The sequence below is a fragment of the Pseudophryne corroboree genome, unplaced genomic scaffold (assembly GCF_028390025.1).
Source record: "Pseudophryne corroboree isolate aPseCor3 unplaced genomic scaffold, aPseCor3.hap2 scaffold_191, whole genome shotgun sequence".
Taxonomy (NCBI): Eukaryota; Metazoa; Chordata; class Amphibia; order Anura; family Myobatrachidae; genus Pseudophryne; species Pseudophryne corroboree.
Genome location: NW_026968548.1, coordinates 412,525 through 538,048, shown reverse-complemented (window position 1 = coordinate 538,048; position 125,524 = coordinate 412,525). Strand labels below are relative to the sequence as shown.

Sequence of the window (125,524 nt, the reverse complement as noted above, 5' to 3'; positions counted from 1 at the left end):
GCACTAGTTCATGTAAACCGCCAAGGCGGCACAAGGAGCAGAGTGGCGATGGCGGAAGCCACCAGAATTCTTCGCTGGGCGGAGAATCATGTAAGCTGTCAAAGTCAGAAAAATATCACGATGCACACTGCCATATTTGCACCTCATATGTGTCCCTGCTGCGCATGCGTGCGCTCTCCCGTGCGTGCGCATACTCGCTGTTGCGGGCACCCGCAGGCGCACGGTATGCGCATTTACGGTAGAGATTGTGTGCGTCTAGCGGGCGACTCTTTCGTTACATATTTTCACCATATAATGCATTTTGTAGATTATGGTCCCTTTGATAGAGTCTGAAAGTTTAGTTAATGTAGTATGTTCCTGGACAGAGAGATCCCTCATTGTTTGATACGAAGGGTCAGACAGGAGTAATACAGTGGTGTTTAGTATCCATCGGAAGAGTATTTAATTAGCAATATTCCGGTGTTGGTTTGAAGCGGATCAATCGCTCGTGCGAATAGTTATGGACATAAGAAGTTTATGAACATTTACTGTATTTGCACTTACTTATCCATGCGGCGGGAAACCCAGTTTCCCTCCCACCTGAGCTGTTGGAAATAGTCACAGCCCACCTGTATGAATCAACCTATGACCTTTTGTTATAATGCGAAGACGAATTCCTGTGTCCAATGAACAATGAGATTGTAGGGACCATTGAATTGTATTGTGTGTGGGGCATAAATAGACAGGCCGATCACATCCAGCACTCACTCTTCATCGGTTATCATTGCTGAAAATCGGGAGCTGGATGTCCAGAGGCGCATGCGATCGTTTCCTTTGTGCGTAAGTTTTCTCCGTAATCATATTGTCTTTTCTTGTTATTATGGGCCATATCTTTCTCTCTCTCTCTTCTCTTTCTCTCATTTTCTCTTAAACGTACTTGTATTGTATTTACTGTGTAGTTACCTGGTTAGTTAGTCTATGTTATATTGTAGTGTATGACTTGTATTGTATTAATTCTTTTGCAAGTATAACATTCATAATATATATATTAGGCGTTGGACCCTAAGCACGGTATTTGTGTATTTCTTATAGTGTTAAGTATTCTCAGAGCGTCGGTGACGCTCGAACAGCTTTTGAGTTAATAAGGTTATACAGTGTTGCATTTACACCCTATCTCTACACTAAGGTTTTACAGCAAATTACATTGTTTGTGGTTTAGACATAAAGGTTTAACATTGTGAGCGTCGGCGCCGCTCGTGATCTCCTCGTGGTCTCGAGCGTCCGCTACGCTGATAGCGTAGCATTACGGTAGTCGCTCACCTATAAGTGTGCCCGATACCAACAGCGTATTCTCGTGAGCGTCTGTATCGCTTGAGCAGCCCGCTCCCGATACAGCGTCCGTTACGCTATAGCGAACCATTACGTTAGTCAGCAGCCAATAGCGTGCCTGCCTGTGATCTCTTGGCCGTGAGCGAACGTGACGCTTGAGCGTCTCGACCACGGCTAAGCGATTGTTACGCAACGAGCGTACCCTTACGGTACTCCATACGCAAATAGCGTACAGTGTTCTTAGACCTCACAAAGGGTTTTAAATAAGATAAATATTTAGCTTTATCAATTGGCGGCTCGTCCTGTCCTTCACATATCTCTGCTAGGTAATTTCAGCAGACATTATCCATCAGCAAAGGGCGGGAGATCATATTCTTCGCAGTGCTGACGGGATAAGCGTCTGTTTCGCTTAGTAAAGGGTGCTGAAGGAATCCGGGAACCGGAGGTAAGAACAACACACTAGTGTCTTTTAAAACTGTTTATTTCTATCTTGCGTACGCACACACGCATATCTGCATTTCTTTTTCATTCGTGTATTTTCATATATCACTCTCCTGTTTGCCATTTTATAATTGATAAAACGTGCTAAGAGAGATTTGTCGCTATTTCATAGTTAAAGTGTAAAAGTAATGCGTTAAGGGATAAAGTGTAAAGCACACACGCAGCTCTACCTAAAGGTAAAAGGAGAGATTGGTGTGTTGCACGGTAGACGACTGAGGATCATCTACATTGATAAAACGTGTTAGTTGTGTTACGGTGGACATTGGTTTTGTATACACGTGTCTCTAACAAAAGGCTGAGACTCGCGTACGCAAAGGCCGACGCACGCAGCGTAAATTATGCAACGGAGCGTCTGGGTACGCCCACGTAACTCAAATCACACGATAGTGTTGATTTTTAAATAGCACAATAAGCGATAAATAGCGCAATAAGCGATAAATATCGCAACAGGCGATAAATAGCGCAACAAGCGATAAATAGCGCAACAGGCGATAAATAGCGCAAATCTATTTTAAATCCGAAATTTAAATTAACAGATCCTTCTCCAAATTTACAACACATCTGGTCTAAAGAAAAATTTCTGCGCAGAAATAGAAATAGAAACAAAAGTGTGTATGTGGTGAGTGAGTGTTTGTTTTTACAATTTTGGGGATTGAACCACAGAAATCATCGAGTTCTCGTGAAGTACATACGTGTAAGTGACATACGTGGTGGCTAGGGAGGCATCTCTGGTTAAACATAAAATTTGAGCATTAGAGTGTAGCAGACCAGGAGGTCATACTGTAACAGACCAGGAGGTCAGACCAGGAGGTCGCATAACAGACCAGGAGGTCCAAGTACAGCAGACAAGGAAGTCCGCTATAGAGACAAGGCACAACACCAAGAAGGGTTGGTGCGACACCCATATAGGCCATAAAAAGCTCAGGCTGAAGGAATTCGCAGCTGCTGAATGTCGATTCCACTGGTCGCTCCGTACATAAGATTAGTTGCTTATGTGCTGAACGATTGTACCGCACGTAATTGTGTGCATTAAGTTAGTCTGACCAGTACCATTTGTGTACAAACCCGGTCATAAAACTATTTGTACATTCTGACGTTATTTGTGTAATTTTTTATTTTCTGAAGGGAAGTTCGCTGGTCACTCAGGAATTGTCCAACAACCAATAGTTACTGGAAAGAGTAAGTGTTCTTCGGATATCTCTCGCATGTTCCAGTAAATAGAGGTTCATAGGGGCCCTGGGTCGAGTACGCCAGCGCTATATCAGTGTGTGGGCGTATTGGTCGGCGTGGGCGAGTGAGTGAGGTGCTCGGTAAACTTCACCGTCAACCTATCTTTTAATATTTTGGTTTTTTGTAAGGGTTCGCTGAAGACCCTGAGATAAAGGTCAGAGGTAGAGCAAGCAACACCTGCAAATTATGGGGGCCAGTTGTTCAGGAAGGGGGCGATCAACCTCGGTTCGGGTTGATTCAGTAAACCGACCAGTCGGGTCGGCAAGGTATGTAATGTGTGAAAAATATGGTTTACATACAGAAATTTTATGTGATGAATGGGAGAGAATGACAGTACATGACGGGGAGAAATTCCCAAGAGTAGGTAGCTTCAGCCCAGAAGTGTTAATGAATTTAAGGAGGAGGATATGTCTCATTAAATCAACAAAGAGACGAATCCAACATTATGATTATTTGCAGCTATGGCAACAGGAGGGTGAAATACAGAGAGGATTGGCTCTGGCGGCGGGATCTGGCCCTATCAGGAAACTGATAGCCACGGCCCCGCCGCCACCATACATATCAGGAGAGAAATTGGTTGCGGAGAATGACGCATCAGGGGGTAACAAACACGCACTTAGCAACTGTATAAATGTTAAGGATAATGTTAATAAGTTAACCAATGCAAGCATTAACCCGTGCAAGTTGTACCCTGTTTTGAACTTTCCCCAGGAGTGTGATCAAGAGGACGAATCGGCAACAATATCGGCGCTCTCTCTAGCAGCCACTATATCAGAAACGACAGTAGGCACGGCCCAACCCATAAGATTAGTAACAAAGCCCCCTAGCGGAGGGACAGGTGAGGTCGTATCAACGGGTAAGTACGGCACCTTACACTATGCTGAAACCATTTCACCACAGGCTGTAGAATCTACACAGAATGATGTTAGTAGACTTAATCCTGTTAGGGTAATAGCTGTTCCAAATGGGAAAACTGACACATCAGGAGTCACTCCTATCAGGAACATTGCCATGTATATCCCATTTTCCAGAATGGAATTAAGGACCATAGTGTCTGAATTCCCTGACCCCAGAAAAGACTTAGTTGCTAGCCAAAAATACATCAGAGACCTAGGAAACACTTTAGAGCCCAATAACAAAGACTGGCAGATATTGCTGAGGGCATGTTTACCCTCCAATGTCGACTCAGCTCAATTTTTAGCTGACTGTGGATTGGATCTGGATGTACCTCTTACAGATGTGTACAACAAAGATAACGTAAAAAGAATAAATTTACAGTTAAAGGAGTATTTCCCAGCTGTAGCCAAATGGAATAGAATTTTTTCCATTAAACAAAAAGAGACAGAAACAGCTGCTGATTATTTTCACCGGGCATTATTAGAAATGGCAAAGTACACTGGCATAGAGGACATTAGGACCAATGCAAACCATCAAGAAGTAGCAGTATCTGTGCTAATGGATGGTTTAAAAGAAGCATTAAAGACAAGGGTACAGACCACGCAACCATGTTGGCGAGGTCTGTCAGTGGCTACTTTGAGAGAGGCTGCTATTGATCACGACCGGAATATCACCAGACACAGGGAGTCGCAAGGTGATAAGTTAATGTCAGTAAGTATACAGGCCCTGACCACAAAACAGCCTGTGTTTATATCACCAAACCCTGTGGGTAAGTCAAATGTGGTAACATGTTATTTTTGTCATAAACAGGGACACATAGCACGAGACTGTAGAGCGAAAAATTTGCAAAGATCTTACCAACCCCCTAGACAACGACACGACACACGACATTGGGAGCAAGGTCCGCAGAGACGGAGTTATGAGCCACATGCAGGAGAAACAAAAAGATACCCCCCGAACAGAGACTGGCAAACTCCTGGCAGTTCCCATTTAACCCCTTCACAAGTAGTTGCTGCCAGCGGGATTCAGGGAGGTCACCATACCCAATAGGGGTGTAGCCATACCTGTAATCTGCAGCCAGTAAAATTGATTGCAAGCCTTGGGAGTGAACCTGAAATTGCAATCAATGTAGCTGGTAAATCATTAAACTTTCTTGTAGACACAGGGGCGGCCAAATCAGTGATAAATTCGACAGTGGGCATGAGAACCACTGGTAAGACAATTCCAGCCATAGGGGTAACGGGAGTAGTCCAGCACTACCCTGTTAGCAAACCAGCCGAGATTACAGTAGGGCCTTTACATACCAAGCATTCCTTTTTGCTGGCTGCATCGGCACCGACTAATCTCCTGGGAAGAGACTTATTGTGTAAAATGGGGTGCGTCATTTATTGTACTCCTGAAGGTGTATTCTTGGACATACCTGAGAATCACGCTCAGGAAGTGCGAGACATGTTAGACTCCCCATCAAAATTAATGTCACATACCATTATGACAAATAGGACTCCATCCAAAGTAGAAGAAATGACATCCCAGATACCAGAGTCACTTTGGACTAAAGATGGACAGGACACTGGATTAATGGCAAACGTAGCTCCAGTAGTTGTACAAGTAAAAGATGGTAGGATAGCTCCAAAAATCCCACAGTACCCTCTGAAGCCAGAGGTGGAGTTAGGAGTGTATCCCGTAATAGAGCGCTTGCTACAACAGGGTATTCTGGTAAGAACGTCCAGCACTGCCAATAGTCCCATCTTCCCTGTGAAAAAGAGTGGGGGGAGGGGTTACCGGCTAGTGCAGGATCTAAGGGGGATCAACAAAATAGTTGAGAGTCAGTTCCCCGTAGTGCCAAATCCAGCTGTCATCCTTATGCAAATCCCTCCCACTGCGAAATTTTTCACTGTTATTGACCTCTGCTCCGCTTTCTTTTCGGTACCTCTGCACCCTGACAGCCAATATTTGTTTGCATTCACATACAGAGGAGTCCAATACACATGGACTCGATTACCACAAGGTTTCATAGACAGTCCAAGTATATTTTCCCAGGCTTTGCATGATTGTTTACAGTCTTTCCAACCAGAGAGTGGATCAGTATTAATACAGTACGTGGATGATCTACTACTGTGTTCTGATTCATTGGAAGCATCCCTGAAGGATACGAAACAGCTCCTGTTTCATCTTTCAGACACAGGACACAAGGTTTCCAAAGACAAGTTGCAATTATGCCAAACTAAGGTAAAATATTTGGGACACTGTCTAACACAAGGACTGAGACACCTGACCACTGATAGAATTCAAGCAATTAGAGACATGACTCTGCCAAAAACCCAGCAACAGATCAGAACATTTTTAGGAATGTGTGGGTATTGCCGTAACTGGATCCCAGGGTTTTCCATTCTAGCGTTACCTCTGCAGGAGATGGTCTCCTCAAACAAACCTGATCGGATTTCGCATACAGACGAGTCCGAGATGGCATTTGAGAGACTTAAACAGTGCCTAACGCAAGCACCAGCATTAGGTATGCCAGACTATGGGAAACCCTTTGAGCTGTACGGAACAGAAAGTGCTGGTTGCGCGGCAGGCGTCTTAACCCAAAAGCACGGTGATGCCAGCAGGCCAGTAGCATACTACAGCGCTCAGCTAGACACGGTAGCGCGATCCCTCCCCACATGCTTGCGAAGCGTCGCTGCGATAGCATTGCTAGTAACGAAAAGCGAAGATGTAGTGCTAGGTCACAACCTCACAATTCATACACCACATGCAGTGTCAGCCTTGCTAAATTCTGCCCAAACCAGGCACGTCTCATCAGCGCGGTTTACAAGATGGGAATTGGCACTAATGGCCCCCGTAAACATCACCATAAGGAGATGCAGTGCATTAAATCCTGCAACATATCTCCCAGGTGTGCCTGGACAGGCACAAAGGGTGGAGGATGAGAGTGGTGGGGAAGGAGAATTTAACACACAGGAGGACACACATGATTGTATGGAATATTTGACCCAAAATTTTACCGCAAGGCCTGACATCAGTGACAACCCGCTGGAAAATGTAGATCTAACTTTCTACACGGACGGTAGTTGTCACAGACAGACTCGGGAGACTTGTGTACTGGATACGCAGTCGTAGATGACCAAGGCACCATAGAAGCGGAACCGCTAGGCCCACCTCACTCAGCCCAGGTTGCTGAACTGGTCGCCCTAACCAGAGCATGTGAATTGGCTAAGGGCAAATCAGCCAATATCTACACCGACTCTAGATACGCATTCGGGGTAGTCCATGATTTCGGAGCCCTATGGTGCCTCAGAAATTTCATGACGGCAGCTGGTACACCGGTAGCGCATGCAGCTCACATCAAAAGGCTTCTAACAGCGATACAGGAACCCGACAGAGTGGCTGTTATCAAGTGTAAAGCACACACATATAGCCAGGACCCAGTATCACTTGGTAACAGCCGAGCAGACGAAGCAGCTAAGTTAGCAGCTGGTACCCCCAGACAGACAGACACCACACAACTGATGGTATTTAATACCATCAACACACAGAAGTTGTGTGAAATGCAAAATTTGTGTTCCACACAGGAAAAGGCAGTCTGGAAGGCGAAGGGATATGGCCAGGAGTCCTCAGGACTCTGGACGGATGGACAAGGTAAACCGGTGGCCCCCAGAGCATATCTTCCATGTTTAGCTGAGGCAGCTCACGGGCTGACTCATCTGGGCAAGGAAGGAATGTGCAAGTTGGTAAGAGCATATTGGTGCGCCCCAGGATTTTCATCTCATGCAAGTAAGAGAGCAATGTCATGCCTTACCTGTTTGAGAAAGAATATCGGAAAGGCAATACCAACAGAACCATCTCATATCCCACCTGCAGGCGGTCCTTTCCAGGCAATACAGATTGACTTCATTCAATTACCCCCTTGTCGAAATTTGAAATATGTACTTGTTTGTATAGATGTGTTCTCAAATTGGGTTGAAGCATTCCCGGCGGCCACAAATACCGCTATGTTTACTGCTAAGAAAATTGTGCAGGAATTTGTATGTAGATATGGTATCCCTAGAATTATCGAAAGTGATAGGGGTACCCATTTTACAGGTGATGTCTTTCAAGGAATGTGTAAGTTGATGGGAATTGATAGCAAGCTGCACACTCCATACCAGTGAAGAAATAACAAGTGGAAGGGAGATCAAAGGCGCTGCTATACAAGTGACAAATATAATAAACAAAATTTGTATAATATACTTGCAAAACCTTGTGGTCCTTCGTTAATCTTTTTTTCATATAAATCCAGTAATTACCAGATGTTTACATGCAAAGAACAAAAATAAACAACAAATGTGTAGTAATATCTACAATAAGTTCAATTTTTTGTGTGTTCTCCGATGAAGCAGAGCCCTGTGATGTGGAAGTTTTTCTTGATAGGAGATAAGGATAGTTTCTCACCACCACTTCACAAACATAGGTACACGTACCAAAACTCACTTAGAGTTAAATATCACCATACGCATAAAGGTTTCTTTTATACTTCTACTTAAGACACGTGAAACAAGATCCGTTCAACGAAAACGTACCACACTCACGTTTTCAGCAGATGGTATCCCACACGTAGCGGTTTCTTTGAATAGATGAATAACTCTTCTCTTCCATAAAGAATTAGTTTATTGGTGCGTGATAACAAATTTTAAAAATAATTCATAAAAACAAATCTCCTTAAATAATTACCAAAAAAATCAGGATAGAGCAAAATGTGTGTCAGAATGGAAAATGACAATCACAAGTGAATTCCGGACTTACACTTGCGAACACAAATGCTGCATATTACCTTGATTTGGTATCGATATAGGAGAATTAAAAAGCACTGTCTGATATCACCAACGCCGTTTCGACACAAGGTCTTTTTTACCGTCCACAGGCGAGTGCGAAGGTGGAAAGAGTGAATAGCACTATTAAAAATAATTTGAGCAAAGTTATGGCAGAAACAGGATTGACATGGCCAGAAGCTTTACCCATTGTACTGTACAGCATCAGAACCACTCCCAGGTCCCCTCTTAATCTGTCCCCTTTTGAAATCTTGTTTGGTCGACAACCGCATGTTATGATTAACCCTCAGGATGATTTGAAGTGTAACAATGAAGTGACTGTAAAGTACCTGGTTAATATGAGTAAACAGCTAAGGAATCAAAATAATAATTTGAAGTTGGTGATTCCTGATTTACCAGATAGTAATTGTCATGACATTGAACCTGGGGAGTATGTAATGATACAAAATTTTCTACGCTCAGGTTGCCTTATTGACAGATGGGAAGGACCATATCAAGTCTTATTGACTAGCACTACAGCATTGAAAGTTGCCGAGAGAGAGACTTGGGTTCATTCGTCCCATTGTAAGAAGGTTGCTGATCCAGAGAGGTCCCGTGATAAGGAACAGACGGTAGAGGACGTTGTATCACTGGAGTGTCTGTTCCAGGAGGACTGAGGCGGCACCTGAGCATTGAAAATCACAAGATCAAAAGCAGTTGTCGATTCCCTGTTCCCTTTTATTGTTTTTCTCCAACTTCCCATCCCCTCTCCCTCAAATTATTTTCCCCCCCTTCTCATTCTTCTTCATTTCCTCCTATAAGATGGACTTGCCCCAAGAGACTGTGATCCGGATTTTCCTGTTGACCATGATGTTGACCAGAGCAGTCTGTTCCGGCGAGAGTACCATGGAGGTCGAGAGAGGTTCTGGAATGGGTTCTGATGACAGAGATGGAGGCGTAGTTTTCCGAGAACAACATAATCAACAAGCAAAGGCGAGTATCAGAAAACGATCCGATAGCATTGACAATAGAAGGAATTGTGAAGGATTGTTAGCTGAAGAAAACTGTATCTGTAGGCTCTGTGACAACGTAGTCGAGGATGGGTGCATTAAGAAATGCCAATCCAGTTTTAATATCCACATGGACCGGCATCCCTTGAGTGACTATCACTCCTTAGTGGGTAGCGTGTTAAATCAAACAGATTGTTGGGTATGCTCTCAAGTACCTCAAGGTCATAGCAAATCAGGACTAGTACCATTTCCTTTAACGATAGGGGAGGTACTTGAGCTAAGTGGTGGGAGACCGGTGGACAGGAGGTTTAATATCTCCAGTCCTCCTAGTTTGAAGCTCCACCAATATCATGTGGATAGATCCCTCATATGTTTTAACATTTCCAATCCCCGAAAGCCGGGAAATTGGGAAGTGTCATGGAGTAACCAAACCATGACCTTTTCATATAGAGCAGATAGAATGCCGACAGATACAGAGCTTATACGCCACATAGCCAGTAGAGGAAAATCTTTCCGGTATAGGTATACCCTAGGAAGTAGGATTACGAGAGTTGGAGAGGTATCACCAGGATACTGTGCACATATCGTACAAGCTGATACGTGTACTAGACAGATGGGAGAATTAGGGTTAGGAGATTTCACATGGAAAATGTGTAATATGGTTATGTCCTACTCCGTCCCATATGTTCTCCCCGATGATGCATATTTCATATGCGGGAGGAAGGCGTATAAGTGGCTTGCCCCAAACTCTGAAGGATTGTGTTATATTGGAAAAGTATTGCCTGAGGTAATGACTGTATCACATGCCAAAATGAAAGACATACACCGTGTTGCCCAAACTCCTTATACTCACACCGATTACGAGCACGTAGTTAAACGGCACCTGATAGAAAGAACAGAGCACCCGGCCTCTGACATGATCCATGAATCCACCGGGATTCAGTTTCTACTTGCGTTAGACCTCACTCGCACCGCCAGAGGAGTGTTGAATTATAAATACATATCTGCGCTCGCAAATTTGTTAGACAATATCACAGAAATGTATGATGACACGTTTAGGTATACTGGAAGAGAACTTCAAGCTTATAAAACAGAACTAGTTCAGCATAGAATGATTCTCAATTATCTCACAGCAGTAACAGGTGGATATTGTGTCACACTGGCAATGCAGTACGGCGTGAAATGCTGCACATATATAACGAATAGTACCGAGGACCCGGTCGAGGTCATAGACCAAAAGATGGACGATATTCTCCAATTGAAGTGGGAATTTCGCAGGAGACACAATCTCACCCTTGCTGCTGTGAGTAATGAGCTGACTAGTTGGGTGTCATGGTTGAACCCGCGAAATTGGTTCTCCGGTTTAGGAGAATGGGCTCAAGGAGTTATAATGGATGTAGGGAAGTTTCTCCTATGTATCTTAGGTGTTATCATAACGATTGGCTTGATATTTAGATGCGGTCAGGCTTTAACGAAGTGCAAACGAAGTACCAGGGTGATGAGTTTAAGGAGTGAGGAAATTGTAATGCGATTTCTACGGTCCGTTTCTTTCACCTGTTTTTCCGTTTTCCTCTGAGGTAAAAAGACCCACTTGGACGAGGAATTTGATGAGCCGATATACAGACAACAGATGGATTAAAGAAGAAGTTTTGACAACCTTATACACAGATTTTTGATGAACTATGCCATAGATCCCCAGTTTCCCTAGAAATTTTAAAATTACTCTAGCCCAACACTTTTGTAAATCTATGGACATTGACAAAGCTTTTTGCTCGCACCTTATGGGCAAAAGCACAAAGAAGACTGCATTCAACAGACACCAAACAAGACCTCAATCGACGAATGTTCATTAACCTGACATAGAATACCACTGCATTTACCGTAACTATGTATTTTCTTCATCTCTACAACCTTCAGGTAATTACACACATAGTATAGGGAATACAGGCACAGATATCAGCAATCACATATTCCCCCATTCATGTATCATCAACTAAAATGTGCTCCCCATTTTTGTTACAACCAAAATCCGAAAAAAGCTCGGTAAAGTTTGACAGCCCATCCACAGACCCGTACCACGGGATAAGAAGGAATTCAAATGTATACTTCGCAATACCTCAAAGCTTGATTTAAAACACGTACGGCACGATGATACATGACCCCCCAAACATGGATTCATACACACATGCTTCTGCTATCTCACTAGGTCATACCCTTTTCCTACCTTCTCCTCTCCTCCCCTACCCAACCATGTAAATGTATTAACCCCTGACATATATTTTTCTCTTTTTGAAATGTTTTAGGAAGTGGCAGTTATTGTTGACTGCCAAAGGGTGGACTGTCAAAGTCAGAAAAATATCACGATGCACACTGCCATATTTGCACCTCATATGTGTCCCTGCTGCGCATGCGTGCGCTCTACCGTGCGTGCGCATACTCGCTGTTGCGGGCACCCGCAGGCGCACGGTATGCACATTTACGGTAGAGATTGTGTGCGTCTAGCGGGCGACTCTTTCGTTACATATTTTCACCATATAATGCATTTTGTAGATTATGGTCCCTTTGATAGATTCTGAAAGTTTAGTTAATGTAGTATGTTCCTGGACAGAGAGATCCCTCATTGTTTGATACGAAGGGTCAGACAGGAGTAATACAGTGGTGTTTAGTATCCATCGGAAGAGTATTTAATTAGCAATATTCCGGTGTTGGTTTGAAGCGGATCAATCGCTCGTGCGAATAGTTATGGACATAAGAAGTTTATGAACATTTACTGTATTTGCACTTACTTATCCATGCGGCGGGAAACCCAGTTTCCCTCCCACCTGAGCTGTTGGAAATAGTCACAGCCCACCTGTATGAATCAACCTATGACCTTTTGTTATAATGCGAAGACGAATTCCTGTGTCCAATGAACAATGAGATTGTAGGGACCATTGAATTGTATTGTGTGTGGGGCATGACAGGCCGATCACATCCAGCACTCACTCTTCATCGGTTATCATTGCTGAAAATCGGGAGCTGGATGTCCAGAGGCGCATGCGATCGTTTCCTTTGTGCGTAAGTTTTCTCCGTAATCATATTGTCTTTTCTTGTTATTATGGGCCATATCTTTCTCTCTCTCTCTTCTCTTTCTCTCATTTTCTCTTAAACGTACTTGTATTGTATTTACTGTGTAGTTACCTGGTTAGTTAGTCTATGTTATATTGTAGTGTATGACTTGTATTGTATTAATTCTTTTGCAAGTATAACATTCATAATATATATATTAGGCGTTGGACCCTAAGCACGGTATTTGTGTATTTCTTATAGTGTTAAGTATTCTCAGAGCGTCGGTGACGCTCGAACAGCTTTTGAGTTAATAAGGTTATACAGTGTTGCATTTACACCCTATCTCTACACTAAGGTTTTACAGCAAATTACATTGTTTGTGGTTTAGACATAAAGGTTTAACATTGTGAGCGTCGGCGCCGCTCGTGATCTCCTCGTGGTCTCGAGCGTCCGCTACGCTGATAGCGTAGCATTACGGTAGTCGCTCACCTATAAGTGTGCCCGATACCAACAGCGTATTCTCGTGAGCGTCTGTATCGCTCGAGCAGCCCGCTCCCGATACAGCGTCCGTTACGCTATAGCGAACCATTACGTTAGTCAGCAGCCAATAGCGTGCCTGCCTGTGATCTCTTGGCCGTGAGCGAACGTGACGCTTGAGCGTCTCGACCACGGCTAAGCGATTGTTACGCAACGAGCGTACCCTTACGGTACTCCATACGCAAATAGCGTACAGTGTTCTTAGACCTCACAAAGGGTTTTAAATAAGATAAATATTTAGCTTTATCAAAGCGCACTGTCAGCAGTGTTCATTCCGGGAGTGGACAACTGGGATGCAGACTTCCTCAGCAGACACGACCTACATCCAGGAGAGTGGGGACTCCATCAGGAAGTCTTCGCACAGATTGCAAGTCGGTGGGGACTGTTCCAGATAGACATGATGGCGTCCCGCCTCAACAAAAAGCTACAGAGGTATTGCAACAGGTCAAGAGACCCTCGGGCAGTAGCTGTAGACGCCCTAGTGACACCGTGGGTGTTCCGGTCGGTCTATGTATTTCCTCCTCTACCTCTCATACCCAAGGTGTTGATAATAGTAAGAAAAAGAGGAGTAAGAACAATTCTCATTGTTCCAGATTGGCCGCGAAGGACCTGGTATCCAGATCTGCAGGAAATGCTCACAGAAGATCCGTGGCCACTTCCTCTAAGACAGGACCTGTTGCAACAGGGGCCCTGTCTGTTCCAAGACTTACCGCGGCTGCGTTTGACGGCATGGCGGTTGAACGCCGGATCCTAGCGGAAAAGGGTATTCCAGATGAGGTCATTCCTACGCTAATAAAGGCTAGGAAGGACGTGACATCTAAACATTATCACTGTATATGGCGAAAATATGTTTCTTTGTGTGAGGCCAGGAATGCTCATACGTAAGAATTCCACCTGGGCCACTTCCTTCACTTCCTACAAACTGGAGTGAATTTGGGCCTAAAATTAGGCTCTATTAAGGTTCAGATTTTGGCCTTATCCATTTTCTTTCAAAAGGAATTGGCCTCTCTTCCTGAAGTAAGTACAAACTTTTGTGAAGGGAGTACTGCATATTCAGCCTCCTTTTGTACCTCCGGTGGTCCCTTGGGACCTTAACGTGGTGTTAAGGTTATGGTTTGAACCACTTAAAATGGTGGAGTTTAAATATCTCACTTGGAAGGTGGTCATGTTATTAGCCTTGGCTTCCGCTAGGCGAGTGTCGGAATTAGCAGCTTTATCACATAAAATCCCCTATCTGGTTTTCCATATGGATAGAGCGGAATTGCAGACCCGTCCTCAATTCCTGCTAAAAGTGGACTCATCCTTTCATATGAACCAACCTATTGTGGTGCCTGTGGCTACGCGTGACTTGGAGGATTCCGAGTCCCTTGATGTGGTCAGGGCTTTGAAAATTTACGTGGCCAGAACGGCTAGAGTCAGAAAAACAGAAGCACTGTTTGTCCTGTATGCAGCCAACAAGATTGGCACCCCTGCTTCAAATCAGACTATTGCTCTCTGGATCTGTAACACGATTCAGCAGGCGCATTCTATGGCGGGATTGCCGTTGCCTAATTCAGTCAAGGCCCATTCCACTAGTAAGGTGGGCTCTTCTTGGGCAGCTGCCCGGGGGTCTCGGCACTACAGCTGTGCCGAGCTGCTACTTGGTCGGGTTCAAACACCTTTGCAAAGTTCTATAAGTTTGATACCCTGGCTGAGGAGGACCTCCTGTTTGCTCAATCGGTGCTGCAGAGTCATCCGCAGGAGCCCGTTTGGGAGCTTTGGTATAATCCCCATGGTCCTTACGGAGTCCCCAGCATCTTTTAGGACGTAAGAGAAAATAAGATTTTAAACCTACCGGTAAATCTTTTTCTCGTAGTCCGTAGAGGATGCTGGGTGCCCGTCCCAAGTGCGGACTACTTCTGCAAGACTTGTATATAGTTATTGCTTACATAAGGGTTATATGTTAGTTTTCATCGGTCTTGGACTGATGCTATGTTGTTTTCATACTGTTAACTGGGTAGTATATCACAAGTTATACGGTGTGATTGGTGTGGCTGGTATGAATCTTGACCTTGGATTAACAAAAATCCTTTCCTCGTACTGTCCGTCTCCTCTGGGCACAGTTTCTCTAACTGAGGTATGGAGGAGGGGCATAGAGGGAGGAGCCAGTGCACACCCAGATCTAAAGTCTTTCTTAAAGTGCCCATGTCTGCTGCGGAGCCCGTCTATCCCCCATGGTCCTTACGGAGTCCCCATCATCCTCTACGGACTACGAGAAAAAATTTTTACCGGTAGGTTTAAAATGTTATTTTTTTCTCTGCAACCCACTGCTAAATTGTGCTTCCTAGCTGTTTTTTATAAAATCACTTAATTAAATCTAACTCTGATTACGTCAGAGAAGGCCAGGTACCCTACACCATAAGAGGGGGTTTGACATTTTGACTTGTCTACTTAAAGATCACCAAAATCTGATCACAAGGTCAATTACATCCCTGGGTGGGATTGAACCACCAACCTTTTGGTTAATAGCCCATGTAAGTGAAAGAGATCCTGAAGCACTCACTCATCATGGGAAAGTACCAATGTGTTTCTTACAAAAATTCTCCAGATTATTGACTTTTTAAAGTTTTTCTAGGAAACGTTCTAGATAAATGCTTATTAGCCTTTGTCAGTATCTACTTTTGCAAGGTGTCTATGTGGCGCAATCGGTTAGCATGTTTGGCTATTAACCAAAAGGTTAGTGGTTCAATCCCACCCAGGGATGTAAATAACCTTGTAATCAGATTTTGGTGATCTTTAAATAGACAAGTCAAAATTTCAAACCCCCTCTTATGGTGTAGGGTACCTGGCCTTCTCTGATGTAATCAGAGTTAGATTTGATTAAGTGATTTTATAAAAAAACAGCTAGGAAGCACAATTTAGCAGTGGGTTGCAGAGAAAAAAAATTATGCTGGCAGAAAAGTCCAATTTAGTGACGAAACAGCTCTTCATTTTCTGATTTTATGTTTATGCTAACAAATTTGCTCTCTGAAAAGTGTCCACAAAGCCAAGTCTCTGATTAACACCTTTGTAGGGATGGTTTTTCACCTATTACTGAATTAAACTTGCTTCATTGGAAAGGCAGCAAGATGCATCCTCATTTCAATGTCTACTGAAATAATACAGGTTGACACCAGGAAACATAAACGTCACTGCATCCTTGCTGCTTCCTCATGGGGAAGTCTGTTTAATGTGAAAACAAGGTGATATCTAATCAGCACACAGGTAAGGAATTAAGAAAATCATTCTTTATGGGTGAAGATGTTTCTCACAAAATTGTTGCACCAAAGCATCATTGAAATTCAAGCTGGAAAGATGATTTTAATATATCACTTGTACATTTTGTACTGCTCTTCTGGTGACAATGTAGTTTGTTTTTGTCAATTACCATTTTAATAATAGGGTAAAGAAAATTAAGTGGATTTTTGAAAGAAAACAATACTGTCAATATACTATTAAAACAAATTAAAATGGTAAAAGTTATTGTACTTTAAGTAAAAATAAAAGAGCCAAAATATCAATCCCAGTTTTGGATTACTTTAATTAACAAAAAACAATGCATATAGCAGAGGATAGTTTCAATCTGCCTACCTCTGGGTTATGGGCCCAGCATGCTTCCGTTGCAGTACTCTGCTGCTCATGTAAGTGCAAGAGATCCTGAAGCACTCACTCATCATGGGAAAGTACCAATGTGTTTCTTACAAAAACTCTCCAGATTATTGACTTTTTAAAGTTTTTCTAGGAAACGTTCTAGATGAATGCTTATTAGCCTTTGTCAGTATATACTTTTACGAGGTGTCTCTGTGGTGCAATCGGTTAGCATGTTTGGCTATTAACCAAAAGGTTGGTGGTTCAATCCCACCCATGGATGTAATTGACCTTGTGATTAGATTTTGGTAATCTTTAAGTAGACAAGTCAAAATGTCAAACTCCCTCTTATGGTGTAGGGTACCTGGCCTTCTCTGATGTAATCAGAGTTAGATTTGATTAAGTGATTTTATAAAAAACAGCTAGGAAGCACAATTTAGCAGTGGGTTGCAGAGAAAAAAAACTATGCTGGCAGAAAAGTCCAATTGAGTGATTAAACAGCTCTTCATTTTCTGATTTTATGTTTATGCTAACAAATTTGCTCTCTGAAAAGTGTCCACAAAGTAAAGTCTCTGATTAACACCTTTATAGGAATGGTTTTTCACCTATTACTGAATTAAACTTGCTTCATTGGAAAGGCAGCAAGATGCATCCTCATTTCAATGTCTACTGAAATAATACAGGTTGACACCAGGAAACATAAACGTCACTGCATCCTTGCTGCTTCCTCATGGGGAAGTCTGTTTAATGTGAAAACAAGGTGATATCTAATCAGCACACAGGTAAGGAATTAAGAAAATCTTTCTTTATGGGTGAAGATGTTTCTCACAAAATTGTTGCAGCAAAGCATCATTGAAATTCAAGCTGGAATGATGATTTTAATATATCACTTGTACATTTTATACTGCTCTTCTGGTGACAATGTAGTTTGTTTTTGTCAATTACCATTTTAATAATAGGGTAAAGAAAATTAAGTGGATTTTTGAAAGAAAACAATACTGTCAATTTACTATTAAAACAAATTAAAATGGTAAAAGTTATTGTACTTTAAGTAAAAATAAAAGAGCCAAAATATCAATCCCAGTTTTGGATTACTTTAATTAACAAAAAACAATGCATATAGCAGAAGATAGTTTCAATCTGCCTACATCTAGGTTATGGGCCCAGCATGCTTCCGTTGCAGTACTCTGCTGCTCATGTAAGTGCAAGAGATCCTGAAGCACTCACTCATCATGGGAAAGTAGCAATGTGTTTCTTACAAAAACTCTCCAGATTATTGACTTTTTAAAGTTTTTCTAGGAAACGTTCTAGATGAATGCTTATTAGCCTTTGTCAGAATGGACTTTTACGAGGTGTCTCTGTGGTGCAATCGGTTAGCATGTTTGGCTATTAACCAAAAGGTTGGTGGTTCAATCCCACCCAGGGATGTAATTGACCTTGTGATCAGATTTTGGTGATCTTTAAGTAGACAAGTCAAAATTTCAAACCCCCTCTTATGGTGTAGGGTACCTGGCCTTCTCTGATGTAATCAGAGTTAGATTTGATTAAGTGATTTTATAAAAAACAGCTAGGAAGCACAATTTAGCAGTGGGTTGCAGAGAAAAAAAAAATTATGCTGGCAGAAAAGTCCAATTGAGTGATTAAACAGCTCTTCATTTTCTGACTTTATTTTTATGCTAACAAATTTGCTCTCTGAAAAGTGTCCACAAAGCCAAGTCTCTGATTAACACCTTTGTAGGAATGTTTTTTCACCTATTACTGAATTAAACTTGCTACATTGGAAAGGCAGCAAGATGCATCCTCATTTCAATGTCTACTGAAATAATACAGGTTGACACCAGGAAACATAAACGTTACTGCATCCTTGCTGCTTTCTCATGTGGAAGTCTGTTTAATGTGAAAACAAGGTAATATCTAATCAGCACACAGATAAGGAATTAAGAAAATCTTTCTTTATGGGTGAAGATGTTTCTCACAAAATTGTTGTCCCAATGCATCATTGAAATTCAAGATGGAAGATGATTTTAATATATCACTTGTACATTTTGCATTGCTCTTCTGGTGACAATGTAGTTTGTTTTTGTCAATTACCATTTCAGTAATAGGGTAAAGAAAATTAAGTGGATTTTTTAAAGAAAACAATGCTGTCAATATACTATTAAAACAAATTAAAATGATAAAAGTTATTGTACTTTAAGTAAAAATAAAAGAGCCAAAATATCAATCCCAGTTTTTGATTACTTTAATTATAAAAAAAAATGCACATAGCAGAGGATAGTTTCGATTAATCGACCTCTGGGTTATGCGCCCAGCATCCTTCCATTGCACTACTCTGCTGCTCATGGAAGTCCGAGAGATCCTGAAGACTAAATTGATTAAAGGCCTAAAAGTACTGGACTATAAGGAAAGACTTACTAGGCTGAATATGTATACACTAGAAAAGAGGTGCCTAAGAGGAGATATTATTAATATCTTCAAATATGTAAAGATACATAACAAAGAGTTATCAGAGGAATTATTTATTAAAAGAACACGTGGTCACTCGCTGCGACTGGAGGAAAGTTCAGAACGCAATGGAGGAAAGGTTTCTTCACTGTTAGGGCAATCAGGATGTGGAATTCCCTGCCAGGGAAGGTGGTAATGGCGGACTCTGTAATTGGATTTAAAAAAGGAATGGATACATTTCTGAATGAAAAAGCTATCCAAGGTTATAATACTTAAAATATCAACATGGTTAATCCGGGGGTAACATGAGTTATAGTAGCTAACTAGTCATAAAACATTATTCAGCAAGTATGTAGAATCATCACAACTTAAAACAGGTTGAACACGATGGGCAATTTGCCTCTATTCAACCTCAAAAACTATGTTACTATATGTTACTATATTACTGTAGTATACAGAACACCACAATGCAATGAGCAGTGATAGTGAGCACTGATGAGGATACTAGAACTGACACTGAGCAGCAAGATGCAGCACTGGACTATTAGTAATGTACTGTAGTATGCTGAGCACCACAATGCAGCACAAGACAATGAGCAGTGATACTGAGCACTGATGAGGATACTACTGAGAACTGACACTGAGCAGGAGAGACACACTACTAGTATTACTGAGCAGCAATAAGTAACCACTGATACTGAGCACTGATATTGAGATTTCCACTGAGAGAACATAGCCACGTCCTCTCCGCTCTCTCTTCAATGCACGAGTAAAAATGGCGGCAACGCGCAGCTCTATATATAATATCCGAATCTCGCGAGAATCCGACAGCGGGATGATGACATTTTCCCTTGTTCAGGTTTTCCGAGTCAGGCGGGAACAACCGAGCCTGCCTCAGACCAGTGTAAACCACGTGGAGTTCGTGGGGAATTCGGTTCTCGGAGAACCGAACCCGCTCCTCTCTACCTTATACCCATCAATTTTTTTTATTTTCAATCTAAGCCCCTGCAGTTTTCTGTAAGCATCTGCTTCGCTATGATGATCAACAAGTCACAAGGGCAAACACTCAGGGCTTGAGGCGTAGATCTTAGGACCAGCTGCTACAAGCATGGCAGAGGTGTCACTATCACTGGTGACACCCAGAGAGGTGGCGAGGGAGATTGTAATGCAGTGCGCGCAGATAAGCAGCGCAATGGTAAAAAGGAGGCATGGTTTCATAGGTAGGGGCGTGGCCTGGTGGCCTGAATCTACATTTTGTTGCTCCGGGTGTCCCGGGGGTTGGGTGCTGCACCCGGGGACTAGTGTGTAAGCGGTGCTGGCTCCTGCACAGTGACAGGGCATGGCCACCCAGTATGACACCTCCCTTCTTGACCATGCTGTAATTGCAGTCGCACTGCAGTTCAGCGTGATCATAAACAATGGTGTAGCCTCCTGCTGGTGCAGACTGTATGTGCGCGCAGGAAGCCGCCACCATTTTTGTGATCACAGCGGCTGAATGTGATGTCATACAGCCGCTGTGACCACGCCCCCTGTGTCTCCTCCATTGCAGACCCCATTTTGAAGCCTTGCCCCCGCACTGCTCCATCCCTGACTTGGAAATGGAGTGTTGCTGACCCCACTCTCCCCCCCTGCCCCGATTGACAGGCAGAGGCGATCGCATGCAGGCACATGCGTATGCTCTTAGCAATTTTTGCAGTTGGATCGCTTATTGTGATTGCAATCCAACCTGAATCAGCCCCTATTACCTATCACAATGCGCTGCGGGCAGTACAAAATTGGGTTAATATAGGAGAAAAACCCCCAGACCTGTGCTCCTTAACTGTACCTGGTGGCTAGTGGAGCGGCTGCCCAGTAATCAGTGTCCACCCCAGTGCGCACACGGCCCACCCCCTACGGCCACGCTCCCCTTAATCAGCGGCCTCGTGATCCGGAAGGGCGGTGTGTGTGTGTGACTGACCTTAGGAAGAAACCGGAGCCTCCGCTGCAGTGACCCAGCAACCAGGGCACGGGAGTATACAGCGCCGCTGGGAGTGATGAAGCTGCAGTAAAGATGTCTATTAGACCTAGCCTGCTGCAGCCCTTGTAGATTCTCATAAAACAAGTTCTTCTTTTCTTGTCAAAATTAATAGCTAAGAATAGGCTGCCTGAGGCAGGCCCCTGTTAAGTGGCCTGCTACTGAAGGCACCAACTACAAACTGAGCTCCCTGTTCATGGAAGCGGGGTTATAGAGGAGGATGCGCTGAGCATCTTGGGAACAGTCAAAAGCTTTGAGCCGGTTGGTGCCTCAGATCAAGATCCTACTCTACACCCCAATGTGAATCCTTGTGGAGTCCAGTGTACCCCACAGAAGAAATTAATGTGTCACACCCATTGGCAGCAACCTTAGAATAGCTGCTGACGGGCACAATTGAGAAAGGAAGGGGGGGGGGGGGGCATTTGAATCCAGCACATAGATGCAATTCAAATATGTAATTTGTACCTTCCTATTTTAAAATATAATGGATGAACCTCACCCTGTGAGAACAATCTTCATGATCAAGAGATCTAATATGTAAAATAAGTATGAGTTGGGATAGGGCTGGGGAGGGTGGCAGCTCGGGCAGCCCCTCCCCCGTCAAGTTAAGGAGATTCAACTGAGGAAGCACAAGGGAACTCTCGTCTGGGGACAACAACTGCAGGGAGACCACATCTTTTCAGATGAACATGGGAGGGCGGAAGGCTGCCTAATACTGAAGCACCATCAAATATCAAACCATATCCAACAACTAGTACAAGCATTCCTGGGGGAAGGTCTGCAGCAGACGGATTTGCATACGGTGATGTCATCCAAGCAGTGGGCCAAAGTTGGCTGGAACCCTCATCTGCATATAAAAAGAGAAAAGGGGCATGCAGGGCATGGCGGCCTTTTGCAGTGCTTGGATGACCCCTAGTTTGCATTAAACACCCCCACCCTCCTTTGGTGTGGGGCTCATGTTGGCCATGCCCCATCCCCTGAAGCATTCATGCTGATTTCTTGCAGCAGCTGGGCACTGTAACAGCTCCAGAGCTGCTCTGTAAGGCAAGTAAAAGGGTGTGGGCCCTGCAGCACCACCTGTAGTTCGCATTGTGCGTTGGAAGGCACAAAGTAAGCAGACGGGAGGAGAAGTCAGGATAGTACACAAGGGCATCCTTTTCTCTTAGTCCGTAAAGGATGCTGGGGTCACATTAAGAACCATGGGGTATAGACGGGATCCGCAAGAGACATGGGCACTTTAAGACTTTCAAAGGGTGTGAACTGGCTCCTCCCTCTATGCCCCTCCTCCAGACTCCAGTTATAGGAACTGTGCCCAGGGAGACGGACATTTCGAGGAAAGGATTTATTGTTAAACTAAGGTGAGCATCTTACCAGCTCACACCTTAAGCATGCCGCAGAACGTGGCATTCAACAGAACACAAGCCAACGGCATGAACAATTGCAGCAAAAAGCTGACCAGAACCGTAACACAACATGTGTATAACCACAAGTAATAACTGCAGACACAGTATGGACTGGGACGGGTGCCCAGCATCCTCTACGTACTAAGAGAAAAGGATTTACCGGTAGGTATTAAAATCCTATTTTCTCATACGACCTAGAGGATGCTGGGGTCACATTAAGAACCATGGGGTTATACCAAAGCTCTTGAACGGGTGGGAGAGTGCGTACGACTCTGCAGCACCGAATGACCCAACTTGAGGTTATCATCAGCCAAGGTATCAAACTTGTAAAACTTAGCAAAAGTGTTTACTAAATAGCTGCTCGGCAAAGTTGCAATGCTGAGACTCCCCGACCAGCTGCCCAGGATGAACCCACCTTTCTAGTAGAATGGGTCTTCACCTAATTCAGTAACGGCAATCCTGCCGTGGAATGAGCATGCTGAATCTTACCACAGATTCAGCGCATAATGGTCTGCATGGAAGCAGGACACCCAATCCTGTTGGGAGCATACAGGACAAACAGAGCCTCTGTTTTCCTAATCTGAACCGTTCTGGTGACATAAATTTTCAAAGTTCTGACCACAGCCAGAGACTTTGACTCAACGAAGGTGTCAGTGGCCAAAGGCACCATGTGGAAAGATGAACCACCTTTGGCAGAAATTGTTGACGTGTCCTCAATTCTGCTCTATCTTCATGAAAGATCAAATAAAGGCTCTTGTGATACTGCATGGTTTGTACTGTTTTCCATGTGCTCCCAGATCTTTCAAGCAAGTAGCATGGTCAAGAAAGTTCTGTTTGAAAAGAAACAAACATTTACTGTCATTGTTATGCAAATAAACTTACATTAAAGCTAACAAGAAAGCACACTCGTTCTGTCTTTAAACTGATAAAAGAAACCCCAATAATATGGGGCATGCAAAAATTGAGATAAAACTCAGTTTTGCTCCTCTCCACGGAAATCTTTAATAAAAGGCGAAATATTTGTTAGTTCTGAAGAGAAACCAGAGCATGACCAAGATTCCACCTGTCGCCTGAGTGCCATGCCAGCAGTTCTCATTCAGCTCAAAGTGAGCACCCAATTTGAATGAAAGAAAGCAGATTTCTCACCAGGCTTCCCCTTGCTATAAACATGGTTTGTACTCTTTTCCATGTGCTCCCAGATCTTTCAAACAATTAGTGTGGTCAAGAAAGTTCTGTTTGAAAAGAAACAAACATTGACTGTCATTTCTATGCAAATGAGCTTACATTAAAGCACACTCGTTCTATCTTTAAACCGATAAAATAAAACCCCAATAAGATGGGGCATGCAAAAATTGAGATAAAACTCAGTTTTGCTCCTCTTCACGGAAATCTTTAGTAAAAGGCGAAAGATTTGTTCGTTCTGAAGAGAAACCACAGCATGACCAAGATTCTACCTGTCGCCTGAGTGCCATGCCAGCAGTCCTCATTCAGCTCAAAGTGAGCACCTAATTTGAAAGAAAGAAAGAAAGCAGATTTCTCACCAGGCTTCCCCTTGCTATAAACATGGTTTGTACTCTTTTCCATGTGCTCCCACATCTTTCAAGCAATTAGTATAGTCAAGAAAGTTCTGTTTGAAAAGAAACAAACATTTACTGTCATTTCTATGCAAATGTGCTTACATTAAAGCACACTCGTTCTATCTTTAAACTGATAAAAGAAACCCCAATAAGACGGGGCATGCAAAAATTGAGATAAAACTCAGTTTTGCTCCTCTCCACGGAAATCTTTAGTAAAAGGCGAAAGATTTGTTCGTTCTGAAGAGAAACCAGAGCATAACCAAGATTCCACCTGTCGCCTGAGTGCCATGCCAGCAGTCCTCATTCAGCTCAAAGTGAGCACCCAATTTGAAAGAAAGAAAGCAGATTTCTCACCAGGCTTCCCCTTGCTATAAGCATGGTTTGTACTCTTTTCCATGTGCTCCCAGATCTTTCAAGCAATTAGTATGGTCAAGAAAGTTCTGCTTGAAAAGAAACAGACATTTATTGTCATTGTTATGCAAATAAACTTACATTAAAGCTAACAAGAAAGCACACTCGTTCTGTCTTTAATCCGATAAAAGAAACCCCAATAATATGGGGCATGCAAAAATTGAGATAAAACTCAGTTTTGCTCCTCTCCACGGAAATCTTTAGTAAAAGGCGAAAGATTTGTTCGTTCTGAAGAGAAACCAGAGCATGACCAAGATTCCACCTGTCGCCTGAGTGCCGTGCCAGCAGTCCTCATTCAGATCAAAGTGAGCGCCCAATTTGAAAGAAAGCAGATTTCTCACCTGTCTTCTCCTTGCTATAAGCATGGTTTGTACTTTATTCCATGTGCTCCCAGATCTTTCAAGCAAGTAGCATGGTCAAGAAAGTTCTGTTTGAAAAGAAACAAACATTTACTGTCATTTCTATGCAAATGAGCTTACATTAAAGCACACTCATTCTATCTTTAAACCGATAAAAGAAACCCCAAAAAGATGGGGCATGCAAAAATTGAGATAAAACTCGGTTTTGCTCCTCTCCACGGAAATCTTTAGTAAAAGGCGAAAGATTTGTTCGTTCTGAAGAGAAACCAGAGCATGACCAAGATTTTTATCTGAAAATATGTGTTCTCCCTGCAGTTGTTGTCCCCAGATGAGAGTTCCCTTGTGCTGCCTCAGTTGAATCTCCTTTACTTGACAGGGGGATGCTCGAGCAGCGACCCTCCCCAGCTCTAGCCCAACTCCTACTTACCTGCCAGGTGAGATACTATGATCATGAAGGTGCTTCTCCCAGGGCAAGGCTCACCCATTGCACTCTGGGTGTGCTGCTTCTGCGTTTTCCCCAAATGTGGGAAACTTGACTGCATAATTTGTGTTTCCCCTGGTCGGCTCTCGTATAATTCAGATCTCTTTGTCTCAGGTCTCTCTCCAGCCTAGTTTGCTGTCTGTTTCCACTTCTCTTTTCTTGAGCCGCTCCCTTCTATGCCCTTGCGCACTATCCTGACTTCTACCGTCTGCTTACTTCGTGCCTTCCAACGCACAATGCAAACTACAGGTAGTGCTGCAGGGCCCACACCCTTTTACTTGCCTTACAGAGCGTCTCTGGAGCAGTTACAGTGCCCAGCTGCTGCAAGAAATCAGCTTGAATGCTTCAGGGGCTGGGGCATAGCCAACATGAGCCCCACACCGAAGGAGGGTGGAGGTGTGTAATGCGAACTAGGGGTCATCCAAGCGCCGCAAAAGGCCGCCATGCCCTGCACGCCCCTTGTCTCTTTTCATATGCAGACGAGGGTTGAAGCCAACTTTGACCCACTGTTTGGATGACATCACCATATGCAAATCCATCTGCTGCAGGCCTTCCCCCAGGAATGCTTGCACTAGTTGTTGCATTTGGTTTGTTGTTTGGGGGTGCTTCAGTATTAGGCAGCCTTCTGCCCTCCCATGTTCATCTGAAAATATGTGTTCTCCCTGCAGTTGTTGTCCCCAGATGAGAGTTCCCTTGTGCTGCCTCAGTTGAATCTCCTTTACTTGACAGAGATGTGCCTGAGCAGCGGCCCTCCCCAGCCCTATCCCAAATCATACTTATTTTGCATAGGCGATACCATGGTCATGAAGATTGTTCTCCCAGGGTGAGGTTCATTCATTGCATTCTGGGTATGCTGACCCCTGTGATTTCCCCAAATGTGGGAAACTCGACTGCATTATTTGTGGTAGTGGGGGACTGTGTTTGTGCTTTCCTCTGGTCAGCTCTGGTAAAAATCAGATTTCTTTATATCAGATCTTCCTCTAGCCTTGTTCTTCTTTCGAGAGTTCCCTTGTGCTGCCTCAGTTGGATCTCTTTCACTTGAGAGGGGGGTGCCCGAGCAGCGACCCTCCCCAGCTCTAGCCCAACTCCTACTTACCTGCCAGGTGAGATACTATGATCATGAAGGTGCTTCTCCCAGGGCAAGGCTCACCCATTGCACTCTGGTTGTGCTGCCCCTGCGATTTCCCCAAATGTGGGAAACTTGACTGCATAATTTGTGTTTCCCTTGGTCATCTCTCATATAATTCAGATCTCTTTGTCTCAGGTCTCTCTCCAGCCTAGTTTGCTGTCTGTTTCCACTTCTCTTTTCTTGAGCCGCTCCCTTCTATGCCCTTGCGCACTATCCTGACTTCTCCCGTCTGCTTACTTCGTGCCTTCCAACGCACAATGCAAACTACAGGTAGTGCTGCAGGGCCCACACCCTTTTACTTGCCTTACAGAGCAGCTCTGGAGCAGTTACAGTGCCCAGCTGCTGCAAGAAATCAGCTTGAATGCTTCAGGGGCTGGGGCATAGCCAACATGAGCCCCACACCGAAGGAGGGTGGAGGTGTGTAATGCGAACTAGGGGTCATCCAAGCGCCGCAAAAGGCCGCCATGCCCTGCACGCCCCTTTTCTCTTTTCATATGCAGACGAGGGTTGAAGCCAACTTTGACCCACTGCTTGGATGGCATCACCATATGCAAATCCATCTGCTGCAGGCCTTCCCCCAGGAATGCTTGCACTGGTTGTTGCATTTGGTTTGTTGTTTGGGGGTGCTTCAGTATTAGGCAGCCTTCTGCCCTCCCATGTTCATCTGAAAATATGTGTTCTCCCTGCAGTTGTTGTCCCCAGATGAGAGTTCCCTTGTGCTGCCTCAGTTGAATCTCCTTTACTTGAAAGAGATGTGCCTGAGCAGCGGCCCTCCCCAGCCCTATCCCAAATCATACTGATTTTGCATAGGAGAGACCATGGTCTTGAAGATTGTTCTCCCAGGGTGAGGTTCATTCATTGCATTCTGGGTATGCTGACCCCTGTGATTTCCCCAAATGTGGGAAACTCAACTGCATTATTTGTGGTAGTGGGGGACTGTGTTTGTGCTTTCCTCTGGTCAGCTCTGGTAAAAGTCAGATTTCTTTGTTTCAGATCTTCCTCTAGCCTTGTTCTTCTTTCGAGAGTTCCCTTGTGCTGCCTCAGTTGGATCTCCTTCACTTGACGGGGGGGTGCCCGTGCAGCGACTCTCCCCAGCTCTAGCCCAACTTCTACTTACCTGCCAGGTGAGATACTATAATCATGAAGGTGCTTCTCCCAGGGCAAGGCTCACCCATTGCACTCTGGATGTGCTGCCCCTGCGATTTCCCCAAATGTGGGAAACTTGACTGCATAATTTGTGTTTCCCCTGGTCGGCTCTCGTATAATTCAGATCTCTTTGTCTCAGGTCTCTCTCCAGCCTAGTTTGCTGTCTGTTTCCACTTCTCTTTTCTTAAGCCGCTCCATTCTATGGCCTTGCGCACTATCCTTACTTCTCCCGTCTGCTTACTTTGTGCCTTCCAATGCACAATGCAAACTACAGGTAGTGCTGCAGGGCCCACACCCTTTTACTTGCCGTACAGAGCAGCTCTGGAGCAGTTACAGTGCCCATCTACTGCAAGAAATCAGCTTGAATGCTTCAGGGGCTGGGGCATAGCCAACATGAGCCCCACACCGAAGGAGGGTGGAGGTGTTTAATGCGAACTAGGGGTCATCCAAGCGCCGCAAAAGGCCGCCATGCCCTGCACGCCCCTTTTCTCTTTTCATATGCAGACGAGGGTTGAAGCCAACTTTGACCCACTGCTTTGGATGACATCACCATATGCAAATCCATCTGCTGCAGGCCTTCCCCCAGGAATGCTTGCACTAGTTGTTGCATTTGGTTTGTTGTTTGGGGGTGCTTCAGTATTAGGCAGCCTTCTGCCCTCCCATGTTCATCTGAAAATATGTGTTCTCCCTGCAGTTGTTGTCCCCAGATGAGAGTTCCCTTATGCTGCCTCAGTTGAATCTCCTTTACTTGAAAGAGATGTGCCTGAGCAGCGGCCCTCCCCAGCCCTATCCCAAATCATACTTATTTTGCATAGGAGATACCATGGTCATGAAGATTATTCTCCCAGTGTGAGGTTCATTCATTGCATTCTGGGTATGCTGACCCCTGTGATTTCCCCAAATGTGGGAAACTCGACAGCATTATTTGTGGTAGTGGGGGACTGTGTTTGTGTTTTCCTCTGGTCAGCTCTGGTAAAAGTCAGATTTCTTTGTCTCAGATCTTCCTCTAGCCTTGTTCTTCTTTCGAGAATTCCCTTGTGCTGCCTCAGTTGGATCTCCTTCACTTGACAGGGGGGTACCCGAGCAGCGACCCTCCCCAGCTCTAGCCCAACTCCTACTTACCTGCCAGGTGAGATACTATGATCACGTAGGTGCTTCTCCCAGGGCAAGGCTCACCCATTGCACTCTGGGTGTGCTGCTCCTGCGATTTCCCCAAATGTGGGAAACTTGACTGCATAATTTGTGTTTCCCCTGGTCGGCTCTCGTATAATTCAGATCTCTTTGTCTCAGGTCTCTCTCCAGCCTAGTTTGCTGTCTGTTTCCACTTCTCTTTTCTTAAGTGCCTTCCAATGCACAATGCAAACTACAGGTAGTGCTGCAGGGCCCACACCCTTTTACTTGCCGTACAGAGCAGCTCTGGAGCTGTTACAGTGCCCAGCTGCTGCAAGAAATCAGCTTGAATGCTTCAGGGGCTGGGGCATAGCAAACATGAGCCCCACACCGAAGGAGGGTGGGGGTGTTTAATGTGAACTAAGGGTCATCCAAGCGCCGCAAAAGGCCGCCATGCCCTGCATACCCCTTTTCTCTTTTCATATGCAGATGAGGGTTCCAGCCAACTTTGGCCCACTGCTTGGATGACATCACCGTATGCAAATCCGTCTTCTGCAGAACTTCCCCCAGGAATGCTTGTACTAGTTGTTGCATTTGGTTTGTTGTTTGGGGGTGCTTCAGTATTAGGCAGCCTTCTGCCCTCCCATGTTCATCTGAAAATATGTGTTCTCCCTGCAGTTGTTGTCCCCAGATGGGAGTTCCCTTGTGCTGCCTCAGTTGAATCTCCTTTACTTGACAGAGATGTGCCTGAGCAGCGGCCCTCCCCAGCCCTATCCCAAATCATACTTATTTTGCATAGGAGATACCATTTTCATGAAGATTGTTCTCCGAGGGTGAGGTTCATTCATTGCATTTTGGGTATGCTGACCCCTGTGATTTCCCCAAATGTGGGAAACTCGACTGCATTATTTGTGGTAGTGGGGGACTGTGTTTGTGCTTTCCTCTGGTCAGCTCTGGTAAAAATCAGATTTCTTTATATCAGATATTCCTCTAGCCTTGTTCTTCTTTCGAGAGTTCCCTTGTGCTGCTTCAGTTGGATCTCTTTCACTTGAGAGGGGGGTGCCCGAGCAGTGACCCTCCCCAGCTCTAGCCCAACTCCTACTTACCTGCCAGGTGAGATACTATGATCATGAAGGTGCTTCTCCCAGGGCAAGGCTCACCCATTGCACTCTGGTTGTGCTGCCCCTGCGATTTCCCCAAATGTGGGAAACTTGACTGCATAATTTGTGTTTCCCTTGGTCATCTCTCGTATAATTCAGATCTCTTTGTCTCAGGTCTCTCTCCAGCCTAGTTTGCTGTCTGTTTCCACTTCTCTTTTCTTGAGCCGCTCCCTTCTATGCTCTTGCGCACTATCCTGACTTCTCCCGTCTGCTTACTTCGTGCCTTCCAACGCACAATGCAAACTACAGGTAGTGCTGCAGGGCCCACACCCTTTTACTTGCCTTACAGAGCAGCTCTGGAGCAGTTACAGTGCCCAGCTGCTGCAAGAAATCAGCTTGAATGCTTCAGGGGCTGGGGCATAGCCAACATGAGCCCCACACCGAAGGAGGGTGGAGGTGTGTAATGCGAACTAGGGGTCATCCAAGCGCCGCAAAAGGCCGCCATGCCCTGCACGCCCCTTTTCTCTTTTCATATGCAGACGAGGGTTGAAGCCAACTTTGACCCACTGCTTGGATGGCATCACCATATGCAAATCCATCTGCTGCAGGCCTTCCCCCAGGAATGCTTGCACTAGTTGTTGCATTTGGTTTGTTGTTTGGGGGTGCTTCAGTATTAGGCAGCCTTCTGCCCTCCCATGTTCATCTGAAAATATGTGTTCTCCCTGCAGTTGTTGTCCCCAGATGAGAGTTCCCTTGTGCTGCCTCAGTTGAATCTCCTTTACTTGACAGAGATGTGCCTGAGCAGCGGCCCTCCCCAGCCCTATCCCAAATCATACTTATTTTGCATAGGAGAGACCATGGTCTTGAAGATTGTTCTCCCAGGGTGAGGTTCATTCATTGCATTTTGGGTATGCTGACCCCTGTGATTTCCCCAAATGTGGGAAACTCAACTGCATTATTTGTGGTAGTGGGGGACTGTGTTTGTGCTTTCCTCTGGTCAGCTCTGGTAAAAGTCAGATTTCTTTGTTTCAGATCTTCCTCTAGCCTTGTTCTTCTTTCGAGAATTCCCTTGTGCTGCCTCAGTTGGATCTCCTTCACTTGACAGGGGGGGTACCCGAGCAGCGACCCTCCCCAGCTCTAGCCCAACTCCTACTTACCTGCCAGGTGAGATACTATGATCACGTAGGTGCTTCTCCCAGGGCAAGGCTCACCCATTGCACTCTGGGTGTGCTGCTCCTGCGATTTCCCCAAATGTGGGAAACTTGACTGCATAATTTGTGTTTCCCCTGGTCGGCTCTCGTATAATTCAGATCTCTTTGTCTCAGGTCTCTCTCCAGCCTAGTTTGCTGTCTGTTTCCACTTCTCTTTTCTTAAGTGCCTTCCAATGCACAATGCAAACTACAGGTAGTGCTGCAGGGCCCACACCCTTTTACTTGCCTTACAGAGCAGCTCTGGAGCTGTTACAGTGCCAAGCTGCTGCAAGAAATCAGCTTGAATGCTTCAGGGGCTGGGGCATGGCCAACATGAGCCCCACACCGAAGGAGGGTGGGGGTGTTTAATGCGAACTAAGGGTCATCCAAGCGCCGCAAAAGGCCGCCATGCCCTGCATACCCCTTTTCTCTTTTCATATGCAGATGAGGGTTCCAGCCAACTTTGGCCCACTGCTTGGATGACATCACCGTATGCAAATCCGTCTTCTGCAGACCTTCCCCCAGGAATGCTTGTACTAGTTGTTGCATTTGGTTTGTTGTTTGGGCGTGCTTCAGTATTAGGCAGCCTTCTGCCCTCCCATGTTCATCTGAAAATATGTGTTCTCCCTGCAGTTGTTGTCCCCAGATGAGAGTTCCCTTGTGCTGCCTCAGTTGAATCTCCTTTACTTGACAGAGATGTGCCTGAGCAGCGGCCCTCCCCAGCCCTATCCCAAATCATACTTATTTTGCATAGGAGATACCATGGTCATAAAGACTGTTCTCCCAGGATGAGGTTCATTCATTGCATTCTGGGTATGCTGACCCCTGTGATTTCCCCAAATGTGGGAAACTCAACTGCATTATTTGTGGTAGTGGGGGACTGTTTTTGTGTTTTCCTCTGGTCAGCTCTGGTAAAAGTCAGATTTCTTTGTCTCAGATCTTCCTCTAGCCTTGTTCTTCTTTCGAGAGTTCCATTGTGCTGCCTCAGTTTGATCTCCTTCACTTGACAGGGGGGTACCCGAGTAGCGACCCTCCCCAGCTCTAGCCCAACTCCTACATACCTGCCAGGTGAGATACTATGATCATGAAGGTGCTTCTCCCAGGGCAAGGCTCACCCATTGCACTCTGGGTGTGCTGCTCCTGCGATTTCCCCAAATGTGGGAAACTTGACTGCATAATTTGTGTTTCCCCTGGTCGGCGCTTGTATAATTCAGATCTCTTTGTCTCAGGTCTCTCTCCAGCCTAGTTTGCTGTCTGTTTCCACTTCTCTTTTCTTGAGCCCCTGCCGTCTATGCCCTTGTGCACTCTCCTGACTTCTCCTGTCTGCTTACTTTGTGCCTTCCAACGCACAATGCGAACTACAGGTAGTGCTGCAGGGCCCACACCCTTTTACTTGCCTTACAGAGCAGCTCTGGAGCTGTTACAGTGCCCAGCTGCTGCAAGAAATCAGCTTGAATACTTCAGGGGCTGGGGCATAGCCAACATGAGCCCCACACCGAAGGAGAATGGAGGTGTTTAATGCGAACTAGGGGTCATCCAAGCACCGGAAAAGGCCGCCATGCCCTGCATAACCCTTTTTTCTTTGCATATGCAGATGAGGGTTCCAGCCAACTTTGGCCCACTGCTTGGATGACATCACCGTATGCAAATCCGTCTTCTGCAGACCTTCTCCCAGGAATGCTTTTACTAGTTGTTGCATTTGGTTTGTTGTTTGGGGGTGCTTCAGTATTAGGCAGCCTTCTGCCCTCCCATGTTCATCTGAAAATATGTGTTCTCCCTGCAGTTGTTGTCCCCAGATGAGAGTTCCCTTGTGCTGCCTCAGTTGAATCTCCTTTACTTGACAGAGATGTGCCTGAGCAGCGGCCCTCCCCAGCCCTATCCCAAATCATACTTATTTTGCATAGGAGAGACCATGGTCATGAAGATTGTTCTCCCAGGGTTAGGTTCATTCATTGCATTCTGGGTATGCTGACCCCTGTGATTTCCCCAAATGTGGGAAACTCAACTGCATTATTTGTGGTAGTGGGGGACTGTGTTTGTGCTTTCCTCTGGTCAGCTCTGGTAAAAGTCAGATTTCTTTGTCTCAGATCTTCCTCTAGCCTTGTTCTTCTTTCGAGAGTTCCCTTGTGTTGCCTCAGTTGGATCTCCTTCACTTGACAGGGGGGTGCCCGAGCAGCGACCCTCCCCAGCTCTAGCCCAACTCCTACTTACCTGCCAGGTGAGATACTATGATCATGTAGGTGCTTCTCCCAGGGCAAGGCTCACCCATTGCACTCTGGGTGTGCTGCCCCTGCGATTTCCCCAAATGTGGGAAACTTGACTGCATAATTTGTGTTTCCCCTGGTCGGCTCTCATATAATTCAGATCTCTTTGTCTCAGGTCTCTCTCCAGCCTAGTTTGCTGTCTGTTTCCACTTCTTTTTTCTTGAGCCCCTCCCTTCTATACCCTTGTGGACTCTCTTGACTTCTCCTCCTGTCTGCTTACTTTGTGCCTTCCAACGCACAATGCAAACTACAGGTAGTGCTGCAGGGCCCACACCCTTTTACTTGCCTTTCAGAGCAGCTCTGGAGCTGTTACAGTGCCCAGCTGCTGCAAGAAATCAGCTTGAATGCTTCAGGGGCTGGGGCATAGCCAACATGAGCCCCACACCGACGGAGGGTGGAGGTGTTTAATGCGAACTAAGGGTCATCCAAGCGCCGCAAAAGGCCGCCATGCCCTGCATACCCCTTTTCTCTTTTCATATGCAGATGAGGGTTCCAGCCAACTTTGGCCCACTGCTTGGATGACATCACCGTATGCAAATCCGTCTTCTGCAGACCTTCCCCCAGGAATGCTTGTACTATTTGTTGCATTTGGTTTGTTGTTTGGGGTGCTTCAGTATTAGGCAGCCTTCTGCTCTCCCATGTTCATCTGAAAATATGTGTTCTCCCTGCAGTTGTTGTCCCCAGATGAGAGTTCCCTTGTGCTGCCTCAGTTGAATCTCCTTTACTTGACAGAGATGTGCCTGAGCAGCGGCCCTCCCCAGCCCTATCCCAAATCATACTTATTTTGCATAGGAGATACCATGGTCATGAAGATTGTTCTCCCAGGGTGAGGTTCATTCATTGCATTCTGGGTATGCTGACCCCTGTGATTTCCCCAAATGTGGGAAACTCGACTGCATTATTTGTGGTAGTGGGGGACTGTGTTTGTGCTTTCCTCTGGTCAGCTCTGGTAAAAGTCAGATTTCTTTGTCTCAGATCTTCCTCTAGCCTTGTTCTCTTTTTGAGAGTTTCCTTGTGCTGCCTCAGTTGGATCTCCTTCACTTGACAGGGGGGTGCCCGAGCAGCGACCCTCCCCAGCTCAAGCCCAACTCCTACTTACCTGCCAGGTGAGATACTATGATCAGGAAGGTGCTTCTCCCAGGGCAAGGCTCACCCATTGCACTCTGGGTGTGCTGCTCCTACGATTTCCCCAAATGTGGGACACTTGATTGCATAATTTGTGTTTCCTCTGGTCGGCTACTCGTATAATTCAGATCTCTTTGTCTCAGGTCTCTCTTTAGCCTAGTTTGCTGTCTGTTTCCACTTCTCTTTTCTTGAGCCCCTGCCTTCTATGCCCTTGTGCACTCTCCTGACTTCTCCTGTCTGCTTACTTTGTGCCTTCCAACGCACAATGCGAACTACAGGTAGTGCTGCAGGGCCCACACCCTTTTACTTGCCTTACAGAGCAGCTCTGGAGCTGTTACAGTGCCCAGCTGCTGCAAGAAATCAGCTTGAATACTTCAGGGGCTGGGGCATAGCCAACATGAGCCCCACACCGAAGGAGAATGGAGGTGTTTAATGCGAACTAGGGGTCATCCAAGCACCGCAAAAGGCCGCCATGCCCTGCATAACCCTTTTTTCTTTGCATATGCAGATGAGGGTTCCAGCCAACTTTGGCCCACTGCTTGGATGACATCACCGTATGCAAATCCGTCTTCTGCAGACCTTCTCCCAGGAATGCTTTTACTAGTTGTTGCATTTGGTTTGTTGTTTGGGGGTGCTTCAGTATTAGGCAGCCTTCTGCCCTCCCATGTTCATCTGAAAATATGTGTTCTCCCTGCAGTTGTTGTCCCCAGATGAGAGTTCCCTTGTGCTGCCTCAGTTGAATCTCCTTTACTTGACAGAGATGTGCCTGAGCAGCGGCCCTCCCCAGCCCTATCCCAAATCATACTTATTTTGCATAGGAGATACCATGGTCATGAAGATTGTTCTCCCAGGGTTAGGTTCATTCATTGCATTCTGGGTATGCTGACCCCTGTGATTTCCCCAAATGTGGGAAACTCAACTGCATTATTTGTGGTAGTGGGGGACTGTGTTTGTGCTTTCCTCTGGTCAGCTCTGGTAAAAGTCAGATTTCTTTGTCTCAGATCTTCCTCTAGCCTTGTTCTTCTTTCGAGAGTTCCCTTGTGTTGCCTCAGTTGGATCTCCTTCACTTGACAGGGGGGTGCCCGAGCAGCGACCCTCCCCAGCTCTAGCCCAACTCCTACTTACCTGCCAGGTGAGATACTATGATCATGTAGGTGCTTCTCCCAGGGCAAGGCTCACCCATTGCACTCTGGGTGTGCTGCCCCTGCGATTTCCCCAAATGTGGGAAACTTGACTGCATAATTTGTGTTTCCCCTGGTCGGCTCTCATATAATTCAGATCTCTTTGTCTCAGGTCTCTCTCCAGCCTAGTTTGCTGTCTGTTTCCACTTCTTTTTTCTTGAGCCCCTCCCTTCTATACCCTTGTGGACTCTCTTGACTTCTCCTCCTGTCTGCTTACTTTGTGCCTTCCAACGCACAATGCAAACTACAGGTAGTGCTGCAGGGCCCACACCCTTTTACTTGCCTTTCAGAGCAGCTCTGGAGCTGTTACAGTGCCCAGCTGCTGCAAGAAATCAGCTTGAATGCTTCAGGGGCTGGGGCATAGCCAACATGAGCCCCACACCGACGGAGGGTGGAGGTGTTTAATGCGAACTAAGGGTCATCCAAGCGCCGCAAAAGGCCGCCATGCCCTGCATACCCCTTTTCTCTTTTCATATGCAGATGAGGGTTCCAGCCAACTTTGGCCCACTGCTTGGATGACATCACCGTATGCAAATCCGTCTTCTGCAGACCTTCCCCCAGGAATGCTTGTACTATTTGTTGCATTTGGTTTGTTGTTTGGGGTGCTTCAGTATTAGGCAGCCTTCTGCTCTCCCATGTTCATCTGAAAATATGTGTTCTCCCTGCAGTTGTTGTCCCCAGATGAGAGTTCCCTTGTGCTGCCTCAGTTGAATCTCCTTTACTTGACAGAGATGTGCCTGAGCAGCGGCCCTCCCCAGCCCTATCCCAAATCATACTTATTTTGCATAGGAGATACCATGGTCATGAAGATTGTTCTCCCAGGGTGAGGTTCATTCATTGCATTCTGGGTATGCTGACCCCTGTGATTTCCCCAAATGTGGGAAACTCGACTGCATTATTTGTGGTAGTGGGGGACTGTGTTTGTGCTTTCCTCTGGTCAGCTCTGGTAAAAGTCAGATTTCTTTGTCTCAGATCTTCCTCTAGCCTTGTTCTCTTTTTGAGAGTTTCCTTGTGCTGCCTCAGTTGGATCTCCTTCACTTGACAGGGGGGTGCCCGAGCAGCGACCCTCCCCAGCTCAAGCCCAACTCCTACTTACCTGCCAGGTGAGATACTATGATCAGGAAGGTGCTTCTCCCAGGGCAAGGCTCACCCATTGCACTCTGGGTGTGCTGCTCCTACGATTTCCCCAAATGTGGGACACTTGATTGCATAATTTGTGTTTCCTCTGGTCGGCTACTCGTATAATTCAGATCTCTTTGTCTCAGGTCTCTCTTTAGCCTAGTTTGCTGTCTGTTTCCACTTCTCTTTTCTTGAGCCCCTGCCTTCTATGCCCTTGTGCACTCTCCTGACTTCTCCTGTCTGCTTACTTTGTGCCTTCCAACGCACAATGCAAACTACAGGTAGTGCTGCAGGGCCAACACCCTTTTACTTGCCTTACAGAGCAGCTCTGGAGCTGTTACAGTGCCCAGCTGCTGCAAGAAATCAGCTTGAATGCTTCAGGGGCTGGGGCATAGCCAACATGAGCCCCACACCGACGGAGGGTGGAGGTGTTTAATGCGAACTAAGGGTCATCCAAGCACCGCAAAAGGCCGCCATGCCCTGCATAACCCTTTTCTCTTTTCATATGCAGATGAGGGTTCCAGCCAACCTTGGCCCACTGCTTGGATGACATCACCGTATGCAAATCCGTCTTCTGCAGACCTTTTCCCAGGAATGCTTGTACTAGTTGTTGCATTTGGTTTGTTGTTTGGGGGTGCTTCAGTATTAGGCAGCCTTCTGCTCTCCCATTTTCATCTGAAAATATGTGTTCTCCCTGCTGTTGTTGTCCCCAGATGAGAGTTCCCTTGTGCTGCCTCAGTTGAATCTCCTTTACTTGACAGAGATGTGCCTGAGCAGCGGCCCTCCCCAGCCCTATCCCAAATCATACTTATTTTGCATAGGAGATACCATTATCATGAAGATTGTTCTCCCAGGGTGAGGTTCATTCATTGCATTCTGGGTATGCTGACCCCTGTGATTTCCCCAAATGTGGGAAACTCGACTGCATTATTTGTGGTAGTGGGGGACTGTGTTTGTGCTTTCCTCTGGTCAGCTCTGGTAAAAGTCAGATTTCTTTGTCTCAGATCTTCCTCTAGCCTTGTTCTTTTTTCGAGAGTTTCCTTGTGCTGCCTCAGATGGATCTCCTTCACTTGGCAGGGGGGTGCCCGAACAGCGACCCTCCCCAGCTCTAGCCCAACTCCTACTTACCTGCCAGGTGAGATACTATGATCAGGAAGGTGCTTCTCCCAGGGCAAGGCTCACCCAATGCACTCTGGGTGTGCTGCTCCTAAGATTTCCCCAAATGTGGGACACTTGATTACATAATTTGTGTTTCCTCTGGTCGGCTCTCGTATAATTCAGATCTCTTTGTCTCAGGTCTCTCTCCAGCCTAGTTTGCTGTCTGTTTCCACTTCTCTTTTCTTGAGCCGCTCCCTTCTATGCCCTTGTGCACTATCCTGACTTCCCCGTCTGCTTACTTTGTGCCTTCCAACGCACAATGCAAACTACAGGTAGTGCTGCAGGGCCCACACCCTTTTACTTGCTTTACAGAGCAGCTCTGGAGCTGTTACAGTGCCCAGCTGCTGCAAGAAATCAGCTTGAATGCTTCAGGGGCTGGGGCATAGCCAACATGAGCCCCACACCGAAGGAGGGTGGAGGTGTTTAATGCGAACTAGGGGTCATCCAAGCGCCGCAAAAGGCCGCCATGCCCTGCACACCCCTTTTTTATTTTCATATGCAGACGAGGGTTGAAGCCAACTTTGACCCACTGCTTGGATGACATCACCATATGCAAATCCATCTGTGGCAGGCCTTCCCCCAGGAATGCTTGCACTAGTTGTTGCATTTGGTTTGTTGTTTGGGGGTGCTTCAGTATTAGGCAGCCTTCTGCCCTCCCATGTTCATCTGAAAATATATGTTCTCCCTGCAGTTGTTGTCCCAAGATGAGAGTTCCCTTGTGCTGCCTCAGTTGAATCTCCTTTACTTGACAGAGATGTGCATGAGCAGCGGCCCTCCCCAGCCCTATTCCAAATCATACTTATTTTGCATAGGAGATACCATGGTCATGAAGATTTTTCTCCCAGGGTGAGGTTCATTCATTGCATTTTGGGTATGCTGACCGCTGTGATTTCCCCAAATGTGGGAAACTTGACTGCATTATTTGTGGTAGTGGGAGACTGTGTTTGTGCTTTCCTCTGGTCAGCTCTGGTAAAAGTCAGATTTCTTTGTCTCAGATTTTCCTTTAGCCTTGTTCTTCTTTCGAGAGTTCCCTTGTGCTGCCTCAGTTTGATCTCCTTCACTTTACAGGGGGGTACACGAGCAGCGACCCTCCCCAGCTCTAGCCCAACTCCTACTTACCTGCCAGGTGAGATACTATGATCATGAAGGTGCTTCTCCCAGGGCAAGGCTCACCCATTGTACTCTGGGTGTGCTGCTCCTGCGATTTCCCCAAATGTGGGAAACTTGACTGCATAATTTGTGTTTCCCCTGGTCGGCTCTAGTATAATTCAGATCTCTTTGTCTCAGGTCTCTCTCCAGCCTAGTTTGCTGTCTGTTTCCACTTCTCTTTTCTTCAGCCGCTCCCTTCTATACCCTTGTGCACTATCCTGACTTCTCCTCCCGTCTGCTTACTTTGTGCCTTCCAATGCACAATGCAAACTACAGGTAGTGCTGCAGGGCCCACACCCTTTTACTTGCCTTACAGAGCAGCTCTGGAGCTGTTACAGTGCCCAGCTCCTGCAAGAAATCAGCTTGAATGCTTCAGGGGCTGGGGCATAGCCAACATGAGCCCCACACCGAAGGAGGGTGGAGGTGTTTAATGCAAACAAGGGGTCAGACAAGCGCCGCAAAAGGCCACCATGCCCTGCACGCCCCTTTTCTGTTTTCATATGCAGACGAGGGTTGAAGCCAACTTTGACCCACTGCTTGGATGACATCACCATATGCAAATCCATCTGCGGCAGGCCTTCCCCCAGGAATGCTTGCACTAGTTGTTGCATTTGGTTTGTTGTTTGGGGGTGCTTCAGTATTAGGCAGTCTTCTGCCCTCCCATGTTCATCTGAAAATATGTGTTCTCCCTGCAGTTGTTGTCCCCAGATGAGAGTTCCCTTGTGCTGCCTCAGTTGAATCTCCTTAACTTGACAGAGATGTGCCTGAGCAGCGGCCCTCCCCAGCTCTATCCCAAATCATACTTATTTTGCATAGGAGATACCATGGTCATGAAGATTATTCTCCCAGGGTGAGGTTCATTCATTGCATTCTGGGTATGCTGACCCCTGTGATTTCCCCAAATGTGGGAAACTTGACTGCATCATTTGTGGTAGTGGGAGGCTGTGTTTGTGATTTCTTCTGGTCAGCTCTGGTAAAAGTCAGATTTCTTTGTCTCAGATTTTCCTTTAGCCTTGTTCTTCTTTCGAGAGTTCCCTTGTGCTGCCTCAGTTGGATCTCCTTCACTTTACAGGGGGGTACCCGAGCAGCAACCCTCCCCAGCTCTAGACCAACTCCTACTTACCTGCCAGGTGAGATACTATGATCATGAAGGTGCTTCTCCCAGGGCAAGGCTCACCCATTGTACTCTGGGTGTGCTGCTCCTGCGATTTCCCCAAATGTGGGAAACTTGACTGCATAATTTGTGTTTCCCCTGGTCGGCTCTCGTATAATTCAGATCTCTTTGTCTCAGGTCTCTCTCCAGCCTAGTTTGCTGTCTGTTTCCACTTCTCTTTTCTTCAGCCGCTTCCTTCTATACCCTTGTGCACTATCCTGACTTCTCCTCCCGTCTGCTTACTTTGTGCCTTCCAATGCACAATGCAAACTACAGGTAGTGCTGCAGGGCCCACACCCTTTTACGTGCCTTACAGAGCAGCTCTGGAGCTGTTACAGTGCCCAGCTGCTGCAAGAAATCAGCTTGAATGCTTCAGGGGCTGGGGCATAGCCAACATGAGCCCCACACCGAAGGAGGGTGGAGGTGTTTAATGCAAACTAGGGGTCAGTCAAGCGCCGCAAAAGGCCACCATGCCCTGCACGCCCCTTTTCTGTTTTCATATGCAGACGAGGGTTGAAGCCAACTTTGACCCACTGCTTGGATGACATCACCATATGCAAATCCATCTGCGGCAGGCCTTCCCCAAGGAATGCTTGCACTAGTTGTTGCATTTGGTTTGTTGTTTGGGGGTGCTTCAGTATTAGGCAGCCTTCTGCCCTCCCATGTTCATCTGAAAATATGTGTTCTCCCTGCAGTTGTTGTCCCCAGATGAGAGTTCCCTTGTGCTGCCTCAGTTGAATCTCCTTAACTTGACAGAGATGTGCCTGAGCAGCGGCCCTCCCCAGCTCTATCCCAAATCATACTTATTTTGCATAGGAGATACCATGGTCATGAAGATTATTCTCCCAGGGTGAGGTTCATTCATTGCATTCTGGGTATGCTGACCCCTGTGATTTCCCCAAATGTGGGAAACTCGACTGCTTTATTTGTGGTAGTGGGGGACTGTGTTTGTGTTTTCTTCTGGTCAGCTCTGGTAAAAGTCAGATTTCTTTGTTTCAGATCTTCCTCTAGCCTTGTTCTTCTTTTGAGAGTTCCCTTGTGCTGCCTCAGTTGGATCTCCTTCTCTTAACAGGGGGGTGCCCGAGCAGCGACCCTCCCCAGCTCTAGCCCAACTCCTACTTACCTGCCAGGTGAGATACTATGATCATGAAGGTGCTTCTCCCAGGGCAAGGCTCACCCATTGCACTCTGGGTGTGCTGCCCCTGCGATTTCCCCAAATGTGGGAAACTTGACTGCATAATTTGTGTTTCCCCTGGTCGGCTCTCGTATAATTCAGATCTCTTTGTCTCAGATCTCTCTACAGCCTAGTTTGCTGTCTGTTTCCACTTCTCTTTTCTTCAGCCGCTCCCTTCTATACCCTTGTGCACTATCCTGACTTCTCCTCCCGTCTGCTTACTTTGTGCCTTCCAATGTACAATGCAAACTACAGGTAGTGCTGCAGGGCCCACACCCTTTTACTTGCCTTACAGAGCAGCTCTGGAGCTGTTACAGTGCCCAGCTGCTGCAAGAAATCTGCTTGAATGCTTCAGGGGATGGGGCATGGCCAACATGAGCCCCACACCAAAGGAGGGTGGAGGTGTTTAATGCGAACTAGGGGTCACCCAAGCACCGCAAAAGGCCGCCATGCCCTGCACGCCCCTTTTCTCTTTTCATATGCAGATGAGGGTTGAAGCCAACTTTGACCAACTGCTTGGATGACATCACCGTATGCAAATCCGTCTTCTGCAGAACTTCCCCCAGGAATGCTTGCACTAGTTGTTGCATTTGGTTTGTTGTTTGGGGGTGCTTCAGTATTAGGCAGCCTTCTGCCCTCCCATGTTCATCTAAAAATATGTGTTCTCCCTGCAGTTGTTGTCCCCAGATGAGAGTTCCCTTGTGCTGCCTCAGTTGAATCTCCTTTACTTGACAGAGATGTGCATGAGCAGCGGCCCTCCCCAGCCCTATTCCAAATCATACTTATTTTGCATAGGAGATACCATGGTCATGAAGATTGTTCTCTCAGGGTGAGGTTCATTCATTGCATTTTGGGTATGCTGACCCCTGTGATTTCCCCAAATGTGGGAAACTTGACTGCATTATTTGTGGTAGTGGGGGACTGTGTTTGTGCTTTCCTCTGGTCAGCTCTGGTAAAAGTCAGATTTCTTTGTCTCATATTTTACTCTAGCCTTGTTCTTCTTTCGAGAGTTCCCTTGTGCTGCCTCAGTTGGATCTCCTTCACTTGACAGGGGGGTACCCGAGCAGCGACCCTCCCCAGCTCTAGCCCAAATCCTACTTACCTGCCAGGTGAGATACTATGATCATGAAGGTGCTTCTCCCAGGGCAAGGCTCACCCATTGCACTCTGGGTGTGCTGCTCCTGCGATTTCCCCAAATGTGGGAAACTTGACTGCATAATTTGTGTTTCCCCTGGTCGGCTCTCGTATAATTCAGATCTCTTTGTCTCAGGTCTCTCTCCAGCCTAGTTTGCTGTCTGTTTCCACTTCTCTTTTCTTGAGCCGCTCCCTTCTATGCCTTTGCGCACTATCCTGACTTCTCCTCCTCTCTGCTTACTTTGTGCCTTCCAACGCACAATGCGAACTACAGGTAGTGCTGCAGGGCCCACACCCTTTTACTTGCCTTACAGAGCAGCTCTGGAGCTGTTACAGTGCCCAGCTGCTGCAAGAAATCAGCTTGAATGCTTCAGGGGCTGGGGCATAGCCAACATGAGCCCCACACCGAAGGAGGGTGGAGGTGTTTAATGCGAACTAGGGGTCATCCAAGCGCCGCAAAAGGCCGCCATACCCTGCACGCCCCTTTTCTCTTTTCATATGCAGACGAGGGTTGAAGCCAACTTTGACCCACTGCTTGGATGACATCACCATATGCAAATCCGTCTTCTGCAGAACTTCCCCCAGGAATGCTTGTACTAGTTGTTGCATTTGGTTTGTTGTTTGGGGGTGCTTCAGTATTAGGCAGCCTTCTGCCCTCCCATGTTCATCTGAAAATATGTGTTCTCCCTGCAGTTGTTGTCCCCAGATGAGAGTTCCCTTGTGCTGCCTCAGTTGAATCTCCTTTACTTGACAGAGATGTGCATGAGCAGCGGCCCTCCCCAGCCCTATTCCAAATCATACTTATTTTGCATAGGAGATACCATGGTCATGAAGATTGTTCTCCCAGGGTGAGGTTCATTCATTGCATTCTGGGTATGCTGACCTCTGTGATTTCCCCAAATGTGGGAAACGCGACTGCTTTATTTGTGGTAGTGGGGGACTGTGTTTGTGTTTTCCTCTGGTCAGCTCTGGTAAAAGTCAGATTTCTTTGTTTCAGATCTTCCTCTAGCCTTGTTCTTCTTTCGAGAGTTCCCTTGTGCTGCCTCAGTTGGATCTCCTTCACTTGACAGGGGGGTGCCCGAGCAGCGACCCTCCCCAGCTCTAGCCCAACTCCTACTTACCTGCCAGGTGAGATACTATGATCATGAAGGTGCTTCTCCCAGGGCAAGGCCCACCATTGCACTCTGGGTGTGCTGCCCCTGCGATTTCCCGAAATGTGGGAAACTTGACTGCATAATTTGTGTTTCCCCTGGTCGGCTCTCGTATAATTTAGATCTCTTTGTCTCAGGTCTCTCTCCAGCCTAGTTTGCTGTCTGTTTCCACTTCTTTTTTTCTTGAGCCCCTCCCATCTATACCCTTGTGCACTATCCTGACTTCTCCTCCCGTCTGCTTACTTTGTGCCTTCCAATGCACAATGCAAACTACAGGTAGTGCTGCAGGGCCCACACCCTTTTACTTGCCTTACAGAGCAGCTCTGGAGCTGTTACAGTGCCCAGCTGCTGCAAGAAATCAGCTTGAATGCTTCAGGGGCTGGGGCATAGCCAACATGAGCCCCACACCGAAGGAGGGTGGAGGTGTTTAATGCAAACTAGGGGTCAGCCAAGCGCCGCAAAAGGCCACCATGCCCTGCACGCCCCTTTTCTCTTTTCATATGCAGACGAGGGTTGAAGCCAACTTTGACCCACTGCTTGGATGACATCACCATATGCAAATCCATCTGCGGCAGGCCTTCCCCCAGGAATGCTTGCACTAGTTGTTGCATTTGGTTTGTTGTTTGGGGGTGCTTCAGTATTAGGCAGCCTTCTGCCCTCCATGTTCATCTGAAAATATGTGTTCTCCCTGCAGTTGTTATCCCCAGATGAGAGTTCCCTTGTGCTGCCTCAGTTGAATCTCCTTTACTTGACAGAGATGTGCCTGAGCAGCGGCCCTCCCCAGCTCTATCCCAAATCATACTTATTTTGCATAGGAGATACCATGGTCATGAAGATTATTCTCCCAGGGTGAGGTTCATTCATTGCATTCTGGGTATGCTGACCCCTGTGATTTCCCCAAATGTGGGAAACTCGACTGCTTTATTTGTGGTAGTGGGGGACTGTGTTTGTGTTTTCCTCTGGTCAGCTCTGGTAAAAGTCAGATTTCTTTGTTTCAGATCTTCCTCTAGCCTTGTTCTTCTTTCGAGAGTTCCCTTGTGCTGCCTCAGTTGGATCTCCTTCACTTGACAGGGGGGTGCCCGAGCAGCGACCCTCCCCAGCTCTAGCCCAACTCCTACTTACCTGCCAGGTGAGATACTATGATCATGAAGGTGCTTCTCCCAGGGCAAGGCTCACCCATTGCACTCTGGGTGTGCTGCCCCTGCGATTTCCCCAAATGTGGGAAACTTGACTGCATAATTTGTGTTTCCCCTGGTCGGCTCTCGTATAATTCAGATCTCTTTGTCTCAGGTCTCTCTCCAGCCTAGTTTGCTGTCTGTTTCCACTTCTCTTTTCTTTACACGCTCCCTTCTATACCCTTGTGCACTATCCTGACTTCTCCTCCCGTCTGCTTACTTTGTGCCTTCCAATGCACAATGCAAACTACAGGTAGTGCTGCAGGGCCCACACCCTTTTACTTGCCTTACAGAGCAGCTCTGGAGCTGTTACAGTGCCCAGCTGCTGCAAGAAATCAGCTTGAATGCTTCAGGGGATGGGGCATGGCCAACATGAGCCCCACACCAAAGGAGGGTGGAGGAGTTTAATGCGAACTAGGGGTCATCCAAGCACCGCAAAAGGCCGCCAAGCCCTGCACGCCCCTTTTCTCTTTTCATATGCAGATGAGGGTTGAAGCCAACTTTGACCCACTGCTTGGATGACATCACCGTATGCAAATCCGTCTTCTGCAGAACTTCCCCCAGGAATGCTTGCACTAGTTGTTGCATTTGGTTTGTTGTTTGGGGGTGCTTCAGTATTAGGCAGCCTTCTGCCCTCCCATGTTCATCTGAAAATATGTGTTCTCCCTGCAGTTGTTGTCCCCAGATGAGAGTTCCCTTGTGCTGCCTCAGTTGAATCTCCTTTACTTGACAGAGATGTGCCTGAGCAGCGGCCCTCCCCAGCCCTATTCCAAATCATACTTATTTTGCATAGGAGATACCATGGTCATGAAGATTGTTCTCCCAGGGTGAGGTTCATTCATTGCATTTTGGGTATGCTGACCCCTGTGATTTCCCCAAATGTGGGAAACTTGACTGCATTATTTGTGGTAGTGGGAGACTGTGTTTGTGCTTTCCTCTGGTCAGCTCTGGTAAAAGTCAGATTTCTTTGTCTCAGATTTTCCTCTAGCCTTGTTCTTCTTTCGAGAGTTCCCTTGTGCTGCCTCAGTTGGATCTCCTTCACTTTACAGGGGGGTACCCGAGCAGCGACCCTCCCCAGCTCTAGCCCAACTCCTACTTACCTGCCAGGTGAGATACTATGATCATGAAGGTGCTTCTCCCAGGGCAAGGCTCACCCATTGCACTCTGGGTGTGCTGCCCCTGCGATTTCCCCAAATGTGGGAAACTTGACTGCATAATTTGTGTTTCCCCTGGTCGGCTCTCGTATAATTCAGATCCCTTTGTCTCAGGTCTCTCTCCAGCCTAGTTTGCTTTCTGTTTCCACTTCTCTTTTCTTGAGCCGCTCCCTTCTATGCCCTTGCGCACTATCCTGACTTATCCTCCTGTCTGCTTACTTTGTGCCTTCAAACGCACAATGCGAACTACAGGTAGTGCTGCAGGGCCCACACCCTTTTAGTTGCCTTACAGAGCAGCTCTGGAGCTGTTACAGTGCCCAGCTGCTGCAAGAAATCAGCTTGAATGCTTCAGGGGCTGGGGCAGAGCCAACATGAGCCCCACACAAAAGGAGGGTGGGGGTGTTTAATGCGAACTAAGGGTCATCCAAGCACCGCAAAAGGCCGCCATGCCCTGCATGCCCCTTTTCTCTTTTCATATGCAGATGAGGGTTCCAGCCAACTTTGGCCCACTGCTTGGATGACATCACCGTATGCAAATCCGTCTTCTGCAGACCTTCCCCCAGGAATGCTTGTACTAGTTGTTGCATATGGTTTGATATTTGATGGTGCTTCAGTATTAGGCAGCCTTCCGCCCTCCCATGTTCATCTGAAAAGATGTGGTCTCCCTGCAGTTGTTGTCCCCAGACGAAAGTTCCCTTGTGCTTCCTCAGTTGAATCTCCTTAACTTGACGGGGGAGGGGCTGCCCGAGCAGCCACCCTCCCCAGCCCTATCCCAACTCATACTTATTTTGCATATGAGATCTCTTGATCATGAAGATTGTTCTCACAGGGTGAGGTTCATCCATTATATTTTAAAATAGGAAGGTACAAATTACATATTTGAATTGCATCTATGTGTTGGATTCAAATGCCCCCCCCCCTTCCTTTCTCAATTGTGCCCGTCAGCAGCTATTCTAAGGTTGCTGCCAATGGGTGTGACACATTAATTTCTTCTGTGGGGTACACTGGACTCCACAAGGATTCACATTGGTGTGTAGAGTAGGATCTTGATCTGAGGCACCAACCGGCTCAAAGCTTTTGACTGTTCCCAAGAAGCTCAGTGCATTCTCCTCTATAACCCCGCTTCCATGAACAGGGAGCTCAGTTTGTAGTTGGTGCTGTCACTGACCTGGTTTGGGAGTGTTGTGGACTCGGGGCTTCTTCCGATGACCGGGAAGAGGAACCGCCACTGGGTCGCAGTAGGGATGGCCGGATGTAGGTCTTCCTCATGCAGGACTACGTCGGCAGGCGGGAGGCACAGAGGAGTTCTTGACGGTCTCCTGTAAGACAAGACTCGTAGAAATACTGAAGGCTGGGGTACTGAGGTGCTGGAAGTACAGGGCGTGCTAGGAGGCCCCTGGAGGTACGGAGATGCTTGGAGGCACGAGGTGCTCGGAGGCACGGAGGTGCTTGGAGGCACGGAGGTGCTTGGAGGCACGGAGGTGCTTGGAGGCACGAGGTGCTTGGAGGCACGGAGGTGCTTGAAGGCACGGGGGTACTTGGAGGCACGGAGGTGCTTGGAGGTACGGAGGTGCTTGGAGGCACGAGGTGCTTGGAGGCACGGAGGTGCTTAAAGGCACGGGGTACTTGGAGGCACGGAGGTACTTGGAGGCACGGGGGTACTTGGAGGCACGGAGGTGCTTGGAGGTACGGAGGTGCTTGGAGGCACGAGGTGCTTGGAGGTACGGAGGTGCTTGGAGGTACGGAGGTGCTTGGAGGCACGGAGGTGCTTGGAGGCACGGAGGTGCTTGGAGGCACGAGGTGCTTGGAGGCACGGAGGTGCTTGGAGGCACGGAGGTGCTTGGAGGCACGGAGGTGCTTGGAGGCACGGGACGAGGGAGCTCTGGAATCACAGCTTCCGAAGGAGAAACGAAGATACTCAGGCACCGGATCTCTGCCTGGTATCCGCTTTTAAACTCCCCGCCCCAGCCTGATTGACGGAGCAGGCAGGTGACGTCAGACCTGCTCCGCCTGCTTGCCCTCACTTGCGATGGCGGCGTCCCTGCTTCCGGGAAGCCGCCGGGGAGCAGCGCCGACCCGCCACTGAATCCGGAGACCGCCAGGGGGAGCGAGGCGCCGGGCAGACCAGACCACCCGTAGGGACAAGCGCGGCCGCCGCGGCAGGTTTGTAACAGTACCCCCTCCTCCAGGAGTGGCCCCTGGACACTTCCCGGGCTTAGTCGGATGTTTGGAGTGGAAGATCCGAATCAGACGAGGAGCCATTACTTCAGTAGCTCCAATCCAACTTCTCTCCTCAGGACCGTAACCCTTCCAGTCCACCAAGTACTGTAATTTTTTATGAAGATAACGGGAGTCAAGAATAGCTTTGATTTCAAACTCTGCTCCGGCTTCTGCCACTACTGACGTTGACCTAGGGAGTGCTGAGTGGAACCGATTCAGAACGAGGGGACGGAGTAGAGAAACATGAAAGGCGTTAGGTACTCGAAGATGGGCAGGCAAACCCAGTTTACAGACCACAGGATTTAAGACTTGTAGCACAGGGTAGGGCCCGATGAACCTTGGAGCGAATTTCATGGTAGGCACCTTCAGCCGGAGGTTCCGTGTGGACAGCCATACCCTGTCCCCAACTTTATATTGAGGTGCAGCTCGCCGTTTCTTATCTGCGAAGAACTTGTACCGAGCCGAAACCTGCTTAAGATTAGCATGAACCTTCCTCCAAATTTGTCCAAAGTGTCGTAGAGTGGATACTACAGCAGGAACCTCTACTAACGGAAGGCTTGGAAATTCCGGAACACGGGGATGGAACCCGTAGTTGACGAAAAATGGTGATTCCCCAGTGGAAGAATGAAACAAATGGTTGTGGGCAAACTCCGCCCAAGGCAGCAACTCCACCCAATTGTCCTGTGAAGGAGAGAGGTACAGACGGAGAAAAGTCTCTAGATCCTGATTGACACGTTCCGTTTGTCCATTTGTTTGGGGATGATAAGCAGACGAAAACTTAAGTTTGATTTGCAGAGTCGAACAAAGGGCTTTCCAAAACCTGGCGGTGAACTGTACTCCTCGGTCAGAAACAATCTCTTGTGGCAACCCATGCAAACGAAAATGTTCTCGGATAAACAGTAGTGCCAGTTTCGGTGCTGTCGGAAGACCAGTCAAGGGCACAAAGTGTGCCATCTTCGAAAAACGGTCAACGATAACCCAAACGGTGTTGTAACCTTTGGAACAGGGCAGGTCAGTGACGAAGTCCATGGAAATGTGAGTCCAGGGTCTCACAGGGATAGGCAGAGGACGAAGTAACCCTGCAGGAGGCAAACGAGGAGATTTGTGTTGTGTACATTGGGGACAGGAATTAACGCAATCTTGTACATCCTTCCTCATGGTGTTCCACCAGTAAGACCTTTGCAGAAACTTGTACATCTTCTGAGCGCCGGGATGACCGGAAAACTTGGAGTTATGGACCCACAGTAGTATCCTTGAGCGGAATCTAGCTGGTACGGACATTCTTCCAGGAGGAGGAGCTGGAGTAGTTAAAGCAACAGAGACAGAAACTGGATTCAGAATTAAACCCCGCTCCGGAGGTTCATCCTCGTCAGAGGAAACTTGTGAACGAGAAAGTGCATCTGCTTTAATATTGAGACTCCCGGCCCGGTACTTGATAATGAACGAGAATCGGGAAAAGAAAAGTGCCCATCTTGCCTGGCGAGGATTCAAGCACTGTGCGGATTTGATGTACAGCAAATTCTTGTGATCTGTGTAGATAGTAAACACGTGCTTAGCCCCTTCCAGAAGATATCTCCATTCTTCCAAGGCAGACTTGATTGCCAAGAGTTCCTGGTCTCCAATAGTGTAGTTCCGTTCGGCCGGAGAGAACTTACGAGAATGGAAGCCACACGGATGTAGTTTCTTATCAGAGGAATACTGGGAGAGAACAGCCCCAACTCCGACTGAAGACGCATCAACTTCTAAGAAGAAGGGTTCATCGAAATCTGGTTGTTTGAGAACTGGAGCCGTCATGAAGGCTAATTTTAAACGAGAAAAAGCTAAAATGGCTTCCGGGGGCCACAAACTAGGATTGGAACCCTTCCTCGTCAGGGCAGTAATGGGCGCAACAATGGTGGAGAAACCCTTAATGAATTTCCTGTAGTAGTTCGCAAAGCCCAGGAATCTTTGTATTGCTTTCAGGGAAAGAGGTTGAGTCCAGTCACGAATGGCAGATAACTTTTCCGGATCCATGCGAAGCTCCGTCCCCGAGATGACATAACCGAGGAACGGAATAGATGTTACTTCAAAGGTACACTTGGAGAGCTTGGCGTAGAGATGATTCTCTCGTAAACGGTGTAGTACTTCTTTGACTTGTAACCTGTGTTCGACAAGACTCTTGGAAAAAATCAATATGTCGTCCAAATATACCACAACGCTCTGATACAGCATATCACGAAAGATTTCATTGACGAATCCCTGGAAAACCGCGGGAGCATTACTAAGACCAAATGGCATCACCAAGTATTCGTAATGCCCATCTCGGGTATTAAAGGCAGTCTTCCATTCATCCCCCTCTCGGATGCGTATAAGATTATAAGCTCCTCTCAAGTCGAGTTTGGAAAAAATGCGGGCCCCACGAACCCTATCAAATAACTCTGTGATTAGTGGCAAAGGGTACTTATTCTTAATAGTAATGTCATTTAGGCCGCGGTAGTCGATGCATGGTCTCAACCCTCCGTCTTTTTTCTTCACAAAAAAGAAGCCTGCACCAGCAGGGGAGGAAGAGGGGCGAATGAATCCTTTGAGCAGATTGGACTTAATATACTCCGACATGGCTTGGGTCTCGGGAAGAGACAGAGGATATGTGCGACCACGGGGTGGCGTCTTCCCTGGGACAAGGTCAATAGAGCAGTCCCAAGGCCTGTGAGGTGGTAATAGGTCCGCAGCTTGTTCCGAAAACACGTCCTTGTACCCTTGATATGCATCCGGAATGCGCTCTTCATCCGTCTTGGAAGTGACACGGAGCGGACAGACAGGAGTAAGACAATTAGTGTGACAAAAGGAACTCCAGGACAGAATTTGTGACGACTTCCAGTCGATGTGGGGATTATGACTTTTTAGCCAAGGTATTCCAAGAACCAGATCATGGGGCATTTCTGGGATTACCAAGAGTTCCAAATCTTCCTGATGTAGAGCCCCGACCTGCAGCTTAACTGGCCCCGTGCGCCACCTTATAAGACCTTTGGCAATTCTAGTCCCATTGATAGCCGTCAGTGAGATTGGCCGCTCGATAGGCCGTAACTTCAAACCCAAACTTTGGGCACAGATAGAAGAAACAAAGTTCCCTGCAGCTCCAGAGTCCAATAGGGCTTCACAAGACTTGGAGACTGAGTTGGAGACTAGAGTTACTGGAAGCAAACAGTCCGAAGTTGGAGAAGCTTTTGTCGCAACTCCCAGCTTGACTCCTCCGGAACAAGCTAGGCCTGCCCGTATCCCGGACGGACTTTACAAGATTTAAGAAAATGATCTGCGGCTCCACAGTAAAGGCAGAGTTTACCCTCACGACGACGCTGTCGTTCTTCTGGAGACAGTCGGGAGCGGTTAATTTGCATGGGCTCATCTGAGCTAGGTGAGGCCACCGGCCTAGGAGTAGGATTCCGGAGCCTGGGACGATCTGAATGGCTACGTTCTCTTCCACGCTCTTGCATCCGAAGATCCACCTTGACGCACAGAGAAATCAAATCTTCTAATGGATCCGGCAGATCTCTAGTAACCAGCTCATCTTTCAGCCGGTCGGAAAGACCGTTCCAGAAGGCAGCTCTCAGGGCGTCATTATTCCAGCGTAGTTCGGAAGCAATGGTCTGGAAATGAACCACATACTGGCCCACGGAACGGGCGCCTTGCCGAACACGGAGCAAATCGGAAGAAGCCGTGGTCATTCTGCCGGGTTCGTCGAAAATCCTTCGAAAGGACGAGATGAAGTTGGTATAGTTGGAAACCATGGGATCGGATCGTTCCCATAGTGGAGACACCCAATCCAAAGCAGAACCTTCCAATAAAGAAATGATATATGCTACCTTGGACCGGTCTGTAGGAAAGTTGTGTGCAAGTAGCTCGAAATGTACCTCGCATTGGTTCAAGAAACCGCGGCAATTTTTGGGATTCCCATTATAGCGGGACGGAGTAGGCAACTGAAGACGTGGAGTGATACCAGCCGATGGTTGAACATTACTGGCAATGACAACTGGTGCGACCACTGGAGCAGGAGCCGGAATTACTGAGGCCAGAGACGCCTGGATCTGATCCAGACGTCCGGACAACTGCTGGAGGTACTGCATCACCTGGCCTTGCGCCGCCTCCTGACTTTGTACTCGGGAAGCCAGGTTCTGGATGGCACTCGAGTCCGTGTTCCGATTCCCCGAGTCCATTGGGCCTGAGTATACTGTCACTGACCTGGTTTGGGAGTGTTGTGGACTCGGGGCTTCTTCCGATGACCGGGAAGAGGAACCGCCACTGGGTCGCAGTAGGGATGGCCGGATGTAGGTCTTCCTCATGCAGGACTACGTCGGCAGGCGGGAGGCACAGAGGAGTTCTTGACGGTCTCCTGTAAGACAAGACTCGTAGAAATACTGAAGGCTGGGGTACTGAGGTGCTGGAAGTACAGGGCGTGCTAGGAGGCCCCTGGAGGTACGGAGATGCTTGGAGGCACGAGGTGCTCGGAGGCACGGAGGTGCTCGGAGGCACGGAGGTGCTTGGAGGCACGGAGGTGCTTGGAGGCACGAGGTGCTTGGAGGCACGGAGGTGCTTGAAGGCACGGGGGTACTTGGAGGCACGGAGGTGCTTGGAGGTACGGAGGTGCTTGGAGGCACGAGGTGCTTGGAGGCACGGAGGTGCTTAAAGGCACGGGGTACTTGGAGGCACGGAGGTACTTGGAGGCACGGGGGTACTTGGAGGCACGGAGGTGCTTGGAGGTACGGAGGTGCTTGGAGGCACGAGGTGCTTGGAGGTACGGAGGTGCTTGGAGGTACGGAGGTGCTTGGAGGCACGGAGGTGCTTGGAGGCACGGAGGTGCTTGGAGGCACGAGGTGCTTGGAGGCACGGAGGTGCTTGGAGGCACGGAGGTGCTTGGAGGCACGGGACGAGGGAGCTCTGGAATCACAGCTTCCGAAGGAGAAACGAAGATACTCAGGCACCGGATCTCTGCCTGGTATCCGCTTTTAAACTCCCCGCCCCAGCCTGATTGACGGAGCAGGCAGGTGACGTCAGACCTGCTCCGCCTGCTTGCCCTCACTTGCGATGGCGGCGTCCCTGCTTCCGGGAAGCCGCCGGGGAGCAGCGCCGACCCGCCACTGAATCCGGAGACCGCCAGGGGGAGCGAGGCGCCGGGCAGACCAGACCACCCGTAGGGACAAGCGCGGCCGCCGCGGCAGGTTTGTAACAGGTGCCTTCAGTAGCAGGCCACTTAACAGGGGCCTGCCTCAGGCAGCCTATTCTTAGCTATTAATTTTGACAAGAAAAGAAGAACTTGTTTTATGAGAATCTACAAGGGCTGCAGCAGGCTAGGTCTAATAGACATCTTTACTGCAGCTTCATCACTCCCAGCGGCGCTGTATACTCCCGTGCCCTGGTTGCTGGGTCACTGCAGCGGAGGCTCCGGTTTCTTCCTAAGGTCAGTCACACACACACCGCCCTTCCGGATCACGAGGCCGCTGATGAAGGGGAGCGTGGCCGTAGGGGGTGGACCGTGCGCGCACTGGCGTGGACACTGATTACTGGGCAGCCGCTCCACTAGCCACCAGGTACAGTTAAGGAGCACAGGTCTGGGGGGTTTTCTCCTATATTAAACCAATTTTGTACTGCCCGCAGCGCATTGTGATAGGTAATAGGGCCTGATTCAGGTTGGATTGCAATCACAATAAGCGATCCAACTGCAAAAATTGCTAAGAGCATACGCATGTGCCTGCATTTTCTGCGGCACCCCGCAGAGAATGCGATCGCCTCTGCCTGTCAATCGGGGCAGGGGGGGAGAGGGGGGTCAGCAACACTCCATTTCCAAGTCAGGGATGGAGCGGTGCGGGGGCAAGGCTTCAAAATGGGGTCTGCAATGGAGGAGACACAGGGGGCGTGGTCACAGCGGCTGTATGACATCACATTCAGCCGCTGTGATCACAAAAATGGTGGCGGCTTCCTGCGCGCACATACAGTCTGCACCAGCAGGAGGCTACACCATTTTTTATGATCACGCTGAACTGCAGTGCGACTGCAATTACAGCATGGTCAAGAAGGGAGGCGTCATGCTGGGTGGCCATTAGAGATGAGCGGGTTCGGTTCCTCGGAATCCGAACCCGCCCGAACTTCACCCTTTTTTGCACTGGTCCGAGCAGACTCGGATCCTCCCGCCTTGCTCGGTTATCCCGAGCGCGCCCGAACGTCATCATCCCGCTGTCGGATTCTCACAAGACTCGGATTCTATATAAGGAGCCGCGCGTCGCCGCCATTTTCACACGTGCATTGAGATTGATAGGGAGAGGACGTGGCTGGCGTCCTCTCCGTTTAGATTAGAAGATAGAGACGAGTGACATTTGATTTACTACTAATTTGGGGAGCAGTTGAACTTGTCAGGAGTACTCAGTAGTGCAGAGTTTTGCTGATAGTGACCACCAGTTTTATTATTTATAATCCGTTCTCTGCCTGAAAAAAAACGATACACATACCATATATGTGCTCAGCCTCAGTGTGCTGCATGATATATCATCTATGTATATCTGACTGTGCTGAGTGCTCACTGCTCACACAGCTTCATTGTGGGGGAGACTGGGGAGCAGTTATAGCAGGAGTACAGTGCACACTTTTGCTGCCAGTGTGACCACCAGTATATTGTCTGCCTGAAAAAGTTAAACACTCCTGTGGTGTTTTTTTTTTTTATTCTATAAACGCATTCTGCTGACAGTGTCCAGCAGGTCGGTCATACATTATATTATATAAATATTTACCTGCAGTAGTGTTATATATTTTTTTCATCTCTATCATCTTTATCATCTCTATATTAGCAGACGCAGTACGGTAGTCCACGGCTGTGGCTATCTCTGTGTCGTCAGTGCTCGTCCATAATTGTATACCTACCTACCTACCTGTGGTGGGTTTTTTTTTTCTATCTTCTTCATACTAGTAGTTTAGGAGTCTGCTGACAGTGTCCACCAGGTCCATCATTATATTATATACCTACAGTAGTAATATATTTATTATATTATCTATACTAGCAGACGCAGTACGGTAGTCCACGGCTGTGGCTATCTCTGTGTCGTCAGTGCTCGTCCATAATTGTATACCTACCTGTGGTGGGGTGTTTTTTTTCTATCTTCTTCATACTAGTAGTTTAGGAGTCTGCTGACAGTGTCCACCAGGTCCGTCATTATATTATATACCTACAGTAGTAATATATTTAGTATATTATCTATACTAGCAGACGCAGTACGGTAGTCCACGGCTGTACCTACCTCTGTGTCGTCACTCGTCCATAATTGTATACCTAACTGTGGTGGGGTTTTTTTTTCTATCTTCTTCATACTAGTAGTTTAGGAGTCTGCTGACAGTGTCCACCAGGTCCGTCATTATATTATATACCTACAGTAGTAATATATTTAGTATATTATCTATACTAGCAGACGCAGTACTGTAGTCCACGGCTGTACCTACCTCTGTGTCGTCACTCGTCCATAATTGTATACCTACCTGTGGTGGGGTTTTTTTTTCTATCTTCTTCATACTAGTAGTTTAGCAGTCTGCTGACAGTGTCCACCAGGTCCGTCATTATATTATATACCTACAGTAGTAATATATTTAGTATATTATCTATTCTAGCAGACGCAGTACGGTAGGCCACGGCTGTGGCTATCTCTGTGTCGTCAGTGCTCGTCCATAATTGTATACCTACCTACCTGTGGTGGGTTTTTTTTTCTATCTTCTTCATACTAGTAGTTTAGGAGTCTGCTGACAGTGTCCACCAGGTCCGTCATTATATTATATACCTACAGTAGTAATATATTTAGTATATTATCTATACTAGCAGACGCAGTACGGTAGTCCACGGCTGTACCTACCTCTGTGTCGTCACTCGTCCATAATTGTATACCTACCTGTGGTGAAGTTTTTTTTCTATCTTCTTCATACTAGTAGTTTAGCAGTCTGCTGACAGTGTCCACCAGGTCCGTCATTACATTATATATACCTACAGTAGTTATATATATTTTTTTTTATATCATTAATTATCATCTCTATACTAGCAGACGCAGTACGGTAGGCCACGGCTGTGGCTATCTCTGTGTCGTCAGTGCTCGTCCATAATTGTATACCTACCTACCTGTGGTGGGTTTTTTTTTTCTATCTTCATCATACTAGTAGTTTAGCAGTCTGCTGACAGTGTCCACCAGGTCCGTCATTATATAATATATACCTACAGTAGTTATATATATATTTTTTTTATATCATTAATTATCATCTCTATACTAGCAGACGCAGTACGGTAGTCCACGGCTGTAGCTACCTCTGTGTCGTCAGTCACTCGTCATCCATAAGTATACTAGTATCCATCCATCTCCATTGTTTACCTGAGGTGCCTTTTAGTTGTGCCTATTAAAATATGGAGAACAAAAATGTTGAGGTTCCAAAAATAGGGAAAGATCAAGATCCACTTCCACCTCGTGCTGAAGCTGCTGCCACTAGTCATGGCCGAGACGATGAAATTCCATCAACGTCGTCTGCCGAGGCCGATGCCCAATGTCATAGTACAGAGCATGTAAAATTCAAAACACAAAAGATCAGTAAAAAAAAGGACTCAAAAATCTAAATAAAAATCGTCGGAGGAGAAGCGTAAACTTGCCAATATGCCATTTACCACACGGAGTGGCAAGGAACGGCTGAGGCCCTGGCCTATGTTCATGGCTAGTGGTTCAGCTTCACATGAGGATGGAAGCACTCAGCCTCTCGCTAGAAAAATGAAAAGACTTAAGCTGGCAAAAGCACAGCAAAGAACTGTGCGTTCTTCAAAATCACAAATCCACAAGGAGAGTCCAATTGTGTCGGTTGCGATGCCTGACCTTCCCAACACTGGACGTGAAGAGCATGCACCTTCCACCATTTGCACACCCCCTGCAAGTGCTGGAAGGAGCACCCGCAGTCCAGTTCCTGATAGTCAGATTGAAGATGTCAGTGTTGAAGTACACCAGGATGAGGAGGATATGGGTGTTGCTGGCGCTGGGGAGGTGAGGTGGTTTGTTTAAGTCAGGCACCCGGGGAGACACCTGTTGTCCGTGGGAGGAATATGGCCATTGACATGCCTGGTGAAAATACCAAAAAAAACTGCTCTTCGGTGTGGAAGTATTTCAACAGAAATGCGAACAACAGGTGTCAAGCCGTGTGTTGCCTTTGTCAAGCTGTAATAAGTAGGGGTAAGGACGTTAACCACCTCGGAACATCCTCCCTTATACGTCACCTGCAGCGCATTCATCATAAGTCAGTGACAAGTTCAAAAACTTTGGGCGACAGCGGAAGCAGTCCACTGACCAGTAAATCCCTTCCTCTTGTAACCAAGCTCACGCAAACCACCCCACCAACTCCCTCAGTGTCAATTTCCTCCTTCCCCAGGAATGCCAATAGTCCTGCAGGCCATGTCACTGGCAATTCTGACGAGTTCTCTCCTGCCTGGGATTCCTCCGATGCATCCTTGAGTGTAACGCCTACTGCTGCTGGCGCTGCTGTTGTTGCTGCTGGGAGTCGATGGTCATCCCAGAGGGGAAGTCGTAAGACCACTTTTACTACTTCCACCAAGCAATTGACTGTCCAACAGTCCTTTGCAAGGAAGATGAAATATCACAGCAGTCATCCTGCTGCAAAGCGGATAACTGAGGCCTTGGCATCCTGGGCGGTGAGAAACGTGGTTCCGGTATCCATCATTACTTCAGAGCCAACTATAGACTTGATTGAGGTACTGTGTCCCCGGTACCAAATACCATCTAGGTTCCATTTCTCTAGGCAGGCGATACCGAAAATGTACACAGACCTCAGAAAAAGACTCACCAGTGTCCGAAAAAAATGCAGTTGTACCCAATGTCCACTTAACCACGGACATGTGGACAAATGGGGCAGGGCAGACTCAGGACTATATGACTGTGACAGCCCACTGGGTAGATGTATTGACTCCCGCCGCAAGAACAGCAGCGGCGGCACCAGTAGCAGCATCTCGCAAATGCCAACTCTTTCCTAGGCAGGCTACGCTTTGTATCACCGCTTTCCAGAATACGCACACAGCTGAAAACCTCTTACGGCAACTGAGGAAGATCATCGCAGAATGGCTTACCCCAATTGGACTCTCCTGTGGATTTGTGGCATCGGACAACGCCAGCAATATTGTGCGTGCATTATATCTGGGCAAATTCCAGCACGTCCCATGTTTTGCACATACCTTGAATTTGGTGGTGCAGAATTATTTAAAAAACGACAGGGGTGTGCAAGAGATGCTGTCGGTAGCCACAAGAATTGCGGGACACTTTCGGCGTACAGGCACCACGTACAGAAGACTGGAGCAACACCAAAAACGCCTGAACCTGCCCTGCCATCATCTGAAGCAAGAAGTGGTAACGAGGTGGAATTCAACCCTCTATATGCTTCAGAGGATGGAGGAGCAGCAAAAGGCCATTCAAGCCTATACATCTGACCACGATATAGGAGGTGGAATGCACCTGTCTCAAGCGCAGTGGAGAATGATTTCAACGTTGTGCAAGGTTCTGCAACCTTTTGAACTTGCCACACGTGAAGTCAGTTCAGACACTGCCAGCCTGAGTCAGGTCATTCCCGTCATCAGGCTTTTGCAGAAGAAGCTGGAGACATTGAAGGAGGAGCTAAGACAGAGCGATTCCGCTAGGCATGTGGGACTTGTGGATGGAGCCCTTCATTCGCTTAACCAGGATTCACGGGTGGTCAATCTGTTGAAATCAGAGCACTACATTTTGGCCACCGTGCTCGATCCTAGATTTAAAACCAACGTTGTATCTCTCTTTCCGGCAGACACAAGTCTGCAGGGGTTCAAAGACCTGCTGGTGAGAAAATTATCAAGTCAAGTGGAACTTGATCGGTCAACAGCTCCTCCTTCACATTCTCCCGCAATTGGGGGTGCGAGGAAAAGGCTCAGAATTCCGAGCCCACCCGCTGGCGGTGATGCAGGGCAGTCTGGAGCGACTGCTGATGCTGACATCTGGTCCGGACTGAAGGACCTGCCAACGATTACGGACATGACGTCTACTGTCACTGCATATGATTCTCTCACCATTGAAAGAATGGTGGAGGATTATATGAGTGACCGCATCCAAGTAGGCACGTCAGACAGTCCGTACGTATACTGGCAGGAAAAAGAGGCAATTTGGAGGCCCTTGCACAAACTGGCTTTATTCTACCTAAGTTGCCCTCCCACAAGTAGTACTCCGAAAGAGTGTTTAGTGCCGCCGCTCACCTTGTCAGCAATCGGCGTACGAGGTTACTTCCAGAAAATGTGGAGAAGATGATGTTCATTAAAATGAATTATAATCAATTGCTCCGTGGAGACATTGACCAGCAGCAATTGCCTCCACAAAGTACACAGGGAGCTGAGATGGTAGATTCCAGTGGGGACGAATTGATAATCTGTGAGGAGGGGGATGTACATGGTGATGAATCGGAGGATGATGATGAGGTGGACATCTTGCCTCTGTAGAGCCAGTTTGTGCAAGGAGAGATTAATTGCTTCTTTTTTGGTGGGGGTCCAAACCAACCCGTCATTTCAGTCACAGTCGTGTGGCAGACCATGTCACTGAAATGATGGGTTGGTTAAAGTGTGCATGTCCTGTTTATACAACATAAGGGTGGGTGGGAGTGCCCAAGGACAATTCCATCTTGCACCTCTTTTTTCTTTCATTTTTCTTTGCGTCATGTGCTGTTTGGGGAGTGTTTTTTGGAAGGGCCATCCTGCGTGACACTGCAGTGCCACTCCTAGATGGGCCAGGTGTTTGTGTCGGCCACTTGGGTCGCTGAGCTTAGTCACACAGCTACCTCATTGCGCCTCTTTTTTTCTTTGCGTCATGTGCTGTTTGGGGAGTGTTTTTTGGAAGGGCCATCCTGCGTGACACTGCAGTGACACTCCTAGATGGGCCAGGTGTTTGTGTCGGCCACTTGGGTCGCTGAGCTTAGTCACACAGCTACCTCATTGCGCCTCTTTTTTTCTTTGCGTCATGTGCTGTTTGGGGAGTGTTTTTTGGAAGGGCCATCCTGCGTGACACTGCAGTGCCACTCCTAGATGGGCCAGGTGTTTGTGTCGGCCACTTGGGTCGCTGAGCTTAGTCACACAGCTACCTCATTGCGCCTCTTTTTTTCTTTGCGTCATGTGCTGTTTGGGGAGTGTTTTTGGAAGGGCCATCCTGCGTGACACTGCAGTGCCACTCCTAGATGGGCCAGGTGTTTGTGTCGGCCACTTGGGTCGCTGAGCTTAGTCACACAGCTACCTCATTGCGCCTCTTTTTTTCTTTGCGTCATGTGCTGTTTGGGGAGTGTTTTTTGGAAGGGCCATCCTGCGTGACACTGCAGTGCCACTCCTAGATGGGCCAGGTGTTTGTGTCGGCCACTTGGGTCGCTGAGCTTAGTCACACAGCTACCTCATTGCGCCTCTTTTTTTCTTTGCGTCATGTGCTGTTTGGGGAGTGTTTTTTGGAAGGGCTATCCTGCGTGACACTGCAGTGCCACTCCTAGATGGGCCAGGTGTTTGTGTCGGCCACTTGGGTCGCTGAGCTTAGTCATCCAGCGACCTCGGTGCAAATTTTAGGACTAAAAATAATATTGTGAGGTGTAAGGTGTTAAGAATAGACTGAAAATGAGTGGAAATTATGGTTATTGAGGTTAATAATACTTTGGGATCAAAATGACTCCCAAATTCTATGAACAAGGGAAAATGTCATCATCCCGCTGTCGGATTCTCGCGAGATTCGGATTCCATATAAAGAGCTGCGCGTTGCCGCCATTTTTACTCGTGCATTGAAGAGAGAGCGGAGAGGACGTGGCTATGTTCTCTCAGTGGAAATCTCAATATCAGTGCTCAGTATCAGTGGATACTTATTGCTGCTCAGTAATACTAGTAGTGTGTCTCTCCTGCTCAGTGTCAGTTCTCAGTAGTATCCTCATCAGTGCTCAGTATCACTGCTCATTGTCTTGTGCTGCATTGTTGTGCTCAGCATACTACAGTACATTACTAATAGTCCAGTGCTGCATCTTGCTGCTCAGTGTCAGTTCTAGTATCCTCATCAGTGCTCACTATCACTGCTCATTGCATTGTGGTGTTCTGTATACTACAGTAACATAGTAATATAGTAACATATAGTAACATAGTTTTTGAGGTTGAATAGAGGCAAATTGCCCATCGTGTTCAACCTGTTTTAAGTTGTGATGATTCTACATACTTGCTTAATAATGTTTTATGACTAGTTAGCTACTACAACTCATGAAACCCCCGGATTAACCATGTTGATATTTTAAGTATTATAACCTTGGATAGCTTTTTCATTCAGAAATTTATCCATTCCTTTTTTAAATCCAATTACAGAGTCCGCCATTACCACCTTCCCTGGCAGGGAATTCCACATCCTGATTGCCCTAACAGTGAAGATCATAGTATCTCACCTGGCAGGTAAGTAGGAGTTGGGCCAGAGCTGTGGAGGATTGCTGCTCGGGCACCCCCTGTGAAGTGAAGGAGATCCAACTGAGGCAGCACAAGGGAACTCTCGAAAGAAGAACAAGGCTAGAGGAAGATCTGAGACAAAGAAATCTGACTTTTACCAGAGCTGACCAGAGGAAAGCACAAACACAGTCCCCCACTACCACAAATAATGCAGTCGAGTTTCCCACATTTTGGAAATCACAGGGGTCAGCATACCCAGAATGCAATGAATGAACCTCACCCTGGGAGAACAATCTTCATGACCATGGTATCGCCTATGCAAAATAAGTATGATTTGGGATAGGGCTGGGGAGGGCCGCTGCTCAGGCACATCTCTGTCAAGTATAGGAGATTCAACTGAGGCAGCACAAGGGAACTCTCATCTGGGGACAACAACTGCAGGGAGAACACATATTTTCAGATGAACATGGGAGGGCAGAAGGCTGCCTAATACTGAAGCACCCCCAAACAACAAACCAAATGCAACAACTAGTACAAGCATTCCTGGGGGAAGTTCTGCAGAAGACGGATTTGCATACGGTGATGTCATCCAAGCAGTGGGCCAAAGTTGGCTGGAACCCTCATCTGCATATGAAAAGAGAAAAGGGGCATGCAGGGCATGGCGGCCTTTTGCGGCGCTTGGATGACCCTTAGTTCGCATTAAACACCCCCACCCTCCTTCGGTGTGGGGCTCATGTTGACAATGCCCCAGCCCCTGAAGCATTCAAGCTGATTTCTTACAGCAGCTTGGCACTGTAACAGCTCCAGAGCTGCTCTGTAAGGCAAGTAAAAGGGTGTGTAGTTTGCATTGTGCATTGGAAGGCACAAAGTAAGCAGACAGGAGGAGAAGTCAGGATAGTGCACAAGGGTATAAAAGGGAGGGGCTCAAGAAAAAAGAAGTGGAAACAGACAGCAAACTAGGCTGGAGAGAGACCTGAGACAAAGAGATCTGAATTATACGAGAGCCGACCAGGGGAAACACAAATTATGCAGTCAAGTTTCCCACATTTGGGGAAATCGCAGGGGCAGCACACCCAGAGTGCAATGGGTAAGCCTTGCCCTGGAAGAAGCACCTTCATGATCATAGTATCTCACCTGGCAGGTAAGTAGGAGTTGGGCTTGAGCTGGGGAGGGTCGCTGCTCGGGCACCGCCCTGTCAACTGAAGGAGATCCAACTGAGGAAGCACAAGGGAACTCTCGAAAGAAGAACAAGGCTAGAGGAAGATCTGAAACAAAGAAATCTGACTTTTACCAGAGCTGACCAGAGGAAAACACAAACACAGTCCCCCACTACCACAAATAATGCAGTCGAGTTACCCACATTTGGGGAAATCACAGGGGTCAGCATACCCAAAATGCAATGAATGAACCTCACCCTGGGAGAACAATCTTCATGACCATGGTATCTCCTATGCAAAATAAGTATGATTTGGGATAGGGCTGGGGAGGGCCGCTGCTCAGGCACATCTCTGTCAAGTAAAGGAGATTCAACTGAGGCAGCACAAGGGAACTCTCATCTGGGGACAACAACTGCAGGGAGAACACATATTTTCAGATGAACATGGGAGGGCAGAAGGCTGCCTAATACTGAAGCACCCCCAAACAACAAACCAAATGCAACAACTAGTGCAAGCATTCCGGGGGGAAGGCCTGCAGCAGATGGATTTGCATATGGTGATGTCATCCAAGCAGTGGGTCAAAGTTGGCTTCAATCCTCATCTGCATATGAAAAGAGAAAAGGGGCGTGCAGGGTATGGCGGCCTTTTGCGGCGCTTGGATGACCCCTAGTTCGCATTAAACACCTCCACCCTCCTTTGGTGTGGGGCTCATGTTGACAATGCCCCAGCCTCTGAAGCATTCAAGCTTATTTCTTACAGCAGCTTGGCACTGAAACAGCTCCAGAGCTGCTCCGTAAGGCAAGTAAAAGGGTGTGGGCCCTGCAGCACTACCTGTAGTTTGCATTGTGCATTGGAAGGCACAAAGTAAGCAGACAGGAGAAGTCAGGATAGTGCACAAGGGTTAGCTGAACACACTAACCGATTGCGCCACAGAGACACTTTGCAAAAAGTATATACTGACAAAGACTAATAAGCATTCATCTAGAACGTTTCCTAGAAAAACTTTAAAAAGTCAATAATCTGGAGAGTGTTTGTAAGATGTTTCTTCCAGCAACCAATGAAGAAACACATTGGTACTTTCGCATGATGAGTGAGTGCTTCAGGATCTCTTGCACTTACATGTGCAGCAGAGTACTGCAATGGAAGCATGCTGGGTCCATAACCCAGAGGTAGGCAGATTGAAACTATCCTTTGCTATATGCATTTTTTTGTTGTTCATTAAAGTAATCCAAAACTGGGATTGATATTTTAGCTTTTATTTTTACTTAAAGTACAATAACTTTTACCATTTTAATTTGTTTTAATAGTATATTGACAGTATTGTTTTCTTTCAAAAATCCACTTAATTTTCTTTACCCTATTATTAAAATGGTAATTGACAAAAACAAACTACATTGTCACCAGAAGGGCAATACAAAATGTACAAGTGATATATTAAAATCATCTTTCCAGCTTGAATTTCAATGATGCATTGGGGCAACGATTTTGTGAGAAACATCTTCACCCTTAAATAAAGATTTTCTTAATTCCTTACCTGTGCTAATTAGATATCACCTTGTTTTCACATTAAACAGACTTCCACATGAGAAAGCAGCAAGGATGCAATGGCGTTAATGTTTCCTGGTGTCAACCTGTATTATTTCAGTAGATATTGAAATGAGGATGCATCTTGCTGCCTTTCCAATGAAGCAAGTTTAATTTAGTAATAGGTGAAAAACCATCCCTACAAATATGTTAATCAGATACTTGGCTTTGTGGACACTTTTCAGAGAACAAATTAGTTAGCATAAAAATAAAGCCAGAAAATGAAGAGCTGTTTAATCACTCAATTGGATTTTTCTGCCAGCATATTTCTTTTTCTCTGCAACCCACTGCTAAATTGTGCTTCCTAGCTGTTTTTATAAAATCACTGAATCAAATCTAACTCTGATTACATCAGAGAAGGCCAGGTACCCTACACCATAACAGGGGGTTTGAAATTTTGACTTGTCTACTTAAAGATCACCAAAATCTGATAACAAGGTCAATTAAGTCCCTGGGTGGGATTGAACCACCAACCTTTTGGTTAATAGCCTTACACACTAACTGATTGCGCCACCGCGACACTTTGCAAAAGTACATACTGACAAAGGCTAATAAGCATTCATCTAGAACGATTCCTAGAAACATTTTAAAAAGTCAATAATGTGGAGAGTTTTTGTATGATGTTTCTTCCATCAACCAATGAAGAAACACATTGGTACTTTCCCATGATGAGTGAGTGCTTCAGGATCTCTTGCACTTACATGTGCAGCAGAGTACTGTAATGGAAGCATGCTGGGTCCATAACCCAGAGGTAGGCAGATTGAAACTATCCTCTGCTATATGCATTTTTTTTTTGTTAATTAAAGTAATCCAAAACTGGGATTGATATTTTTGCTCTTTTATTTTTACTTAAAGTACAATAACTTTTACCATTTTAATTTGTTTTAATAGTATATTGACAGTATTGTTTTCTTTCAAAAATCCAATTAATTTTCTTTACCCGATTATTAAAATGGTAATTGACAAAAGCAAACTACATTGTCACCAGAAGAGCAATACAAAATGTACAAGTGATATATTAAAATCATCTTTCCAGCTTGAATTTCAATGATGCATTGGGGCAACGATTTTGTGAGAAACATCTTCACCCTTAAATAAAGATTTTCTTAATTCCTTACCTGTGTGCTAATTAGATATCACCTTGTTTTCACATTAAACAGACTTCCACATGAGAAAGCAGCAAGGATGCAGTGGCGTTAATGTTTCCTGGTGTCAACCTGTATTATTTCAGTAGATATTGAAATGAGGATGCATCTTGCTGCCTTTCCAATGAAGCAAGTTTAATTTAGTAATAGGTGAAAAACCATCCCTACAAAGATGTTAATCAGATACTTGGCTTTGTGGACACTTTTCAGAGAACAAATTTGTTAGCATAAAAATAAAGCCAGAAAATGAAGAGCTGTTTAATCAGTCAATTGGATTTTTTTGCCAGCATATTTCTTTTTCTCTGCAACCCACTGCTAAATTGTGCTTCCTAGCTGTTTTTATAAAATCACTGAATCAAATCTAACTCTGATTACATCAGAGAAGGCCAGGTACCCTACACCATAACAGGGGTTTTCGAAATTTTGACTTGTCTACTTAAATATCACCAAAATCTGATCACAAGGTCAATTACATCCCTGGGTGGGATTGAACCACCAACCTTTTGATTAATAGCTGAACACACTAACCGATTGCGCCACAGAGACACTTTACAAAAAGTACATACTGACAAAGACTAATAAGCATTCATCTAGAACGTTTCCTAGAAAAACTTTAAAAAGTCAATAATCTGGAGAGTTTTTGTAAGATGTTTCTTCCAGCAACCAATGAAGAAACACATTGGTACTTTCGCATGATGAGTGAGTGCTTCAGGATCTCTTGCACTTACATGTGCAGCAGAGTACTGCACTGGAAGCATGCTGGGCCCATAACCCAGAGGTAGGCAGATTGAAACTATCATTTGCTATATGCATTTTTTTTTGTTCATTAAAGTAATCCAAAACTGGGATTGATATTTTAGCTTTTATTTTTACTTAAAGTACAATAACTTTTACCATTTTAATTTGTTTTAATAGTATATTGACAGTATTGTTTTCTTTCAAAAATCCAATTAATTTTCTTTACCCGATTATTAAAATGGTAATTGACAAAAACAAACTACATTGTCACCAGAAGAGCAATACAAAATGTACAAGTGATATATTAAAATCATCTTTCCAGCTTGAATTTCAATGATGCATTGGGGCAACGATTTTGTGAGAAACATCTTCACCCTTAAATAAAGATTTTCTTAATTCCTTACCTGTGTGCTAATTAGATATCACCTTGTTTTCACATTAAACAGACTTCCACATGAGAAAGCAGCAAGGATGCAGTGGCGTTAATGTTTCCTGGTGTCAACCTGTATTATTTCAGTAGATATTGAAATGAGGATGCATCTTGCTGCCTTTCCAATGAAGCAAGTTTAATTTAGTAATAGGTGAAAAACCATCACTACAAATATGTTAATCAGATACTTGGCTTTGTGGACACTTTTCAGAGAACAAATTAGTTAGCATAAAAATAAAGCCAGAAAATGAAGAGCTGTTTAATCATTCAATTGGATTTTTCTGCCAGCATATTTCTTTTTCTCTGCAACCCACTGCTAAATTGTGCTTCCTAGCTGTTTTTATAAAATCACTGAATCAAATCTAACTCTGATTACATCAGAGAAGGCCAGGTACCCTACACCATAACAGGGGGTTTGAAATTTTGACTTGTCTACTTAAAGATCACCAAAATCTGATAACAAGGTCAATTAAGTCCCTGGGTGGGATTGAACCACCAACCTTTTGGTTAATAGCCTTACACACTAACTGATTGCGCCACCGCGACACTTTGCAAAAGTACATACTGACAAAGGCTAATAAGCATTCATCTAGAACGATTCCTAGAAACATTTTAAAAAGTCAATAATGTGGAGAGTTTTTGTATGATGTTTCTTCCATCAACCAATGAAGAAACACATTGGTACTTTCCCATGATGAGTGAGTGCTTCAGGATCTCTTGCACTTACATGTGCAGCAGAGTACTGTAATGGAAGCATGCTGGGTCCATAACCCAGAGGTAGGCAGATTGAAACTATCCTCTGCTATATGCATTTTTTTTTTGTTAATTAAAGTAATCCAAAACTGGGATTGATATTTTTGCTCTTTTATTTTTACTTAAAGTACAATAACTTTTACCATTTTAATTTGTTTTAATAGTATATTGACAGTATTGTTTTCTTTCAAAAATCCAATTAATTTTCTTTACCCGATTATTAAAATGGTTATTGACAAAAGCAAACTACATTGTCACCAGAAGAGCAATACAAAATGTACAAGTGATATATTAAAATCATCTTTCCAGCTTGAATTTCAATGATGCATTGGGGCAACGATTTTGTGAGAAACATCTTCACCCTTAAATAAAGATTTTCTTAATTCCTTACCTGTGTGCTAATTAGATATCACCTTGTTTTCACATTAAACAGACTTCCACATGAGAAAGCAGCAAGGATGCAGTGGCGTTAATGTTTCCTGGTGTCAACCTGTATTATTTCAGTAGATATTGAAATGAGGATGCATCTTGCTGCCTTTCCAATGAAGCAAGTTTAATTTAGTAATAGGTGAAAAACCATCCCTACAAAGATGTTAATCAGATACTTGGCTTTGTGGACACTTTTCAGAGAACAAATTTGTTAGCATAAAAATAAAGCCAGAAAATGAAGAGCTGTTTAATCAGTCAATTGGATTTTTTTGCCAGCATATTTCTTTTTCTCTGCAACCCACTGCTAAATTGTGCTTCCTAGCTGTTTTTATAAAATCACTGAATCAAATCTAACTCTGATTACATCAGAGAAGGCCAGGTACCCTACACCATAACAGGGGTTTTCGAAATTTTGACTTGTCTACTTAAAGATCACCAAAATCTGATCACAAGGTCAATTACATCCCTGGGTGGGATTGAACCACCAACCTTCTGATTAATAGCTGAACACACTAACCGATTGCGCCACAGAGACACTTTGCAAAAAGTACATACTGACAAAGACTAATAAGCATTCATCTAGAACGTTTCCTAGAAAAACTTTAAAAAGTCAATAATCTGGAGAGTTTTTGTAAGATGTTTCTTCCAGCAACCAATGAAGAAACACATTGGTACTTTCGCATGATGAGTGAGTGCTTCAGGATCTCTTGCACTTACATGTGCAGCAGAGTACTGCACTGGAAGCATGCTGGGCCCATAACCCAGAGGTAGGCAGATTGAAACTATCCTTTGCTATATGCATTTTTTTTTTGTTCATTAAAGTAATCCAAAACTGGGATTGATATTTTAGCTTTTATTTTTACTTAAAGTACAATAACTTTTACCATTTTAATTTGTTTTAATAGTATATTGACAGTATTGTTTTCTTTCAAAAATCCAATTAATTTTCTTTACCCGATTATTAAAATGGTAATTGACAAAAACAAACTACATTGTCACCAGAAGAGCAATACAAAATGTACAAGTGATATATTAAAATCATCTTTCCAGCTTGAATTTCAATGATGCATTGGGGCAACGATTTTGTGAGAAACATCTTCACCCTTAAATAAAGATTTTCTTAATTCCTTACCTGTGTGCTAATTAGATATCACCTTGTTTTCACATTAAACAGACTTCCACATGAGAAAGCAGCAAGGATGCAGTGGCGTTAATGTTTCCTGGTGTCAACCTGTATTATTTCAGTAGATATTGAAATGAGGATGCATCTTGCTGCCTTTCCAATGAAGCAAGTTTAATTTAGTAATAGGTGAAAAACCATCACTACAAATATGTTAATCAGATACTTGGCTTTGTGGACACTTTTCAGAGAACAAATTAGTTAGCATAAAAATAAAGCCAGAAAATGAAGAGCTGTTTAATCACTCAATTGGATTTTTCTGCCAGCATATTTCTTTTTCTCTGCAACCCACTGCTAAATTGTGCTTCCTAGCTGTTTTTATAAAATCACTGAATCAAATCTAACTCTGATTACATCAGAGAAGGCCAGGTACCCTACACCATAACAGGGGGTTTGAAATTTTGACTTGTCTACTTAAAGATCACCAAAATCTGATAACAAGGTCAATTAAGTCCCTGGGTGGGATTGAACCACCAACCTTTTGGTTAATAGCCTTACACACTAACTGATTGCGCCACAGCGACACTTTGCAAAACTATATACTGACAAAGGCTAATAAGCATTCATCTAGAACGATTCCTAGAAACATTTTAAAAAGTCAATAATGTGGAGAGTTTTTGTAAGATGTTTCTTCCATCAACCAATGAAGAAACACATTGGTACTTTCCCATGATGAGTGAGTGCTTCAGGATCTCTTGCACTTACATGTGCAGCAGAGTACTGTAATGGAAGCATGCTGGGTCCATAACCCAGAGGTAGGCAGATTGAAACTATCCTCTGCTATATGCATTTTTTTTGTTAATTAAAGTAATCCAAAACTGGGATTGATATTTTTGCTCTTTTATTTTTACTTAAAGTACAATAACTTTTACCATTTTAATTTGTTTTAATAGTATATTGACAGTATTGTTTTCTTTCAAAAATCCAATTAATTTTCTTTACCCGATTATTAAAATGGTAATTGACAAAAACAAACTACATTGTCACCAGAAGAGCAATACAAAATGTACAAGTGATATATTAAAATCATCTTTCCAGCTTGAATTTCAATGATGCATTGGGGCAACGATTTTGTGAGAAACATCTTCACCCTTAAATAAAGATTTTCTTAATTCCTTACCTGTGTGCTAATTAGATATCACCTTGTTTTCACATTAAACAGACTTCCACATGAGAAAACAGCAAAGATGCAGTGGCGTTAATGTTTCCTGGTGTCAACCTGTATTATTTCCGTAGATATTGAAATGAGGATGCATCTTGCTGCCTTTCCAATGAAGCAAGTTTAATTTAGTAATAGGTGAAAAACCATCCCTACAAAGATGTTAATCAGATACTTGGCTTTGTGGACACTTTTCAGAGAACAAATTTGTTATCATAAAAATAAATCCAGAAAATGAAGAGCTGTTTAATCACTCAATTGGATTTTTCTGCCAGCATTTTTCTTTTTCTCTGCAACCCACTGCTAAATTGTGCTTCCTAGCTGATTTTTTATAAAATCACTTAATCAAATCTAACTCTGATTACATCAGAGAAGGCCAGGTACCCTACACCATAAGAGGGGGTTTGCAATTTTGACTTGTCTACTTAAATATCACCAAAATCTGATCACAAGGTCAATTACGTCCCTGGGTGGGATTGAACCACCAACCTTTTGACTAATAGCTGAACACACTAACCGATTGCGCCACAGAGACACTTTGCAAAAAGTCCATACTGACAAAGACTAATAAGCATTCATCTAGAACGTTTCCTAGAAAAACTTTAAAAAGTCATTAATCTGGAGAGTTTTTGTAAGATGTTTCTTCCAGCAACCAATGAAGAAACACATTGGTACTTTCCCATGATGAGTGAGTGCTTCAGGATCTCTTGCACTTACATGTGCAGCAGAGTACTGTAATGGAAGCATGCTGGGTCCATAACCCAGAGGTAGGCAGATTGAAACTATCCTCTGCTATATGCATTTTTTTTTTGTTAATTAAAGTAATCCAAAACTGGGATTGATATTTTTGCTCTTTTATTTTTACTTAAAGTACAATAACTTTTACCATTTTAATTTGTTTTAATAGTATATTGACAGTATTGTTTTCTTTCAAAAATCCAATTAATTTTCTTTACCCGATTATTAAAATGGTAATTGACAAAAGCAAACTACATTGTCACCAGAAGAGCAATACAAAATGTACAAGTGATATATTAAAATCATCTTTCCAGCTTGAATTTCAATGATGCATTGGGGCAACGATTTTGTGAGAAACATCTTCACCCTTAAATAAAGATTTTCTTAATTCCTTACCTGTGTGCTAATTAGATATCACCTTGTTTTCACATTAAACAGACTTCCACATGAGAAAGCAGCAAGGATGCAGTGGCGTTAATGTTTCCTGGTGTCAACCTGTATTATTTCAGTAGATATTGAAATGAGGATGCATCTTGCTGCCTTTCCAATGAAGCAAGTTTAATTTAGTAATAGGTGAAAAACCATCCCTTCAAAGATGTTAATCAGATACTTGGCTTTGTGGACACTTTTCAGAGAACAAATTTGTTAGCATAAAAATAAAGCCAGAAAATGAAGAGCTGTTTAATCAGTCAATTGTATTTTTTTTCCAGCATATTTCTTTTTCTCTGCAACCCACTGCTAAATTGTGCTTCCTAGCTGTTTTTATAAAATCACTGAATCAAATCTAACTCTGATTACATCAGAGAAGGCCAGGTACCCTACACCATAACAGGGGTTTTCGAAATTTTGACTTGTCTACTTAAATATCACCAAAATCTGATCACAAGGTCAATTACGTCCCTGGGTGGGATTGAACCACCAACCTTTTGATTAATTGCTGAACACACTAACCGATTGCGCCACAGAGACACTTTGCAAAAAGTACATACTGACAAAGACTAATAAGCATTCATCTAGAACGTTTCCTAGAAAAACTTTAAAAAGTCAATAATCTGGAGAGTTTTTGTAAGATGTTTCTTCCAGCAACCAATGAAGAAACACATTGGTACTTTCGCATGATGAGTGAGTGCTTCAGGATCTCTTGCACTTACATGTGCAGCAGAGTACTGCACTGGAAGCATGCTGGGTCCATAACCCAGAGGTAGGCAGATTGAAACTATCCTTTGCTATATGCATTTTTTTTTGTTCATTAAAGTAATCCAAAACTGGGATTGATATTTTAGCTTTTATTTTTACTTAAAGTACAATAACTTTTACCATTTTAATTTTTTTTAATAGTATATTGACAGTATTGTTTTCTTTCAAAAATCCAATTAATTTTCTTTACCCGATTATTAAAATGGTAATTGACAAAAACAAACTACATTGTCACCAGAAGAGCAATACAAAATGTACAAGTGATATATTAAAATCATCTTTCCAGCTTGAATTTCAATGATGCATTGGGGCAACGATTTTGTGAGAAACATCTTCACCCTTAAATAAAGATTTTCTTAATTCCTTACCTGTGTGCTAATTAGATATCACCTTGTTTTCACATTAAACAGACTTCCACATGAGAAAGCAGCAAGGATGCAGTGGCGTTAATGTTTCCTGGTGTCAACCTGTATTATTTCAGTAGATATTGAAATGAGGATGCATCTTGCTGCCTTTCCAATGAAGCAAGTTTAATTTAGTAATAGGTGAAAAACCATCACTACAAATATGTTAATCAGATACTTGGCTTTGTGGACACTTTTCAGAGAACAAATTAGTTAGCATAAAAATAAAGCCAGAAAATGAAGAGCTGTTTAATCACTCAATTGGATTTTTCTGCCAGCATATTTCTTTTTCTCTGCAACCCACTGCTAAATTGTGCTTCCTAGCTGTTTTTATAAAATCACTGAATCAAATCTAACTCTGATTACATCAGAGAAGGCCAGGTACCCTACACCATAAGAGGGGGTTTGCAATTTTGACTTGTCTACTTAAATATCACCAAAATCTGATCACAAGGTCAATTACGTCCCTGGGTGGGATTGAACCACCAACCTTTTGATTAATAGCTGAACACACTAACCGATTGCGCCACAGAGACACTTTGCAAAAAGTATATACTGACAAAGACTAATAAGCATTCATCTAGAACGTTTCCTAGAAAAACTTTAAAAAGTCAATAATCTGGAGAGTGTTTGTAAGATGTTTCTTCCAGCAACCAATGAAGAAACACATTGGTACTTTCGCATGATGAGTGAGTGCTTCAGGATCTCTTGCACTTACATGTGCAGCAGAGTACTGCAATGGAAGCATGCTGGGTCCATAACCCAGAGGTAGGCAGATTGAAACTATCCTTTGCTATATGCATTTTTTTTTGTTCATTAAAGTAATCCAAAACTGGGATTGATATTTTAGCTTTTATTTTTACTTAAAGTACAATAACTTTTACCATTTTAATTTGTTTTAATAGTATATTGACAGTATTGTTTTCTTTCAAAAATCCACTTAATTTTCTTTACCCTATTATTAAAATGGTAATTGACAAAAACAAACTACATTGTCACCAGAAGAGCAATACAAAATGTACAAGTGATATATTAAAATCATCTTTCCAGCTTGAATTTCAATGATGCATTGGGGCAACGATTTTGTGAGAAACATCTTCACCCTTAAATAAAGATTTTCTTAATTCCTTACCTGTGTGCTAATTAGATATCACCTTGTTTTCACATTAAACAGACTTCCACATGAGAAAGCAGCAAGGATGCAGTGGCGTTAATGTTTCCTGGTGTCAACCTGTATTATTTCAGTAGATATTGAAATGAGGATGCATCTTGCTGCCTTTCCAATGAAGCAAGTTTAATTTAGTAATAGGTGAAAAACCATCCCTACAAATATGTTAATCAGATACTTGGCTTTGTGGACACTTTTCAGAGAACAAATTAGTTAGCATAAAAATAAAGCCAGAAAATGAAGAGCTGTTTAATCACTCAATTGGATTTTTCTGCCAGCATTTTTCTTTTTCTCTGCAACCCACTGCTAAATTGTGCTTCCTAGCTGTTTTTATAAAATCACTGAATCAAATCTAACTCTGATTACATCAGAGAAGGCCAGGTACCCTACACCATAACAGGGGGTTTGAAATTTTGACTTGTCTACTTAAAGATCACCAAAATCTGATAACAAGGTCAATTAAGTCCCTGGGTGGGATTGAACCACCAACCTTTTGGTTAATAGCCTTACACACTAACTGATTGCGCCACCGCGACACTTTGCAAAAGTACATACTGACAAAGGCTAATAAGCATTCATCTAGAACGATTCCTAGAAACATTTTAAAAAGTCAATAATGTGGAGAGTTTTTGTATGATGTTTCTTCCATCAACCAATGAAGAAACACATTGGTACTTTCCCATGATGAGTGAGTGCTTCAGGATCTCTTGCACTTACATGTGCAGCAGAGTACTGTAATGGAAGCATGCTGGGTCCATAACCCAGAGGTAGGCAGATTGAAACTATCCTCTGCTATATGCATTTTTTTTTTGTTAATTAAAGTAATCCAAAACTGGGATTGATATTTTTGCTCTTTTATTTTTACTTAAAGTACAATAACTTTTACCATTTTAATTTGTTTTAATAGTATATTGACAGTATTGTTTTCTTTCAAAAATCCAATTAATTTTCTTTACCCGATTATTAAAATGGTAATTGACAAAAACAAACTACATTGTCACCAGAAGAGCAATACAAAATGTACAAGTGATATATTAAAATCATCTTTCCAGCTTGAATTTCAATGATGCATTGGGGCAACGATTTTGTGAGAAACATCTTCACCCTTAAATAAAGATTTTCTTAATTCCTTACCTGTGTGCTAATTAGATATCACCTTGTTTTCACATTAAACAGACTTCCACATGAGAAAGCAGCAAGGATGCAGTGGCGTTAATGTTTCCTGGTGTCAACCTGTATTATTTCAGTAGATATTGAAATGAGGATGCATCTTGCTGCCTTTCCAATGAAGCAAGTTTAATTTAGTAATAGGTGAAAAACCATCCCTACAAAGATGTTAATCAGATACTTGGCTTTGTGGACACTTTTCAGAGAACAAATTTGTTAGCATAAAAATAAAGCCAGAAAATGAAGAGCTGTTTAATCAGTCAATTGGATTTTTTTGCCAGCATATTTCTTTTACTCTGCAACCCACTGCTAAATTGTGCTTCCTAGCTGTTTTTATAAAATCACTGAATCAAATCTAACTCTGATTACATCAGAGAAGGCCAGGTACCCTACACCATAACAGGGGTTTTCGAAATTTTGACTTGTCTACTTAAATATCACCAAAATCTGATCACAAGGTCAATTACGTCCCTGGGTGGGATTGAACCACCAACCTTTTGATTAATAGCTGAACACACTAACCGATTGCGCCACAGAGACACTTTGCAAAAAGTACATACTGACAAAGACTAATAAGCATTCATCTAGAACGTTTCCTAGAAAAACTTTAAAAAGTCAATAATCTGGAGAGTTTTTGTAAGATGTTTCTTCCAGCAACCAATGAAGAAACACATTGGTACTTTCGCATGATGAGTGAGTGCTTCAGGATCTCTTGCACTTATATGTGCAGCAGAGTACTGCACTGGAAGCATGCTGGGCCCATAACCCAGAGGTAGGCAGATTGAAACTATCCTTTGCTATATGCATTTTTTTTTTGTTCATTAAAGTAATCCAAAACTGGGATTGATATTTTAGCTTTTATTTTTACTTAAAGTACAATAACTTTTACCATTTTAATTTGTTTTAATAGTATATTGACAGTATTGTTTTCTTTCAAAAATCCAATTAATTTTCTTTACCCGATTATTAAAATGGTAATTGACAAAAACAAACTACATTGTCACCAGAAGAGCAATACAAAATGTACAAGTGATATATTAAAATCATCTTTCCAGCTTGAATTTCAATGATGCATTGGGGCAACGATTTTGTGAGAAACATCTTCACCCTTAAATAAAGATTTTCTTAATTCCTTACCTGTGTGCTAATTAGATATCACCTTGTTTTCACATTAAACAGACTTCCACATGAGAAAGCAGCAAGGATGCAGTGGCGTTAATGTTTCCTGGTGTCAACCTGTATTATTTCAGTAGATATTGAAATGAGGATGCATCTTGCTGCCTTTCCAATGAAGCAAGTTTAATTTAGTAATAGGTGAAAAACCATCCCTACAAAGATGTTAATCAGATACTTGGCTTTGTGGACACTTTTCAGAGAACAAATTTGTTATCATAAAAATAAAGCCAGAAAATGAAGAGCTGTTTAATCACTCAATTGGATTTTTCTGCCAGCATTTTTCTTTTTCTCTGCAACCCACTGCTAAATTGTGCTTCCTAGCTGATTTTTTATAAAATCACTTAAACAAATCTAACTCTGATTACATCAGAGAAGGCCAGGTACCCTACACCATAAGAGGGGGTTTGCAATTTTGACTTGTCTACTTAAATATCACCAAAATCTGATCACAAGGTCAATTACGTCCCTGGGTGGGATTGAACCACCAACCTTTTGACTAATAGCTGAACACACTAACCGATTGCGCCACAGAGACACTTTGCAAAAAGTCCATACTGACAAAGACTAATAAGCATTCATCTAGAACGTTTCCTAGAAAAACTTTAAAAAGTCAATAATCTGGAGAGTTTTTGTAAGATGTTTCTTCCAGCAACCAATGAAGAAACACATTGGTACTTTCCCATGATGAGTGAGTGCTTCAGGATCTCTTGCACTTACATGTGCAGCAGAGTACTGTAATGGAAGCATGCTGGGTCCATAACCCAGAGGTAGGCAGATTGAAACTATCCTCTGCTATATGCATTTTTTTTTTGTTAATTAAAGTAATCCAAAACTGGGATTGATATTTTTGCTCTTTTATTTTTACTTAAAGTACAATAACTTTTACCATTTTAATTTGTTTTAATAGTATATTGACAGTATTGTTTTCTTTCAAAAATCCAATTAATTTTCTTTACCCGATTATTAAAATGGTAATTGACAAAAACAAACTACATTGTCACCAGAAGAGCAATACAAAATGTACAAGTGATATATTAAAATCATCTTTCCAGCTTGAATTTCAATGATGCATTGGGGCAACGATTTTGTGAGAAACATCTTCACCCTTAAATAAAGATTTTCTTAATTCCTTACCTGTGTGCTAATTAGATATCACCTTGTTTTCACATTAAACAGACTTCCACATGAGAAAGCAGCAAGGATGCAGTGGCGTTAATGTTTCCTGGTGTCAACCTGTATTATTTCAGTAGATATTGAAATGAGGATGCACCTTGCTGCCTTTCCAATGAAGCAAGTTTAATTTAGTAATAGGTGAAAAACCATCCCTACAAAGATGTTAATCAGATACTTGGCTTTGTGGACACTTTTCAGAGAACAAATTTGTTAGCATAAAAATAAAGCCAGAAAATGAAGAGCTGTTTAATCAGTCAATTGGATTTTTTTGCCAGCATATTTCTTTTACTCTGCAACCCACTGCTAAATTGTGCTTCCTAGCTGTTTTTATAAAATCACTGAATCAAATCTAACTCTGATTACATCAGAGAAGGCCAGGTACCCTACACCATAACAGGGGTTTTCGAAATTTTGACTTGTCTACTTAAATATCACCAAAATCTGATCACAAGGTCAATTACGTCCCTGGGTGGGATTGAACCACCAACCTTTTGATTAATAGCTGAACACACTAACCGATTGCGCCACAGAGACACTTTGCAAAAAGTACATACTGACAAAGACTAATAAGCATTCATCTAGAACGTTTCCTAGAAAAACTTTAAAAAGTCAATAATCTGGAGAGTTTTTGTAAGATGTTTCTTCCAGCAACCAATGAAGAAACACATTGGTACTTTCGCATGATGAGTGAGTGCTTCAGGATCTCTTGCACTTACATGTGCAGCAGAGTACTGCACTGGAAGCATGCTGGGCCCATAACCCAGAGGTAGGCAGATTGAAACTATCCTTTGCTATATGCATTTTTTTTTTGTTCATTAAAGTAATCCAAAACTGGGATTGATATTTTAGCTTTTATTTTTACTTAAAGTACAATAACTTTTACCATTTTAATTTGTTTTAATAGTATATTGACAGTATTGTTTTCTTTCAAAAATCCAATTAATTTTCTTTACCCGATTATTAAAATGGTAATTGACAAAAACAAACTACATTGTCACCAGAAGAGCAATACAAAATGTACAAGTGATATATTAAAATCATCTTTCCAGCTTGAATTTCAATGATGCATTGGGGCAACGATTTTGTGAGAAACATCTTCACCCTTAAATAAAGATTTTCTTAATTCCTTACCTGTGTGCTAATTAGATATCACCTTGTTTTCACATTAAACAGACTTCCACATGAGAAAGCAGCAAGGATGCAGTGGCGTTAATGTTTCCTGGTGTCAACCTGTATTATTTCAGTAGATATTGAAATGAGGATGCATCTTGCTGCCTTTCCAATGAAGCAAGTTTAATTTAGTAATAGGTGAAAAACCATCACTACAAATATGTTAATCAGATACTTGGCTTTGTGGACACTTTTCAGAGAACAAATTAGTTAGCATAAAAATAAAGCCAGAAAATGAAGAGCTGTTTAATCACTCAATTGGATTTTTCTGCCAGCATATTTCTTTTTCTCTGCAACCCACTGCTAAATTGTGCTTCCTAGCTGTTTTTATAAAATCACTGAATCAAATCTAACTCTGATTACATCAGAGAAGGCCAGGTACCCTACACCATAACAGGGGGTTTGAAATTTTGACTTGTCTACTTAAATATCACCAAAATCTGATAACAAGGTCAATTAAGTCCCTGGGTGGGATTGAACCACCAACCTTTTGGTTAATAGCCTTACACACTAACTGATTGCGCCACAGCGACACTTTGCAAAACTATATACTGACAAAGGCTAATAAGCATTCATCTAGAACGATTCCTAGAAACATTTTAAAAAGTCAATAATGTGGAGAGTTTTTGTAAGATGTTTCTTCCATCAACCAATGAAGAAACACATTGGTACTTTCCCATGATGAGTGAGTGCTTCAGGATCTCTTGCACTTACATGTGCAGCAGAGTACTGTAATGGAAGCATGCTGGGTCCATAACCCAGAGGTAGGCAGATTGAAACTATCCTCTGCTATATGCATTTTTTTTGTTAATTAAAGTAATCCAAAACTGGGATTGATATTTTTGCTCTTTTATTTTTACTTAAAGTACAATAACTTTTACCATTTTAATTTGTTTTAATAGTATATTGACAGTATTGTTTTCTTTCAAAAATCCAATTAATTTTCTTTACCCGATTATTAAAATGGTAATTGACAAAAACAAACTACATTGTCACCAGAAGAGCAATACAAAATGTACAAGTGATATATTAAAATCATCTTTCCAGCTTGAATTTCAATGATGCATTGGGGCAACGATTTTGTGAGAAACATCTTCACCCTTAAATAAAGATTTTCTTAATTCCTTACCTGTGTGCTAATTAGATATCACCTTGTTTTCACATTAAACAGACTTCCACATGAGAAAACAGCAAAGATGCAGTGGCGTTAATGTTTCCTGGTGTCAACCTGTATTATTTCCGTAGATATTGAAATGAGGATGCATCTTGCTGCCTTTCCAATGAAGCAAGTTTAATTTAGTAATAGGTGAAAAACCATCCCTACAAAGATGTTAATCAGATACTTGGCTTTGTGGACACTTTTCAGAGAACAAATTTGTTATCATAAAAATAAAGCCAGAAAATGAAGAGCTGTTTAATCACTCAATTGGATTTTTCTGCCAGCATTTTTCTTTTTCTCTGCAACCCACTGCTAAATTGTGCTTCCTAGCTGATTTTTTATAAAATCACTTAAACAAATCTAACTCTGATTACATCAGAGAAGGCCAGGTACCCTACACCATAAGAGGGGGTTTGCAATTTTGACTTGTCTACTTAAATATCACCAAAATCTGATCACAAGGTCAATTACGTCCCTGGGTGGGATTGAACCACCAACCTTTTGACTAATAGCTGAACACACTAACCGATTGCGCCACAGAGACACTTTGCAAAAAGTCCATACTGACAAAGACTAATAAGCATTCATCTAGAACGTTTCCTAGAAAAACTTTAAAAAGTCAATAATCTGGAGAGTTTTTGTAAGATGTTTCTTCCAGCAACCAATGAAGAAACACATTGGTACTTTCCCATGATGAGTGAGTGCTTCAGGATCTCTTGCACTTACATGTGCAGCAGAGTACTGTAATGGAAGCATGCTGGGTCCATAACCCAGAGGTAGGCAGATTGAAACTATCCTCTGCTATATGCATTTTTTTTTTGTTAATTAAAGTAATCCAAAACTGGGATTGATATTTTTGCTCTTTTATTTTTACTTAAAGTACAATAACTTTTACCATTTTAATTTGTTTTAATAGTATATTGACAGTATTGTTTTCTTTCAAAAATCCAATTAATTTTCTTTACCCGATTATTAAAATGGTAATTGACAAAAGCAAACTACATTGTCACCAGAAGAGCAATACAAAATGTACAAGTGATATATTAAAATCATCTTTCCAGCTTGAATTTCAATGATGCATTGGGGCAACGATTTTGTGAGAAACATCTTCACCCTTAAATAAAGATTTTCTTAATTCCTTACCTGTGTGCTAATTAGATATCACCTTGTTTTCACATTAAACAGACTTCCACATGAGAAAGCAGCAAGGATGCAGTGGCGTTAATGTTTCCTGGTGTCAACCTGTATTATTTCAGTAGATATTGAAATGAGGATGCATCTTGCTGCCTTTCCAATGAAGCAAGTTTAATTTAGTAATAGGTGAAAAACCATCCCTACAAAGATGTTAATCAGATACTTGGCTTTGTGGACACTTTTCAGAGAACAAATTTGTTAGCATAAAAATAAAGCCAGAAAATGAAGAGCTGTTTAATCAGTCAATTGGATTTTTTTGCCAGCATATTTCTTTTTCTCTGCAACCCACTGCTAAATTGTGCTTCCTAGCTGTTTTTATAAAATCACTGAATCAAATCTAACTACATCAGAGAAGGCCAGGTACCCTACACCATAACAGGGGTTTTCGAAATTTTGACTTGTCTACTTAAATATCACCAAAATCTGATCACAAGGTCAATTACGTCCCTGGGTGGGATTGAACCACCAACCTTTTGATTAATAGCTGAACACACTAACCGATTGCGCCACAGAGACACTTTGCAAAAAGTACATACTGACAAAGACTAATAAGCATTCATCTAGAACGTTTCCTAGAAAAACTTTAAAAAGTCAATAATCTGGAGAGTTTTTGTAAGATGTTTCTTCCAGCAACCAATGAAGAAACACATTGGTACTTTCGCATGATGAGTGAGTGCTTCAGGATCTCTTGCACTTACATGTGCAGCAGAGTACTGCACTGGAAGCATGCTGGGCCCATAACCCAGAGGTAGGCAGATTGAAACTATCCTTTGCTATATGCATTTTTTTTTGTTCATTAAAGTAATCCAAAACTGGGATTGATATTTTAGCTTTTATTTTTACTTAAAGTACAATAACTTTTACCATTTTAATTTTTTTTAATAGTATATTGACAGTATTGTTTTCTTTCAAAAATCCAATTAATTTTCTTTACCCGATTATTAAAATGGTAATTGACAAAAACAAACTACATTGTCACCAGAAGAGCAATACAAAATGTACAAGTGATATATTAAAATCATCTTTCCAGCTTGAATTTCAATGATGCATTGGGGCAACGATTTTGTGAGAAACATCTTCACCCTTAAATAAAGATTTTCTTAATTCCTTACCTGTGTGCTAATTAGATATCACCTTGTTTTCACATTAAACAGACTTCCACATGAGAAAGCAGCAAGGATGCAGTGGCGTTAATGTTTCCTGGTGTCAACCTGTATTATTTCAGTAGATATTGAAATGAGGATGCATCTTGCTGCCTTTCCAATGAAGCAAGTTTAATTTAGTAATAGGTGAAAAACCATCACTACAAATATGTTAATCAGATACTTGGCTTTGTGGACACTTTTCAGAGAACAAATTAGTTAGCATAAAAATAAAGCCAGAAAATGAAGAGCTGTTTAATCACTCAATTGGATTTTTCTGCCAGCATATTTCTTTTTCTCTGCAACCCACTGCTAAATTGTGCTTCCTAGCTGTTTTTATAAAATCACTGAATCAAATCTAACTCTGATTACATCAGAGAAGGCCAGGTACCCTACACCATAAGAGGGGGTTTGCAATTTTGACTTGTCTACTTAAATATCACCAAAATCTGATCACAAGGTCAATTACGTCCCTGGGTGGGATTGAACCACCAACCTTTTGATTAATAGCTGAACACACTAACCGATTGCGCCACAGAGACACTTTGCAAAAAGTATATACTGACAAAGACTAATAAGCATTCATCTAGAACGTTTCCTAGAAAAACTTTAAAAAGTCAATAATCTGGAGAGTGTTTGTTAGATGTTTCTTCCAGCAACCAATGAAGAAACACATTGGTACTTTCGCATGATGAGTGAGTGCTTCAGGATCTCTTGCACTTACATGTGCAGCAGAGTACTGCAATGGAAGCATGCTGGGTCCATAACCCAGAGGTAGGCAGATTGAAACTATCCTTTGCTATATGCATTTTTTTTTGTTCATTAAAGTAATCCAAAACTGGGATTGATATTTTAGCTTTTATTTTTACTTAAAGTACAATAACTTTTACCATTTTAATTTGTTTTAATAGTATATTGACAGTATTGTTTTCTTTCAAAAATCCACTTAATTTTCTTTACCCTATTATTAAAATGGTAATTGACAAAAACAAACTACATTGTCACCAGAAGAGCAATACAAAATGTACAAGTGATATATTAAAATCATCTTTCCAGCTTGAATTTCAATGATGCATTGGGGCAACGATTTTGTGAGAAACATCTTCACCCTTAAATAAAGATTTTCTTAATTCCTTACCTGTGTGCTAATTAGATATCACCTTGTTTTCACATTAAACAGACTTCCACATGAGAAAGCAGCAAGGATGCAGTGGCGTTAATGTTTCCTGGTGTCAACCTGTATTATTTCAGTAGATATTGAAATGAGGATGCATCTTGCTGCCTTTCCAATGAAGCAAGTTTAATTTAGTAATAGGTGAAAAACCATCCCTACAAATATGTTAATCAGATACTTGGCTTTGTGGACACTTTTCAGAGAACAAATTAGTTAGCATAAAAATAAAGCCAGAAAATGAAGAGCTGTTTAATCACTCAATTGGATTTTTCTGCCAGCATTTTTCTTTTTCTCTGCAACCCACTGCTAAATTGTGCTTCCTAGCTGTTTTTATAAAATCACTGAATCAAATCTAACTCTGATAACATCAGAGAAGGCCAGGTACCCTACACCATAACAGGGGGTTTGAAATTTTGACTTGTCTACTTAAAGATCACCAAAATCTGATAACAAGGTCAATTAAGTCCCTGGGTGGGATTGAACCACCAACCTTTTGGTTAATAGCCTTACACACTAACTGATTGCGCCACCGCGACACTTTGCAAAAGTACATACTGACAAAGGCTAATAAGCATTCATCTAGAACGATTCCTAGAAACATTTTAAAAAGTCAATAATGTGGAGAGTTTTTGTATGATGTTTCTTCCATCAACCAATGAAGAAACACATTGGTACTTTCCCATGATGAGTGAGTGCTTCAGGATCTCTTGCACTTACATGTGCAGCAGAGTACTGTAATGGAAGCATGCTGGGTCCATAACCCAGAGGTAGGCAGATTGAAACTATCCTCTGCTATATGCATTTTTTTTTGTTAATTAAAGTAATCCAAAACTGGGATTGATATTTTTGCTCTTTTATTTTTACTTAAAGTACAATAACTTTTACCATTTTAATTTGTTTTAATAGTATATTGACAGTATTGTTTTCTTTCAAAAATCCAATTAATTTTCTTTACCCGATTATTAAAATGGTAATTGACAAAAGCAAACTACATTGTCACCAGAAGAGCAATACAAAATGTACAAGTGATATATTAAAATCATCTTTCCAGCTTGAATTTCAATGATGCATTGGGGCAACGATTTTGTGAGAAACATCTTCACCCTTAAATAAAGATTTTCTTAATTCCTTACCTGTGTGCTAATTAGATATCACCTTGTTTTCACATTAAACAGACTTCCACATGAGAAAGCAGCAAGGATGCAGTGGCGTTAATGTTTCCTGGTGTCAACCTGTATTATTTCAGTAGATATTGAAATGAGGATGCATCTTGCTGCCTTTCCAATGAAGCAAGTTTAATTTAGTAATAGGTGAAAAACCATCCTTACAAAGATGTTAATCAGATACTTGGCTTTGTGGACACTTTTCAGAGAACAAATTTGTTAGCATAAAAATAAAGCCAGAAAATGAAGAGCTGTTTAATCAGTCAATTGGATTTTTTTGCCAGCATATTTCTTTTTCTCTGCAACCCACTGCTAAATTGTGCTTCCTAGCTGTTTTTATAAAATCACTGAATCAAATCTAACTCTGATTACATCAGAGAAGGCCAGGTACCCTACACCATAACAGGGGTTTTCGAAATTTTGACTTGTCTACTTAAATATCACCAAAATCTGATCACAAGGTCAATTACGTCCCTGGGTGGGATTGAACCACCAACCTTTTGACTAATAGCTGAACACACTAACCGATTGCGCCACAGAGACACTTTGCAAAATGTCCATACTGACAAAGACTAATAAGCATTCATCTAGAACGTTTCCTAGAAAAACTTTAAAAAGTCAATAATCTGGAGAGTTTTTGTAAGATGTTTCTTCCAGCAACCAATGAAGAAACACATTGGTACTTTCGCATGATGAGTGAGTGCTTCAGGATCTCTTGCACTTACATGTGCAGCAGAGTACTGCAATGGAAGCATGCTGGGCCCATAACCCAGAGGTAGGCAGATTGAAACTAATCTTTGCTATATGCATTTTTTTTTTGTTCATTAAAGTAATCCAAAACTGGGATTGATATTTTAGCTTTTATTTTTACTTAAAGTACAATAACTTTTACCATTTTAATTTGTTTTAATAGTATATTGACAGTATTGTTTTCTTTCAAAAATCCACTTAATTTTCTTTACCCTATTATTAAAATGGTAATTGACAAAAACAAACTACATTGTCACCAGAAGAGCAATACAAAATGTACAAGTGATATATTAAAATCATCTTTCCAGCTTGAATTTCAATGATGCATTGGGGCAACGATTTTGTGAGAAACATCTTCACCCTTAAATAAAGATTTTCTTAATTCCTTACCTGTGTGCTAATTAGATATCACCTTGTTTTCACATTAAACAGACTTCCACATGAGAAAGCAGCAAGGATGCAGTGGCGTTAATGTTTCCTGGTGTCAACCTGTATTATTTCAGTAGATATTGAAATGAGGATGCATCTTGCTGCCTTTCCAATGAAGCAAGTTTAATTTAGTAATAGGTGAAAAACCATCCCTACAAATATGTTAATCAGATACTTGGCTTTGTGGACACTTTTCAGAGAACAAATTAGTTAGCATAAAAATAAAGCCAGAAAATGAAGAGCTGTTTAATCACTCAATTGGATTTTTCTGCCAGCATATTTCTTTTTCTCTGCAACCCACTGCTAAATTGTGCTTCCTAGCTGTTTTTATAAAATCACTGAATCAAATCTAACTCTGATTACATCAGAGAAGGCCAGGTACCCTACACCATAACAGGGGGTTTGAAATTTTGACTTGTCTACTTAAAGATCACCAAAATCTGATAACAAGGTCAATTAAGTCCCTGGGTGGGATTGAACCACCAACCTTTTGGTTAATAGCCTTACACACTAACTGATTGCGCCACAGCGACACTTTGCAAAAGTACATACTGACAAAGGCTAATTAGCATTCATCTAGAACGATTCCTAGAAACATTTTAAAAAGTCAATAATGTGGAGAGTTTTTGTAAGATGTTTCTTCCATCAACCAATGAAGAAACACATTGGTACTTTCCCATGACGAGTGAGTGCTTCAGGATCTCTTGCACTTACATGTGCAGCAGAGTACTGTAATGGAAGCATGCTGGGTCCATAACCCAGAGGTAGGCAGATTGAAACTATCCTCTGCTATATGCATTTTGTTTTGTTAATTAAATTAATCCAAAACTGGGATTGATATTTTTGCTCTTTTATTTTTACTTAAAGTACAATAACTTTTACCATTTTAATTTGTTTTAATAGTATATTGACAGTATTGTTTTCTTTCAAAAATCCAATTAATTTTCTTTACCCGATTATTAAAATGGTAATTGACAAAAACAAACTACATTGTCACCAGAAGAGCAATACAAAATGTACAAGTGATATATTAAAATCATCTTTCCAGCTTGAATTTCAATGATGCATTGGGGCAACGATTTTGTGAGAAACATCTTCACCCTTAAATAAAGATTTTCTTAATTCCTTACCTGTGTGCTAATTAGATATCACCTTGTTTTCACATTAAACAGACTTCCACATGAGAAAACAGCAAAGATGCAGTGGCGTTAATGTTTCCTGGTGTCAACCTGTATTATTTCCGTAGATATTGAAATGAGGATGCATCTTGCTGCCTTTCCAATGAAGCAAGTTTAATTTAGTAATAGGTGAAAAAACATCCCTACAAAGATGTTAATCAGATACTTGGCTTTGTGGACACTTTTCAGAGAACAAATTTGTTATCATAAAAATAAACCCAGAAAATGAAGAGCTGTTTAATCACTCAATTGGATTTTTCTGCCAGCATTTTTCTTTTTCTCTGCAACCCACTGCTAAATTGTGCTTCCTAGCTGTTTTTTTTATAAAATCACTTAATCAAATCTAACTCTGATTACATCAGAGAAGGCCAGGTACCCTACACCATAAGAGGGGGTTTGCAATTTTGACTTGTCTACTTAAATATCACCAAAATCTGATTACAAGGTCAATTACGTCCCTGGGTGGGATTGAACCACCAACCTTTTGATTAATAGCTGAACACACTAACCGATTGCGCCACAGAGACACTTTGCAAAAAGTACATACTGACAAAGATTAATAAGCATTCATCTAGAACGTTTCCTAGAAAAACTTTAAAAAGTCAATAATCTGGAGAGTTTTTGTAAGATGTTTCTTCCAGCAACCAATGAAGAAACACATTGGTACTTTCGCATGATGAGTGAGTGCTTCAGGATCTCTTGCACTTACATGTGCAGCAGAGTACTGCAATGGAAGCATGCTGGGCCCATAACCCAGAGGTAGGCAGATTGAAACTATCCTTTGCTATATGCATTTTTTTTTTGTTCATTAAAGTAATCCAAAACTGGGATTGATATTTTAGCTTTTATTTTTACTTAAAGTACAATAACTTTTACCATTTTAATTTGTTTTAGTGCAAAAGGCATATCAGCAGTCAGCACTAACTGGTGACATGCCATTTGTACAAGTAAGCCATGTGTGACTAATATATAAACATACTTTATTAAATAACACCTCAAACTATCATACCCTGGATTCAAACCTATAACCTGTTGAATTCTAATCAAACACCCTACCCATGGAGCTACTTGATCCTGCATCTTTTCTAACCTCCAAAAACAGATTCAGTTGCATTTTCCAGCGTGTTTTGTTTGCGCCTTTGCAAATGTCTTACATCGACAAACTTATTTAGTACTATTTTGCAAATAGGGTTACATTGTCGCAACATTGTGTTCCCTAATTGCTTGATTTTTTAAATGCAACAATTGATAAAGACACCTGATAATTGCTCTGTGGAGTCTTATTTTGTGTTTTGTGTTTAGTCTTTAGATCTGAATTTGAATGTACTTGTGAAATAACTTAATTTCCTACTTCTAAATTCATTCCTAAATTCACTACTTACATGAATCCTGTAGTTGGGCATTTTGGGACTTCGATTGTGGGCATTGTTTTGTGTCCAGACCAGCAGCAGGTGGTGTGCATTTGCTGGAAAGGCATCGAAGACCTCCGATATGCTGCATCTCCTGATGTGTGTCTCCCTCAAGTGGCTGTCAGCAAATGCCTGCTAGACACCCCATTCCAAGCTGATTGTGACATCATGGAACATGCATCATAGAACAGGCATGCTAAAACATGGGTCTTCAACCTGCGACCCTCCAGCTGCTGTGGAACTACACATCCCAGCATGCCCTGCCTCAGTTTTAGCATACCTTAATAGCAAAACTGTGGCAGGGCATGCTGGGATGTGTAGTTTCACAGCAGCTGGAGGGCCACAGGATGAAGACCCATGTGCTAGAGCCAAGCCGCAGGTACATTGAATGCTAGCAAGCTGAATATTTAAATCCTTTTTGTTCCGCAGCATTCCAATGCGGAAGATTCCATGGAACCAGAGATCCTTCCATTGAGAAGGACATGCTGCCTGGATGACTACACTGTGCAAATTAAATCACGGAGCCAGTTGGCTTGTGGGTGGCTCTGGTGACTGGGTGGTTGGGTGGGTGGTGTGTCGGAAGTGGAGCGCATGCAAATGATTGTGTATCATCCAGCTAGTGAGAGAGAAAACTCATGCAGGAGTGTGCCTGCTTGTCAGTGGGTTATGCACCTTGCCAGACGTTAAATCTACATAGAGCAGCTGGAGGGGACAAGAGCAGGTTTGCAAAATATAGATAGAAGAGCATATATGCTGGCGCATTCTCCATGATTGTGTCAGCTTATGTTTTGGTGCACTGCACTTTCCTCCACTAAGTTTTAGCCATTTTTGTTAAGCTCAAGTGTAGTTGCTTCTCGGCCTTTTGGCTGTGATCTTGTATCGTGGTTGAAGGGTCTGCTGGAGGGAGGGATTGTTTTCTTCATTGGCGAAAGACCAAAGATATTCCAGGATGGAAGGCTTGGGAACACTATCTGTTTTTCAGTTGTGGAAGAGCACAGAGGTCGGATTGGACTACATTCTATAGTAAAGGATATCTTTCTATTTATTGACCCTCCCCTTATATGTGTCTGTGTTACAATAAAGCTTCGGTTTTGTGAATCCCTCACCCTCTTACACTCCACACCCATAGCCTTATTAACTGTTGTATTATTGTATAGTTTAAATGTATAGTGCAGTTCATGATTTATAGTGTAGGCTGGCCTGTGCTGTAGTTCTGGAACTGTACTATACCGTCAGCATTTGTATTGTGTTTTGGCTGTGCTGCAACACTGTACTTATGTGTGTAATGTTTATGTATGTTTTTTTAATGTCAATAAAAACTGCTTTTTCAAGCCAATATCTGAAAACAATCAATGTTTATCTTTGATGGCAATAAAAGTGGTATGATATTTGATGCTTTTGAAATCCAATATCTGATATGTCCCCTATCTGGGAACCATATATTAAATGGCTTTTCAGAAAAGGGAGATGGGAGAAGAGCTTTCAGTACTTGTAGGACCGATGCACATAAAGAAGCAAAAAAACATACATAAACATTACACACATAAGTACCCGCGTTGCGGCAATGCCAAAACACAATAGAAATGCTGACGGTATAGTACAGTTCAAGAACTACAGCACAGGCCAGCCTACACTATAAATCATGAACTGCACTATACATTTAAACTGTACAATAATACAACAGTTAATAAGGCTATGGGTGTGGAGTGTAAGAGGGTGAGGGAATCACAAGCCCGAAGCTTTATTGAAAGACTGACACATATAAGGGGAGGATTAATAAATAGAAAGACATCCTTTACTATAGAATGTAGTCCAATCCGGTCTTTCAACTCTTCCACAATTGAAAAACGGATAGTGTTCCCAAGCCTTCCATCCTGGAATATCTTTGGTCTTTCGCCAATGAAGAAAGCAATCCCTCCCTCCAGCAGACCCTTCAACCACAATACAAGATCACAGCCAAAAGGCCGAGAAGCAACTACACTTGAGCTTAACAAAAATGGCTAAAACTTAGTGGAGGAAAGTGCAGTGCACCAAAACATAAGCTGACACAATCATGGAGAATGCGCCAGCATATATGCTCTTCTATCTATATTTTGCAAACCTGCTCTTGTCCCCTCCAGCTGCTCTATGTAGATTTAACGTCTGGCAAGGTGCATAACCCACTGACAAGCAGGCACACTCCTGCATGAGTTTTCACTCTCACTAGCTGGATGATACACAATCATTTGCATGTGCTCCACCTCCGACACACCACCCACCCAACCACCCAGTCACCAGAGCCACCCACAAACCAACTGGCTCCGTGATTTAATTTGCACAGTGTAGTCATCCAGGCAGCATGTCCTTCTCAATGGAAGGATCTCTGGTTCCATGGAATCTTCCGCATTGGAATGCTGCGGAACAAAAAGGATTTAAATATTCAGCTTGCTAGCATTCAATGTACCTGCGGCTTGGCTCTAGCACATGGGTCTTCATCCTGTGGCCCTCCAGCTGCTGTGAAACTACACATCCCAGCATGCCCTGCCACAGTTTTGCTATAAGGTATGCTAAAACTGAGGCAGGGCATGCTGGGATGTGTAGTTCCACAGCAGCTGGAGGGTCGCAGGTTGAAGACCCATGTTTTAGCATGCCTGTTCTATGATGCATGTTCCGTGATGTCACAATCAGCTTGGAATGGGGTGTCTAGCAGGCATTTGCTGACAGCCACTTGAGGGAGACACACATCAGGAGATGCAGCATATCGGAGGTCTTCGATGCCTTTCCAGCAAATGCACACCACCTGCTGCTGGTCTGGACACAAAACAATGCCCACAATCGAAGTCCCAAAATGCCCAACTACAGGATTCATGTAAGTAGTGAATTTAGGAATGAATTTAGAAGTAGGAAATTAAGTTAGTTCACAAGTACATTCAAATTCAGATCTAAAGTCTAGGTAGGCCTCACGTCCTGGCAGCCGCCAGCATTTAAAAATGCCTTGATTAGAGGTACGGAATTAAATGTAGATAAGAAGTAGACACAAAATAAGACTCCGCAGAGCAGTTATCAGGTGTTTTTATCAATTGTTGCATTTAAAAAATCAAGCAATTAGGGAACACAATGTTGCAACAATGTAACCCTATTTGCAAAATAGTACTAAATAAGTTTGTCGATGTAAGACATTTGCAAAGGCGCATCCAAAACACGCTGGAAAATGCAACTGAATCTGTTTTTGGAGGCTAGAATAGGAAATGTGCATCGGTCCTACAAGTACTGAAAGCTCTTCTCCCATCTCCCTTTTCTGAAAAGCCATTTAATATATGGTTACCAGATAGGGGACATATCAGATATTGCCTTTCAAAAGCAGCAAATATCATACCACTTCTATTGCCATCAAAGATAAACATTGATTGTTTTCAGATATTGGATTGAAAAAGCAGTCTTTATTGACATAAAGAAGCAAAAAAACATACATAAACATTACACACATAAGTACTGTGTTGCAGCACAGCCAAAACACAATACAAATGCTGTCGGTATAGTACAGTTCAAGAACTACAGCACAGGTCAGCCTACACTATAAATCATGAACTGCACTATACATTTAAACAATACAATAGTTAATAAGGCTATGGGTGTGGAGTGTAAGAGGGTGACGGAATCACAAGCCCAAAGCTTTATTGAAAGACAGACACATATAAAGGGAGGATTAATAAATACAAAGATACCCTTTACTATAGAATGTAGTCCAATCCGGTCTTTCAACTCTTCCACAACTGAAAAACGGATAGTGTTCCCAAGCCTTCCATCCTGGAATATCTTCAGTCTCTCGCCAATGAAGAAAACAATCCCTCCAGCAGACTCTTCAACCACAATACAATATCACAGCCAAAAGAGCGAGAAGCAACTACACTTGCGTTTAAACAAAATGGCTAAAACTTAGTGGAGGAAAGTGCAGTGCACCAAAACATAAGCTGACACAATCATGGAGAATGCACCAGCATATATGCTCTTCTGTCTATATTTTCCAAACCTGCTCTTGTCCCCTCCAGTTGCTCCATGTAGATTTGACGTCTGGCAAGGTGCATAACTCACTGACAAGCAGGCACACTCCTACATGAGTTTTCTCTCTCACTAGCTGGATGATACACATTCATTTGCATGTGCTCCACCTCCGACACACCGCCCACCCAACCACCCAGTCACCAGAGCCACCCACAAGCCAACTGGCTCCGTGATTTAATTTGCACAGTGCAGTCATCCAGGCAGCATGTCCTTCTCAATGGAATAATCTCTGGTTCCATGGAATCTTCCGCATTGGAATGCTGCGGAACAAAAAGGATTTAAACATTCAGCTTGCTAGCATTCAATGTACCTGCGGTTTGGTTCTAGCACATGGGTCTTCATCCTGTGGCCCTCCAGCTGCTGTGAAACTACACATCCCAGCATGCCCTGCCACAGTTTTGCTTTTAAGGTATGCTAAAACTGAGGCAGGGCATGCTGGGATATGTAGTTCCACAGCAGCTGGAGGGTCGCAGGTTGAAGACCCATGTTCTAGCATGCCTGTTCTATGATGCATGTTCCGTGATGTCACAATCAGCTTGGAATGGGGTGTCTAGCATGCATTTGCTGACAGCCACTTGAGGCAGACACACATCAGGAGATGCAGCATATCGGAGGTCTTCGATGCCTTTCCAGCAAATGCACACCACCAGCTGCTGGTCTGGACACAAAACAATGCCCACAATTGAAGGCTCAAAATGCCCAACTACAGGATTAATGTAAGTAGTGAATTTAGGAATGAATTTAGAAGTAGGAAATTAAGTTAGTTCACAAGTACATTCAAATTCAGATCTAAAGACTAGGTAGGCCTCACGTCCTGGCAGCACCCAGCATTTAAAAATGCCTTGATTATAGGTAGGGAATTAAATGTAGATAAGAAGTAGACACAAAAGAAGACTCCACAGAGCAATTATCAGGTGTCTTTATCAATTTTTGCATTTAAAAAATCAAGCAATTAGGGAACACAATGTTGCGACAATGTAACCCTATTTGCAAAATAGTACTAAATAAGTTTGTCGATGTAAGACATTTGCAAAGGCGCAAACAAAACACGCTGGAAAATGCAACTGAATCTGTTTTTGGAGGTTAGAATAGATGCAGGATCAAGTAGCTCAATGGGTAGGGTGTTTGATTAGAATTTAACAGGTTTTAGGTTTGAATCCTGGGTATGATAGTTTGAGGTGTTATTTAATAAAGTATGTTTATATATTAGTCACACATGGCTTACTTGTACAAATGGCATGTCACCAGTTAGTGCTGACTGCTGATATGCCATTTACACAAACATGCCATGTGTGACTGTATATGCATTTAAGGAGGGCACCCCTGCAATACCACAAACCATTGAGTGTCAAGTATACTAGATATATCTTCATATCTCATGTGCTTTCTCTGAGACCAATCTTGTTATGCCCCTTCCCCACAAGGCATGCGCCTTTTGTCCATATTGCAAAAATGGGGGGGAGGGCATATAATTCTCTGTCACAGGGCACCAAAAAGTCTAGTTATGGCTCTGGTATGCATTATGTAATCTGGCAGACCATCTCTCCAACACTGGCTGGTTGGAATAGAAATCCGGTTATCTATGTGAGCAAATGACCATCAACGATTTACTCTCAAACACTAAAAAATGGACAAAAATGGTCCCCTAAACAAATTGGTTAAATTTTGGGTTTAACCAATTTGTGTAATGACCATTTTTGACCACTTTTCTAGTGTTTGGGAGCAAATGGTTAATTGACATTTGCTCCTATACATTACCAGATTTTCATTCCAACCATCCAGACTGGATAGATAGCCTGACAGATAATTGTGTAGTGTACGCCCAGGATAACTGTTAGTCATGCTTTATTTTATGGCGGCACATAAATGGGTGGACAGATCCAGGGCAAGCACTGCCCACTCATGCATAGTTGTCAACTGATGTGAAGTTCCAGGGGGCAATCTCAGTTATAAAGGGAAGTATCTGGAAATTGTCCCTAGTTAAAAAAAAAAAAAAAATTTGATCAACTCCATTTATTTAGTATGATATCCCAGGTGATAGGATGCCGGCAGTCAGAACAACATACTTTATTAAATAACACATCTCAAACTACCATACCCAGGATTCAAACCTATAACCTGTTGAATTCTAATCAAACACCCTACGTATTGAGCTATTTGATCCTGCATAAAAATTGTGAACATTATATGAAGCTATTGGTACTTTGCAAAAAAAAAGAATCAGCATTACAACGCAGCAGATCCATGCAGTTTGCAGCCACACACTACATGTATCTGCTCAGCCACAATGCTGATTATTTCTTCACAAAGTACAAGGTGAGCTCCAAACAGAATTCTCTAGCTTAGAATTATACCTTTCTTTGCCAAACCTAGAAGTCGGGCCCCCCACCCTGGGATCCCCCAGAGGGAGGCCTGCACCGTCATGCGGCAGGCTTGTCCGTTTTGGAAGCAGGCTGATGGGCAGCCCAGGATTGCTTCAGTCTGGGCTTGGCAGGTCTGGAAACATGAGCTTGCTTTGGGTATGCCTGACCTTGGGTACGCTTTACCTGGAGGATGAAAGGGCCAAGAAAAGTACTTTTAGCCTTCTGCGTGGTAGGAGTCATACTAGGTAGGCAAGCTGTTTTAGCAGTAGCCAGATCAGCTACAATCTTATTGAGGTCTTCTCCAAAAGGAGATTCAACTGAGGCAGCACAAGGGAACTCTCATCTGGGGACAACAACTGCAGGGAGAACACATATTTTCAGATGAACATGGTAGGGCAGAAGGCTGCCTAATACTGAAGCACCCCCAAACAACAAATCAAATGCAACTTACTTGACAGAGATGTGCCTGAGCAACGGCCCTCCCCAGCCCTATCCCAAATCATACTTATTTTGCATAGGAGATACCATGGTCATGAAGATTGTTCTCCCAGGGTTAGGTTCATTCATTGCATTCTGGGTATGCTGACCCCTGTGATTTCCCCAAATGTGGGAAACTCGACTGCATTATTTGTGGTAGTGGGGGACTGTATTTGTGCTTTCCTCTGGTCAGCTCTGGTAAAATTCAGATTTCTTTGTCTCAGATCTTCCTCTAGCCTTGTTCTTCTTTCGAGAGTTCCCTTGTGCTGCCTCAGTTGGATCTCCTTCACTTGACAGGGGGGTGCCCGAGCAGCGACCCTCCCCAGCTCTAGCCCAACTCCTACTTACCTGCCAGGTGAGATACTATGATCATGAAGTTGCTTCTCCCAGGGCAAGGCTCACCCATTGCACTCTGGGTGTGCTGCCCCTGCGATTTCCCCAAATGTGGGAAACTTGACTGCATAATTTGAGTTTTCCCTGGTCGGCTCTCATGTAATTCAGATCTCTTTGTCTCAGGTCTCTCTCCAGCCTAGTTTGCTGTCTGGTTCCACTTCTTTTTTCTTGAGCCCCTCCCTTCTATACCCTTGTGCACTATCCTGACTTCTCCTCCCGTCTGCTTACTTTGTGCCTCCCAATGCACAATGCAAACTACGGGTAGTGCTGCAGGGCCCACACCCTTTTACTTGCTTTACAGAGCAGCTCTGGAGCTGTTACAGTGCCCAGCTGCTGCAAGAAATCAGATTGAATGCTTCAGGGGCTGGGGAATGGCCAACATGAGCCCCACACCGAAGGAGGGTGGGGGTGCTTAATGCGAACTAGGGGTCATCCAAGCACCACAAAAGGCCTCCATGCCCTGCACGCTCCTTTTCTCTTTTCATATGCAGACAAGGGTTGAAGCCAACTTTGACCCACTGCTTGGATGACATCACTTGCTGCCTTTCCAATGAAGCAAGTTTAATTTAGTAATAGGTGAAAAACCATCCCTACAAAGGTGTTAATCAGATACTTGGCTTTGTGGACACTTTTCAGAGAACAAATTAGTTAGCATAAAAATAAAGCCAGAAAATGAAGAGCTGTTTAATCACTCAATTGGATTTTTCTGCAAGCGTATTTCTTTTTCTCTGCAACCCACTGCTAAGTTGTGCTTCCTAGCTGTTCTTTTATAAAATCACTTAATCAAATCTAACTCTGATTACATCAGAGAAGGCCAGGTACCCTACACCATAAGAGGGGGTTTGAAATTTTGACTTGTCTACTTAAAGATCACCAAAATCTGATGACAAGGTCAATAACATCCCTGGGTGGGATTGAACCACCAACCCTTTGGTTAATAACCAAACACACTAACCGATTGCACCACCGAGACACTTTGCAAAAGTACATACTGACAAAGGTTAATAAGCATTCATCTAGAACGTTTCCTAGAAAACTTTAAAAAGTCAATAATCTGGAGAGTTTTTGTAAGATGTTTCTTCCATCAACCAATGAAGAAACGCATTGGTACTTTCCCATGATGAGTGAGTGCTTCAGGATCTCTTGCACTTACATGTGCAGCAGAGTACTGCAATGGAAGCATGCTGGGCCCCTTAACCCAGAGGTAGGCAGATTGAAACTATCCTCTGCTATATGCATTTTTTTTTGTTAATTAAAGTAATCCAAAACTGGGATTGATATTTTTGCTCTTTTATTTTTACTTAAAGTACAATAACTTTTACCATTTTAATTTGTTTTAATAGTATATTGACAGTATTGTTTTCTTTCAAAAATCCACTTAATTTTCTTTACCCTATTATTAAAATGGTAATTGACAAAAACAAACTACATTGTCACCAGAAGAGCAATACAAAATGTACAAGTGATATATTAAAATCATCTTTCCAGCTTGAATTTCAATGATGCATTGGGGCAACGATTTTGTGAGAAACATCTTCACCCTTAAATAAAGATTTTCTTAATTCCTTACCTGTGTGCTAATTAGATATCACCTTGTTTTCACATTAAACAGACTTCCACATGAGAAAGCAGCAAGGATGCAGTGGCGTTAATGTTTCCTGGTGTCAACCTGTATTATTTCAGTAGATATTGAAATGAGGATGCATCTTGCTGCCTTTCCAATGAAGCAAGTTTAATTTAGTAATAGGTGAAAAACCATCCCTACAAAGATGTTAATCAGATACTTGGCTTTGTGGACACTTTTCAGAGAACAAATTTGTTAGCATAAAAATAAAGCCAGAAAATGAAGAGCTGTTTAATCACTCAATTTGATTTTTTTGCCAGCATATTTCTTTTTCTCTGCAAACCACTGCTAAATTGTGCTTCCTAGCTGTTTTTATAAAATCACTGAATCAAATCTAACTCTGATTACATCAGAGAAGGCCAGGTACCCTACACCATAACAGGGGTTTTTGAAATTTTGACTTGTCTACTTAAAGATCACCAAAATCTGATAACAAGGTCAATTACATCCCTGGGTGGGATTGAACCACCAACCTTTTGGTTAATAGCTGTACACACTAACTGATTGCGCCACAGCGACACTTTGCAAAAGTACATACTGACAAAGGCTAATAAGCATTCATCTAGAACGTTTCCTAGAAAAACTTTAAATAGTCAATAATCTGGAGAGTTTTTGTAAGATGTTTCTTCCATCAACCAATGAAGAAACACATTGGTACTTTCCCATGATGAGTGAGTGCTTCAGGATCTCTTGCAATTACATGTGCAGCAGAGTACTGTAATGGAAGCATGCTGGGTCCATAGCCCAGAGGTAGGCAGATTGAAACTATCCTCTGCTATATGCGTTTTTTTTTTGTTAATTAAAGTAATCCAAAACTGGGATTGATATTTTTGCTCTTTTATTTTTACTTAAAGTACAATAACTTTTACCATTTTCATTTGTTTTAATAGTATATTGACAGTATTGTTTTCTTTCAAAAATCCACTTAATTTTCTTTACCCGATTATTAAAATGGTAATTGACAAAAACAAACTACATTGTCACCAGAAGAGCAATACAAAATGTACAAGTGATATATTAAAATCATCTTTCCAGCTTGAATTTCAATGATGCATTGGGGCAACGATTTTGTGAGAAACATCTTCACCCTTAAATAAATATTTTCTTAATTCCTTACCTGTGTGCTAATTAGATATCACCTTGTTTTCACATTAAACAGACTTCCACATGAGAAAGCACAAAGGATGCAGTGGCGTTAATGTTTCCTGGTGTCAACCTGTATTATTTCAGTAGATATTGAAATGAGGATGCATCTTGCTGCCTTTCCAATGAAGCAAGTTTAATTTAGTAATAGGTTAAAAACCATCCCTACAAATGTGTTAATCAGAAACTTGGCTTTGTGGACACTTTTCAGAGAACAAATTTGTTAGCATAAAAATAAAGCCAGAAAATGAAAAGCTGTTTAATCACTCAATTGGATTTTTTTGCCAGCATATTTCTTTTTCTCTGCAACCCACTGCTAAATTGTGCTTCCTAGCTGTTTTTATAAAATCACTGAATCAAATCTAACTCTGATTACATCAGAGAAGGCCAGGTACCCTACACCATAAGAGGGGGTTTGAAATTTTCACTTGTCTACATAAAGATCACCAAAATCTGATAACAAGGTCAATTACGTCCCTGGGTGGGATTGAACCACCAACCTTTTGGTTAATAGCCTTACACAGTAACTGATTGCGCCACAGCAACACTTTGTAAAAGTCTATACTGACAAAGGCTAATAAGCATTCATCTAGAACGATTCCTAGAAACATTTTAAAAAGTCAATAATGTGGAGAGTTTTTGTAAGATGTTTCTTCCATCAACCAATGAAGAAACACATTGGTACTTTCCCATGATGAGTGAGTGCTTCAGGATCTCTTGCACTTACATGTGCAGCAGAGTACTGTAATGGAAGCATGCTGGGTCCATAACCCAGAGGTAGGCAGATTGAAACTATCCTTTGCTATATGCATTTTTTTTTTGTTCATTAAAGTAATCCAAAACTGGGATTGATATTTTAGCTTTTATTTTTACTTAAAGTACAATAACTTTTACCATTTTAATTTGTTTTAGTGCAAATGGCATATCAGCAGTCAGCACTAACTGGTGACATGCCATTTGTACAAGTAAGCCATGTGTGACTAATATATAAACATGCTTTATTAAATAACACCTCAAACTATCATACCCAGGATTCAAACCTATAACCTGTTGAATTCTAATCAAACACCCTACCCATGGAGCTACTTGATCCTGCATCTTTTCTAACCTCCAAAAACAGATTCAGTTGCATTTTCCAGCGTGTTTTGTTTGCGCCTTTGCAAATGTCTTACATCGACAAACTTATTTAGTACTATTTTGCAAATAGGGTTACATTGTCGCAACATTGTGCTCCCTAATTGCTTGATTTTTTAAATGCAACAATTGATAAAGACACCTGATAATTGCTCTGTGGAGTCTTATTTTGTGTTTTGTGTTTAGTCTTTAGATCTGAATTTGAATGTACTTGTGAACTAACTTAATTTCCTACTTCTAAATTCATTCCTAAATTCACTACTTACATGAATCCTGTAGTTGGGCATTTTGGGACTTCGATTGTGGGCATTGTTTTGTGTCCAGACCAGCAGCAGGTGGTGTGCATTTGCTGGAAAGGCATCGAAGACCTCCGATATGCTGCATCTCCTGATGTGTGTCTCCCTCAAGTGGCTGTCAGCAAATGCCTGCTAGACACCCCATTCCAAGCTGATTGTGACATCATGGAACATGCATCATAGAACAGGCATGCTAAAACATGGGTCTTCAACCTGCGACCCTCCAGCTGCTGTGGAACTACACATCCCAGCATGCCCTGCCTCAGTTTTAGCATACCTTAATAGCAAAACTGTGGCAGGGCATGCTGGGATGTGTAGTTTCACAGCAGCTGGAGGGCCACAGGATGAAGACCCATGTGCTAGAGCCAAGCCGCAGGTACATTGAATGCTAGCAAGCTGAATATTTAAATCCTTTTTGTTCCGCAGCATTCCAATGCGGAAGATTCCATGGAACCAGAGATCCTTCCATTGAGAAGGACATGCTGCCTGGATGACTACACTGTGCAAATTAAATCACGGAGCCAGTTGGCTTGTGGGTGGCTCTGGTGACTGGGTGGTTGGGTGGGTGGTGTGTCGGAAGTGGAGCGCATGCAAATGATTGTGTATCATCCAGCTAGTGAGAGAGAAAACTCATGCAGGAGTGTTCCTGCTTGTCAGTGGGTTATGCACCTTGCCAGACGTTAAATCTACATAGAGCAGCTGGAGGGGACAAGAGCAGGTTTGCAAAATATAGATAGAAGAGCATATATGCTGGCGCATTCTCCATGATTGTGTCAGCTTATGTTTTGGTGCACTGCACTTTCCTCCACTAAGTTTTAGCCATTTTTGTTAAGCTCAAGTGTAGTTGCTTCTCGGCCTTTTGGCTGTGATCTTGTATCGTGGTTGAAGGGTCTGCTGGAGGGAGGGATTGTTTTCTTCATTGGCGAAAGACCAAAGATATTCCAGGATGGAAGGCTTGGGAACACTATCTGTTTTTCAGTTGTGGAAGAGCACAGAGGTCGGATTGGACTACATTCTATAGTAAAGGATATCTTTCTATTTATTGACCCTCCCCTTATATGTGTCTGTGTTACAATAAAGCTTCGGTTTTGTGAATCCCTCACCCTCTTACACTCCACACCCATAGCCTTATTAACTGTTGTATTATTGTATACTTTAAATGTATAGTGCAGTTCATGATTTATAGTGTAGACTGGCCTGTGCTGTAGTTCTTGAACTGTACTATACCGTCAGCATTTGTATTGTGTTTTGGCTGTGCTGCAACACTGTATTTATGTGTGCAATGTTTATGTATGTTTTTTTTTATGTCAATAAAGACTGCTTTTTCAAGCCAATATCTGAAAACAATCAATGTTTATCTTTGATGGCAATAAAAGTGGTATGATATTTGATGCTTTTGAAATCCAATATCTGATATGTCCCCTATCTGGGAACCATATATTAAATGGCTTTTCAGAAAAGGGAGATGGGAGAAGAGCTTTCAGTACTTGTAGGACCGATGCACATAAAGAAGCAAAAAAACATACATAAACATTACACACATAAGTACCGCGTTGCGGCACAGCCAAAACACAATAGAAATGCTGATGGTATAGTACAGTTCAAGAACTACAGCACAGGCCAGCCTACACTATAAATCATGAACTGCACTATACATTTAAACTGTACAATAATACAACAGTTAATAAGGCTATGGGTGTGGAGTGTAAGAGGGTGAGGGAATCACAAGCCCGAAGCTTTATTGAAAGACTGACACATATAAGGGGAGGTTTAATAAATAGAAAGACATCCTTTACTATAGAATGTAGTCCAATCCGACCTCTGTGCTCTTCCACAACTGAAAAACAGATAGTGTTCCCAAGCCTTCCATCCTGGAATATCTTTGGTCTTTCGCCAATGAAGAAAGCAATCCCTCCCTCCAGCAGACCCTTCAACCACAATACAAGATCACAGCCAAAAGGCCGAGAAGCAACTACACTTGAGCTTAACAAAAATGGCTAAAACTTAGTGGAGGAAAGTGCAGTGCACCAAAACATAAGCTGACACAATCATGGAGAATGCGCCAGCATATATGCTCTTCTATCTATATTTTGCAAACATGCTCTTGTCCCCTCCAGCTGCTCTATGTAGATTTAACGTCTGGCAAGGTGCATAACCCACTGACAAGCAGGCACACTCCTGCATGAGTTTTCACTCTCACTAGCTGGATGATACACAATCATTTGCATGTGCTCCACCTCCGACACACCACCCACCCAACCACCCAGTCACCAGAGCCACCCACAAACCAACTGGCTCCGTGATTTAATTTGCACAGTGTAGTCATCCAGGCAGCATGTCCTTCTCAATGGAAGGATCTCTGGTTCCATGGAATCTTCCGCATTGGAATGCTGCGGAACAAAAAGGATTTAAATATTCAGCTTGCTAGCATTCAATGTACCTGCGGCTTGGCTCTAGCACATGGGTCTTCATCCTGTGGCCCTCCAGCTGCTGTGAAACTACACATCCCAGCACGCCCTGCCACAGTTTTGCTATAAGGTATGCTAAAACTGAGGCAGGGCATGCTGGGATGTGTAGTTCCACAGCAGCTGGAGGGTCGCAGGTTGAAGACCCATGTTTTAGCATGCCTGTTCTATGATGCATGTTCCGTGATGTCACAATCAGCTTGGAATGGGGTGTCTAGCAGGCATTTGCTGACAGCCACTTGAGGGAGACACACATCAGGAGATGCAGCATATCGGAGGTCTTTGATGCCTTTCCAGCAAATGCACACCACCTGCTGCTGGTCTGGACACAAAACAATGCCCACAATCGAAGTCCCAAAATGCCCAACTACAGGATTCATGTAAGTAGTGAATTTAGGAATGAATTTAGAAGTAGGAAATTAAGTTAGTTCACAAGTACATTCAAATTCAGATCTAAAGTCTAGGTAGGCCTCACGTCCTGGCAGCCGCCAGCATTTAAAAATGCCTTGATTAGAGGTACGGAATTAAATGTAGATAAGAAGTAGACACAAAATAAGACTCCGCAGAGCAGTTATCAGGTGTTTTTATCAATTGTTGCATTTAAAAAATCAAGCAATTAGGGAACACAATGTTGCAACAATGTAACCCTATTTGCAAAATAGTACTAAATAAGTTTGTCGATGTAAGACATTTGCAAAGGCGCATCCAAAACACGCTGGAAAATGCAACTGAATCTGTTTTTGGAGGCTAGAATAGGAAATGTGCATCGGTCCTACAAGTACTGAAAGCTCTTCTCCCATCTCCCTTTTCTGAAAAGCCATTTAATATATGGTTCCCAGATAGGGGACATATCAGATATTGCCTTTCAAAAGCAGCAAATATCATACCACTTCTATTGCCATCAAAGATAAACATTGATTGTTTTCAGATATTGGATTGAAAAAGCAGTCTTTATTGACATAAAGAAGCAAAAAAACATACATAAACATTACACACATAAGTACTGTGTTGCAGCACAGCCAAAACACAATACAAATGCTGTCGGTATAGTACAGTTCAAGAACTACAGTACAGGTCAGCCTACACTATAAATCATGAACTGCACTATACATTTAAACAATACAATAGTTAATAAGGCTATGGGTGTGGAGTGTAAGAGGGTGACGGAATCACAAGCCCAAAGCTTTATTGAAAGACAGACACATATAAAGGGAGGATTAATAAATACAAAGATACCCTTTACTATAGAATGTAGTCCAATCCGGTCTTTCAACTCTTCCACAACTGAAAAACGGATAGTGTTCCCAAGCCTTCCATCCTGGAATATCTTCAGTCTCTCGCCAATGAAGAAAACAATCCCTCCAGCAGACTCTTCAACCACAATACAATATCACAGCCAAAAGAGCGAGAAGCAACTACACTTGCGTTTAAACAAAATGGCTAAAACTTAGTGGAGGAAAGTGCAGTGCACCAAAACATAAGCTGACACAATCATGGAGAATGCGCCAGCATATATGCTCTTCTGTGTATATTTTCCAAACCTGCTCTTGTCCCCTCCAGTTGCTCCATGTAGATTTGACGTCTGGCAAGGTGCATAACTCACTGACAAGCAGGCACACTCCTGCATGAGTTTTCTCTCTCACTAGCTGGATGATACACATTCATTTGCATGTGCTCCACCTCCGACACACCGCCCACCCAACCACCCAGTCACCAGAGCCACCCACAAGCCAACTGGCTCCGTGATTTAATTTGCACAGTGCAGTAATCCAGGCAGCATGTCCTTCTCAATGGAATAATCTCTGGTTCCATGGAATCTTCCGCATTGGAATGCTGCGGAACAAAAAGGATTTAAACATTCAGCTTGCTAGCATTCAATGTACCTGCGGTTTGGTTCTAGCACATGGGTCTTCATCCTGTGGCCCTCCAGCTGCTGTGAAACTACACATCCCAGCATGCCCTGCCACAGTTTTGCTATTAAGGTATGCTAAAACTGAGGCAGGGCATGCTGGGATATGTAGTTCCACAGCAGCTGGAGGGTCGCAGGTTGAAGACCCATGTTCTAGCATGCCTGTTCTATGATGCATGTTCCGTGATGTCACAATCAGCTTGGAATGGGGTGTCTAGCATGCATTTGCTGACAGCCACTTGAGGCAGACACACATCAGGAGATGCAGCATATCGGAGGTCTTCGATGCCTTTCCAGCAAATGCACACCACCAGCTGCTGGTCTGGACACAAAACAATGCCCACAATTGAAGGCTCAAAATGCCCAACTACAGGATTAATGTAAGTAGTGAATTTAGGAATGAGTTTAGAAGTAGGAAATTAAGTTAGTTCACAAGTACATTCAAATTCAGATCTAAAGACTAGGTAGGCCTCACGTCCTGGCAGCACCCAGCATTTAAAAATGCCTTGATTATAGGTAGGGAATTAAATGTAGATAAGAAGTAGACACAAAAGAAGACTCCACAGAGCAATTATCAGGTGTCTTTATCAATTTTTGCATTTAAAAAATCAAGCAATTAGGGAACACAATGTTGCGACAATGTAACCCTATTTGCAAAATAGTACTAAATAAGTTTGTCGATGTAAGACATTTGCAAAGGCGCAAACAAAACACGCTGGAAAATGCAACTGAATCTGTTTTTGGAGGTTAGAATAGATGCAGGATCAAGTAGCTCAATGGGTAGGGTGTTTGATTAGAATTTAACAGGTTATAGGTTTGAATCCTGGGTATGATAGTTTGAGGTGTTATTTAATAAAGTATGTTTATATATTAGTCACACATGGCTTACTTGTACAAATGGCATGTCACCAGTTAGTGCTGACTGCTGATATGCCATTTACACAAACATGCCATGTGTGACTGTATATGCATTTAAGGAGGGCACCCCTGCAATACCACAAACCATTGAGTGTCAAGTATACTAGATATATCTTCATATCTCATGTGCTTTCTCTGAGACCAATCTTGTTATGCCCCTTCCCCACAAGGCATGCGCCTTTTGTCCATATTGCAAAAATGGGGGGGAGGGCATATAATTCTCTGTCACAGGGCACCAAAAAGTCTAGTTATGGCTCTGGTATGCATTATGTAATCTGGCAGACCATCTCTCCAACACTGGCTGGTTGGAATAGAAATCCGGTTATCTATGTGAGCAAATGACCATCAACGATTTACTCTCAAACACTAAAAAATGGACAAAAATGGTCCCCTAAACAAATTGGTTAAATTTTGGGTTTAACCAATTTGTGTAATGACCATTTTTGACCACTTTTCTAGTGTTTGGGAGCAAATGGTTAATTGACATTTGCTCCTATACATTACCAGATTTTCATTCCATCCATCCAGACTGGATAGATAGCCTGACAGATAATTGTGTAGTGTACGCCCAGGATAACTGTTAGTCATGCTTTATTTTCTGGCGGCACATAAATGGGTGGACAGATCCAGGGCAAGCACTGCCCACTCATGCATAGTTGTCAACTGATGTGAAGTTCCAGGGGGCAATCTCAGTTATAAAGGGAAGTATCTGGAAATTGTCCCTAGTTAAAAAAAAAAAAAAAATTTGATCAACTCCATTTATTTAGTATGATATCCCAGGTGATAGGATGCCGGCAGTCAGAACAACATACTTTATTAAATAACACATCTCAAACTACCATACCCAGGATTCAAACCTATAACCTGTTGAATTCTAATCAAACACCCTACCTATTGAGCTATTTGATCCTGCATAAAAATTGTGAACATTATATGAAGCTATTGGTACTTTGCAAAAAAAAAGAATCAGCATTACAACGCAGCAGATCCATGCAGTTTGCAGCCACACACTACATGTATCTGCTCAGCCACAATGCTGATTATTTCTTCACAAAGTACAAGGTGAGCTCCAAACAGAATTCTCTAGCTTAGAATTATACCTTTCTTTGCCAAACCTAGAAGTCGGGCCCCCCACCCTGGGATCCCCCAGAGGGAGGCCTGCACCGTCATGCGGCAGGCTTGTCCGTTTTGGAAGCAGGCTGATGGGCAGCCCAGGATTGCTTCAGTCTGGGCTTGGCAGGTCTGGAAACATGAGCTTGCTTTGGGTATGCCTGACCTTGGGTACGCTTTACCTGGAGGATGAAAGGGCCAAGAAAAGTACTTTTAGCCTTCTGCGTGGTAGGAGTCATACTAGGTAGGCAAGCTGTTTTAGCAGTAGCCAGATCAGCTACAATCTTATTGAGGTCTTCTCCAAAAGGAGATTCAACTGAGGCAGCACAAGGGAACTCTCATCTGGGGACAACAACTGCAGGGAGAACACATATTTTCAGATGAACATGGTAGGGCAGAAGGCTGCCTAATACTGAAGCACCCCCAAACAACAAATCAAATGCAACTTACTTGACAGAGATGTGCCTGAGCAACGGCCCTCCCCAGCCCTATCCCAAATCATACTTATTTTGCATAGGAGATACCATGGTCATGAAGATTGTTCTCCCAGGGTTAGGTTCATTCATTGCATTCTGGGTATGCTGACCCCTGTGATTTCCCCAAATGTGGGAAACTCGACTGCATTATTTGTGGTAGTGGGGGACTGTGTTTGTGCTTTCCTCTGGTCAGCTCTGGTAAAAGTCAGATTTCTTTGTCTCAGATCTTCCTCTAGCCTTTGTCTTCTTTCGAGAGTTCCCTTGTGCTGCCTCAGTTGGATCTCCTTCACTTGACAGGGGGGTGCCCGAGCAGCGACCCTCCCCAGCTCTAGCCCAACTCCTACTTACCTGCCAGGTGAGATACTATGATCATGAAGTTGCTTCTCCCAGGGCAAGGCTCACCCATTGCACTCTGGGTGTGCTGCCCCTGCGATTTCCCCAAATGTGGGAAACTTGACTGCATAATTTGAGTTTTCCCTGGTCGGCTCTCATGTAATTCAGATCTCTTTGTCTCAGGTCTCTCTCCAGCCTAGTTTGCTGTCTGGTTCCACTTCTTTTTTCTTGAGCCCCTCCCTTCTATACCCTTGTGCACTATCCTGACTTCTCCTCCCGTCTGCTTACTTTGTGCCTCCCAATGCACAATGCAAACTACGGGTAGTGCTGCAGGGCCCACACCCTTTTACTTGCTTTACAGAGCAGCTCTGGAGCTGTTACAGTGCCCAGCTGCTGCAAGAAATCAGCTTGAATGCTTCAGGGGCTGGGGAATGGCCAACATGAGCCCCACACCGAAGGAGGGTGGGGGTGCTTAATGCGAACTAGGGGTCATCCAAGCACCACAAAAGGCCTCCATGCCCTGCACGCTCCTTTTCTCTTTTCATATGCAGACGAGGGTTGAAGCCAACTTTGACCCACTGCTTGGATGACATCACCATATTCAAATCCATCTGCTGCAGGCCATCCCCCAGGAATGCTTGCACTAGTTGTTGCATTTGGTTTGTTGTTTGGGGGTGCTTCAGTATTAGGCAGCCTTCTGCCACCCCATGTTCATCTGAAAATATGTGTTCTCCCTGCAGTTGTTGTCCCCAGATGAGAGTTCCCTTGTGCTGCCTCAGTTGAATCTCCTTTACTTGACAGAGATGTGCCTGAGCAACTGCCCTCCCCAGCCCTATCCCAAATCATACTTATTTTGCATAGGAGATACTATTGTCATGAAGATTGTTCTCCCAGGGTGAGGTTCATTCATTGCATTCTGGGTATGCTGACCCCTGTGATTTCCCCAAATGTGGGAAACTCGACTGCATTATTTGTGGTAGTGGTGGACTGTGTTTGTGCTTTCCTCTGGTCAGCTCTGGTAAAAGTCAGATTTCTTTGTCTCAGATCTTCCTCTAGCCTTGTTCTTCTTTTGAGAGTTCCCTTGTGCTGCCTCAGTTGGATCTCCTTCACTTGAAAGGTAGTGCCCGAGCAGCGACCCTCCCCAGCTCTAGCCCAACTCCTACTAACCTGCCAGGTGAGATACTATGATCATGAAGGTGCTTCTCCCAGGGCAAGGCTCACCCATTGCACTCTGGGTGTGCTGCCCCTTGCGATTTCCCCAAATGTGGGAAACTTGACTGCATAATTTGTGTTTCCCCTGGACGGCTCTCGTATAATTCAGATCTCTTTGTCTCAGGTCTCTCTCCAGCCTAGTATGCTGTCTGTTTCCACTTCTCTTTTCTTGAGCCCATCCCTTCTATAACCTTGTGCACTATCCTGACTTCTCCTCCCGTCTGCTTACTTTGTGCCTTCCAATGCACAATGCAAACTACAGGTAGTGCTGCAGGGCCCACACCCTTTTACTTGCCTTACAGAGCAGCTCTGGAGCTGTTACAGTACCCAGCTGCTGCAAGAAATCAGCTTGAATGCTTTAGGGGCTGGGGCATGGCCAACATGAGCCCCACACCGAAGGAGGGTGGGGGTGTTTAATGCGAACTAGGGGTCATCCAAGCGTCGCAAAAGGCCGCCATGCCCTGCATATCCCTTTTCTCTTTTCATAAGCAGACGAGGGATGAAGCCAACTTTGACCCACTGCTTGGATGACATCACTTGCTGCCTTTCCAATGAAGCAAGTTTAATTTAGTAATAGGTGAAAAACCATCCCTACAAAGGTGTTAATCAGATACTTGGCTTTGTGGACACTTTTCAGAGAACAAATTTGTTAGCATAAAAATAAAGCCAGAAAATGAAGAGCTGTTTAATCACTCAATTGGATTTTTCTGCAAGCGTATTTCTTTTTCTCTGCAACCCACTGCTAAGTTGTGCTTCCTAGCTGTTCTTTTATAAAATCACTTAATCAAATCTAACTCTGATTACATCAGAGAAGGCCAGGTACCCTACACCATAAGAGGGGGTTTGAAATTTTGACTTGTCTACTTAAAGATCACCAAAATCTGATAACAAGGTAAATTACGTCCCTGGGTAGGATTGAACCACCAACCTTTTGGTTAATAACCGAACACGCTAACTGATTGCGCCACAGAGACACATTGCAAAAGTATATACTGACAAAGGCTAATAAGCATTCATCTAGAACGTTTCCTAGAAAAACTTTAAAAAGTCAATAATCTGGAGAGTTTTTGTAAGATGTTTCTTCCATCAACCAATGAAGAAACACATTGGTACTTTCCCATGATGAGTGAGTGCTTCAGGATCTCTTGCACTTACATGTGCAGCAGAGTACTGCAATGGAAGCATGCTGGGCCCATAACCCAGAGGTAGGCAGATTGAAACTATCCTCTGCTATATGCATTTTTTTTTTGTTAATTAAAGTAATCCAAAACTGGGATTGATATTTTTGCTCTTTTATTTTTACTTAAAGTACAATAACTTTTATTATTTTAATTTGTTTTAATAGTATATTGACAGTATTGTTTTCTTTCAAAAATCCACTTAATTTTCTTTACCCTATTATTCAAATGGTAATTGACAAAAACAAACTACATTGTCACCAGAAGAGCAATACAAAATGTACAAGTGATATATTAAAATCATCTTTCCAGCTTGAATTTCAATGATGCATTGGGGCAACGATTTTGTGAGAAACCTCTTCACCCTTAAATAAAGATTTTCTTAATTCCTTACCTGTGTGCTAATTAGATATCACCTTGTTTTCACATTAAACAGACTTCCACATGAGAAAGCAGCAAGGATGCAGTGGCGTTAATGTTTCCTGGTGTCAACCTGTATTATTTCAGTAGATATTGAAATGAGGATGCATATTGCTGCCTTTCCAATGAAGCATGTTTAATTTAGTAATAGGTGAAAAACCATCCCTACAAAGGTGTTAATCAGATACTTGGCTTTGTGGACTCTTTTCAGAGAACAAATTTGTTAGCATAAAAATAAAGCCAGAAAATGAAGAGCTGTTTAATCACTCAATTGGATTTTTCTGCCAGCATATTTCTTTTTCTCTGCAACCCACTGCTAAATTGTGCTTCCTAGCTGTTTTTTTTCATAAAATCACTTAATCAAATCTAACTGATTACATCAGAGTAGGCCAGGTACCCTACACCATAAGAGAGGGTTTGAAATTTTGACTTGTCTACTTAAATATCACCAAAATCTGATCACAAGGTCAATTACGTCCCTGGGTGGGATTGAACCACCAACTTTTTGGTTAATAGCCGTACACACTAACTGATTGCGCTACAGCGACACTTTGTGAAAGTACATACTGACAAAGGCTAATAAGCATTCATCTAGAACGTTTCCTAGAAAAACTTTAAATAGTCAATAATCTGGAGAGTTTTTGTAAGATGTTTCTTCCATCAACCAATGAAGAAACACATTGGTACTTTCCCATGATGAGTGAGTGCTTCAGGATCTCTTGCACTTACATGTGCAGCAGAGTACTGTAATGGAAGCATGCTGGGTCCATAACCCAGAGGTAGGCAGATTGAAATTATCCTCTGCTATATGCATTTTTTTTGTTAATTAAAGTAATCCAAAACTGGGATTGATATTTTTGCTCTTTTTATTTTACTTAAAGTACAATAACTTTTACCTTTTTAATTTGTTTTAATAGTATATAGACAGTATTGTTTTCTTTCAAAAATCCACTTAATTTTCTTTACCCGATTATTAAAATGGTAATTGACAAAAACAAACTACATTGTCACCAGAAGAGCAATACAAAATGTACAAGTGATATATTAAAATCATCTTTCCAGCTTGAATTTCAATGATGCATTGGGGCAACGATTTTGTGAGAAACATCTTACCCTTAAATAAAGATTTTCTTAATTCCTTACCTGTGTGCTAATTAGATATCACCTTGTTTTCACATTAAACAGACTTCCACATGAGAAAGCAGCAAGGATGCAGTGGCGTTAATGTTTCCTGGTGTCAACCTGTATTATTTCAGTAGATATTGAAATGAGGATGCATCTTGCTGCCTTTCCAATGAAGCAAGTTTAATTTAGTAATAGGTGAAAAACCATCCCTACAAAGATGTTAATCCGATACTTGGCTTTGTGGACACTTTTCAGAGAACAAATTAGTTAGCATAAAAATAAAGCCAGAAAATGAAGAGCTGTTTAATCACTCAATTGGATTTTTCTGCCAGCATATTTCATTTTCTCTGCAAACCACTGCTAAATTGTGCTTCCTAGCTGTTTTTTGATAAAATCACTTAATCAAATCTAACTCTGATTACATCAGAGTAGGCCAGGTACCCTACACCATAAGAGGGGGTTTGAAATTTTGACTTGTCTACTTAAAGATCACCAAAATCTGATGACAAGGTCAATAACATCCCTGGGTGGGATTGAACCACCAACCCTTTGGTTAATAACCAAACACACTAACCGATTACACCACAGAGACACTTTGCAAAAGTACATACTGACAAAGGCTAATAAGCATTCATCTAGAACGTTTCCTAGAAAACTTTAAAAAGTCAATAATCTGGAGAGTTTTTGTAAGATGTTTCTTCCATCAACCAATGAAGAAACGCATTGGTACTTTCCCATGATGAGTGAGTGCTTCAGGATCTCTTGCACTTACATGTGCAGCAGAGTACTGCAATGGAAGCATGCTGGGCCCCTTAACCCAGAGGTAGGCAGATTGAAACTATCCTCTGCTATATGCATTTTTTTTTGTTAATTAAAGTAATCCAAAACTGGGATTGATATTTTTGCTCTTTTATTTTTACTTAAAGTACAATAACTTTTACCATTTTAATTTGTTTTAATAGTATATTGACAGTATTGTTTTCTTTCAAAAATCCACTTAATTTTCTTTACCCTATTATTCAAATGGTAATTGACAAAAACAAACTACATTGTCACCAGAAGAGCAATACAAAATGTACAAGTGATATATTAAAATCATCTTTCCAGCTTGAATTTCAATGATGCATTGGGGCAACGATTTTGTGAGAAACATCTTCACCCTTAAATAAAGATTTTCTTAATTCCTTACCTGTGTGCTAATTAGATATCACCTTGTTTTCACATTAAACAGACTTCCACATGAGAAAGCAGCAAGGATGCAGTGGCGTTAATGTTTCCTGGTGTCAACCTGTATTATTTCAGTAGATATTGAAATGAGGATGCATCTTGCTGCCTTTCCAATGAAGCAAGTTTAATTTAGTAATAGGTGAAAAACCATCCCTACAAAGATGTTAATCAGATACTTGGCTTTGTGGACACTTTTCAGAGAACAAATTTGTTAGCATAAAAATAAAGCCAGAAAATGAAGAGCTGTTTAATCACTCAATTGGATTTTTTTGCCAGCATATTTCTTTTTCTCTGCAAACCACTGCTAAATTGTGCTTCCTAGCTGTTTTTATAAAATCACTGAATCAAATCTAACTCTGATTACATCAGAGAAGGCCAGGTACCCTACACCATAACAGGGGTTTTTGAAATTTTGACTTGTCTACTTAAAGATCACCAAAATCTGATAACAAGGTCAATTACATCCCTGGGTGGGATTGAACCACCAACCTTTTGGTTAATAGCCGTACACACTAACTGATTGCGCCACAGCGACACTTTGCAAAAGTACATACTGACAAAGGCTAATAAGCATTCATCTAGAACGTTTCCTAGAAAAACTTTAAATAGTCAATTATCTGGAGAGTTTTTGTAAGATGTTTCTTCCATCAACCAATGAAGAAACACATTGGTACTTTCCCATGATGAGTGAGTACTTCAGGATCTCTTGCAATTACATGTGCAGCAGAGTACTGTAATGGAAGCATGCTGGGTCCATAGCCCAGAGGTAGGCAGATTGAAACTATCCTCTGCTATATGCGTTTTTTTTTGTTAATTAAAGTAATCCAAAACTGGGATTGATATTTTTGCTCTTTTATTTTTACTTAAAGTACAATAACTTTTACCATTTTCATTTGTTTTAATAGTATATTGACAGTATTGTTTTCTTTCAAAAATCCACTTAATTTTCTTTACCCGATTATTAAAATGGTAATTGACAAAAACAAACTACATTGTCACCAGAAGAGCAATACAAAATGTACAAGTGATATATTAAAATCATCTTTCCAGCTTGAATTTCAATGATGCATTGGGGCAACGATTTTGTGAGAAACATCTTCACCCTTAAATAAAGATTTTCTTAATTCCTTACCTGTGTGCTAATTAGATATCACCTTGTTTTCACATTAAACAGACTTCCACATGAGAAAGCAGCAAGGATGCAGTGGCGTTAATGTTTCCTGGTGTCAACCTGTATTATTTCAGTAGATATTCAAATGAGGATGCATCTTGCTGCCTTTCCAATGAAGCAAGTTTAATTTAGTAATAGGTGAAAAACCATCCCTACAAAGGTGTTAATCAGAAACTTGGCTTTGTGGACACTTTTCAGAGAACAAATTTGTTAGCATAAAAATAAAGCCAGAAAATGAAGAGCTGTTTAATCACTCAATTGGATTTTTTTGCCAGCATATTTCTTTTTCTCTGCAACCCACTGCTAAATTGTGCTTCCTAGCTGTTTTTATAAAATCACTGAATCAAATCTAACTCTGATTACATCAGAGAAGGCCAGGTACCCTACACCATAAGAGGGGGTTTGAAATTTTGACTTGTCTACATAAAGATCACCAAAATCTGATAACAAGGTCAATTACGTCCCTGGGTGGGATTGAACCACCAACCTTTTGGTTAATAGCCTTACACAGTAACTGATTGCGCCACAGCAACACTTTGCAAAAGTCCTTACTGACAAAGGCTAATAAGCATTCATCTAGAACGATTCCTAGAAACATTTTAAAAAGTCAATAATGTGGAGAGATTTTGTAAGATGTTTCTTCCATCAACCAATGAAGAAACACATTGGTACTTTCCCATGATGAGTGAGTGCTTCAGGATCTCTTGCACTTACATGTGCAGCAGAGTACTGTAATGGAAGCATGCTGGGTCCATAACCCAGAGGTAGGCAGATTGAAACTATCCTCTGCTATATGCATTTTTTTTTGTTAATTAAAGTAATCCAAAACTGGGATTGATATTTTTGCTCTTTTATTTTTACTTAAAGTACAATAACTTTTACCATTTTAATTTGTTTTAATAGTATATTGACAGTATTGTTTTCTTTCAAAAATCCAATTAATTTTCTTTACCCGATTATTAAAATGGTAATTGACAAAAACAAACTACATTGTCACCAGAAGAGCAATACAAAATGTACAAATGATATATTAAAATCATCTTTCCAGCTTGAATTTCAATGATGCATTGGGGCAACGATTTTGTGAGAAACATCTTACCCTTAAATAAAGATTTTCTTAATTCCTTACCTGTGTGCTAATTAGATATCACCTTGTTTTCACATTAAACAGACTTCCACATGAGAAAGCAGCAAGGATGCAGTGGCATTAATGTTTCCTGGTGTCAACCTGTATTATTTCAGTAGATATTGAAATGAGGATGCATCTTGCTGCCTTTCCAATGAAGCAAGTTTAATTTAGTAATAGGTGAAAAACCATCCCTACAAAGATGTTAATCAGATACTTGGCTTTGTGGACACTTTTCAGAGAACAAATTTGTTAGCATAAAAATAAAGCCAGAAAATGAAGAGCTGTTTTATCACTCAATTGGATTTTTTTGCCAGCATATTTCTTTTTCTCTGCAAACCACTGCTAAATTGTGCTTCCTAGCTGTTTTTATAAAATCACTGAATCAAATCTAACTCTGATTACATCAGAGAAGGCCAGGTACCCTACACCATAACAGGGGTTTTTGAAATTTTGACTTGTCTACTTAAAGATCACCAAAATCTGATAACAAGGTCAATTACATCCCTGGGTGGGATTGAACCACCAACCTTTTGGTTAATAGCCGTACACACTAACTGATTGCGCCACAGCGACACTTTGCAAAAGTACATAATGACAAAGGCTAATAAGCATTCATCTAGAACGTTTCCTAGAAAAACTTTAAATAGTCAATAATCTGGAGAGTTTTTGTAAGATGTTTCTTCCATCAACCAATGAAGAAACACATTGGTACTTTCCCATGATGAGTAAGTACTTCAGGATCTCTTGCAATTACATGTGCAGCAGAGTACTGTAATGGAAGCATGCTGGGTCCATAGCCCAGAGGTAGGCAGATTGAAACTATCCTCTGCTGTATGCGTTTTTTTTTGTTAATTAAAGTAATCCAAAACTGGGATTGATATTTTTGCTCTTTTATTTTTACTTAAAGTACAATAACTTTTACCATTTTCATTTGTTTTAATAGTATATTGACAGTATTGTTTTCTTTCAAAAATCCACTTAATTTTCTTTACCCGATTATTAAAATGGTAATTGACAAAAACAAACTACATTGTCACCAGAAGAGCAATACAAAATGTACAAGTGTTATATTAAAATCATCTTTCCAGCTTGAATTTCAATGATGCATTGGGGCAACGATTTTGTGAGAAACATCTTCACCCTTAAATAAAGATTTTCTTAATTCCTTACCTGTGTGCTAATTAGATATCACCTTGTTTTCACATTAAACAGACTTCCACATGAGAAAGCAGCAAGGATGCAGTGGCGTTAATGTTTCCTGGTGTCAACCTGTATTATTTCAGTAGATATTCAAATGAGGATGCATCTTGCTGCCTTTCCAATGAAGCAAGTTTAATTTAGTAATAGGTGAAAAACCATCCCTACAAAGGTGTTAATCAGAAACTTGGCTTTGTGGACACTTTTCAGAGAACAAATTTGTTAGCATAAAAATAAAGCCAGAAAATGAAGAGCTGTTTAATCACTCAATTGGATTTTTTTGCCAGCATATTTCTTTTTCTCTGCAACCCACTGCTAAATTGTGCTTCCTAGCTGTTTTTATAAAATCACTGAATCAAATCTAACTCTGATTACATCAGAGAAGGCCAGGTACCCTACACCATAACAGGGGTTTTCGAAATTTTGACTTGTCTACATAAAGATCACCAAAATCTGATAACAAGGTCAATTACATCCCTGGGTGGGATTGAACCACCAACCTTTTGGTTAATAGCCTTACACAGTAACTGATTGCGCCACAGCAACACTTTGCAAAAGTCCATACTGACAAAGGCTAATAAGCATTCATCTAGAACGATTCCTAGAAACATTTTAAAAAGTCAATAATGTGGAGAGTTTTTGTAAGATGTTTCTTCCATCAACCAATGAAGAAACACATTGGTACTTTCCCATGATGAGTGAGTGCTTCAGGATCTCTTGCACTTACATGTGCAGCAGAGGACTGTAATGGAAGCATGCTGGGTCCATAACCCAGAGGTAGGCAGATTGAAACTATCCTCTGCTATATGCATTTTTTTTTGTTAATTAAAGTAATCCAAAACTGGTATTGATATTTTTGCTCTTTTATTTTTACTTAAAGTACAATAACTTTTACCATTTTAATTTGTTTTAATAGTATATTGACAGTATTGTTTTCTTTCAAAAATCCACTTAATTTTCTTTACCCGATTATTAAAATGGTAATTGACAAAAACAAACTACATTGTCACCAGAAGAGCAATACAAAATGTACAAGTGATATATTAAAATCATCTTTCCAGCTTGAATTTCAATGATGCATTGGGGCAACGATTTTGTGAGAAACATCTTACCCTTAAATAAAGATTTTCTTAATTCCTTACCTGTGTGCTAATTAGATATCACCTTGTTTTCACATTAAACAGACTTCCACATGAGAAAGCAGCAAGGATGCAGTGGCGTTAATGTTTCCTGGTGTCAACCTGTATTATTTCAGTAGATATTGAAATGAGGATGCATCTTGCTGCCTTTCCAATGAAGCAAGTTTAATTTAGTAATAGGTGAAAAACCATCCCTACAAAGATGTTAATCCGATACTTGGCTTTGTGGACACTTTTTAGAGAACAAATTAGTTAGCATAAAAATAAAGCCAGAAAATGAAGAGCTGTTTAATCACTCAATTGGATTTTTCTGCCAGCATATTTCATTTTCTCTGCAAACCACTGCTAAATTGTGCTTCCTAGCTGTTTTTATAAAATCACTGAATCAAATCTAACTCTGATTACATCAGAGAAGGCCAGGTACCCTACACCATAACAGGGGTTTTTGAAATTTTGACTTGTCTACTTAAAGATCACCAAAATCTGATAACAAGGTCAATTACATCCCTGGGTGGGATTGAACCACCAACCTTTTGGTTAATAGCCGTACACACTAACTGATTGCGCCACAGCGACACTTTGCAAAAGTACATACTGACAAAGGCTAATAAGCATTCATCTAGAACGTTTCCTAGAAAAACTTTAAGTAGTCAATAATCTGGAGAGTTTTTGTAAGATGTTTCTTCCATCAACCAATGAAGAAACACATTGGTACTTTCCCATGATGAGTGAGTACTTCAGGATCTCTTGCAATTACATGTGCAGCAGAGTACTGTAATGGAAGCATGCTGGGTCCATAGCCCAGAGGTAGGCAGATTGAAACTATCCTCTGCTATATGCGTTTTTTTTTGTTAATTAAAGTAATCCAAAACTGGGATTGATATTTTTGCTCTTTTATTTTTACTTAAAGTACAATAACTTTTACCATTTTCATTTGTTTTAATAGTATATTGACAGTATTGTTTTCTTTCAAAAATCCACTTAATTTTCTTTACCCGATTATTAAAATGGTAATTGACAAAAACAAACTACATTGTCACCAGAAGAGCAATACAAAATGTACAAGTGATATATTAAAATCATCTTTCCAGCTTGAATTTCAATGATGCATTGGGGCAACGATTTTGTGAGAAACATCTTCACCCTTAAATAAAGATTTTCTTAATTCCTTACCTGTGTGCTAATTAGATATCACCTTGTTTTCACATTAAACAGACTTCCACATGAGAAAGCAGCAAGGATGCAGTGGCGTTAATGTTTCCTGGTGTCAACCTGTATTATTTCAGTAGATATTCAAATGAGGATGCATCTTGCTGCCTTTCCAATGAAGCAAGTTTAATTTAGTAATAGGTGAAAAACCATCCCTACAAAGGTGTTAATCAGAAACTTGGCTTTGTGGACACTTTTCAGAGAACAAATTTGTTAGCATAAAAATAAAGCCAGAAAATGAAGAGCTGTTTAATCACTCAATTGGATTTTTTTGCCAGCATATTTCTTTTTCTCTGCAACCCACTGCTAAATTGTGCTTCCTAGCTGTTTTTATAAAATCACTGAATCAAATCTAACTCTGATTACATCAGAGAAGGCCAGGTACCCTACACCATAAGAGGGGGTTTGAAATTTTGACTTGTCTACATAAAGATCACCAAAATCTGATAACAAGGTCAATTACGTCCCTGGGTGGGATTGAACCACCAACCTTTTGGTTAATAGCCTTACACAGTAACTGATTGCGCCACAGCAACACTTTGCAAAAGTCCATACTGACAAAGGCTAATAAGCATTCATCTAGAACGATTCCTAGAAACATTTTAAAAAGTCAATAATGTGGAGAGTTTTTGTAAGATGTTTCTTCCATCAACCAATGAAGAAACACATTGATACTTTCCCATGATGAGTGAGTGCTTCAGGATCTCTTGCACTTACATGTGCAGCAGAGTACTGTAATGGAAGCATGCTGGGTCCATAACCCAGAGGTAGGCAGATTGAAACTATCCTCTGCTATATGCATTTTTTTTTGTTAATTAAAGTAATCCAAAACTGGGATTGATATTTTTGCTCTTTTATTTTTACTTAAAGTACAATAACTTTTACCATTTTAATTTGTTTTAATAGTATATTGACAGTATTGTTTTCTTTCAAAAATCCAATTAATTTTCTTTACCCGATTATTAAAATGGTAATTGACAAAAACAAACTACATTGTCACCAGAAGAGCAATACAAAATGTACAAATGATATATTAAAATCATCTTTCCAGCTTGAATTTCAATGATGCATTGGGGCAACGATTTTGTGAGAAACATCTTACCCTTAAATAAAGATTTTCTTAATTCCTTACCTGTGTGCTAATTAAATATCACCTTGTTTTCACATTAAACAGACTTCCACATGAGAAAGCAGCAAGGATGCAGTGGCGTTAATGTTTCCTGGTGTCAACCTGTATTATTTCAGTAGATATTGAAATGAGGATGCATCTTGCTGCCTTTCCAATGAAGCAAGTTTAATTTAGTAATAGGTGAAAAACCATCCCTACAAAGATGTTAATCCGATACTTGGCTTTGTGGACACTTTTCAGAGAACAAATTAGTTAGCATAAAAATAAAGCCAGAAAATGAAGAGCTGTTTAATCACTCAATTGGATTTTTCTGCCAGCATATTTCATTTTCTCTGCAAACCACTGCTAAATTGTGCTTCCTAGCTGTTTTTTGATAAAATCACTTAATCAAATCTAACTCTGATTACATCAGAGTAGGCCAGGTACCCTACACCATAAGAGGGGGTTTGAAATTTTGACTTGTCTACTTAAAGATCACCAAAATCTGATGACAAGGTCAATAACATCCCTGGGTGGGATTGAACCACCAACCCTTTGGTTAATAACCAAACACACTAATCGATTGCACCACAGAGACACTTTGCAAAAGTACATACTGACAAAGGCTAATAAGCATTCATCTAGAACTTTCCTAGAAAACTTTAAAAAGTCAATAATCTGGAGAGTTTTTGTAAGATGTTTCTTCCATCAACCAATGAAGAAACGCATTGGTACTTTCCCATGATGAGTGAGTGCTTCAGGTTCTCTTGCACTTACATGTGCAGCAGAGTACTGCAATGGAAGCATGCTGGGCCCCTTAACCCAGAGGTAGGCAGATTGAAACTATCCTCTGCTATATGCATTTTTTTTTTGTTAATTAAAGTAATCCAAAACTGGGATTGATATTTTTGCTCTTTTATTTTTACTTAAAGTACAATAACTTTTACCATTTTAATTTGTTTTAATAGTATATTGACAGTATTGTTTTCTTTCAAAAATCCACTTAATTTTCTTTACCCTATTATTAAAATGGTAATTGACAAAAACAAACTACATTGTCACCAGAAGAGCAATACAAAATGTACAAGTGATATATTAAAATCATCTTTCCAGCTTGAATTTCAATGATGCATTGGGGCAACGATTTTGTGAGAAACATCTTCACCCTTAAATAAAGATTTTCTTAATTCCTTACCTGTGTGCTAATTAGATATCACCTTGTTTTCACATTAAACAGACTTCCACATGAGAAAGCAGCAAGGATGCAGTGGCGTTAATGTTTCCTGGTGTCAACCTGTATTATTTCAGTAGATATTGAAATGAGGATGCATCTTGCTGCCTTTCCAATGAAGCAAGTTTAATTTAGTAATAGGTGAAAAACCATCCCTACAAAGATGTTAATCAGATACTTGGCTTTGTGGACACTTTTCAGAGAACAAATTTGTTAGCATAAAAATAAAGCCAGAAAATGAAGAGCTGTTTAATCACTCAATTGGATTTTTTTGCCAGCATATTTCTTTTTCTCTGCAAACCACTGCTAAATTGTGCTTCCTAGCTGTTTTTATAAAATCACTGAATCAAATCTAACTCTGATTACATCAGAGAAGGCCAGGTACCCTACACCATAACAGGGGTTTTTGAAATTTTGACTTGTCTACTTAAAGATCACCAAAATCTGATAACAAGGTCAATTACATCCCTGGGTGGGATTGAACCACCAACCTTTTGGTTAATAGCCGTACACACTAACTGATTGCGCCACAGCGACACTTTGCAAAAGTACATACTGACAAAGGCTAATAAGCATTCATCTAGAACGTTTCCTAGAAAAACTTTAAGTAGTCAATAATCTGGAGAGTTTTTGTAAGATGTTTCTTCCATCAACCAATGAAGAAACACATTGGTACTTTCCCATGATGAGTGAGTACTTCAGGATCTCTTGCAATTACATGTGCAGCAGAGTACTGTAATGGAAGCATGCTGGGTCCATAGCCCAGAGGTAGGCAGATTGAAACTATCCTCTGCTATATGCGTTTTTTTTGTTAATTAAAGTAATCCAAAACTGGGATTGATATTTTTGCTTTTTTATTTTTACTTAAAGTACAATAACTTTTACCATTTTCATTTGTTTTAATAGTATATTGACAGTATTGTTTTCTTTCAAAAATCCACTTAATTTTCTTTACCCGATTATTAAAATGGTAATTGACAAAAACAAACTACATTGTCACCAGAAGAGCAATACAAAATGTACAAGTGATATATTAAAATCATCTTTCCAGCTTGAATTTCAATGATGCATTGGGGCAACGATTTTGTGAGAAACATCTTCACCCTTAAATAAAGATTTTCTTAATTCCTTACCTGTGTGCTAATTAGATATCACCTTGTTTTCACATTAAACAGACTTCCACATGAGAAAGCAGCAAGGATGCAGTGGCGTTAATGTTTCCTGGTGTCAACCTGTATTATTTCAGTAGATATTCAAATGAGGATGCATCTTGCTGCCTTTCCAATGAAGCAAGTTTAATTTAGTAATAGGTGAAAAACCATCCCTACAAAGGTGTTAATCAGAAACTTGGCTTTGTGGACACTTTTCAGAGAACAAATTTGTTAGCATAAAAATAAAGCCAGAAAATGAAGAGCTGTTTAATCACTCAATTGGATTTTTTTGCCAGCATATTTCTTTTTCTCTGCAACCCACTGCTAAATTGTGCTTCCTAGCTGTTTTTATAAAATCACTGAATCAAATCTAACTCTGATTACATCAGAGAAGGCCAGGTACCCTACACCATAAGAGGGGGTTTGAAATTTTGACTTGTCTACATAAAGATCACCAAAATCTGATAACAAGGTCAATTACGTCCCTGGGTGGGATTGAACCACCAACCTTTTGGTTAATAGCCTTACACAGTAACTGATTGCGCCACAGCAACACTTTGCAAAAGTCCATACTGACAAAGGCTAATAAGCATTCATCTAGAACGATTCCTAGAAACATTTTAAAAAGTCAATAATGTGGAGAGTTTTTGTAAGATGTTTCTTCCATCAACCAATGAAGAAACACATTGGTACTTTCCCATGATGAGTGAGTGCTTCAGGATCTCTTGCACTTACATGTGCAGCAGAGTACTGTAATGGAAGCATGCTGGGTCCATAACCCAGAGGTAGGCAGATTGAAACTATCCTCTGCTATATGCATTTTTTTTTGTTAATTAAAGTAATCCAAAACTGGGATTGATATTTTTGCTCTTTTATTTTTACTTAAAGTACAATAACTTTTACCATTTTAATTTGTTTTAATAGTATATTGACAGTATTGTTTTCTTTCAAAAATCCAATTAATTTTCTTTACCCGATTATTAAAATGGTAATTGACAAAAACAAACTACATTGTCACCAGAAGAGCAATACAAAATGTACAAATGATATATTAAAATCATCTTTCCAGCTTGAATTTCAATGATGCATTGGGGCAACGATTTTGTGAGAAACATCTTACCCTTAAATAAAGATTTTCTTAATTCCTTACCTGTGTGCTAATTAGATATCACCTTGTTTTCACATTAAACAGACTTCCACATGAGAAAGCAGCAAGGATGCAGTGGCGTTAATGTTTCCTGGTGTCAACCTGTATTATTTCAGTAGATATTGAAATGAGGATGCATCTTGCTGCCTTTCCAATGAAGCAAGTTTAATTTAGTAATAGGTGAAAAACCATCCCTACAAAGATGTTAATCCGATACTTGGCTTTGTGGACACTTTTCAGAGAACAAATTAGTTAGCATAAAAATAAAGCCAGAAAATGAAGAGCTGTTTAATCACTCAATTGGATTTTTCTGCCAGCATATTTCATTTTCTCTGCAAACCACTGCTAAATTGTGCTTCCTAGCTGTTTTTTGATAAAATCACTTAATCAAATCTAACTCTGATTACATCAGAGTAGGCCAGGTACCCTACACCATAAGAGGGGGTTTGAAATTTTGACTTGTCTACTTAAAGATCACCAAAATCTGATGACAAGGTCAATAACATCCCTGGGTGGGATTGAACCACCAACCCTTTGGTTAATAACCAAACACACTAACCGATTGCACTACAGAGACACTTTGCAAAAGTACATACTGACAAAGGCTAATAAGCATTCATCTAGAACGTTTCCTAGAAAACTTTAAAAAGTCAATAATCTGGAGAGTTTTTGTAAGATGTTTCTTCCATCAACCAATGAAGAAACGCATTGGTACTTTCCCATGATGAGTGAGTGCTTCAGGTTCTCTTGCACTTACATGTGCAGCAGAGTACTGCAATGGAAGCATGCTGGGCCCCTTAACCCAGAGGTAGGCAGATTGAAACTATCCTCTGCTATATGCATTTTTTTTTGTTAATTAAAGTAATCCAAAACTAGGATTGATATTTTTGCTCTTTTATTTTTACTTAAAGTACAATAACTTTTACCATTTTAATTTGTTTTAATAGTATATTGACAGTATTGTTTTCTTTCAAAAATCCACTTAATTTTCTTTACCCTATTATTAAAATGGTAATTGACAAAAACAAACTACATTGTCACCAGAAGAGCAATACAAAATGTACAAGTGATATATTAAAATCATCTTTCCAGCTTGAATTTCAATGATGCATTGGGGCAACGATTTTGTGAGAAACATCTTCACCCTTAAATAAAGATTTTCTTAATTCCTTACCTGTGTGCTAATTAGATATCACCTTGTTTTCACATTAAACAGACTTCCACATGAGAAAGCAGCAAGGATGCAGTGGCGTTAATGTTTCCTGGTGTCAACCTGTATTATTTCAGTAGATATTGAAATGAGGATGCATCTTGCTGCCTTTCCAATGAAGCAAGTTTAATTTAGTAATAGGTGAAAAACCATCCCTACAAAGATGTTAATCAGATACTTGGCTTTGTGGACACTTTTCAGAGAACAAATTTGTTAGCATAAAAATAAAGCCAGAAAATGAAGAGCTGTTTAATCACTCAATTGGATTTTTTTGCCAGCATATTTCTTTTTCTCTGCAAACCACTGCTAAATTGTGCTTCCTAGCTGTTTTTATAAAATCACTGAATCAAATCTAACTCTGATTACATCAGAGAAGGCCAGGTACCCAACACCATAACAGGGGTTTTTGAAATTTTGACTTGTCTACTTAAAGATCACCAAAATCTGATAACAAGGTCAATTACATCCCTGGGTGGGATTGAACCACCAACCTTTTGGTTAATAGCCGTACACACTAACTGATTGCGCCACAGCGACACTTTGCAAAAGTACATACTGACAAAGGCTAATAAGCATTCATCTAGAACGTTTCCTAGAAAAACTTTAAGTAGTCAATAATCTGGAGAGTTTTTGTAAGATGTTTCTTCCATCAACCAATGAAGAAACACATTGGTACTTTCCCATGATGAGTGAGTACTTCAGGATCTCTTGCAATTACATGTGCAGCAGAGTACTGTAATGGAAGCATGCTGGGTCCATAGCCCAGAGGTAGGCAGATTGAAACTATCCTCTGCTATATGCGTTTTTTTTTGTTAATTAAAGTAATCCAAAACTGGGATTGATATTTTTGCTCTTTTATTTTTACTTAAAGTACAATAACTTTTACCATTTTCATTTGTTTTAATAGTATATTGACAGTATTGTTTTCTTTCAAAAATCCACTTAATTTTCTTTACCCGATTATTAAAATGGTAATTGACAAAAACAAACTACATTGTCACCAGAAGAGCAATACAAAATGTACAAGTGATATATTAAAATCATCTTTCCAGCTTGAATTTCAATGATGCATTGGGGCAACGATTTTGTGAGAAACATCTTCACCCTTAAATAAAGATTTTCTTAATTCCTTACCTGTGTGCTAATTAGATATCACCTTGTTTTCACATTAAACAGACTTCCACATGAGAAAGCAGCAAGGATGCAGTGGCGTTAATGTTTCCTGGTGTCAACCTGTATTATTTCAGTAGATATTCAAATGAGGATGCATCTTGCAGCCTTTCCAATGAAGCAAGTTTAATTTAGTAATAGGTGAAAAATCATCCCTGCAAAGGTGTTAATCAGAAACTTGGCTTTGTGGACACTTTTCAGAGAACAAATTTGTTAGCATAAAAATAAAGCCAGAAAATGAAGAGCTGTTTAATCACTCAATTGGATTTTTTTGCCAGCATATTTCTTTTTCTCTGCAACCCACTGCTAAATTGTGCTTCCTAGCTGTTTTTATAAAATCACTGAATCAAATCTAACTCTGATTACATCAGAGAAGGCCAGGTACCCTACACCATAAGAGGGGGTTTGAAATTTTGACTTGTCTACATAAAGATCACCAAAATCTGATAACAAGGTCAATTACGTCCCTGGGTGGGATTGAACCACCAACCTTTTGGTTATTAGCCTTACACAGTAACTGATTGCGCCACAGCAACACTTTGCAAAAGTC

At 42.3% G+C, this 125,524-nt stretch overlaps 49 non-coding genes and 3 pseudogenes across 49 annotated transcripts; 44 read left to right on the top strand and 8 right to left on the bottom strand.

Annotated features, from left to right (window-relative positions):
* The first annotated feature begins 18,278 nt into the window (after window positions 1-18,278).
* Window positions 18,279-18,352, top strand: TRNAN-AUU (transfer RNA asparagine (anticodon AUU)). The gene has a single exon. It is a non-coding gene; the product is annotated as a tRNA-Asn (tRNA).
* Window positions 18,353-23,719: 5,367 nt separating this feature from the next.
* LOC135004208 (U5 spliceosomal RNA) lies at window positions 23,720-23,835 on the bottom strand. Its single transcript, XR_010205046.1, has one exon. It is a non-coding gene; the product is annotated as a U5 spliceosomal RNA (small nuclear RNA).
* A 275-nt stretch (window positions 23,836-24,110) lies between these two features.
* On the bottom strand, window positions 24,111-24,226 carry LOC135004195 (U5 spliceosomal RNA). The gene has a single exon (XR_010205033.1). It is a non-coding gene; the product is annotated as a U5 spliceosomal RNA (small nuclear RNA).
* A 278-nt stretch (window positions 24,227-24,504) lies between these two features.
* LOC135004185 (U5 spliceosomal RNA) lies at window positions 24,505-24,620 on the bottom strand. The gene has a single exon (XR_010205023.1). It is a non-coding gene; the product is annotated as a U5 spliceosomal RNA (small nuclear RNA).
* Window positions 24,621-24,906: 286 nt separating this feature from the next.
* On the bottom strand, window positions 24,907-25,022 carry LOC135004170 (U5 spliceosomal RNA). The gene has a single exon (XR_010205008.1). It is a non-coding gene; the product is annotated as a U5 spliceosomal RNA (small nuclear RNA).
* Window positions 25,023-25,292: 270 nt separating this feature from the next.
* On the bottom strand, window positions 25,293-25,408 carry LOC135004176 (U5 spliceosomal RNA). Its single transcript, XR_010205014.1, has one exon. It is a non-coding gene; the product is annotated as a U5 spliceosomal RNA (small nuclear RNA).
* Window positions 25,409-25,552: 144 nt separating this feature from the next.
* Window positions 25,553-25,715, top strand: LOC135004126 (U1 spliceosomal RNA). Its single transcript, XR_010204980.1, has one exon. It is a non-coding gene; the product is annotated as a U1 spliceosomal RNA (small nuclear RNA).
* A 671-nt stretch (window positions 25,716-26,386) lies between these two features.
* On the top strand, window positions 26,387-26,550 carry LOC135003859 (U1 spliceosomal RNA). Its single transcript, XR_010204740.1, has one exon. It is a non-coding gene; the product is annotated as a U1 spliceosomal RNA (small nuclear RNA).
* Window positions 26,551-26,702: 152 nt separating this feature from the next.
* LOC135004077 (U1 spliceosomal RNA) lies at window positions 26,703-26,864 on the top strand. Its single transcript, XR_010204946.1, has one exon. It is a non-coding gene; the product is annotated as a U1 spliceosomal RNA (small nuclear RNA).
* Window positions 26,865-27,536: 672 nt separating this feature from the next.
* LOC135003883 (U1 spliceosomal RNA) lies at window positions 27,537-27,700 on the top strand. The gene has a single exon (XR_010204763.1). It is a non-coding gene; the product is annotated as a U1 spliceosomal RNA (small nuclear RNA).
* Window positions 27,701-27,852: 152 nt separating this feature from the next.
* On the top strand, window positions 27,853-28,015 carry LOC135004113 (U1 spliceosomal RNA). The gene has a single exon (XR_010204968.1). It is a non-coding gene; the product is annotated as a U1 spliceosomal RNA (small nuclear RNA).
* Window positions 28,016-28,687: 672 nt separating this feature from the next.
* Window positions 28,688-28,851, top strand: LOC135003942 (U1 spliceosomal RNA). Its single transcript, XR_010204821.1, has one exon. It is a non-coding gene; the product is annotated as a U1 spliceosomal RNA (small nuclear RNA).
* A 152-nt stretch (window positions 28,852-29,003) lies between these two features.
* Window positions 29,004-29,166, top strand: LOC135004065 (U1 spliceosomal RNA). The gene has a single exon (XR_010204934.1). It is a non-coding gene; the product is annotated as a U1 spliceosomal RNA (small nuclear RNA).
* A 615-nt stretch (window positions 29,167-29,781) lies between these two features.
* On the top strand, window positions 29,782-29,945 carry LOC135003887 (U1 spliceosomal RNA). The gene has a single exon (XR_010204767.1). It is a non-coding gene; the product is annotated as a U1 spliceosomal RNA (small nuclear RNA).
* Window positions 29,946-30,097: 152 nt separating this feature from the next.
* LOC135004085 (U1 spliceosomal RNA) lies at window positions 30,098-30,260 on the top strand. The gene has a single exon (XR_010204954.1). It is a non-coding gene; the product is annotated as a U1 spliceosomal RNA (small nuclear RNA).
* Window positions 30,261-30,931: 671 nt separating this feature from the next.
* LOC135004025 (U1 spliceosomal RNA) lies at window positions 30,932-31,095 on the top strand. Its single transcript, XR_010204896.1, has one exon. It is a non-coding gene; the product is annotated as a U1 spliceosomal RNA (small nuclear RNA).
* A 153-nt stretch (window positions 31,096-31,248) lies between these two features.
* On the top strand, window positions 31,249-31,411 carry LOC135004064 (U1 spliceosomal RNA). The gene has a single exon (XR_010204933.1). It is a non-coding gene; the product is annotated as a U1 spliceosomal RNA (small nuclear RNA).
* Window positions 31,412-32,026: 615 nt separating this feature from the next.
* On the top strand, window positions 32,027-32,190 carry LOC135003929 (U1 spliceosomal RNA). Its single transcript, XR_010204807.1, has one exon. It is a non-coding gene; the product is annotated as a U1 spliceosomal RNA (small nuclear RNA).
* A 152-nt stretch (window positions 32,191-32,342) lies between these two features.
* Window positions 32,343-32,505, top strand: LOC135004019 (U1 spliceosomal RNA). The gene has a single exon (XR_010204890.1). It is a non-coding gene; the product is annotated as a U1 spliceosomal RNA (small nuclear RNA).
* Window positions 32,506-33,176: 671 nt separating this feature from the next.
* LOC135004223 (U1 spliceosomal RNA) lies at window positions 33,177-33,340 on the top strand. The gene has a single exon (XR_010205060.1). It is a non-coding gene; the product is annotated as a U1 spliceosomal RNA (small nuclear RNA).
* A 152-nt stretch (window positions 33,341-33,492) lies between these two features.
* LOC135004096 (U1 spliceosomal RNA) lies at window positions 33,493-33,634 on the top strand (annotated as a pseudogene).
* A 694-nt stretch (window positions 33,635-34,328) lies between these two features.
* On the top strand, window positions 34,329-34,492 carry LOC135003932 (U1 spliceosomal RNA). Its single transcript, XR_010204810.1, has one exon. It is a non-coding gene; the product is annotated as a U1 spliceosomal RNA (small nuclear RNA).
* Window positions 34,493-34,644: 152 nt separating this feature from the next.
* On the top strand, window positions 34,645-34,808 carry LOC135004038 (U1 spliceosomal RNA). The gene has a single exon (XR_010204909.1). It is a non-coding gene; the product is annotated as a U1 spliceosomal RNA (small nuclear RNA).
* Window positions 34,809-35,479: 671 nt separating this feature from the next.
* On the top strand, window positions 35,480-35,643 carry LOC135004117 (U1 spliceosomal RNA). The gene has a single exon (XR_010204972.1). It is a non-coding gene; the product is annotated as a U1 spliceosomal RNA (small nuclear RNA).
* A 152-nt stretch (window positions 35,644-35,795) lies between these two features.
* Window positions 35,796-35,937, top strand: LOC135004095 (U1 spliceosomal RNA; annotated as a pseudogene).
* A 694-nt stretch (window positions 35,938-36,631) lies between these two features.
* Window positions 36,632-36,795, top strand: LOC135003921 (U1 spliceosomal RNA). Its single transcript, XR_010204799.1, has one exon. It is a non-coding gene; the product is annotated as a U1 spliceosomal RNA (small nuclear RNA).
* A 152-nt stretch (window positions 36,796-36,947) lies between these two features.
* On the top strand, window positions 36,948-37,111 carry LOC135004037 (U1 spliceosomal RNA). The gene has a single exon (XR_010204908.1). It is a non-coding gene; the product is annotated as a U1 spliceosomal RNA (small nuclear RNA).
* Window positions 37,112-37,782: 671 nt separating this feature from the next.
* LOC135004209 (U1 spliceosomal RNA) lies at window positions 37,783-37,946 on the top strand. Its single transcript, XR_010205047.1, has one exon. It is a non-coding gene; the product is annotated as a U1 spliceosomal RNA (small nuclear RNA).
* Window positions 37,947-38,098: 152 nt separating this feature from the next.
* LOC135004156 (U1 spliceosomal RNA) lies at window positions 38,099-38,261 on the top strand. The gene has a single exon (XR_010204997.1). It is a non-coding gene; the product is annotated as a U1 spliceosomal RNA (small nuclear RNA).
* A 670-nt stretch (window positions 38,262-38,931) lies between these two features.
* LOC135003951 (U1 spliceosomal RNA) lies at window positions 38,932-39,095 on the top strand. Its single transcript, XR_010204830.1, has one exon. It is a non-coding gene; the product is annotated as a U1 spliceosomal RNA (small nuclear RNA).
* A 152-nt stretch (window positions 39,096-39,247) lies between these two features.
* LOC135004055 (U1 spliceosomal RNA) lies at window positions 39,248-39,410 on the top strand. Its single transcript, XR_010204924.1, has one exon. It is a non-coding gene; the product is annotated as a U1 spliceosomal RNA (small nuclear RNA).
* A 674-nt stretch (window positions 39,411-40,084) lies between these two features.
* On the top strand, window positions 40,085-40,248 carry LOC135003944 (U1 spliceosomal RNA). The gene has a single exon (XR_010204823.1). It is a non-coding gene; the product is annotated as a U1 spliceosomal RNA (small nuclear RNA).
* Window positions 40,249-40,400: 152 nt separating this feature from the next.
* LOC135004028 (U1 spliceosomal RNA) lies at window positions 40,401-40,563 on the top strand. Its single transcript, XR_010204899.1, has one exon. It is a non-coding gene; the product is annotated as a U1 spliceosomal RNA (small nuclear RNA).
* Window positions 40,564-41,237: 674 nt separating this feature from the next.
* LOC135003920 (U1 spliceosomal RNA) lies at window positions 41,238-41,401 on the top strand. Its single transcript, XR_010204798.1, has one exon. It is a non-coding gene; the product is annotated as a U1 spliceosomal RNA (small nuclear RNA).
* A 152-nt stretch (window positions 41,402-41,553) lies between these two features.
* On the top strand, window positions 41,554-41,716 carry LOC135003980 (U1 spliceosomal RNA). The gene has a single exon (XR_010204859.1). It is a non-coding gene; the product is annotated as a U1 spliceosomal RNA (small nuclear RNA).
* A 674-nt stretch (window positions 41,717-42,390) lies between these two features.
* LOC135003880 (U1 spliceosomal RNA) lies at window positions 42,391-42,554 on the top strand. The gene has a single exon (XR_010204760.1). It is a non-coding gene; the product is annotated as a U1 spliceosomal RNA (small nuclear RNA).
* A 152-nt stretch (window positions 42,555-42,706) lies between these two features.
* LOC135003994 (U1 spliceosomal RNA) lies at window positions 42,707-42,869 on the top strand. Its single transcript, XR_010204871.1, has one exon. It is a non-coding gene; the product is annotated as a U1 spliceosomal RNA (small nuclear RNA).
* Window positions 42,870-43,543: 674 nt separating this feature from the next.
* On the top strand, window positions 43,544-43,707 carry LOC135003930 (U1 spliceosomal RNA). Its single transcript, XR_010204808.1, has one exon. It is a non-coding gene; the product is annotated as a U1 spliceosomal RNA (small nuclear RNA).
* Window positions 43,708-43,859: 152 nt separating this feature from the next.
* On the top strand, window positions 43,860-44,000 carry LOC135004140 (U1 spliceosomal RNA; annotated as a pseudogene).
* A 695-nt stretch (window positions 44,001-44,695) lies between these two features.
* On the top strand, window positions 44,696-44,859 carry LOC135003905 (U1 spliceosomal RNA). Its single transcript, XR_010204783.1, has one exon. It is a non-coding gene; the product is annotated as a U1 spliceosomal RNA (small nuclear RNA).
* Window positions 44,860-45,011: 152 nt separating this feature from the next.
* On the top strand, window positions 45,012-45,174 carry LOC135003979 (U1 spliceosomal RNA). The gene has a single exon (XR_010204857.1). It is a non-coding gene; the product is annotated as a U1 spliceosomal RNA (small nuclear RNA).
* Window positions 45,175-45,848: 674 nt separating this feature from the next.
* LOC135003898 (U1 spliceosomal RNA) lies at window positions 45,849-46,012 on the top strand. The gene has a single exon (XR_010204776.1). It is a non-coding gene; the product is annotated as a U1 spliceosomal RNA (small nuclear RNA).
* A 152-nt stretch (window positions 46,013-46,164) lies between these two features.
* Window positions 46,165-46,327, top strand: LOC135003970 (U1 spliceosomal RNA). Its single transcript, XR_010204848.1, has one exon. It is a non-coding gene; the product is annotated as a U1 spliceosomal RNA (small nuclear RNA).
* A 15,743-nt stretch (window positions 46,328-62,070) lies between these two features.
* Window positions 62,071-62,233, bottom strand: LOC135003914 (U1 spliceosomal RNA). Its single transcript, XR_010204792.1, has one exon. It is a non-coding gene; the product is annotated as a U1 spliceosomal RNA (small nuclear RNA).
* A 655-nt stretch (window positions 62,234-62,888) lies between these two features.
* On the bottom strand, window positions 62,889-63,051 carry LOC135004056 (U1 spliceosomal RNA). The gene has a single exon (XR_010204925.1). It is a non-coding gene; the product is annotated as a U1 spliceosomal RNA (small nuclear RNA).
* Window positions 63,052-63,203: 152 nt separating this feature from the next.
* Window positions 63,204-63,367, bottom strand: LOC135003876 (U1 spliceosomal RNA). The gene has a single exon (XR_010204757.1). It is a non-coding gene; the product is annotated as a U1 spliceosomal RNA (small nuclear RNA).
* A 31,806-nt stretch (window positions 63,368-95,173) lies between these two features.
* Window positions 95,174-95,337, top strand: LOC135004224 (U1 spliceosomal RNA). Its single transcript, XR_010205061.1, has one exon. It is a non-coding gene; the product is annotated as a U1 spliceosomal RNA (small nuclear RNA).
* Window positions 95,338-95,489: 152 nt separating this feature from the next.
* Window positions 95,490-95,652, top strand: LOC135004073 (U1 spliceosomal RNA). The gene has a single exon (XR_010204942.1). It is a non-coding gene; the product is annotated as a U1 spliceosomal RNA (small nuclear RNA).
* A 10,989-nt stretch (window positions 95,653-106,641) lies between these two features.
* On the top strand, window positions 106,642-106,805 carry LOC135003851 (U1 spliceosomal RNA). The gene has a single exon (XR_010204732.1). It is a non-coding gene; the product is annotated as a U1 spliceosomal RNA (small nuclear RNA).
* Window positions 106,806-106,957: 152 nt separating this feature from the next.
* LOC135004071 (U1 spliceosomal RNA) lies at window positions 106,958-107,120 on the top strand. Its single transcript, XR_010204940.1, has one exon. It is a non-coding gene; the product is annotated as a U1 spliceosomal RNA (small nuclear RNA).
* A 674-nt stretch (window positions 107,121-107,794) lies between these two features.
* On the top strand, window positions 107,795-107,958 carry LOC135003888 (U1 spliceosomal RNA). The gene has a single exon (XR_010204768.1). It is a non-coding gene; the product is annotated as a U1 spliceosomal RNA (small nuclear RNA).
* Window positions 107,959-108,109: 151 nt separating this feature from the next.
* Window positions 108,110-108,273, top strand: LOC135003962 (U1 spliceosomal RNA). Its single transcript, XR_010204840.1, has one exon. It is a non-coding gene; the product is annotated as a U1 spliceosomal RNA (small nuclear RNA).
* The last annotated feature ends 17,251 nt before the right edge of the window (window positions 108,274-125,524 follow it).